The sequence below is a fragment of the Falco peregrinus genome, chromosome 8 (assembly GCF_023634155.1).
Source record: "Falco peregrinus isolate bFalPer1 chromosome 8, bFalPer1.pri, whole genome shotgun sequence".
NCBI classification, from domain to species: domain Eukaryota; kingdom Metazoa; phylum Chordata; class Aves; order Falconiformes; family Falconidae; genus Falco; species Falco peregrinus.
In genome coordinates, this window is record NC_073728.1 from 47,293,504 (window position 1) to 47,415,399 (window position 121,896).

The 121,896-nt window shown below is 48.4% G+C and overlaps 2 protein-coding genes and 1 long non-coding RNA gene across 3 annotated transcripts; all 3 read right to left on the reverse strand.

Annotated features, from left to right (window-relative positions):
* Positions 1-19,886: 19,886 nt before the first annotated feature.
* Positions 19,887-93,183, reverse strand: FGF18 (fibroblast growth factor 18). Its single transcript, XM_005232361.4, has 5 exons — positions 92,765-93,183; positions 92,460-92,496; positions 64,244-64,424; positions 38,937-39,043; positions 19,887-20,187 (listed from the first exon to the last, which is right to left on the reverse strand). The coding sequence occupies exons 1-5, from the start codon at positions 92,794-92,796 to the stop codon at positions 19,921-19,923; spliced, it is 624 nt and encodes a 207-aa protein (XP_005232418.1). The 5' UTR covers positions 92,797-93,183; the 3' UTR covers positions 19,887-19,920.
* A 3,103-nt stretch (positions 93,184-96,286) lies between these two features.
* On the reverse strand, positions 96,287-99,930 carry LOC129784994 (uncharacterized). Its single transcript, XR_008748396.1, has 3 exons — positions 98,476-99,930; positions 97,355-97,812; positions 96,287-96,536 (listed from the first exon to the last, which is right to left on the reverse strand). It is a non-coding gene; the product is annotated as an uncharacterized LOC129784994 (long non-coding RNA).
* Positions 99,931-106,701: 6,771 nt separating this feature from the next.
* On the reverse strand, positions 106,702-119,884 carry NPM1 (nucleophosmin 1). Its single transcript, XM_055811871.1, has 11 exons — positions 119,727-119,884; positions 118,893-118,972; positions 115,827-115,946; positions 114,926-115,019; positions 114,142-114,245; positions 113,536-113,594; positions 112,995-113,049; positions 111,348-111,437; positions 110,645-110,746; positions 108,041-108,115; positions 106,702-107,062 (listed from the first exon to the last, which is right to left on the reverse strand). The coding sequence occupies exons 1-11, from the start codon at positions 119,788-119,790 to the stop codon at positions 107,024-107,026; spliced, it is 882 nt and encodes a 293-aa protein (XP_055667846.1). The 5' UTR covers positions 119,791-119,884; the 3' UTR covers positions 106,702-107,023.
* Positions 119,885-121,896: the final 2,012 nt, after the last annotated feature.

Below are 121,896 nucleotides of genomic sequence, written 5' to 3' on the forward strand. Positions count from 1 at the left end.
CTCTATAAACTGCAATACAAGCCTTGCAAGAGTTAGCAGGGCTCTAACCATAAACAAGCGTCTCCAAGGCAGCACTTTACCCAGCTCTACACGACAGTAATGATAATATAATTTTTGCTTACTGGGAAAACACAAAATTGTATTCATTTCTCAAATACCAAGTGCTACGCTCCAATGGCCGTTAGTCTCTTAACGTGAGTTTATATGGTACTCCCTGCAAGCAGCACGGATCATGCCAAAGATGTTTAGACCGTGCTGTAGCAGAAATGAGTAATGAATACATTAATAGATGACTTCCTCCCCAATATTTGAAGGAAAATGAATTATTTGCCCTGGAGAGGTGGGGGAACATATGTTCCAAAATATTCTTGAATGTTGCATAGTCATTTGGAGTCCATGGCTGACAGGACATGGTAGGATACTGTCCAATGCACTGATGATATCAAACTGCATTGGGGTAGGATGGAAAGGGGAAATGTTACCAGATTCCTGGGAGGCGTCAGAGTGCCACTGAAACCAGAAGACGTCAATAATTATGTTTGAGGTAGGAAAAGATTGAAAGCATTAACCAAGGGCATGGAGATGAGAGGAGAACAGCATCCAGCATTTGTTGACCGTAGCACCATCTGTGCTTAGCTGGTCAAACCAAACCAGCCTGCAGGCTCAGACAACTGGGACGAGCTGGAAATAGCTGCTGAAATTATACCAGAGGCCAGCACAGCCTGGGGAAGAGTTGAATAAGCTCAAAGAAGTTGCAGGTATTTAAGGGAATGTGCTGCAGTGGTGGAAGGGGGCACAGAGAGCTCCTGGGGGCTTTCCCTCAGGGAGAGGAGGCTTTCATGGCAGAATCCAGCTCAGGCAGGAATCCCACATCCTGAGCCCGTTTCCTGGAGTAAGAGCAGGGAACACATCTGGGGTGAGCTAAAAGGTCTGGAGGGCTGAAATCTCAGACAAAGGATGCTTCCATGTTCGAGACAGTACCAAGATGAAGTACAAAACATGAGGTGTCCAGCAGGCACAGCAATGAGGGAGAACCTCTCCGGGGTGCAGCACACAGTACTAGGGGAGGGGAAGTGACTGGCAGGGATGGAGGGGCTTCACTGGCCATCAGAGGCCCTGGCACAACGGCCTGAATAGTGGAACTGACAGAATTGTCCAGGGAGGAAATTCACTTATAGCTTCATTTTTTAATTATAAGCTCTGCTATTATATTCTGTATTTATAAATACATATATGTGCTGATGTATGATCTCTTAAGTTTAAAATAAATCTATCCCATATGAAATTCCATCATTATAGCAAAACCTCCTTACTTGTTGTTTTTCCCCACAGCCAGCTCCAGCTCTCATCCCCCAGTTTATCCGAAGGGGATCCAGTCTCCAGACAGGTAAAACACACATTGAATTCAGGTGGACTTTCACCCACATGATGCTGGTGCCAAGCACTGTAAACCCTCGCACCTGCTCATTTCCACTGACCCCGACGGGCCCCAGCACCCTCCTCCAGTCCACCCTCCACACCAGGAGGATCTCTGCAAACAGCAGCAAGCTCTGCTGCTTCACATTCCTCCTTAAATCCATCCTTTGCCAGCATATCTACCGAAAAATTGACAGCAAAAAAAACTGAATTAGGCTGCTGGTGTGCTAAGACCACTGTCTATCATACTGAGCAATATTGGCTCATCGTCTCCCCACTCTCGCTCTCTGTCTGCACCCATCTGCTGCCTTTCCTCTCCAGCTCGGGTTCGGAGCGCTGGTGCTGCACGCCGCCTAGGTCAAGGACAAAAGCTTCAGGATACTGTAGTGGTAGCAATAAAGGCAGGCACACACACACACATGTTTATGTGTATGTATATGTGTATGTGTGTGTATGTGTTTGTGTATGTATCTGTGTATGTATCTGTGTATGTATACGTACACATATGTGTGTGTGTGTATGTATATATCTCTGTTTCTATGTCCATATGTATTCAGTGGGGTCCAGCCTTTGGCAGTCAGTGCCTTGTTTCTCCTGGCTAAGTGGGAAAAAAAGAGGAAAATCCTATCAGAAAACAGGACTTCACAGAAATCGAAATGTCTGCAGAGCAAGCTCTATTTGAGCTGCTTCTTCCAGCAGGAAAACCAGAGTGTTTCGTTTCATGCTGGACCAAGAGGCACTTCCAGCCATCACAGTGGCTCTAGAGACACACTGGGTGACATCAGTATGCCCTGACATAGCATGAGATAACGGAATTGTCTGAGCTCTTTGTGCAGACAGAAGTTTCAGTATTCTGAATTTTCACTGTGCGTGCGTGCCAGCCCCTCCTCCAGCCCGGAGCCTGCAGCCCTGTTCCCGGTGGGCTGGCGGGGGTGGGCAGGGCAGGGGGCAGCCGTGCCCCAGCCCCCACACTGCCCTCCGGCACGGGACCTCCACTCAGCCCGCGCAGAGCAGCCTGCAAGCCTGAAGTATCATTTCATTATTAAAACAAGCTGCCACCACGGAGAGTCTTGAGCAGGACAACAGGCCTGTCCCTGGGCTCTGGAGAACATCAGCCTTGATTGGGAAAAATGGTTTTAACAGGAGTTTCACCCAAGCAAGGGCTGACAACTGGGCCTGTGGCACTGGACGCGGTTCCATGTGCTTTGGCAGAGCCTCTGGTACCATGCTGGCTTTTCACCCAGAGTGGCTCTTTACTCACTTGATAGCGGTGTGGGTTAGGGACTGTCCTGGCTTGCCCCTCTGGCCAGCACCAGAGCATGTCAGGAACAGTCCACTGTCATTTAATGCATGTATGAGCCAAAAAACGGTGACAACCTATTAACACGTGGTCATTAACGATCAGATCTCATTCATGCTGGTATAAATTCAGGAGTACATTAATTTTTAAAAGTGTCAGGCTAGCAGAGCAGAATGCAGAAGCTGATCCCTTCCATCTCCATTTCTGATACCTAGCTCATGTCTCAGCCGCTCTCAGTGCTTCTAGGACACACTGGTGAGTTTTCAGGAGAAGGTCTGGAGTCTTTTAGTCATGGACTGCCTCTTTCATCCAGCTCAAACCAGGTCAGGAGCTACTGGAAGCCACCTTTGGAAGACCCAAAGGCAAGAGCTGGTGCACAGAGCCCAAGATCACAATGTTTCAAGCCTTTGGCCTGAAGCATCACCTCTCTCTGCTCAGGGTGTTTCTCTGCTTAGCACTTTGCTGCTCAGGAATCTCATACAACAGCCTCACCATCAGGTCTGCAGGACATCATTGGCATCATCATGCCAACAGCTATGCCATGAAGGGGCAAAGCCCCAGCCAATGTTGCACAACCCACGCCGCAATTATTTACCCACAAACACCTGTTCTGAACTGATGACCACATATCAATGCTTACCACTATTTAGCAGCTACTGGCCCATGCCCTGGGTGCTCCATCCAGGCATGACTCTGTGGACTAGTTCAGAACAGTTTTCCACCAACTACTGCTGTGACAATGTAGACTGAGATCTGCCTGTGACCTCTGCATCTCAGACCCCTCTTTCATTTCCCAGTTGGGCTTCTAGGATGCCCCTCTGAAGGGTCAAACCCCGATCAATTTGCCACAACCTGTATTCCCAAGAGCTGTATGGGTGTTAGGTCTCTAAGTCGAGTTACCACCTGCAAAGCATCATTCCCCCTTCCCCCATTCTACAAATCATTTCCACCACCTCCTGCCTTCCACCCACACATACCGCCCTGAAAGAGTTAAGAAGAATTTACAGTATTTTTAACTTACATTACTCACTTGTATTGAATTATTCTTGGATCAGATATTAAATGGAGATTTTCCATATAATATCTGTCACAGATGGAAAAAAAAACATCATCTATGGATGAGTGTAATCCATTCATTGGTTTACGGATACAGCCCTCTCCAGGGATTGTCAGAAATAAACACGATGTCCCTGTTTGCTGGATTTTTGCATTTGGATTGCTGAGCTAGCTGAAAAAATGTGTGAAATCGCATGTAAGCCGACAGCTCCCTATTGACTAGGCATACGAACAAGCTCCCATGTGTTATTTATTCCAGCAAGCCCATGGACTGTGTCGTGCACATGAAATGCTAGCCCGCTCTGAAATTCGAGGGGATAATAATCAATAATGCTTTGTTCGTAACACAGCTTTCATCTGCAAAGCCCAGAGCGGTGTTGGAGGACACAGGTGCCTGGGGCTTGCAGGGGAGGAAGCTCGCATGGGGGGGTTGCACAGACCCTCACTCAAAAGGCAGAGCTGGAACCAGTCCCTCCAGCCCAGCAAACCTCAGGGACAAGCTGCCTGCTGACAAGGCACCTTTGGCATCTCTCAGACATGCTAAATACATGGATTTTTGTTTGTTTGTTTATTTTTTAAGGAAACAGTCTCTGCCAGAGCAGCTTTCCAGTTACCTGGTATGATGTATTGCAGCGGTTAAAAACTACTTGTTCTTTTGGGAATTCCCAGGAGGAATTAAGGATGTTGGTGTGCTCAAAGCAAGGGTATGGCGAGACGGGAAAAGCCAAGCCTATTTCCACCCCGGCCCCGTTAACACCTTGCTTTTATTCCTGAACGCAAGGTTTACAGCAGCATCCTCTTCCCAGGCTGGTGACACCACCTCCCCACAGGTCACCCAGAAATGGCTCAGCCCGCTCTCACTGAAGCGATGCCTCCACGCTGCATGGCAGGGCTCCAGGACAGCATCGCCCTCACCGAACAGCTACCGGCTGGGGGGATAATTAGTATCTCCCCCATCTGCTAGATTAGCTTGGGGAGGGGAAGCAGGGGAGCGCTGCCAGGGTGCACTTAACTCTTCCGTCTTCAGGCGTTTCTCTGCTGCTCCCCCCTCGCAGGCTCCACAGCAAACCCGACTGGACCCAGCGAATGCCAGACAGAGGAGGTCTGGGAAAGGTGGCCAAATCCTGCCTCAGGACGGGGCTGCTCCTGCCTGTGCTGCTGAAGGGATGTGGGAATGGGAAGGGTCCTTCCTGCTCCCATGAGACCACCACCAAATCCTCACCAAGAGAAAATATGCACCATTGAGCCCACCACCGGCAGCCCCCACCCAGATGAGTAGCTTTGGGTTCCTCTGCTGGAAGGTCCTTCCACACCCCAGCCCCCTCCAGCCAGCCCCAGCCAGGGTAGGAGCTGCTGTGCCCAGGGCAGCATCCTCCGGGCACTGCTTTAAATGGGGTGCTTATGTCTGGGAGACAAGGGAGGATGCTAGCAACTGCAGCCCGAATGCAGACGCAGGATTAATGCTGCTCTCGGCAGCAGACTCCTTTCCTGCATTAAAGTCAACACATCACCCAACACTTACTTCACACCCTCCCTGGGGTGGCCGGAGAATTCCCTTTATAAGGTTAATACCACCCCCTCCCCCAACCCCCCAAAAGAAACAGGATATTTCCTAGCTAATTTGTATATGTCTAATTTTCATATCAACAAACCCAAAGTCATGATTCGGGGCTTTTTCAGGTTTGCTTTATTTCTTACCGCATTCCTGCTCTTACTGAGTCCATTTCCATTCCTCCTCTCCTTTCCCAGATTCCAGTATCCACAGGTTTCTGGGTTAACAACAAAATAACACAAGCTGGAACCTGTTCAGATTATTATTTTTTATTATTTTATTTTTATTTTCTTGCTTGGAAAACCTTTTCCCCTCTCTTTCACCCTCCCCGCCAGGGAGTTCAAAGGGACATGTTCACAAACACGGGCAGCGCTCTCCACACCCACACTTGCCACCTTGAGGGAGGGAGCGGCACGAAAACTCGCTGGTGAACATTTGTGCAAATACTCATTTGGCATCTGCTAATGTCAAGTCTGGCTGGATTGGGGCTAGGAGCTGTAGAAAAGCATAAATGAGTCGGGCAGACAGCAAAAGCCAAGCTACTTCGTTATGCAAACAGGAGCCTCTCGCAGCAGCTCTTGCCGCGCAGAGAAGGGGCTCACGCTCTGCGTCATTTCTTTCGTGCTTTGTCCTACCCTTGCATTATGATGACTCTCCTCTTGCAAAGACCCTGGTGTGCTACATGCTGTACAAACCTCCAGCCCCAAAAAAGCTTACATTCAATAAACCACAGCCCAAAGTGGAGAGCTTTGCACGCATGCACAAGCAGCAATGGCACTCAAATGGGGGCTGCTCTTGCCCCCATCCTTGTGTCTGCTTGGTTTGTTGCTGTTATTGCCACATAACTCTGCAAAAAGCGTTGCAGGACTGACTTTCTATGAAATACAGCATGCTGCACGAGCCAGCTCCCCAGCTATAGCAGATGATGCATGCGGCCACTCTCCTTTGCTTGCACAGCAGGTAGCAACGGAGGGCTGGCTGCCAGCATAAGCAAAACATTCAAACAACTGCAAATAACCCCACTATCTCAACCCCTGGCATTAACGGGGCAGCTGCAGCTGGGTCGCATGTCTCGTTAATAAAATGTCCTCAAATAATAACAGGCCTAGATGCAGGGTGCAACCTAAAAGGCTGGAGCCAGGTCCCGCTCACCTGGTGGCAAAACTTCCCTGGGCATCTGTGGGGCCTTGCGTGAGATGGTTCACCTCCCACAGGAGGGTTTTCACTGCAGAAACTTTATCCCTTTCATGTAAATTCAGCAGCACCAGTACAGTGGCTAATGGACCACACGATCTATAATTTACTAGTAAATTAAATACAAGCAGGATTGCTTTCTGGAATGGATGCCTGCAGCACCGAGCACACAGGTGCAGGGGGTCCTGGGAAGGGGGTCACAGCACACCCTGCTTCTGGGGCTTCAGACAGGGACTGTTCAGCAACAGCCCCACAGCAACAGCTGGACTGGCCGGGGCAACACAGCCCTGACTCATTCAAAGCTGAACTCATGGTGCAGCGCTCAGTGCGTGCTGCCCTGCCACCGGAGATGCAATGCCGGGGGCAGGAAGAGAGGTCCTGGCACTGCGCTTCTAACCATGGGAAAATTCAGCATTTCCATCAAAACTTACAAACTGAATAATCTGTGTTAGAGCTGGCTGGAAATGTCCACATTTACAGATAAGTAAAAACTTTGCCTTAAAGGGAACCTGTATTTTTGTCAAACGTAGAAAACCTGGGACCTGAAACACATTCTTTTCACATTTCAATATTTCTAGACTTTGCATCTAGGCTCAAAAAATGCAAAGAACTTTCCAAGAAAAAAAAATCTGGTTAAAAAAAATACAAAACTTAATCCTTTAGCTGTACTTTTCAAGGCAAAAAGGACAAAATTCCCAGTCATATTTCACCAGACCCCTGGCTAATTCCTGATTTAATTGTCAGTTTAATCATCCCAGTCCAATCCCAGATTCAACTCTGACCTTGGTGAAGGTGCCCATGGAGGCAGGTGCCAGTACCAGGCACCAAGCCAGGGTGTCACTGCGTGCCCTGGGCTGGTGGTCGCTGGATACACGGCAGTGCAGGGGGCTGCTCTGGGGCACAGCCTGACATCTCCGATGTCCTTGTCCCGGGCCACACCATGGCCACCAGCAGAAAAGGGATGCAGACAGCAGCAATTCTCCCAGCAACCGCCGACACCTCTGGCTCCCTCTCCATCCCTCCTGTGCTGTGTGTGGCAGAGCTCAGAGGCAACACAGGCTCGCTGCAGGGGTACAAAGAGTTAATAAAGAGAAACCACCTCTCGCTTCGCAGTTTTGCAGAGGGAGGTGCTGAGGAGTTGATGCCACTAATAATATTCCAATAGCTGGGTTGGAGAAGGCCAGCAGGCCCATCGTGCTCAGCGTGGCACTGCGTGGGAGGCTCAAGCCAGCTCCTGCGCCATGTCCCTGATCCCTGTCACATCCTCAGCACAAGGCTCTGCAGTGTCAGACGTGTGTCAGGGGGCTCCTGCCCCACAGGAGCAGGACACAGCCCAGACGGAGAAGCCCTGGTAGAAACCCCGAGCTCCTCCAGGGCTGTACAGTGTGGGTGCCAAGTCGAGAGCAGAGGCTGGTGGTGGCTTAATGATGTAAACAGCTAACGAGCCTGTGGAGAAGGACAGACAGATAAGCTGCATCTCCTGTTCCTGCATCGATCCCCGGGCTCTCTATTGGCATCCCTTCCCACCCTGAGAGTTTCCACCCAAAGCAGCAGGGTCTTGGAGTCCTGGTTTTGACTGGAAACATCAGGGAGATGAAGCTGAATTCCTTCTCATCAGCCGAAAGAGTTCTTTATTATTTATGACTGGGAACGATTCCCACCAGAAACGTGTAGCTGGTTATAATTTAGAAGTTTCTTCTAACTCAGGAAATTTCCGGGAAGGTCTAATAGTAAACACAATAATGTGCCCACAAGTTACAAATCAGCGGTCCTGTTTGTTTAATTCATTTGCCCAGAAAAATAATTAATGCAAAACTAATGGTGGTTTTTATTTGTTCCCTAAAACAATGTTATCAGTACATGCCCTCAGTGCATTTTTAGTGCAATTATAAAAGTTTTTCCAGCTGGAAAGTGAGTCAGCTTAACTTTTTTCTTTTAAACTAATGACCATTTAATGTCAGATAAAAGGTTTAGAGGAAAGGATTAAGTACTACTTTCAACAGAGATGGTGGGAGATAATTGACTCAATTTACCTCTGACACCGGTGCAGGGCACCCACGCGCCCCTGTGTGTGTTGAAATACAGGAGAGCGAGAGACCTCACCAGAGATCAGTGCTCTCCCCATGCAGGTGGGCGCTCATGTTTTGCCCTCCATCACCCCAGCACATCCAACTTGACATGTCTAGCAGGTGTCTCTGTGCCCTCTGAGAACACGCAGTTATTCCTGGCCTGGAACTAGTAAAACCCTTCAAACAGCAGAGGAGAAGTTACAGGACAAATGTGAAGCCAATAATAAAATCCCCAAAAGTAGATGATGAAACAAAATCCTCCAGTTTGGGTATTTGCTAGCAGGCACAGCCCTCCCCTGATTCTCCAACCTCTGGCTGCAGCTGCATTTTTACTTGCACCCACTGCTGCTTCTCTGGAAACTTCCAGACCAAATAACTTTGCTAATCTTTCATCTCTGCATGCTCCTGTGATCCGTTTTTCTTTCCCCTATCACTGCCATTTTCAAGGACTCGAGGTAGTTCCACCCCAAGCGATGTCTTTTGCCATTTGCCTGCACGGGTGAGCCCTTTGCACAGGATACTCCAGGTGCTGACGCTGCCCTCCCTCTGCTCGCTGCCAAACTTTTCCCGGAGCTTTTTCTCTGTGTCCCAGGGGGCAGGGTGGCCCTTTTTCCTCTGGTGGTGAAGCTGCCAGGAAAGGTTTTCATTGCTGTTCTGATGTACAAACCACTTGGCTTGGGAGGAAAGGTGTTTAATGAAGCACATACCATAAAGGTATGCACCCCATCACAAAGTCCAGCTCCCAGCTCCCTCGCAATGCGGCGCTACACAGAAGCCACCTATAAATCTAAATGCCATGAATGTGTCATGAATTCCACCTAAGGGCAGGGCTTTGGTTTATTCCCCAAGTCAGTCACTTTCCAAAGGCAGTCCCTGCCTCCCGAGGCGGCTGTGAGCTGGGATCTGGCTTGTGCCATGCCTATGGAGACACTGCCCTGGGGAGGGAGAAGGGCTTCTCCAGGGCTCGTGGCTGAGCTGGTGACAGTCAGCCCCACCACCACCAGAGACGCTGCCTGCTTGGAGAAGCCACCTGGGAAAGGTGAGGGTCTGTTTTCGTTGTCTTCTTCCAGGAGCATGACATGATCCCAGTTCACACCTTGAAGAGGTACGAAGCAAACATCCAGCCCTGAATCACTTGGCTGCTGCAGCAGATCGTAGATTAGAGCACCTCGGGCCGGGTTCAGACCACCTACCGCGACGTCTGACGGCAGCACCCACAGCTGGGCTGGCCAGGCCAAACCTGTTCCCTGTGCAGGCACTGGGGAGGACACCCAGTTACTCTGCAGCACCCTGGAGCTTTAGGAGCCAGACTCACCTCCGCCCCAGCAGCTATTTTTGATGCTTCCCAGAAAATCATGCCATGGAGCCATCCAGGTTCCCGTAGCAAAGGGCCCGCCGCATGCACAGATCTCCTTCTGCAATCACAGGAGAAATCTGGCTGCAACATGCTGAGTGGATGGGACTTGAACACCCAAATCCTCCGGGCGACGAAAGATCTCAGCCCAAATGTATGCAAGGAGCTTGTACAATCAGGCTGCGAAACACTGAGCTCAAAACTTGCCATGTTCAAGATCAAACGAGTAATCACAACTTCTCCACCCCCCGAACAGGACCACTTGCATTTAGCTGCCTGGCACAGCTGGTGTGAACGGCAGCAAGGGCTGGAGGAGAGCTGGGTGACCCTGGGAAGGCAGGGGCTGGTAGCTGTCCTCTCCCACCCCCACCAGCTGGTGAGGCGGCCATGCAACACTGCCACAGGCCAGCACCAAGCACAAGAGAAAATGCAACCCAGGTTTGCAAGCGGGGTTGCTGCCACCTGGGCACGGGTATTCTTGGGAAGAAGTGCCTGTGGAACTTCTTGTGGGAGTGGAAAGGAAACTGAGAGAGGACAGACCCTACAAGGGTCCTACGAGGCCATCATGGAGCATCTTTGATGCTCCTTCAGCCAGTGTAGGGGGTAAGAAAATACAGGCCCACGTGACAGGACAAGGAAAGGACTCAAAGCACACCTGGAGGTGTCTTCTGCTTTCTTCAGAGCTGTTTAACAGGGACAAACTGAGGCTGAACCACTGTGGCTCTCGCTGGGTGGGATGGGAGAAGCACCCATCTGTGAGGGGGCATGCTGCCCGACGCCCTGCCCTTCCAAGGCTGGGCTGTAGGCCCCCATAGTCTGAACCCAAAGGTTAATCGCCATGCCATATGTTAATTTTCCCCAAGTCAAGAACCGCTCTCTTTCACCAGTTTTGAAGTTTTCTGCCTTTCATTGAATTTCCCCGCCTGTATTAGGAGAGCAGGTGAGCGGGAGTTCCCAATTTACTTTCTCTGCAGTCTAGACTATTCATTACTTTCCTGTCTCTAAATGAAGCAGGCGCAGTCCTTTCAATAGCTCCATAAAGCATTCCCTCGCCAGGCCTCTAATCATTTTCATTGTCAGCCTCTGAACACTTATTATTTCCACTATATCCCCTTTTGAGATCAGATATCCCAGAGAGGAGCCTGGCATGTTAGCGAGGGTCTCCTCCGGATCTCTGCTGCAAGCAGGCAGGCTTTCGGGAATATTTTACATCCCTCTCTTTAACCATCTGCATATTTTGTGTTACTTTCCCAATAGCAAAAAAAGAAAAAAGACCCCAGAGTCACTGCAGATAGCTCGATAAAAGCATAAATGATTACAATTAATTTGGAGCCCGACAATGTGCATGCGTAGCTTGAATTATTCCTCGCCGTGTCTTGCCTTGCAGTTGTCAGGGGTGAATTTTTTCTGCCATTGTGCTGCCCATTCACCTAGCTTTGTGTGGTCTGACAATATCTCAACCCAAGGTGGTATATGGTTGCAGGCACTGCCGCTCTCGTTATTTACAATGGCTAATTAAGATCCTGCTACAACCTTCATCCCACCCTTAATTCTTATGAAGCAGCCAACAAAAGGTTTTGATTTCCTTTTTGGCTGGAAGACCTTTTGGCTTCTGCAAAAAGGGGATTAAGAATGAAAGCACATAAAGGTATGTGCACAATCACAAAGTCATAACAGCTCTCCGAGTGCAGTCTCCCAGGAATGAAACGCAGCATTAGCAAGAAGGGCTAATTGGGACCGGTTTAAAGAGTGCACATTGTGTAGCCGAGTCCGGTAACACTTTTGATCAGGCAGACAACACAGCCACAAATTGCTTTCTTCCCTCTCCAAAATATCTGACCCTGCAGGAAATGGTGTTTTACCTTTCCCGAGCAACCCAGACGGGTGGGCGGGCGGCCGGTGCACGAACGGGCTGAGCACTGTGCCTGAACAAGCCCAGCTCTCCAAGGGCTCCAGGCAGATGCAGGGTCCCTGTCCCCGAGGCTTGGCCTCGGGGTCCCCAGAGACTGGTGCTGGCTCCGATAGCGATTGCCCATGCCCATGGCAATGGCAGGATCAGGTGGAGCCGTACGCATGCAGCTCACCCAGAGCTTCTCTCCAGGGAGTGCTGCGGGCACAGCCGTGGGCTGTGGGTTTCAGAGCAGTTGCTCTCCATCACCTCTCTGCCTTCAGCCGGAGGTGGGTGCCGCGCCCTGATCCCAGGCTGCCTCCAGAGAGCCTCCCAACTGCAAACCTTGCTCCAGCCGAAGCAGCTCTCTCCGCTGCCCGATCCTCCCGCAGGTGGCACCCCTCAAAGGCTCTGCCTGGGGTGCTGCCATCCCCAGAGCCTGTCCCCAGCCCAAAGGCCTCCTCTTTTAGTCCCTGCGTCACCAAGCCAGCTCTGCAAGCCAAGCTTGGGAATCTGGTTCATTAGCTTTTGGCAATGCCATCCCCCAAAATGTCATGGCATGCAGAAATCTATGAAAACCAGAGACCCGAGACATGTGTTTTTGTTTGTTTGCATGTGCCAACATTTCCAATGGCTCAGAAATGTGTGCCTGTGAAGGCTGCGTGTGTGTTATTCATTTAGGATCATTTTCAGCCCTTATAATAGGAGGCTCATTTTATCCTTTTGAAAGCTCTTGAGCAGAGATGATCACAGTCCCAAAGCCTGCCATGGCTGTAAACAACATTTAAGCTCCAGCTCTCCTTGAAAAATAGTCCCACAAAGGAGTGGAAGGGGTTTCACTACATGCTCGTGTCAGATACATAGATAGATAGGCAGCTCATTCCTCTAGGCTCCTTTGTAAACCCCAGCCAAGATTTTCACATTCTGATTCATGCAAATATGACCATATGATCAAAGTAGCATGTGCTACCTCCCAGGAACTAATGCACTAATGGCTGCACGCCGCAGGCCATGGCCTATCTCACACCATCGCTTTCCCTCCTCACTCCTGATGCTGCTTCCTCCTGTCCCTGCATACAACATCCCTCAAGCAGACAGCTGGCTCTGAGTTGGCCAGGAGAGGGTCTACTTCCAGCCGGTTCTCTGCCCAGCCTCACAAAACACTCGGAGAGCCTTCCCTTGCATCCTTTCTGCTCCACCTATGCCAGAATTTCTGATGGCGCATCTCTCCCAGCTACTGCTAGAGAGATGGTGTACCCCAAAATGGGGATGCGTTGTCCCCAGAAACCCTAGCTGGGAAGTTTTGGGGTGAAATCTCCCAATTGCACATTTCTCCCATGATTTGCATAGCTCCTTTCATTTACTCAGGGTGGAAGCAGGCTCAGAATTGCCTCTTTTAGGGAAAAAAAAGACCCTTCCAACCCTGGGACTGCACAAGATGGTGAAAACAGAACCCAGGGGAGGAGTGGGTCCTCAGCACCGGCTGGGAGATGGGACCTGCAGCATCACCCACGGTGCTTCCCACAGCTGGGCCATGCTGCCCTTCATCCATGACATCCTTCAAAACACACCTGGAACCTCACGACACTCGTGGTGCTTAACCAAGGAAGAAACTCCCATTAGAGGCTTCGATGCGGTTACATCTTCTGTTATTCCTGGCTGCTGTAGTTGCTTTTTTCAAAACAAAGGCAGTGTTTTCTATCCTTTAGGCCCGAGCAGACCAATTCATCTCTCTTCAGGTGGGTTTCATGTGGCTTGGGAAAGTCAACCAGTCGTTTCCCAAGACCAGCATAACTCAGTCATGCTTCCTGTGGCTCAGCCATGGATTCCTCAGCCTAGCAGCCACCAGGGATGTGCAGTTACCCTTTTGTCTGCTCCGAAACTGGAAATCAGCTCTTACCTGGGCAGGCGGCAGCATCCGCAGGCTGCTCTGGCCGGACTATAACTTTCTGAGCAGAAACAAGTACCCAAAACAAGACCCAAAACAAAGATGATCAGGTACTGCAGCAGTCACCACCAGCCCAGATCTCGTGGCTTGGTTTGTCTCTGTGAGTAACCACTAAATCTGTGGGTCTTGACTGCCGAGGAAACCCTGGTATGTGCCAGACCTTGCCGCAGGACAGAGACTCTGCAGGTGGCACCAAAGGGGATGCTCATGGTGTACGTCCTTGGGCTGGCACCTTAACACAGGTGTTGCGAGCTTAAAATGCCATGGGAGGAAAGAAATGGTGGTAAGAGCTTTTTTCCCCAGGATTCAGTCTCTGGAGAAAAGGGGGAGGCAGCAGGAATGGGTAGGGTAGGGTCAACACGCAGAGGGTTTGGGTTCCGAACCCCTCGGCAGGCTCCAGGGAAGGGTGGTGGGAGCTCCCACCCAGGGCCTCGGCCAGTGGAGCGAGATGGTGTTTGCTAAAGAAACAGCAAAGTGCCACAGAACTGGAATTTTAGAGGGGGGCTCAAATCTGTTCAGAGACTTTGAAAACAGTGTCAGCTGAGAAACAGACAGGGGATTTTGTTACACATCAAATATTGCTTTTTGCTTTCAAAGTGAAGCTTCTGATTTATCTCTTTCTTTCTTTTAAAATCACCTGTATTTAAAGAAATGAAGTAAATTGTTAAATAGGGTGAATTAAATGTTTTTGGGGTAAACCCAAATCTCTCCACCCAGTACTTTGTCTCACTTAAGAAAAGTTTCAGTTTGACCTGATTTTTCCTCCCTAATTTTTCAGCTCACACCGTTGGAAATAACAGAGTCTACGTAGGTTACATCATTCGTGAGGAATCTCCTCTCATCCGTCTCCAAATGAATAACAACAAACATTCAAAAAATAATTGAAGTTTTATATATATCCCTTGGCCATTCAGGTGGTATGGCTGGCACGAGACATAGGCACTTTAAACAGCTGTTGTGAATCTTAAGTATAAACTTCCACCCTTCGGCACCACGCCAGGAAATTCTGCATAGGAGTATACCAGCTTTCCTTTGCAGCAGACAAAAATCATCGTGTTTTATACCTTGAGAGAGGACAGGAGAAAAAAGCTTTTTTTCCTGGGGACCCCCATGGTTTGTCAGACCCTTGCGGCTGTGTTGGATGAGCAGGACCAAGCCAGGCTCTGCAGCAGGAGGGGGGCTTTGCAGGGGTATTCACAGCTACACTGACACACGCACATCTCCTCCTCCTTCATCGGCAGGTACCTGCATTGTAGAGTAGTTCAGTGTCCTGAAAAAGAACCACCACCGCTACACACACACACTTTTTCCCATATTGCAACCTTGTTTTTCAAAGGTAGGTATGATAACAGCACGCTCTTGGAGCCAAAGTCATGTGCGTTTTCTGTTACCCACCCTATCCCACCTACAGCCGACTGTGTGTGCTCAGAGTCAGATCTTCCTTGGTGGACAAACTCTCCTAGACAAAATAAACTGCTAGACCATCTTCTCCAGCTGTAGTCCAAGGTCATGGCTGAAATCTCATTCCACTGCTTTTCTGGAAGTACAGACACACCAAAACACTCCTGAATCCAGGAGAGCTGATGGGCAGCCACAGGACAAAACCCTGCCTGTAGCGCTACACATGTACCTGTCAAGCCTCGCTCTGAGAGCTGGGTAAGCTGGGCTTTTGCTTACACCAGACCTAACTTCCACCCTGCTGTGTTTCCATGAGCCAAGATAAATAACCTATTGCAAAGACCAAAACCGTTGCAGCCGAGCTCAGGCCTCCTCGTGCTTTCCAGGATGCTCTCCAAGCTCTGCTCCGCTCCCACGTGTGTCTCCCTACAGACACACCAGGTTCACGGGCACTAGAGCATCCAGCTTATTTAGGCTGTGGCCTTAACTCCACAAGTAATGAACATGAAAACTGAGTCTTCTCATCACTGAAGCACTAGGGCAGCATCCCTTCCCCAGGCTTCATTATTTTTGCCCCAATTGCTTCTTTCTCACCTTGTCCCACCTTGTGACATTTCTTGGAGGAGCGTATCAGCTACACTCCCAGAAGCAAATATTAATTGTGTAGACAGCATGTGTGCTGGTGTGTAAAAGATGCAGTTGAAGGGATCCATTCCCCTGTATAGGTGTGTGCAGCCTTTGGACATGTGCAGTATCCCCCTGCTTGCAGAAGGGCACAGCTAAAACTGTGAGTGTGCTCCTGGAAGAGGCTTCCCTACTGCTTCATAGCTGCAAAATGCTCCTCTCTAACTATGTTTATACCTGTGAACCTGTGCTATGGGGATGAGCCTGAGCTAAAGACAACTGCAAGGACAGCCCAAGAAAACGAGCACCAAGTTTCAAGTGCTCGTGCTCCCAAAGTATGTGCTGCCAAAAGCCCACTGTTGGCAAGTGGGGCAGATGAGGCTCAAATAGGGCAGCCCAGGTGTAGCAACCACCTGGCTTTGGTGCACAGAGCTTGCAAGGGCACTTGCGTTTGCATCAACAAGGCAGAGGCAGAACAAAACTGCTTGGCTGTCAAGCAGGAAAGACTGCACCAGCTTAAGGGCTCCAGCTGCAGGGATGTCAACTTGGTCAACCATTCCCATCCGCTGCCAGCTCTGTGGTCCAAGAAAGGTTGCCAGAGGGCTGGAAGGCACCTTGCACAGGGGCCAGGACACTCTTTGCTTTCTCGGCCAGTGGCAACCCTCAGGCAGGGTGCACCAATGTCGTGGTGAAGAGTTTGCCTTGCTTGGACCAGCCACAGAGCCCAGCTAAGCTTTAACCACCAACCCTTCACCATAGCAGGAAGGGAGACCCACCAGCCAGAGGGTTACACCAAACAGCAGTCTGGTTTGTGCAACACACTTCAAGTCTTGTCAAAAAGCCTCCCTGGACCAACAAAGTTTCTGTCCTGGAATGGACTCACATTTCAGCGTGCCCCAGCTTCTGCACCCAGCTTCATGACAAAGCCAACCCCAGCACGTGCCGCTATCTGATCTCAGCTATGAAAACATTGCTACAAATCTAGCGCTATTTCTGAAACGGTAGCTACAATATGCTTTCATTAAATCCAATTAAGTAGTGCATTTTGTTTAAAGTGTGCCCACCCAGAGCTACACACACAGAGTAATGCCATCAGTTGCTTCAAGCAATCACCTAGCGTTACACCCCTTGCTCTTGAGGTTATTTCCACAATAGTAATTAAATCCTCATTAACAATTTTCAATTATAAAGTAAACCAAATGTAATAGCCTACACAGGGAGTCTCAGCTCATATTCAGGGAGCCCGAAGACTTTCTGAAAGGAAGAAATGTTAAACACCGCAGCCAAGCTTCTGGGGAGCCTGGAGGTCAGCGGAGGGACCCATCCCACCGGGCTGTTGACAATGACTTGCAACATCTGGCCTAACCACCAAGCACACTCTGGGCACAGAAACACCACGTGCCCGCTGGCAAGCATGAGGCGGTGGCCACCATGGGGCACGTGATGCATAGCCCCTATGCCTGTTCGTTTCTTGAACATCTCCTCCACAGAGCACCCTTTTGCCCCCCACATAAAGGTGCTCCGAAGGGAACCATGTGAACTCTTTGTGCCTTTCCCCCTGCTTTTGTTGTTATTAATAAGCCCTGAAGAGCAGAGGTTCAAACACAGGTACTCAACACTGTGTCCTCAGCCCACACACCCCTCCGACGGCACCTAACTGGGTGAGCACCGTAGTGCCTTGCCACCCTGACTTTTCACAGCCTGAGGAACCCACCTCGCTGCTGCCCAGGAAATACTCTTGTAAACCAATGGCACAAGTGCCAGATTGCACGGCCCCAGCTCCCACGTGCTGGTCTCCAAACACAGCAGGCACTGCAGGACGGCTGGCAGATCCCCCCCGGTTGCTCTCAGCCTCATAGGAGATCCCTTCTGCCCAGCCTTCTCCAGCATTTGCCGCCCCCATCCCTTCAAATTTCCTCATGGCAAACAAACCCTGTCGTTCTGACAGTGAAACCATCAGTGCCATGGGCCATGGCGATGTTTCAAGGAGGAAAAAGGCACCCATAAATCCTTTCTCTCTCTGGAAATCAACTGGGTTTCTCCTCTCAGAGGCACTAATGCAGCAAATCTCCAGCCGCTCCCAGTCCTCCACCCCCAGTGCTCCTCTGAACTTTCCCCAAATCTCTCCCACATGAATCAATCTGAAGGCAAAGCTGGCAAAGCCTGCCAGCCCCCACCAACCAATTCCACCACCACGCCATCAGGGCCCGCTTCCCTGCTGGTCCGCTGGTGCACCAGGAGGGCAGCTCCCAGGATACTCACTGCTCGAGTGACCACCTGTGCTCAGCTGGGGTGAAGGCATCACCGGTAAGGCTGCCCAGCTTCCCGTGGAGCAGCGCGGAGTGACCCTGCATAGCATTGTTCATTTTTCTCTAGGCTTGCGAGGTTTGGAGATTGGTTCAGATAAGCATCCTCAAGCTTGCATGCTTATCTGCGCCATCTCCCAAACAGCTTTGATCTGCAGGAATTGGCTGCAGCTCTCAAAGTTATCTTGAGAAAGCTTGTTCTGGGGAGAGTTGTTCTTCTGATTAACAAGAAAAAGCTTTCTTGGTGGCTTTGAGCATTTTCAGCCCTGGCTGGAACAGGGGTGTAGCAATGTCTGCACACGGAGAGGAGGAAAAAGCCAAGCGAGCTTCTCCCTAAAGCTTCACTTGGGGCTCAGTTGTCCTTTCCACTACAATCTGAGGTCAGTTGTATCATCTGGCTTCTTTTTCCCACTTTCTGTTTAACACCGTCTTGCCCCCTCCACGGTGTGGGTCGGTCTGTATATATAGGTTCCCACCTCGCATCTGTGTGGGGCTTTACATCATCCGCATCCTATGCAAAGCACCTGGGAGCAAGCTGGCTGCCCCAACCGCCACAGCGGGTCACTGACGGCTTGGAGAACTAAAACATACAATACAGAATTCAACAGCTGAAACAAGTAGTCCCTCTCAACAACCTCCAGTGAAGGAAACACAAGCCACACGTAAATACATGTTATCAAGTCAAACGTTAATATTCCAGTTTTGGAAAGCCTTCTGCTTGGCCAAAGCTCTAAGAAGTATTTGTTGGACTGAAAAATATCAAATTTAACTCCTGCTCCTGAAAAATGCCAGCGAGGATTGTCCCACTCTCAGCCCATCATCACCCCACACAAGATTTCTTCCTTGGGGGAACAATGAGGGAGGAAAAGGAAGGAGGTATTAAGGAAAAGGAGGAATTACAAAATTAGCAACAAAGTCTACATTGGGGAAACTACCCCAAACATATCCTGCTGCCCTCACATAAAAGATAAATACGCATTAAAAAATCACTGCTCAGGGAGGGGAAATAAGTGTGAACAGCAAAAATAAGTACATGTGTTTTAAATAATTTTTTTAATTGTTGAGGCAGTAATACTTGGTTCATGGAACTGCAATATACAGAGAGGTGAAATAAATAGCTTATATATATATAATATATATAATATAGCTGGTTTTAAAATATTCCCTTATCATTGGTGTACTAGGTCATCTGGTAGTCACTTGAATGTATTTAGCAGCATTCTCCAGAACTGAGCATAATGCAGGATCACGGAGCCGTGACACCTTATGTCGTCAGAAAGGTTACAGAAGATCGATGCGTTGAGAACTCCACGGAAACTCAATCACTGCAGCACACACCATCTTGTCTTGGGCCGGTGTGCAGCAGACAATAAATAATTACTGCAAAACCGGCACTTTTCGGGGCAGGGTCTCAGTAACTTTGGGAAAGAACTTTGGTTTTCTTTGGTTTTATTTATTTATTTTTAATAATTACCTTTTTTTTTTTTTCCTCTGGGGATATGCTTGAAAAGTTGTCCTTTCCAAAAAAGCGAAATAAGCACCTGTGTGTCATCAACAACAAGAAGTCAATTTAAATAGAGCAGTTCATTTTGTTTTTCAAGTCACAATAAATCCCTAACAGCTTTTCCCCAGCGTTTGCCATCTAGTCTTTTATTAATTTTTTTTATTTTTATTTTTTTTTAAACACAATGTACAAAAATAGAGCTTCTTCCTTATTTTTAATGTAAAAATATTCCTCTGGTGCAGTTTTTTTTTTTTCTTTTTTTTTTTTTTTCTTTTCTTGGTTTATTACTGTGACACTGTTTTTGTCTATTTTTAACTGGGGTTGGTGGGTCGTATTCTCTTAGTCCTCTTGGTGACTGTTGTGTACTTGAAAGGTTTCTGTATCTCCACTTGCCCCTTTGGGTACCTCTTCATAAAATGTACATCTTGCTGGTTTTCCCGGGTCTTGGGCCCTTTCCGTGGCCTCCCTTTTTTGGTGAATCCAACATACCAGCCTGAATATTTTGCTGACATCAGTGCCGTATAGTTGTTTTCTAGGACTTTTTCAATGAAGACACACTCCTTGCTGGTGCCATCAGGCTGAAAAAGGGGGGGGGCGGGGAAGGAAAATAAAAAATCATTATTCAAATGCGAGCTCAGTGACCAAAACCCAATTTGGCATAAGTAAAATCATCACATCTGGACCTTGTTTTTGGTTCAAACTTTGTTAATATGAGCTGTAACAAACATCAGCTGAAATAGACATGAATAATAATAAAAAAAAAAGCATGAAAGCATGAGGTCATCATTTCATTTTTTTTAAAACACTCCTATCCAAGGAGAGAAAGATTTTTCAAAGACAACAGTTAAGTTTATCCAGTTCAGTTCCTTCAATTGCAAGCAAAGCAAGACATTTAGCTTTGCTTTTTCCATTAAGAAAGGAGGATGAATTGAATTTGTGCCAGGGAAACATCATACTTAATCAGAAAAAAACAAACCCCCCCAGAATCCCATATGGGCCAAACAACAGTGTTTCTCTTTTCTGCCGCTCACTTTTGTTTTCCAAAATACCTTATGGGCTTGCATCCATAACTACCCAAATCCCACTAAAACCATTACAAGCCTTAGTCTAACCCTTCCCAGGGCTTTGCAAACTCTCCCCCACCACATCCCGGGTGCGACACCTGGCAAATAAAACACGCATGGAGCTCTGGGGATGAGCAAAGGGATGGAGGAGGCACCGAGCCCACTGACCCTGCTCCAGCCCCGGGACCCTGGCAAGCCCCAAAGGCAGCAGTTCTTTCGGAACCACATCGTACACCCCAGGCTTGGCTCCGACTCGCATCCCGGAGCAACATCAGCAGGGAAAGCACCATTCCCACGCCAGAGTGTCTCCCCGGATGGGACAGCATCCCACTGGCATCCCAATGAGCCTGTAGCTGGAGGACTATGCTACAGCAGCGTTCTCAGCCACCGGACCCACTCCAGCTCCGCTGCCGGGGGTGGAGGGGGACACAAGTGCCTGATCCTACACCTCTGCACTCCCAGGACAGGATTTCGTTTGGAAGAGGGTTTCGTTTCCGGCAGCAGAGGCGACACGGTCCTTCGCCTTATCCAACCTTTCCATCTCAGCCTAAAAGCAGCCACCCAAAGCTCAATGACCCAGCTGAGGAAGCCATGTCCCTAAACTGCTTTCCTCCTCACAAAGGAAACCAGGATTAGCACAGAACTGGAGGGCAGAAGCTCCTGAGCATGAGCACCGCTCCTCAGCCACCCTGTAGCACAGCACCCGCCCTGCTGGGACTCCCTGCCCGAGGCAGCTGCTGCTTCGAGATTTTGGCAATCAGGGTTCACCTCAGCCTGGAGATCCAAACTAACCAAGATCCAGAACCGGACTTCGAACATGGCAGCATGTGGATCTCAGGCTGGATTCAGGACTCTAATTTACACAGCACACACCACACCGGAGGGAGTTGCAGCATCACACAACAGCATCTTTAGGTCCTTCAGCACAGAGGAAATTCTTCTCACCTATGATCTTCTGCCAGAAAATGTGTTTTGCCCTTTAACTACTGAGTTACTGGTCCTGCACCTAGAATGCCACGTGTCGTTGTGTGCATCGGCACTTTGGTTTAGATAGATCAAAAGATAGCAGGGAATAGATACAGATGCACTTCAGCCCTGGATGTTGTCTCAGCTCTGGGTGTTATATGGATTCCTGACAGGGATAAGCACAGTATGGACCACCATACAGGACTTAATCTAATGCTCAGCAAAGCCAGAGGAAGGATTTCCATCACAGTATTAGTCCAATCCAACTCCCCGCTGAAGTCAAATAATGAGTTTTTCAATACTGCAGGCCCATGCTTGCTGCTACACTTGCCATTAAAGTCTCCCTATCCCATCTAAATGGCAGCAGCCCCCTCAGCCCCCAGCCATTTCACCCACCCTGTCTGGGGGGACAGGAGAGGTGCAGCAGCACAACCAGCGCAGCACCTGCAGCGACAGTCGGTCCCCCGGGCTGCAGTGGCTCTGCGCAGGGGCTCTGCTGAGCATGGCAGCCCCACACACTTACCGCCCCCTCCCCACGGCCAGGTCAGCCTGCTCCAGCTGAGAAGCCTTCCCAAAATGTCCTGCACAATCACAGCGGGGTCCAGTGCAGTTTGTGGGAAGGGCAGGGGACCATGGGGCAGGGGGGAGCTCCCTTGGGCTGAGCTGGCCCAGGCTCCCCCACACCTCTGATCCCTGAATAACCACATATGAGATACAAACAGAGCTGCGAGGTAGGAACCATCAGGCATGACAACCCAAGCCAGAGTCACACAGGCAACAACAGTGGAAAAACTTTGTCATCAGCAGCCTCCAGGACCAACCATCCCTCCCTGGCTTGATACCTTTAGCAGAGCTTCAGTTCAATCCGTGCAATGAAATGTGATGTTTACCCCAAAATCATTAATACACCATCCTGCCTGAAGGGTTTCGTTACCATGGGTAGGTCTTATTAAGATGGCATGGGAGAACATGGCAACTTCTGCATCAATCATGCTAATCCAGGATCCATGTTCCCCATATGTGCCCCCTACATGGGGGCACAGCCAGCTCTGCCCCAGGACCAGCAATCTCCATCCCGGGCTAGGCACAAAGGTCCTAATTTTATCATGTACAACTGGAAGCTCACAAATGCTTTAATGAATGGCAGAACCAGGCAAAGCTCAACGGTTCCAGTTCCGGGGGGGGCGGTTGTTCTCCAAGCCTTGGGTTTGATCAAAGCCACATGAGTGGGGATGGGGAAAATCAGTCGACACCACGGGGTTCCACCAGGTTTCAATGGGAAGCCATAAAACGACCCCAGGTTTCTCAGGGCTCAGCCCACTACAAACCCTTCCCCAGTGAATGGAGAATTTTTAAACAATACCATGGCTGAGTTTCAAATCCACCCAAACCCAGGTGCTGATGAACCGACCGGATCCGTACCGCAGGGGGAGCAGGTAATTGGAAGGGCTGTTTCCCCTACGCTTGTGGAAAGGTCCTGGATTTGAGCCCTGACCTTGTTGCTAGGAGAATTAAGGCTTTTTCATGCAATTTGGGAGGTTTCCGCTTGTACTGCAATGTCAGTTTCTCATGGAAAATGAAGACTGGAATGAAAAGAAAATGTGTGTGTAGGAGGGGGAAGTTATTCTATTAATAACAGAAAAGTATTTACTTATACCTTCAAATTTGCCGACAGAGCCTAAGACGAAGACAGGAGGTGGAGGAATAACAAGGTGCAACTTCAGGCCAACCTCAGGGCTAATTTGAAGTAAACAAGGTGCATGAGATAAAATAACTTCGTTCTGGAAAAGGAAGAGCTAAATGATTTGATAACATGAAATTACAGTAACATTTACAAGTGCCTCAAGATAAATCAGGATAAGGACCTCACTTCCCCAAACAGAGCATTCCTGTACATGCTAAGACATGTCAGAGACAGACAAATGTTTCCCACATACTTACAAGATGATTTTACAGCATCTGTTACAATCCCCAATAGAATAAATCATTCACACATATTACCTACACCATGGAGAGCTGGACCCATGGCAATCTATTAGGCACAAAAGCAATTTATAAGGGGTTTCAATAATTTTTGAGTGTCACCTTGCTTTCACTAGGTGCCCATCACTTAAGATCTAATCATGTCCCTGTTTAAATGCCAGCAAAACACTCATTGGGTCTGTCACCCATCCCCTCAAGGGCTCCTCCGAAGAGAGGAGGAGGGAAGAGAAAAAGCACACAGCTTTGGCCGAGCATCACTCCCTGCTCCAGCCGCCTGCTCGCCCTTCCCCAGGAGCTCCTGGTGCAAACGCTTGCCGCCGATACAGGGCTGCACCTTCTGCCGCCGACGTCAGCCGGGAGATGGTGCCAAGCCACATTTTGCACATGCTTAGCTGTCAGGATGCACCTTGCAGAGCGCTCGCCCTTCAAAACATGGAGGTTTATATTTTGAACTGATTCTTTAAAATAAAGAAGAGTTCTCAAAAGCCTTGGAGCTGTGCAAAACTGCTTAGCCTGGTGCAACGGCACTGCCATGTGATGGGGGAGGGCCTGTACCCAGCCCCTCATCCCCATCAGCCCTGCAGAGCAGCTCCAGAGCATCCCACACGTGCTCGGAGGACCAGCTGCTCCTGGTTTTGCTCACCACCATCCCACAGGCAGCATCTCCAGCTAAGATCCCTGCTCAGAACAGGGCAAGACCCACTGCAGAGGATCAACCTCGCTCCTGCAAAAGGCACAGGCTTTCTTCAAGTCAGCACCTCCTCGTACCTGCAACCAGCCACCCCCAAATTACCAATTTTGCCCCCGGGGCTGCTGCCTGGCTGTGTGACAAGGCCATGCCACCATGGAGGTGACAACTTGCTGCTCCGTTCTTTGCAGAGAAATAATTCAGAGCATTTTTTGTTTAAACACACCCCTAGCAGCCGTGGGAAGAGGTGGTAGCTGTTAGCCAGGCTTCTGATAAATGCCTTATAAAATACCCGATCTAAACGCCACCTTCCAGAGGAACCCCTCGGGCATCAGCCAGGTCTGCGCAGAGGCGAGGGGCAGCACAGCCATGCCCGTAAGCCCCAGCAGCAGGAAGCACTGGCTCCAGCTGAGCGTCTCCTGGAAATAAAGGCTGGGAACCAGCCCCAGGCACAGCGAGCCGCTGCGCAGTGACAAGGGGGTGGACCTGAGCGGTCCCAGTCCCTTTCTGGAGCAGGGTTAGGGCACCAGCTGCCATCCAAGGCTCCCCCTCCAGAGAGGAGTACCTGGAGCACGGAGCCGCACCATCCCCCCTGCAGCCAGCAGCAGCGGAGCTGCGCTGGAGCCAGGGGCTCTCCGAGTGCCCTGAGCTTACCAAGGAGCAGCACCGGATTGTTTGTGCAGAGCATTTGGCAATGGGCTCTCCAGTATTAAACGTGAAACATGTTGAACTGACACTAAAGCAGAATTAAGTGCCAAAGCATTTGCTGCTTCTACAATTACACTCCAGAGCGCTTTGGTGCTCCTGCTCTCCTTTTTATGACCCAACTTGGTCTTATTGTAGTTTGGCTTTCCCGTTTTAAGTTCTCCAAATGGAAAGGATCAAAGGGCTCTTTGTTGTCGTAGCAGGAGCGCTCCTCCGAGCGAGGCATTCCTGCCACTAACAGCTTGCTGCTCAGGGGGAATTCGCGGCAGCCTCTGTGCCACCAGCCTGAGCCAAAGCATTAGCAGGTGCAGCAACCGCCTCCGCCTTCCCCCTATTAGCCTGCCACACTAAGCCACCTGAGCAGCTTTTTATGGGAAAGGGAGGCCAGGGCAGGTTTTCTCATTTATGCTTCACAAATCTGGCTCAGTGGGCACCGGCAAATCCAAACTTCACTCGGCTTTTACGGCAACAATAAGCTCACGCAAGCGGCTTGGGTAACACCACGGTGTGGGGAGAGATGCCTCCAAGGCTGAAAGGTTTCTCTGTTTGCAAAGATCAGGGCACAAATTAAGCTCTATGAGCGATGCTGTGTTAAGCTGTCGTTAGCTAAGCTTATGTTAAAACACTTCCCCCCCTCCTCAAACGATGCCGCATTAGAAGCTCTCTGGGTAAGGCGACCGAATGCACTGGTGATGTGCTGCAAATAATAACAAACACCAAACTGTACGAAACACGTCTGTGATGACCCAGGAATGCCAGCTTGGCACAGGGCGCAGCAAGATTCAACCTTTCAAGTGAGAGGGGGATGACTCTCCTGTCTAATTATCACCTTTCTGCAAGTTCAGCCCCCCAGGGTAGAAGTCAAATTGTAGAAATACCAGCCCTCCCTACAAGTGGGAGTGCTTCCCTCTTGCAAGGAAAGCAAGGCCCCTCATCCTAAAAATCCTGGAGCAGGGAAAGCTGCCGCTCAAGCAAAAGGTTCCATAGAGGTGTACACACCCATGTTTCTTCCAAGGAAAAAGCTGGAAAATGGACCCTTTCCGCACCCCTCCCTCCCCCTCCGCAGACAGACGGATAGGCAGAGGGGGTTCCTGAGCACTGGTGCCCCACCGTGCTGGATCTCACACCACCCCCGGTGCGAGATACGCCCACTGAGCTCAGCTATTATTTCAAAGGGCTGCTAAAAATTTCCCTTGAATATTAGCACTGTTAGATTCACACACAGCATCATACGGAAGAAATCCTACCCTGTATTTCCTAAATTTTGGAGCAGTGACAGCAGGGAAGCCTTGGGTTTTCAGGAGACTTGTGGCTCAGCAGTCCCAGTAAGCCACTCCTGAAGCATCCCCAGCTGATGACCAAGGGCTGCATCACTGCTAACACTTATAAAGCCCCAGAGCTGTTCATGCAGCAAGAACCTAGTGACATAAGATTTTCAGGAAGCATATCCCTTTCCCTGTGGTTTTGCACAACCTCATCTCAAAGTCAGATGGGCAACGCTCAGAGCCTCCTCCAGACTCACTCCACTCAGCTTGGAAAATCCTGAGTGGAGGAAGGTACGGCAGGAGCTGTGTTAATGTCACAGCTTTTGGCGCTGCCACCTCTCCCCCTTCGCACGCACACCATTTGCAGGTAGGTGAGGAAGCGTGACGCCGAGGTGGGTACCACAGCTGCCAGACCCAGCAGTGCTGTGGGAGGTACAACCCCCTTGCAGCACAGCAGGTGTGAGCACCCTGCCTGCCGGTAAGCTGGACCCAGCCATCCTCGTGCACCTCACAGGGCATTATCAGGACAGATCCGTCATAAGCATCCTGATGCTCAGCATCCTGGATTTATGGCAAGGCACCCTGACCACAGAGACACCTCTTGACCCAAATGCACATTCTTGCTCCTAGACTGGGCTGTAAATCAGGGAAGCTGCATCTATAACTGCCAAGAGTTACTCAGCTTCATGCACGTTTCCTCTAGCTCTCTGGCCTCTGAACCTGCACAATCCTCTGAGGAAAATACTTAGGAGTCATGATGGGCAGTTCAATAAAAGTGTCTGCCAGCACAGCGGAGAGGTTAATTATGTATACAGGACATCTAAGTGCATTCATCACAAAGCCAGGGAAGTAACACAAAACCCGTGCGGAGGAGACCTCTGAAGAGAGGGTACATTTCCATTCAGAGGCCCAGTTTCAAAGCAGCATTGCCCATGGTTGCGCCCACCTGCCCACAGGCACTGGGGGTACATCCCATCTCTCCTGAGAGCATGCCAAAATGGGCACAGGCTTGCCTGCCTGGGCTAGGACACATAGGCTTTGCAGAGACCTGACCCTGTTAGTACCACACACAAGCCGCAACAGCCAAGGAAGGAAGGGAACAGTTTAAATTTTTTTCTTTCCTTCTACCTTTCATTCAAAAATTCCACTTTTCTAACAAGTACCTGTTCAGAAACCCTCACACTGCCCTGGAGGAGCATTTTGTCACAGGATAAACAGGTGGACACAGAAGTGGAATGTTTGCAGGGATGAATCAAGCAATGCTGAGGTTACGCCAGGACCTGCCTCCTAACCCGCTCCTTCCATCCCAGGCACACTTCTTCCCAACAGAACGGCAGGACAGCACATATCCTAATTAGAGCAAAAGAGGTTGGCTTCACCTGGGAAGATGTACAGTTGGTTAATAGAAACTCCTAACTGCATCCCAGGGAGCTACATGTACTTACTATTAATGATGAGAAATGTCAATCGCTTTTTATATCAACTTTATGAAACCAGTAGAAAATTTAGGAAAACTTAATTGGAGTCAAAACTGTGGGTTTCTTGCAATAGGAAGCTACTGCTTGGGGAGATCTGAAACCTCAGGCAGGTTTCAGATGTGACACCCGAGCAGATCCATGGCATCTACCATTACCCACATCTACCCGATCCAGTTGCACATATGCTTCTGGGTGCTCAGCACGCTGAGAGCCGGGGAGGTGTTTACCCCCCTGTACAAAGCACAGCCTGTCGGTCAAACGCGCTGCCGGGGTTTGCTGTTTTTTTCTTCTGGAGCAGTCATTTCCAGCCTCCACCGAGACTCCACAGGCTAGTCCTGAACTTTCGTAAAAGCCAATTAAGAGCAGCAGCGTATTTCTTGTAGGCTTAAATTCATTATATAGGAACCTATGCCACTGTAGGAATTTTTTTTTTAATCTTGTTTAAAACATCAGGTCTAGATAATGAGTGGAGCAAGAAGACAGGACTAAAACAGTTGCTGACCCCATAGCAGGTCTGGTAAATCCCAGATTTATACATTAAACAAACTTACACACTGACTTTTTAAGTTATCGTTTCAAACAAGTGCAATCTCATTCAGGTGACATTCTGGTAGTAACACCAGTTTCCTTGGGGCAAGTTTAAATCAGTGGAATTTAGGACCAAGAAAGCTCACTGATTGTCTGCAGGATGGCATTAGTTCTTTTCATGTCAAATTATATGACTAAGAAAAAAAGATAAATCCATGATCAAATTAAGTGCCATCCATAAAAAATGATCATCCAGAATTGTTCGAACCTGTGAATGACAAATTTCTCCATCTGTATACAACACAAGGCATTTGAGATTTGTCCTCCCTTAGGAAAACTTAATATCTTTAAGTACCTAAAAGACAATGTAAGAAAAAGTCAAGAACAAAAATGCATTTAAGCAAGATCTACTTTTCTTTGACCTTAAAAACGGTATTGTAACAGCCATGTCAAGTGGACTATCTTTTGCTACTGTTTGGAGCTACTGTCTACTTCAGAATTAGCCTCTGTTCTCACTTCATCTCCAAAAATTAATTAAGAGTCAAGTAGAAACAGCCCTTGACGAGCAGGATCCACCTGATGTGTGGATGTGCATGTGCATGATGAATGAGCATCTCAGCTGCATCCACTTGAGGAAGACAAGGCTGCATCGCTTTGCTCCCTGTTGCAAGTTAAATACACCAGCGTATTTGCAAAGTAACATTTAGAAGAAACATCATCCTCATCTTTGTGACACTCAGACCAACAAAAATTGCACTTGGGAGATAAGATGCTCTGAGGAAAGCAATTAAATTCAACTTGACACTTGCCAGCACAAGACACACACAGCACACCCTCTCCACCCAAACAGGGTGAGTCATGACCAGGGCTCAGGGATCCCCTCTCAATAATTTTAATTAACATTTAACCTTAAGGAACAGAAATACTCCAACATGACACACAGCTGCAGCCACCAAGAAACACAGGCGATAGGATGTTAGCAGCTTTATGGTGACACTTGCTCCCTGAACACAGAAAGAATTAAATTAAATTATCATGCAGCTTTGAAAAGGCGGTACTTTTTCCCTGGAAGGGGATATACAGCTTCCAGCCATAGGACAAGGAAAAGATTTAGAGATCAAGCTTACAAGCTTGGTCTGCAATGTGAACCTTGACTTTGCAAAGCTCCAGTCTGGGAGAGAATTGGTGCTTCTTAGGAATATCTAAAGGAAAACATGAAGTTCGCTAAAGAGGAATCACAAGAAATCCATAAACTTGTTACACTCTCCGGTGACCAGGCACAGCCTGGAGATAAAGGGCCAACACTCACATCCTCAGCTGAGCAACTGCGACTCTCTAGCATAAAAAAATACAATGCGGTAATTATTTTTTTAAAATAAAAGGATAAGGGACCTTTTGCTTTATTTTAGAGAAAACACAGCATTGTGTCTGTGATGACAAGCTTATGTTAACGGGAGATGTTCATATATGGCTTAAACACGACTACGACGACCTCTTAACCACATGGCCTAGCCCACGAAACAATGTATGAAGCACCAGTCCCATCTCGGATGCTACCACCACCACCCGAGGAAGCCCTGCTCACAGGATTCACAGCTCATGTCATGCACGGCTCCTCTACTCAGCTTGGTTAAAGCAAAACCTGCTGGCCTTGCTCAGCCTGAGAGGATCAGCATCCGTCTAGGGTGCTTAGAAGATTGCAAGAACTGAAGATAGCACAGAAGGACATAGCACAGACCTTAAATATTCACATTAATAAGATGTTAGGTGACGTCCAGCCAACACTGTCAATGTCCTGCCCGGCAAAACAGCTGAACACAAATCCCAGCAGCCCACTGTGGGTGTAAACATGCTTAATGATGTGCTCCATTTATGAAACCCAGGACCTAAATCTATCAGAACATGCAGGTAAAATGTACATACAGCACTAACAACTGGTCAGCAAAGGGAAGACACTGGCAAATGCCTACGTGGTGGCACAAGCCCCTCTCTCCATTCAGTGCCCTGAACAGCCCAGTCTTCTGGCTCAGCCAGCCTTCAGGGATTTGGCAGCCAAGCTTACCTGCATGCATAGGCTAAGAATTGATGCAATTTTAACCATTTGTGAAGCAAAGGAGCCTTCTCCATACAAGCATATTTCTCCCACCTCCTCAACCTCTTGTGCCATGTGAGCTCAAGCCCTGCCGGTGCTCCCCAGCTACCCCCATTCCCTCTGCAAACTCTCCCATCTCTCCTTCCCAAGACTTGCAGCCATTCAGTGCTTATCAGCACCCACCAACCTGCTCTCCCTCTTCTGCACACCAAGCTTCAACCTGATCTCTACTCTCCCTACAATACCAAGATCAGCCACCTGCCACCCCACACCAGCACAAACCAGCTAAACTTCTTCCATAAAATTCATCACCCACATTTACATCATTTTGCCCTCTCCTTCCCACCTCCAGAGAAACTGCTGTGCCAAACACTGCTATAAACAAACTGCCACAAATACAGAACCAGGACAAGGCCCATTGCTCATAGCAAATATTAATGCTGTAAAGGTCCAGTGAGCTCACACAAACTCCTACCATTCTGAAGGAACCACCGCAGAATCAGAGCCTATCCACTTCTGTGCCAAGGCAGCCTCAGTACAATAAACACTGGAAAGTAGTTTCACCGGGCTCAGCCACAAATGGCTTCTTGGGAATCATGACACGGTTGTGCCATCCAGAGCGAGGATTCCTGGAAAAGCCGGGTAACACTCAGCGCCTGACGATTGCCTCTGCTCAAGGATAGGAGCTGTGGCACCGGGGCTCCTGCTGGCCGGGCGTGCAAACCCAGCACAACGTACCCCTCCGGCTGACACCTCATCCCTTCCCTGCATGCCCACAGACCCACAGCGGAGGACAGGGTCACTGCAGCCCTTAGGGAAGGTGCACCATGGGGTCTGGCCAGCTCTTAGCACGTTATACCCACCAAGAAGTAACAGGACAAATGATTGTGCCCACATACCCTGAGACTGCGTGATAACAAGATCCCTACCATCACACCTAGCCACTTCCCCTCGGGGAATTCTTCTGACATATTTCCAGCACTGTAAAGGTTTGAAACTGCAACAAACAAACCAGATGATACAAATTCCACCAGCACCCACAAAAGTTTCAAGGCAATGCTTCAGGTTGCCCAGCAATGGGAAAGGAGCAGCTGTGAAAGGCTGCAGTGTTACCAAAAGCCTCATGATATTTAGGGGCTGAGAGTGGAGGAGGGTGATGGCTGATTTTAGCTTCTACTTCTGCTTTTAATTTCACGAGAATCTCAGCTTCTAAGTTTTCAGAACAATAATTCATATTTTTTCCACTGGTCACAGGAAAAAGTCTGATTAGGTGAATGCAGAAGATTCTAATGGCTCAACTGAAAGAAAACTGGTTTTTTCATCTCATTGCTTTTAAGACCTTTGCAATCCTGCAGGCCCTGATTCAAGATTTTCAGATACTTGAGGCTGGTTTCAGATCAGGTCCCTGTTCAAAGTACGACAGGGTCCAAGGTTGCTTGGTTCCAGGTTCCACTGAAGGCGTTTATTTAGATGACTTAAACTAAAACGAACTCACAGGGGAGTGAAAGCCTGGGAACAGTTGGCTTTAAAAAAGGACCAATCCCACTCTATATGAAGAACCAGACTACAGTTCAAAATGAGATCTGAGTGGGATCCAGCAAAAGCCATGTCAAATTTTGCTTTCACATGAGATGCCAAGTCAGAATAGTTTATGGCTGAACATGTCACAGAGAGATCCGCAGAACGCACGCTATTAAACCCGACACCCCACTAATTCTGGTCGTGTTTTTGTTGCAAATTCAGCATTCAGCCCCAGGAATTGTTAGGTTTTACAAGCCCCTTTCAAGCAACCTGAATACTGTGCAACTCCAGCAAAAATCCTGGATAAGCGTCAAAACCCTGTGAAACTCAGAGTTCTGCCCCAAATCCAAGATGCAGTTAGGCGTGGGTTTAAATACACAAGCTGAGGAGGGCAAACACCTCATCTACCACATTGGTTTCAAACTGCAGACCTCAGAGTGCCCCTCTGCCCTCACCACACACCTCCTGACACCTCTGCGGCACACCTGGCTGTTGGGCTAGACCCCGGTACCAGGAGGACTCGCACCCAAATGCCAGGCAGGACTGGGGCACGCAAAAGGCGTCAGGCTCAGAGCTCATTCGAGTCTCCTTGTCTTGGGCTAATGCGGACCCCTGGCCTTACAGCAAGGCACTGGTTTCCCACCATCGGTGTTTCAAAGGTAGCTTTTCAAGAAATCTCAACCTCAGCCTTGACCAACGTCAACTGATGAAGCAGCTGGTCCAGGTACATGGGTAAGGCTTCGGAGAACCCACCTGGTGTCTCCTAACCTGGGCAACTCTTGCTGTCCTACAAAGGGTGGCTCCCCCCGAGCCACCTGGAGCTCCTGCAACACAACACATTCCTTCTCCCATCAGGCCAGAGGTACTATAAAGGGCCAAGACCACATGCATGGGCCATAGCAAGCGCCTTCACTCTTTGATGCTGTCAGAGTTTTTTTAGCCAACTTTCCTGACTAAACACACACATGCTTCAAGAAAACCCCTATTTTAAAGCTGTAATGTAAACAACCCCAAATTATTACTATCCCCTAAAGGCTACTGCTGGCAGGCATCAGTGATAAAGCTCTGCCAGAGCAGTCTGGCATCTAGCAACAATTTGTTTGTTGTCCTGCAAAAATACAGAGAGCCTTGCCATATGGTATTAGCAACTTTCTGGTAACATTAAGAAATATATTGGCTTGGAAAGCAGTTATCGCACCAGAAAAAATCTTACGTCTAAAAGGCAGATCTCTGCTGTAAGTGGTATCAGCACACGGTGCTGGTCAGGGGTGGGGGAGAGGTGATGGTGGCCAGCAGAGCCGTGCCCCCTCCAGCCCCTGGCACAGATGACAGGTCCTTGGCACAGCCAGGCTTCAGCTGGCACAGCTTTTCTTCGGGAGCTGGACCGTGCTCGAAGGCACGAGCTCAGCACTGCTCGCCTGTGCTTTGTGAGCGTCGGCAGGGCTTCAGCACTGCAGACATGGCATCAGCACAGCTGTCCCCAGAAAGCACCCAAGTGCCCTGTCATCGGCCTGAAGCAATGCCTCAGCAACCCTGACCAGCCAGGGGGTTCATACCGTTCACTGAACAGCTTTTTCCCACTGTTCACATAAAGCACAGAGAACAGAGAAATAAAACTCACTAAACTCATTAAAATATTTTGGTTTGTGTTGGTTTTTTTTTTAAAAAAAGGCATGTATACTATAATGATTTTCTGAGAGTATGTATATACCAGGTCACTGAGGATTTTTCAAAGAAAACTCGAAGAAAGTGGTGCAAGTCAAACGTGGATTTGGTGGGCAATCACCTGTTTTGTAGTATCACATGCTCTCAGGCTTGAATTCTCAGCAGGAGCTGAACTGATGTAACTAGCAGGGACTTCTTGGGATACAACGTTACTGCTCTCTCCTTCTGTAGGGCTGGCAGGGACAATACCTGTGATAGATCCCCCATTCTGTCTATCACTTTTCTAACTCTGCCCCTATTTCTGGAATTTTCTCTGTGGCCACACCCTACCTCAGAAGGACTCACCCCCATTTACAGCAGTGTGGGAGTTTCCTGCGGACTCTCAGTATCCAGATTCCAGCCGTCTCACATGGAGCAGCATGACACAGGAGCACAGCACGCGTCTGACAGTCACCACACTGCCCAGACTCCGCCTGCATTCCGAGTCCCATCCCACCCTGAGAAGATGGCTCCGACACCCACCACCTGCTTCTCCTTCCTGGAAGAGCTCAAGGAAAGACGTAACGCACTGAAAGATGGAGCTGTTCTCAGAATGAAACCAACAGGGAACAATAATCTGCTGGATCTGGAAAAGATCTAATCCACCTAATGCCACAGAAGAACACTAGTGGGATTGCTTGGAGCATCTTCTGAAGAAACTTCTGGATCAAATCAAAGATGTGCTTAACTCTTTCTCCATACTTCTCAAATCTTCTGGATTCCTTCCAGTCATTACTTACCTTCCCTTCTTCTATATCTTGCTCTGAAAACTGATGTCTCCCTCGAGACACTCTGCAATAAGAAGACTCTCCTCCCACTTGGCAGCTCTGCAGGAAGACACAGTCCATCCTCCTCTGCCCTTGGTCAGCCCAGAAAAACAGGTCTATTCTCTCCTCTCCCTTTATAGCTGGGAGTGCAAAATACGTCTTACGGATAGCTGCTAGAACCTGAGTGCTGGTGTTGACCAGAGCACATGATCCCATGGGTGGCTGGTAGAGAGCCACAGGAAATTCCCTGGCAACAACGCCTGGGGATTAGGAGATGCTCTCATCACCATGTCCCAGCCGCTCACCCTAGCAGCACCAAAAGGAAAAGCCATGGCTTTGGTCATCTTGTAGTGGTGCCGACAGATCCAGTTTAAGCTCCACAGAGATCACGGACCGCTTGCAGACACTCTCCTGACAAGGGGATTGGGAAATCTCTGCAGCGCCTTGCAATTCCAGAAAGCATGGATTTGTTGTAAGGACAGGCTCAGCAAGAGCAGTCAGAGGTGGCCAAGCTAATTAACAGCCACCTGCTCACATCCTGGGGCTGCTAATCCTTGCTCTGGAGACTTAAAAGACTTACCTTTGTCAGTCTTCTACAAACATGAAGTCCCCGCTTTATTGACACCCTTATCTCAACATATGAGATAAGAGAAGCTGAGGCACAGAGAAAATAACACAGAAGGGCTCCCCAGGAGAACCACAGTTAGAAACTCAGAGGTCCCCAAGAGACCTTTAGCTCCTCTTCCCCCCTAATACTGAATTATTGCAAAAATTCAGAGTTCTTGTGTCTGAGGTGACCAGGCATGTTGCACCTTGTCATGAGTGGATAAGTCACATTGCAGCTGTCCTTGGAAGCACAGCTGAACCTTTCATAGTCCCCTTCTCCCCCATGTCTGTAAGAAGCTTGAGATGAATAAACAGGAATAATAATAATAAGCCAAAAGATTTTGAAGAAAAGCACCTAGCATTCTTGTTCTGAGTTTTCATACTTTCTTGTTGCAATATAACTCCACCATAAATCCTGGAGAAGAGAAGGCTCCAGGGAGACCTTATTGCAGCCTTTCAGCACTTAAAAGGGGCCAGTAAGAAAGACAGGGACCAACCTTTTAGCAGGGCCTGTTGCAATAGGACAAGGGGTAATGACATTAAATTAAAAGAGGGTAGATTTAGACTAGATGAAAGGAAGAAATTCTTTACGATGAAGGTGGCACTGGCTTGTCACCTTTCATGCAGCGTAAAGTTTTTGGTTATTTTTCTTGATGTGCTTTTCATAATGTTAAGTTGGCAAATGGTTTGCTGTTACAAGAAGGTACTGAGCACTGGCCCAGGTTCCCCAGAGCGGTGGTAGATGCCCCATCCCTCGAAACATTCAAGGTCAGGCTGGATGGGGCTCGGAGCAAACTGATCTAGTTGAAGATGCCCCTGCTTATTGCAGAGGGCTTGGACTAGATGGCCTTTGAAAGTCCCTTCCAGCCCAAACTATTCTATGATAAAGTTCAGTGTTCCATAGAGAACTTCAGCAAAATCAGAAAACTCAGGACCTACAATTTCTACGTGTCTATACATAGAGGCACCAAAAACCGACAGGCAAAAAAATATGGTCAGAAGGAAAAAAATAAACATTTCTTGAGCCTTTCTTCAATATAACACCAAGAATCAATGAAGAAACACAACCCAATTTGTTTTCCCCCAGTGCTGGCCACTTTCAACAGAAAGTTCACTCCCTGTACAATACCTGCCCTGTCTCCAGTTTTCATAAGCAGCATATAGAGCTTCAGTGACCTCAGCAGTTGCATGCTGCCACAATAAATAAAATTAGAAGCCTGCGCAAAACAGCTCTGAGCCTTTTGGCCAACACTGGCCATGAACACGCAGTTGGTAACAAGCAAGTGAGGGAGAAAACACTAGGTTTGGGGCTCCTGAGAAAGCTCTGTCCAATGGCCACCAGTCCCGCTGGCATAGGTGCAGTTTCTGATAAAGACATGAAGAGGAAAAGGCTGCTCATCCCAGCCCTGTGGTTAGTCTGTTCTCCTGCAACACCACCGGCTCCGAGGTGGGGAGCAAGCCCTGCCCCTGGAGCTCTTGCATTCGGCACCAGTTCCAGCTGAGAACAACAACAACCTGCTCCGGTCTGTAATACCCTTTGTAGGTGATTATGGGAAACAAAAAGGACTAAATTCAAAGCAGGTTTTCAACTGGGGGGGATCCAAAACTGCTGACTGAGGAGGAGAACAAAGCCAGATGGCATACGCTGGTATTGTTAGGGATTATGCAGTGTAAGGCAATAGGAAATGAGCAGAGAAAAAGACCTGGTTTGGTCCCATGGCTCCTCTCTTGCCAAATGAACATACCGGGGCAACCGTGAAACAATCAGTTTATGGGTTTCATTCCCCTCCACCCCCAGACTGAACTTAAACATTTGTATAAACCCAGGCGTAACTTTTATCTAATGTTTTCCTTGGGGTTTACTAGCTGTTTAGAGCATTCAAGCTAAAAACACTCCCTCAAATTCTTGCCACAAAAAGAGCTGAAACTATGATACTAATTAAAACCACACTCTTTGGTATCAAGAAGACATGCTATTATTTTCTTTTTTTGCTCATGAGAAGCTGTTAATATGGGCAATGAGTCTGGAACATTTTCCTTCCAAACACCATTCTCCGTACCCCCTCCTGCTCAGGTCGGCTGGTTTGTGAACTTGTCAGCAGTCTGGGATGGGAAGGTTCATACTTTAAAAAAAAAAAAAATTCTATTCTTGTAACAGCAAACCATTTGCCAACTTAACATTATGAAAAGCACATCAAGAAAAATAACCAAAAACTTTACGCTGCATGAAAGGTGACAAGCTAAAGAACTGTCCTGCCTTGGTGCCCAACAGGCGAAATCAAGGGATGAATCTTGCCTAAATATATGACACATTTTGAAAAACAGCCTCTGACTTCGCCAAGATGCTCCTGGACACTCAGCACAAACCAGGAAAGGATGTGGGTTGCACTGTGTACCACTGCTGATCCACCCTGGCGTAAAGGCTATTAAAGGAGAAGGTAAGATTTCATGCTCATTTTACCCCATCTAATTTGAATACTTTAAGGTCTCCGTTACTGTGGTATCAGCACCTCATCAATACCCACAAAATTATCCTTATAACATTTCAGGAAAAAGTGCTATTATCACATTTAAAGGATGGGAAATTAAGGCACACAAAAAAATAAAAATTAAATCAAACTAAGGCACACACACACACACCAAAAAAATAAAACTCCAGGTTTGTGTTCAGTGCAATCCTCAAAAGCATCCACATGTATCCTGAGAGGTCTAAATCTGGTTAGAAAACAAATTTCCTTGTCCAAGATCCAAAATCTCATTCAAAGCAGCAATGGCACCACAGAGGTACAGGGAGCAGAGAGAACCAGCTGCTTTGGTCCAGTCCTCCTGGAGCACCAATTTCCAAGTCCCTGCCAACTCTGAGCAGCGCCCTGGACGCTACCTGCTTGGCCAAAGCAGCTCGGCAGTGGCCCAGGCAGGCAGCCACGGCTAGCAGCTGCCTGCCAAAGATCTGGGCTTAGTCTCGACAGAGGCATCCACACTGCTCATGAGGAAAACAGAAGTGGCAGGAGGGATGCCCGGGGCAGGCGCTTGTCCCGCAGGTGTCATGCTCAGGACCGCAAAAGTAAATAAATTTTCATCAGAGCAATTTGTTTTCTGGTTTCTGTTCAGGAGTATGGCTTTTGCTGTGTTGACTCAAAACAAAACTCAGCTTCCCTTTTTCACAGCCACAGAGATGCTAGATTTCAATTCCTGGTGGTGCAAAGCGCACACAGTGGAGGAGGGGGTCTTTATTTTATTTTACATTTATTTTTTGGAGATAATTTAGATATGAGCGAGCTCCTGCCTGTTAGCAAGCTTCTAGGTTCACCAACAACACAGAAGAACTGCCTAAGTTACAAAACCAAGTTAATACATAAAAAATATGACTTCAGCAAAGAAGTTAAGCTGGATGGGTGAATACGCTGAGTTTGTTATGTTTCCATTGTGTGGGGATCCAGAGTAATAAAATATCCCTGTAATGCTAGAACCATGAGGCCCAGCCCCGGTACCATGTTCAGATTCCAGTATTAGCTCTGTCACAGCTTCCCATGGCTCCCCGCTGAAAGGGGCCTGACGTTGCCCACCTCCCCAGCACCAACCTCCCCAGCACAGTGCTCCACTTGCCCTTTTACTTTGAATTTCCCTCCAAAGAAAGATCAAGTAATGAAGTTATTATGGAGACGGCCACGACACTGGGATGCTGAGATGACATCTCATGTCAGTTTAACACAACCACAAAGCATGAACCCACCACACCCGAAGCATCATCAGAGAATCCCAGGGGTGGCTGCAGAGCTCGATTTTAGGGGTGTGGGGGAGGGCTCGGGGAGGGCATGGGCTGCCCTGCAAACCCCACGTCCCCTCCGTCCTGCTTTTCATTTGAGGCTGACAGGCGAAGCTCGAACACATCATTACAGCCTTCAGGAGGCTGCTAAAGGTAACACTCATGTTACAAATGAATTAATGGGAAACACTTACCTTCCCCACTAGCTTGCCTTTCCTGTTCATGCAAAGGTAGAAGTCTGTCTCCTTCCCTTTGATCCGGACTTGACTGCCAAAAGTGTCTGTTTCCACTAGAAGCTGGGCTTGTAAAGGAAGAAGGAAAAAAAAAACATTTACCAATGTGGTCCCATTAAGTCAGAGCATGCAAAGCTCATCAGCATGTTGTCCCATCACCTCTACACGAACCACACGATGCTGGAACGCTCTGCAAGGCAAGAGCCCAAGGAACCACCCAGGGGGCTGAGCTCTGGGCTTGGTCACAGGTGCAGATCTGACACGTCTGCACTGGCTCCTATGTGGATGCTCCAGATTTAATGCCCGTTTAGCACAGAGTGTGCATACACACGTGTGTGCTTCATCCATCCGCACCAACCCCACCAGCCCATCAGCAATATCAAGCTCAATGCTAATGCTCTCCTTCACGCTGCATAAGGGTTCTTGGACAGTAAGAATGTGGCTTTTATTCTCATGAAGATAAAAGATTAGCACAGCAAGAACAAAACTCCTGTCCCCACAGCCAGCAGCCCTCAAACACTGCACAGAAGTGGTCCAGCCACATGCTCATGGCGCAAAACATTGCAGTGATGTCCCGAAGCTCACCACAACAGCTAGCAGGGGAGAAATTTGGCACTGCTTATTCTGTCTGATGAACACCCGCCCTGCAGACATCCTCTGTGTGTCTAGCCATGTTCCCAGGAGGTCACTAATTACTTTCTGGCAGTCCAGGTCCATGACTCCTGCTCTACCTGGGGGAAATATGCCCAATTTCATAGTGCCTCACACATTTGGTGAGGCCAGAGCTCGTTTGCAGCACTGCCAGGAGCCACGGTAGAGGACAGATTTCTGCTGCACCTCCATAAACCACCTGCCCTAGTACAACTGTATTTGCAGAAGTAGCCAAACTACCACCCAGATGTGTAGCGTGCCATCACCATCTCAAAAACCTAGACAAGTCCAAATTCAGCGTTTTATTCCATCTCTGATCTAAACATGAATTCCAGTCATGCTCAAGGTTCGGGTTCCAGGAATTTCCCTGAAGAGGCAGGAACAGGCAGACTGGACATTTTGGTTCAGATCCATCTCCGATACAGAGGGGGAGAAAGGAGACATGGTCAAAACACAACACAAGAATGTGTAAGTGTCAGCAAGTGCAAATCCACGGTCCTGCTCTGGAAATACTCATGCTTGTAAGACCCAAGCCCTACCGTAGAAACATGGCTTTTGCCAAACTCTGGAGAATGTTTGATCTGTGCTGCAAAAAGTCACATTCTTTTTGGCATTCATATTTCAAACTTTAAAACCCTTTAAGAGCAAATATGCTCACTGTAAGGATTTACCATGGGGATAGAAATAGGAGTTTGTTTCATTTAAACACATTAATATTTTTCCCACTTGTAAAGTCAGCTTTTGGCTTCTGCAGCAGTGCAAATATCACAAACCTTTAACTCACAAGGGCCCTAAAAGGAGTTTTTCCTTTGCAGCTCAGTCACATATGCAAGTTCAGGGTTTTCCAGTTACTAGCTGCTTACATTTATTTAGGTCTATCTGTTAAACTTGTTATCACAGGGGATATTTAAAGAATAACTTCTTTCCCACAGCAAGTGGGATAAAGCCTGTATTATAGCAGAATACTATTTGCAGTCATGCATAAATATGGATATTTATCTAAGCCTTTCAGAGACACACCATGGCTTTGGGTATCCATGATGGAGAGCAGCTTGCGAGCGACAACTGGGTGCTGCAGGGTTTCCCTCCGCACCTGCCAAGGTGGCATGGAGCCAGTGACTACTATAGGTAAGGAAGGGCCACGTGAGCCAGAAATATCGCAGTAAGGATATCAAGATAAGCTAAGCCAGGATGGCGGAGGACAACACAGGGTCAAAGACCAGTCTTCAAGAGGAGGTTAACCAGTATGGCATGTAACTTGGTGAATGTCCACTGCTCTGAGAAGTTCAAGGAGTCTGCTCAGGTACAACGCAGCATTAATAGAGAAGGGAATAGCCAAAAGTATGAGTGTCTTTAAAAAGGTGACTGTGAAATATCTTCCCCCGCCATGAGCAGAGGCCTAATGGCCAGCCTCAGAGGGAGAGACCAGCAGCCTGCACACGAGGGACCGTTATGGAGCCAGCACAAGAGGTGCCAAGGACTAGCCCAAGAACGATAGCCAGCAGTCAGTGCCGAGGAGTTTATCACGTGTCAAATCCAGCTGGGCACAGAGACAGACCCAGGGCCACCCACCGAAGGGGTTCAGCGAGGGCTGCACAGCTTGAACGCAGGCAAGGACAGGATGCAGCAAGCTCCCATCTGAGCTGCGAGGCGTTCCCCGCCTGCTCCGGTCTCAGTGCCGTGACTAAAGCTGCTAAGAATACCGCTGAACAGCAGACACCAGCTTTTACCAGTCAGAGTAGGAGCCAACGCTGATAAAACGCTCCAACGCAAGAGCCTCAAGCTGCGGTCCCGACGGACAGCCGGCAACCCGCACCTCTGCGACGTGGGTTCCCACTGGCAGCTCGCGCTTGGGTGGACAAACACAGGGCACACCGGCTCGTGTTCCCCACCCCCTCACTCTGCAGCCAGTATGAGTAATATCCAAGCTGATTTTAATTTGAAAAATATCACCTTAAAAAGATGCCGGTTCCCTGCTGTGAAAATTAAAACCATCTGGATGGAGTGATTTCAAATAATTAATCTAGGTCTCCTTTGGCACCGCTACTAATTAAAATATGATACCTTCCTCCCCTTTTTTAAATAAAGAATTTAAATAAAGTTTAAAGATCTAATAAAATAATGTCATAATTTAGAACTAAATGGAAGTCACCTTTCCTGTGGGCTGCAAAGGTTATGCCAGTGCTGAGATCCCTCCCCGGCTAGTGCCACAGCACGGGCTGAGCAGCAGCTGATGGGCAAGCATCCAGTGCAACACCTCCAGCAATACACCAGCATACATACCCCAGTGCCCCGAGGAGGCCTGCGAGCCCCAGAGCTCATCCTGCACCCAATGTCTAAGAGAGAGGAGTGGAGGGGAGGAGGTTCAGCAGATGCCATCTGCTCTCCACTGTGACCCTACCTGCCAAAGTACAGGCTAAGGCCACCCATGGGTACCCACTTCTGAAAAATTTGAGTCTTAAGATGGTGGAAACATTCTTATTTATAGGGATCCTTGACCTCTTTCCTACAAAAGATATCAGTGCGGCTTTAGGGTTGGGTTCATAACCCACATGGCTTCCAGCCTAAGGCACCCCTTCCAGCCTATTCTCCTTTTTCCAGCAGGCATCTCCCTAAATCCTCTTAGGAGCCCAGACTGGGACCTTGCACAACACATCTATCAGTTAAAATCAGCTGGGATGAATCCCAGCCCTGAACGCTGCAACAAGAGTTTCAGGGGGACAGAGGCTGGCCCAGCAAAGGGGCTGCTGAGGTCTCTCACCCCACTGCCATGCAGCAGCAGAGGAGCTCAGTCAGCACCGAGAGGATTTAAGTTAAACTGGACTTGGCTCGTGCTCTCATCTCTATGTTTAAGATGCTACAGCTGCAACACGAAAGCACCAGGGAAAATCTCCAAAGCAATTTCCACTGAAAGCTCAGGTAAAATAAGTCCCACCAAGTGTCCCCACGGCAGCCTGCTGCTCAGGACACCTGACTTCAGCCCCACTGGTCCCTGGATACACTGCAGAGAGATTACAATCTTCATTTTCAAAAGCTCTGCACTCTAGCCGTCAGATCAGGTATTATTGTTTAAATTCTTTGACATCTAGATATTCTGATATACTGGGGGGAGCGGGAGGTAGCGAAAGAGAAAAGATGTCTTTAGAGGGTGAGATCTTCTGCTACACGTTTTTGCCTTATTGGCCCATTTAACCTAAACCTTCCTGAAAACTCCCACTGGAAGAGACTAGAATTCCTCACAAGTCTAGGTGAAAAGGATTACATATATATATATATGTTGAAAAGCTATCTTCCAGCTAAGAAAACATGAAGTCAGGGAGATATGTGAAGGTGGCAGAAAATATGCCAAATTATCTTTCAAATATTTCCTGGGAGTGGGAGGACAGGAGCCAGAAAAGCACAGGGAAAGAAAGGAGAAGGCGGCACCTGAGAAGTGTAAGGTTTACATGCACCTATCACAAAATCCTAAGCACCAGCCAGCTTCAGATAAGTAAAGAGATAAAGGGGGAAACACAAAAAAGGCACAGAAGGACTGGATACTTTGAATCTATCCACCTTTGCTTTTTTATTTTTCCCCCCAGGTAAAAATTCCACAAAAGAAACCACAGAGAGAAAGAAAGTACAGCCACTTACGCTGAGCACGGGCACCTCGAAGCAGGCCAGCCAAAACAGATCTCCTGGGGAAAAGGCTTTCAGAGGGGACCAAGATCTTGTTGCCTTTGTTGCCCTTGAAACCATTTCCAGCTAATGAAGAGGAAGGATGCGCAGATACACCAAGGCTGAGACCACAGTGTCGGTGACGGAGAGCAACTCTCCAATTTAGTTACTCGGGTGCCATGAACTGAGAGAAAGCGCTTTTCCATAGTTCACAGCATGTATTGCATCTGATGGGACAGTAAAATTTCCTCTCTGATAAGATTGAATCCTCCAGCATGAACCCCAGCATGGCCAAGGGTGCTTAAAATAGTTTAAACCTGTTCAAACACGGCCTACCCCCCACCAAAACCCTGTGAATCCCTTACATGACCACAACATAGGAGAGAATGACCCTGTCAGCACTTCACATTCATGATGTAATGAGGGAAAAACGCCAAAATTAGGTAAAGTCTGGAGGGTCTAATAAAGCCCGTGGGCTATGAACAAGTGAGGCTGCATCCTCAAGTTTTGTTTGCACACTTGTATATTCCTCCAAACTGTATCATTTTAAATAGTTATAACGCATATAATGCATATAATGCATATAACCCAACTCCCTTCTCAATTATTCAGGTGCAAATGAGGAGTAACCACTGAAATCAATAAAGTTGGTGCTCAGGAGGGCAGAGCTCTGACCCACATACCACTGCAATTAGCTCACCAAGTCTGTCTTGAATGAGCATATGCTATGTATGTCAAATTATTAAAAGGGATGGTCGTGGGGAGGAGGAGTAAAAGCAGCTCCAAGATCAAGGCTCCAGGTATTTCCTTTTTTAAGCCACCACTTTGCACAAGGGAACTACCCAGGGTTAGTGCAGGGGGACCGCACCAGCAGCGGCACACCCAGTCTTAACCCAGGCTTTAAAAAATGCCATTTTTCTAAATGAGGCTTTCTTTTAAACATCCTGTCTTTTACTTGGTCGGCTGGTGCAGTTAGGGAAAAAGATGTGTTTTGGAGCGCGTGAGCCCCTCAGAGCATCAACACGTCAATATACACCAAGTGCCACGTCCCCTGCAGCACTTCTCGCTGCCCGATCCTGGGGTGGGGAGGTGAGCAGGGCTCTGTGTGAACAAAGGAAAGACTGCAGAGACAACCTGCCACCCGCCTAACGGCCTTAGTAGCTCTCAGGAACCAGACAGGTTAAATATTTGCATGGGAGACATCAGAAGAAAATCTATAATGCAGCAAAGACCTCAAAGGCACTTACACTGCAGCAACCTGATCCTGCAAATACTTTCACACAAAGGACTTCACACACATCGGAAGTCCCTCGAGTGCTGATAAAGACCCCTACATGGCTTCAGGGTGCCGCCTCTGCCACTGGCCACACGGTTGGACACGCTCGGAGCACAGCTTTGGACGCAGAGGTGCAAGCTTCTCCCTTTCCCAGCCCCCGGCAGGGCTGCCTCCTCGCCCTGCCTACCTGCAACCACCCCAAGGGCTTGATGTGATGGAGAAAAGTGCAGGATGACCACACTTTTGTCAAACAAGGGATAACATTCCCCTTCCTGGCACACTCTGGGTTCCACCTCCACACTAGCCGATAACAGCCTGGGAGATGCTTTCAGGCACTCTCAGCCACAAACAACCATCTAACACTGAGAAGGCATCCTGTCCCATTTCCAGGATGCTGAGCAATCCCCTCGGTGCTCACTGGGCACGTCTGCATGACACAAGGCCAAGACATGCAGAAACATCCACGCTGGTGCCAACCACACCAGTCTGAGTACCCAGCCCAGGACAGATGTGCAAGCATGACACACTGCCGCAGCAGTTAACCCTACGGGGTGCACAGATCAAGATATTCAGGCAATAAAATATCACTCATGCATGAGTGAAACCTCTGCTGCTTAAGCCTGTCACACCATTACAGTGGTCTCACCTGTAGGGACAACCACCCAAAAAAATCCCAGTACGAGTTCAGCAGTGGCTAACAAAACATGCCCTGGGAACGATGCTGAGCTGCTGGTCCTCCCCGAGCATCCTCAGGCAGAGCCTGCTCCCCGCCCTGTAGGAGATGGGTTGCTTATGCCAGAATGGCAATATCAAGGAAAAAAAAGGAGATTCTGAAATAAAGCAGTGCTCTCCTCAGGACTGCCCAGGCTCCTAGAGGATGACAAAGCTTCCAGGCACTGTCCCTATAGACTATTCACCACATCTTGGGAGAAGCTTAAATGAAAATTCATTACTTCAAGGTCTTTTATCAGTCCGCACACATAGAAAATATTTGATAGTTTAGCTGACATTTGACCAGAATAAATACCAAGGTAGGTGTTAAAGATGTTGCCAAACTTAAATAAAAATTTAATAAATCCCTGAGTCTGTGATTCTGTGAAAAACAAACAAAAAAATATCTGAGCACAACATGAAAAGTATAAGCACTGTATTACTGGCCCAAGCCTGTACTACCCAGAGGCTGATCGCCGTTTACCCACGTGAAAAATGAATGTAAAATACTGTCCTTCTGACACAGAGCCATTTGCACCCATTTGTAGATCTAAGAAAACAGGATTAAGCAGTGGGGAATCAGACTTGGCCTCTCACAGATGTTTTATACATAATTCACCATAAGAGACACTAAAAATATTTTGGCAGTTGCTTCAATGACAGTGAATAAGCTTATTTAGACAAGATCCAGTAAAACTGGAGGCGATAGGATGTGTGCTTTAAAAACGCCTGGGCGGGGAGCAGCAGCGAACAAATTCTGCACTGAACTTTGCCACCTGCAAACTTGCAATGACTAAGAAGTAGGCCTGGAAAGAGAAACGTTAAAAATGTTAGCACAGAAATTCCTCTATCTCACCAGGGTGTCTTGCTGCCTCCAAACACGGCTCAAGTGGACAGTATTTCTACAGAGGCAGGAAAACTGCTTGACAAGCTGCCAGGCTCTGAGTCTGGAATTAGTGAAGGATGAGCCTCAAAAAAGTTCAGAAGCTCTGTTATGCTTGAAAAAGCACCTAAAATGAAAAATAAAGAGCCAAACCCTGATGTCTTTGATCATTCTCATTTGAATAAACTCCTACTGACATAGTCAAGCCCAACAGACAAGGACCTCAGGACCTGGCCCTGAGCGCCTAGCTGAAACGCATCCAAAGCACTGGAGTCTCCTGGGTCTGGAAATAGCGTGAACCTTCTCTGTCCCACAGAGGGTTAGAATTACCGCAAGAACAAACCCTGCTGAAGTTATTTTGACTCTCTTGTTACCAGTCTTAGCTGAACCCAATAAAAATACTGATGTACACAAAAATAACAATAAGTGGAGAATGACAGCTATGGGAACCCCACGTACTCTTGCTTCTCCAGAGCTGCTTTACTTGTTGCCAGAAGCGTAGGACAGACCGCATTTACTCTGAAGCACTCATCCACCTCTCTTGGGCAGCCTGGTGGCTGGCTGCTCATCCTTGGCAATGAAGTAGGTGTGATGCTAGTACCACTGTATCCTCTTACCAAGGAGTCCCAAACACATAAATCTTTCCTGTATGCCAACACCATGATGGTTTCACGTACTCCAAAAGTTAGTCCATCCAGGTTCTACTGTTGTATTTGTGAGCGCTCCAAAATGGGGCTAATGAGGAGAAATACGTAAAGCATTTGCAGCGTTGTTTGAATTAAGATTATCAGCCGTGCCTGATATACAAAGATGCTAAGTTCTACCAAGCAGCCTTCTTCATCTGTGCCAGTAAAAGTTGAAATTATGACAATTCATTTTATGGATAGAAATACAAGCATGCTCACACATTTTCTCAAAGAGGCTCATTGTAACTTTCCCTTCTTCCAGCAAGTATAAAAATATGCTGAAAATAAAGTTGCAGGATGCTCCGGTATTTTCAATGGGATTCTTGTGGCTCTGGAACCCAGAGGAGCAGAGGCAGCAGCACAACCTACCAGAAAAAATGTTCTGGCACATGGGGAAAATTCCTCTATGTTTTAGGATTTTAAACTGGGCTTGCTCTCAGAAATGGACTCAAACACAATTTCAGAGATACCTGATTTTTTAATCCTGGTGCTGCTGAAGCTCACTTTTGCCAAATAAAAGATAACGCATTATTAAATGAAGTATAGAAAATCGTCACTCTTAGATAAAAATATGAGAGTGTGACTATTTTTGGATAAGGGTTGAAAGACGTGGAGAAGAACTGATAGCACATGCAGGGACACATCCTCTGGAACCAACTGTAGGCAAAGCGAGTCTCTTGGAGGAGTGTCCTCTGCATCAGTCCACTTGAAAAGGTCTCTCCCTACAGACATAGCACTATTCTTTCAACTATTCTCAGAGCAGCAGCAACAGAAATAACGAAAAAAAAATCAGATATCACATTAACTCTGCCTTTAGCACCTTTGGTGTCATGTATTTGTATTTGGAAACACATTAATTACAGGGCTTTTCTTAAACTATTACCCCCAGTGCACAGCTTAGGTAAGACTATTTACTTGCCTTTTACTGCATATTAATTGCATGAGATGTTTTAAAAGTATTTTTTTTTTTTTTTCACCTAGAGTCATTTGGGACCAAAGGCATCTGGCACTGGGTATTTAAATGAGACCTGTTGGAACTGTAAAATTAGTTTTATGTTTTAATAAAGGTACTTTAAAAATCTCAAATATTATTCTGCATTTAAACCATAAGTGTTTGGATTAAGAAAAGGAGATCTCATGTGAAATCTTAATATAAAAAGTAAATCAAATACAGAACTAAGCCAGTCCTCATCTGTGGCATTATAAACAAGAGCAGCAAAGGAAAGAGCAGCAAAGCAAAGAGGCAATATCTCTAATCGCCTATTTTGAGGTGTTCTGGGTTTAAAGACTCAGCACTGCCAGTTCAGTATATTTGGAGACCCAGATCATCCTTAAAGCTCAGACTCAGCCCCACATTTCCATCCAAAATTTTCTCAGCCCTTTTCTCTCCTCCCTGCACTAGAGCATCCTCCCCTCCTCTCTCCACCTGGGGGGGGTGGCCCCGTGCACCTGCACAGGGGATGGTCCTTTGAGGCGGCGAGTGCCACACTGGCAGGTGATGATGATGATGATGCAAGTGTTCAGCCTGCACCCACCCTAACATGGGCAGACAGAGCGCGTTTAGCTTGGAGGGCTCTTCAGCCAGCTCTTTGATCAGCTCGTGATTTACTTGAAAAGTCTTCAGACATACAAACAAAGGATAAACTCCAAAGGGCAAGCCCTCCTCCCAGTACTCACTACCCCACGCCAGTGAGAATGTCCCTCCTCCCCACTGGGACACCTTGTTACTCTCTTACTCCATCTCCCTCTGCAGTCTTTGGAGCAGATAGGAGAATGAAATTCCCCACTGCTTTTATACAGAGCACTGTCCCGACAGCCACATCTCTGCACCGAGCCCGAGGAGCAGGGCTGCCCCTCACCTTTCCCACAGGAGGATGAAGCCACCTTAGAAACCTGCCAATATGCCCCATGTTCGCAGCCAGCACCCAAGCTCCGCGACCATTGCTGCTGCGGGAGGAGCTGCCGGTGCCCACCACAGCCCTCACCACCAACGCCACCCTGGATGAAGGACATGCCACACAAGCCCTGGGGCAAGAGAGAGCCCTTGGCAAACAGTACCTTATCTGCAAGGGCTTTATAGCCCAGCACAGAGTTGCAGCCACCTGAGACTGACCCATAGGAGAAGAGAGTCATTTCTCCACCCGGGACCCCAAAGGAGCAAAGGAACCAGTTAAATTGAAACAAGGAGCTTCAGTGCAAGCCTTTGGTGGGGAAAGCAGATGGCTTTCCCTAAATCCAGGTGCTCCCCAGGCCTGGCCCTCCACCGAGGTCGCGAAGTGAGCAGAGACCCTTGGTAGCTCAGGGCAGCGGGAGGGGAAGCACGCAGGTGCCAGCCCCCAGCCTCCCCACAGCAGCCACCGCGTGCCCTCCTCCCCGCCACCAGCTGCCCCGACCTGCCGTGTCTCTGCAGGTCCACCTCCGGTGTGAGGAGTTAAAGCTCATCCCCCAACAGGCAGGGATGAAAAGGAGACAAAAAAGCAGGATGTTGGTGAATGACAGCAGTGGGTGGCCGTCAGCCCCTGGCTGGCGCGCTCTGCACACAACAGGCACAGCCAAGTGTGTCTGGCACCAGACAATTATTTTGCTGGAGGTGTGTGCGGCGGGAGCGCCGAGAGCCATTCTCACAGCGAAGCAACCAGCCATGTCGGCTAACAAAACCTCTCACCGGGAAGCATCCCTCTCCTTGCTCCCATCTCCTTACCCAGGTTCAGTTGGGTTTTTTGTGTTGGTTTTTTGGGTTGGTTTTTTTTTTCCTGTGTTGTCCTTCCTGCTGGGGCATTTGCAGCTCTGAAAAAAAGCAGGTCAAACAGCCCCAAATGGTGTATTTAGTGCTTCCCCTCAGGTTTCTGTGGCTTCTCTGCCATTTTCCTACCGGACTTGGGAGCACAGCAGTATTTATGGGGTAGCGAGCTGACCCCTCGGCTGCAGTGGGCGAGAGTGCCTGACGTTAAGTGCTGCTAATGCGTTTTGCATTTGTGCTCGGGGGCAGGAAATCTCAACTTCCAGTGCCAAGGGGTTAATTATAATTTATGTAGCAAGATCCCAGGCTGTGTTTTGTTGTTTGGGTTTTTTTCCCAGCTAATTAAGAGGTACAATTACCTTTGAGAATCAAAGGGATATTTTGGTACCCAGCTCTTAGAAACAGATTACAGGCACTTAAAAACACAAGGACATCTTTGCTTTTCTACACGTGCTTAGTTTTTCATTTAGATCATTAACAAGAAACTGTCATATTCCTGGTCCACCAGCACAATGTACTTGAGGCCACCTATGGAAGCCATTACAATACGGTAACATATAGCATTGCTGCTTTCCCAGTGATAAGCTACGTTTCCAACAACATGTTTTACTATCGAGCATCACCTGCCGCTCAGGGCTCTGCAAAAACTTTCTGCTGATTAATTAACAAAGCTTCATGATAACCTTGAGCTGGGTAATACTTAAACAGACCAGTCTGTGCTCAGACTGCAAGCCCAGGACTACTCACTATCCTAAGACGAGTAGCAGGTTGATGGATACTATTGCTGTATTAGTAATACTTACTACTAAATTGTCCCAGGCAGCATGGCAGTCCCTCTGCATTGCCCTCTTCTACCCAATGGCCCAGTGCAAGCAGGGGGGGACCTTGCCAGGCAGGACTTGGGAACTGAAGCTAAGGGGCAATTAGCAGCAGCAGCACCCAGAGACCAGTATTCAGCGTGGCTGGGCAGCCGGGCAGGCTGGTGGGCAGGCAGCACCCGTGGGACCCATCTCCAGCAGCTCCAGCCATGGGGATGCACAGGGTGAACAGCACTGGGCTGTGCTGGGCAGCACTGGGTGGGCTCCCGCCCTGCCTGCGGCTGAAGGATCGCTGGGAGCCAGCCTGCCACCTCCCACAATCTCCCTCCGTCACTCCTTGCCTTCATGTTTGCGCAGAGGTTTAACAGTTACACGTCCCTAGTTCTCACCACCCTCAGAGGTGTTTGCTGAGCCATTTGCAAAGGGTTAACGCAATTGAATATTCAGATGGAAGGGAGGGTGGTTTGGGCTAAAGGCAGAACGAAAATGCTCTGGGGAACCTTGAAGTCCCACTCCAGGGAGTCACCAGCATTACACTACACAGGCTGCATCCTCAACTTGACTTGGCACAGGCCGTGCAAATACATCTCCCACCATTCATTATTTTTTAGGGATGCAGTGGGCTGTTACTTTCTGGGAAATTAAGCACTTAAGTTAGAAACTGATGCTGTGGAACTGTCAGCAGACCACATATACCGCAGGCTCTCACGCATCCCTAACAGCAGGATCCACCCTGACCCAAAACACAGCCAGAAGCAGATGTGAGGCTGGCAGGGGCAATGAAGACCAACCCTTTCTCTAAAAAGGGGGTCAGCATTAAGACCAAGAGGAACATCTGTCCATGTGGGTTAGAAATGAAGGTCGTGGTGCCAAAGCCAACGGGGGAGCTCAGCAACTGGTATCCAACATCAATAACCTTTGCCTACAGCTTGATCACACCGTGGAGTGTTTATCAGGCTGCCCTTTGATGTGCTGACAGCAGCAAACTTGCTGTGCTGAATCTGCCGCAAAGCGGGTGGGAGCACACAAACTGAAAACACGCCATGTGAGACATTGCTGTTAAATTAGGAGGAGATAACGCAGTCAACACCTCAGCATGGAGAGATGCCGACTGGTACTGCTCATCTCAAAGGCGCTCCAAGAAGTTTATTTAGAAACCTGACAATCAACACATCCTACAGGTATTTCCATCCCTTGAAGCCATTCTTCACTAGGTAATTGCCAGCGAAAGGGCACGTCACTTGTCACATGCCATTTTACAAGAATATCTACAAAGTGATGTAAACCTGTACCGAGCAGAGCGTTTCAAGTACTGTGGTAGTCAGCAAACAGAAAGTTCTGCTGCACTGCAGGAGACTAAGTGCAAATCAGAAAGGCTTTCCTACGTAAAGGTTGAGAATAATCAGGGCAGAAGAGGGGATGGTATTTTTTAGAGGGTTTATTACTGTGTACAGGGAGGCGGCTCCCTCCTCGCACCAGGTACAGCAAGGGGTGCTAGTGCAGGCAGAGGCTGGGAAAGGACCTGGATCAGCGGTGGAAAAAGCAAGACAGGGATTGCAAAACTGTTGCTTGTAGTCCCGGCTTAAGCCACTAACCTGTGTGACATTCGGTGAAAAGGACTTGTAAATGCTTAACCAGCAATATGACCGAGCTATATAGGAAAGAAAAAGAAAGGAAGGGCAGATCCAGAGGGAAATATATATATACCAGCATTACCTTTCCCTACAGCTTGCTCTTTATTGAAGAAGCAGCAAAAGCTGCAGTGCACTTCAGAGTACAAACACTGACATGGAAATTCAGAGCCCTGAACTGCTTCCAACAGGGAAAATATACTGACCGCAGTCTGTTTGGAGGTCAAACAAAATCAATAGCCTTTCCCTCCAGTCTGTCTCTAAACTAAGCTTCTTTCAAAGACATCCAGAGAAAATGGATCATCTTTTGTTGTTGTGTGTGGTTTTGGGTTGGGCTTTTTTTGTTTTGCTTTTTTTAAGTGGTCAAACATTCATACAAGTATAAGAAACTCCTTCCTCCCTCAACGTACTGAAAGGATTGTATAGAGGTCAAAACTGCCCATCAGTTTTACTACACAATAGATGAGTTACCCAGTTCTTGGGGAGGGAACGAAGCTGGAAGTCGCTTAACACTCAGTAAGAGAGGAAAAAATAAATCAATGTATTTGCTTGATTGGGGTACATTTAAAGGTGGTTGTCAATTAGTTCAACACAGTTTGCTGTGGCAGAGCACAACAATTTAGCCCCAGGAGCTGAATTTTGCTGCGTTTCCTCAGATTCCTCCTGCTGAGAGACAGATATTGGCTACAGCCAGGTCAGGCACTGAGGAGGAGGAGTGAGGGTGGAAGGCACAGCCGCAGAGTGGGAACCAGTGAATGGGAAACTGACATCAGATACAGCAGGACTGGGGACTCCTCCCTTCCATTCGAAGTACGCAGTAAACCAGATTTGTGTCCAGAAAGGAGCAGAGATGATAACTGGTTATTGCGCTGGTACAAAGTGTGCCTCTCCACCCTGCGGCACACGCTTTTCAACTACTGTTTATCTACCATTGTGCAGATGGTTTCATCTTCACAGATATAAGTGGGTCACCCCAAGCTGAGGAAAGGGCAGAAGGACCGAAATGGTAGAATGGAAAACCCTGCCTACATCCAATTTTTCAAATAATATAAATTCCTAAAAATCTTAATACGAAACATCACAAGGAGAAGTGGGAGGGGCAAATCATGAAAAGACACTTCCTAAGGGTCCCACTGAATGCATCCAAAGGAGAACCACTGCCTTCAAAGCAACGGATCACTGATGACTTCATCTACCAGTTCTGTTCTGACAGTGTTTTAAGAAACTCACCAAATCACAAAATAATTTAGGCTAGGAAGGCTCTCCAGAGGTCATCCAGCTCACCCTTCTGCTCAGAGCAGGACCATCAGGGCTAGAGACCATCACTCCTTAGCTGTGCTCCAGCTCTCCTGCAACAGGTCACTCTTCCTGAGAAAGCTGGCATCCTTGTCTTGATTTAAGCGTACCTAAGGATGCACGGTCACTGCATCAGGGATGTGGCTGGAGAGGGACAGACACACCTGCAGCTGGCTTGGGCCCCAGCACCAGCAGAACTGAGAACAGACCTCAGCAGGAGTGAGCTGCCCATGCCTATGCCCCTCTGCCATCCCTGCAGCCACAGTCCACGGAGACACACTGATTCACCTTTACCTAATGGGGCATCCCACAGTGCTGATGTTTGCTGCTGTCAGCACCTATACGAGCTACATTAAAGCTACTGTTTGTCTCTAACTCCCGTTGCGAGTGCAGCAGACGCACAGCACGCCAGCACCGGCAGCAATCCGCGCCCTGACTCATCCGCCGCCCTGCTCTCACATATGCCGCAGGAAGAAGGGTTTGTTCCACCAGCCACCGTAAAGGGCACCTCATTTCTGAGCGAACATATTTAGCATCTTCTAATTAGGATCTTAGCTTCTTCTTGTGCCCACACAGGTCTAATAGTTCCAGCACCAGAAAATCCTGGCAAAGCTCAAAACAGGTTGCAGCAATGGAGACCGTCAAATGTTCACCCAAATTCGTTATGGCTGCAAGAACAACCAGGGCTAGCAGCTAGAAACAAAAGTGCAGTTTCTTGGCAATGCTTTTTATCTCCCCTCCTCCAGTCTTCCCAGGTGGAACAATTTACCCGGTGACTACACAGCTCTTACATTTGCTTGTTAGCACCCCCAAATTAGTAGGTGTAAAGTCAATATCCTTTTGCCTATTTACTCCTAATGAGTTGCCAGTCAGAAACTTAACTTGAAAAAAACAGTTACAAATGCAGATGCAGAAGCAAATGAAATAAAGGCAAGAATCACCGCTGAGCAAACCTCGCACAAAGGCAAGGGGCTGGGCACACCACGCAGCATCCTACCATTGTCAACAGCTAAAACCTAACAGCTTTGATTTGCCTCCCACCGGCTAAAATGGTTTGAAATGCAAGGTCTTAACAAAGGTGCAAGACACAGGAGGAATGGGAGGCACTGCTGGGCACTTAATCTCCTTTCAGTCTCACACAGGAGCTCCAGGAATGGCTCTGCTGAAGTCGCTGGAGTTTCATGAGTGCAGAAAAGAGGATAATCAGGCCTCAGCTGAAACGGGGATCCAGCCCTGTGATCCTTCCATGCAACCAGCAGAAATGTTATTTGGGATTTACACTGAGGTTACCTTTAGGCAAGCTCCTGCTGGAACCTGGGGCAACATCACTGATCCCAACAGGACAAGCCCAGCTCTCAGCAGCCGCGGAGTTCACCCTCTGCCTCGGCACAATGTGCAATTTGAAACTAAGAACCCAAAGTACCCCTCGGTCTACTTCAGCACTCACCCCTGCAAAAGCCTGCCAGAGCAGTAACGGGTTCTGTGGTGAGGATACCCCCTCAGGCCCGTACCACACGGGGGACACAGACACACTGCTAGCCTTTTGACTGTCCCTGGCCAAGTGCTGAGGCCATTTCACATCATTTTTTGACATTTATCTGGTGTTCACATGCCATCCTATTCTTAGCCCTTCCCTGTTGCTCTTCCACACTGAGGCCTTCACTGCCTCAGCAGCTGCGGGTGATGTCCGCTGCTGCTAGAGCTCCCCTCTCACATCTGACCCTGTTTCATCTCCTGCTTGTTCTTCCTAAAGCACTTGAGACCTTCAGGTATAAACCAAACCATACCAGCTGCGCCAGCCTGAAGCCAGGCTCCCAAGCGTACGTTGTCGACCGTATGCTCAAACACCCATGGCTGGAGTCACCATGTGCCACTCCAGCATAACACCCGCTCCTTCTCCATCCCACCAGCTCCTGGATGAGGAACAGAACAGCTGAGCAGTGTCAGAGAACGGGGACTCCCTTCCATGGCATAGCCGGGCCCGGATCCTTCCCGCCAGCATAGCTGCCTTCCAGTTGTGATGGCAAGGAATCTGCTTGTGGGAGAAGACCCAAAACTCATTACAGCTAGAAGGTGGCAGGGTCACGGCAGAAGGCAGGATTTTTTTTCTTATTGCTTTGGGAGGAAAGGCACCCTTTTGGCAGCTGTGACTGCCGAGGAGGAGAAGGCTTTTTAGGCACTCATTTCAGCCATCAGAGACAAGGGCAAAATAAACCTGAGCACTACCCACTGCTTCTTCAAGCTCAAGTGGTCCAGGTGGCATCAGCAAAGGACAGGCACATCCCCAAAGCAACTACAGCAGAAGTCAGGGACACAAAGCTCAGGAGACATTGAGAAGGTCTCAGTTCCTACATCACCATAAAAGCATTAATTGTCTGTTGTGGGCATTCAGAAAATTCTTAAAACTCATCAGGGACCAAAGCGTGTGCTATTTATTGCTGGCACAGCTCATTAAAAGGGATGCTCACAGACTGCAGCCATGCAGCCATCTCCTCCCAAGCCCAATACCCCCTCTCTTCCTCACAGTAAGAAAAAATAGGGGTTTTTTTACTGGACCTTCTCATTCCCTTTACTTTCAGCTCGCCTTCCCCTTCTTGCGAGCGCTGAGACCGCAGACGCTCTACACGTGTTCTCCTCTGCATCCGACTGGCAGGCAGTCTGGAAAATGCCAGTATTGGAACGGCCTGAATTCAGAGGTTTCTGAATGCTGATCGGACACTATTTCGTTCAAGCCACAGATAGTCATTTTTGGGGGGTATTTTCAGCTCCCTTTTTGGATTCTTCCAGATTTCCAAGCGTCATGCATCAGCAATTTCTTCTCTTCGGAGCTTCATTATTTTTCACCTTTCTGCCGAGCCTGAGGCTTGGTGCAGTTTGTAGGGGACCGGGCTCTTCCCTCTTCTTCCAGACGGCCACGCAATGCTACTGGCGTTGTTAATGTTTGCTGTGCTCCACCTCGCAGCTGTGGAAATTCCTGACTATCTGGTTTTTAAAAGAGCTGAGGTGAAATCTGAGCGATTAAAGTGCCTTATTTTTTTATAAAGTCTAACACCTTTCTTGAGGAAACCCCAGCCTGAAAACAGGAATGGTCTCACATCTAAAAGCACCAAATAATTACTTCTAACCAGGCTGCCGGTGTGGTGTCCACTACCACCATCTCTTTCGCATCTCTCCATTTGCAATGCTTTTACCCTGACGGCACACACAGGTCAAGGGAATGGTGCAACACTTCTTTTGGAAATGAGGGAAGGACACACATGGAGATTGAGACGATGACATTTGTGCTACTCTGTCATACGTGAGGAGAAAAGGTCCTTCTCTCTGCACTGTCTAGAGGGTCCAGCCTCAGTGTCCTACCACCCCACCTGGGCAAAACGGGGCGCAGGAGATGCTCCAGCCAAGCAGCTTGGCTAACGCCACCAACATTAAGTCTCAAGCAAAGCAAGCTCCTGACTTCAGGTCTCTCAAACAGCAGCCTAACAAGATCCCGTGTCTATTTTCCAGCAGAAGCGTGCACTTTACACCTCAAGTTTTGAATTTCCCATCCTGTCTTTAATTAGGCATGTTGTTCATAGGGTTATTGACATACTTCATTTCCTCCAAATGTTTCTCATGAAGGACAAATCTCAGTGGCCACTTGATAACATGCATGGTGATGTAGACCAAAGCCAAATTTACAAGACAATTTGTTGGTGATGTTTTCCTTCCCCCCTCTCCAAAGTAAAAGCGATTAAAGAATCCTTTCAGAAACATAGACAAGCCTATTCGCAGGATGCTTTTAACTGCATCCCAAGAACTGACTTGAATTCATGACTGGCTGAATCCTTAGATATGGGAAAACCGCATATAGCACAATACAAGGCTCAATAACAGACACCAACATAAAACTGCAATAAACTCACAGGAGCTCTCTCAGCACTTGTGCACACAATCACTCATGGCCTAGAAATATATTTAAAATTAAGCAAACCTCTTCCAGAACTTCATTATAGAATGGTCTGGGTTGGAAGGGACCTTAAAGATCACCTCCCAGTACCCACCCGGCAGTCCCCAGGAACAAATTCCAGATAAAAGTAAATCTTTGTACTAACATGCATAGTGCGTTTTCAGAGTCACCGAGGAGAAAGGGAAGCCCCAACTTTGTTTCCATGTGATTTTGTTGCAGCCAGGGAAGAATGTTTAGCAAAGCAGCTGCTTGAGCTTCATGGGAAAAAATCGTAATCACAGCAAGGCAGGAACAGATAATATCATATTGACCTGTCTTCAGGGTCTGGCATTCACATTTTCATAAAGTGTCTCAGAAGATAAATCACTATACTAATAATATTTGTATTGATTATCTAAACTGAAGCAGCAATCGAATCCATTGTCTCACTTCCTCTTAAATTGCTCACAGATGGGATCCTATTTCCTATTCTGCATTTCTAATGGGAACACTTAAATCACAGCACAGAATTATATACACACACAAACTGTTAACAAAAACCCTTTTATGACTTGCATGAAAATAAAGATTTTTCACTTTGTAGCTCACTTCCCACTCCACACAGAAATTTAAAATGACAAATTAACAACAGACCTCTAAATTACTTCTTGTTATTTCTGGGTCCTTAATATTTACTGACAGGCAGGCTTATGTTTTCCGAACCCTGACCAGTGATTATGGAGCCTTGAAGTTTGGACATAGAGCTAAAAGGTGAATTATTTATTTTTTCTGTGAAAGTCAAGGCTCTTTACACTGTCTCAAGGTCCAGAAGTAGAGAAATCAGAAATCACTGTAGTGCAGAGGAAAAATAAACAGCTTCTGCTGTTACTACAGGTACAGAACAGGGGCCACTGTGGAAAGAGCTGAACTTCAGGTGTGAAGCTGGCCACAGTGGGAGTTGGGGGGTAGCAGCTATCAAAATCACAAGTAAAGGCAACCGGCAAGAAATACATCATTGGAAATAGGGTTGTCATGAATCAAAAAGCAAAAGGCTTGGGTTTTCCTTCCCAAACTTCTCATTCTGTCTAAGCGGAGTTCTCCCCTACCCTGGCGCAGAATACAGCGGAATAAAATAAAATATAAAAAAAATAAAATTTAAAAAATAATCATTTTTTTAAAAAAAGAGTATTACATATACAGATGGTTCATATAAGGTGCTTATAGCACATTTCAAATGGCCACTGAACCTTTGGGAGCCGCCTGGAAGGTGAGCAGCCAAGGCACTACGCAGCCCACTCTCCAAGGGGGGAGGGGAGAATAAAAATTAAAAAAAAAAAATCAAGCAATCAGGGGACGTTGGGCAAGAAGAGGAAAAAAAAACCCAAACCCAGAGCCACAACACAGCAGCTGGACGGCGAAGGCTTCTTGGGCTCAGGCCGGTCCCCAGACCCATATGACTGTCCAGCTGCCAGGGTGAGTGATATCCCCTTCGCTGGGGTCAGCTCTGCCCCCCGGCCAAGTAAGTGAAAATAAATGGTTTAGAAGATAAAAGGTCTTTTTTAAAAAAATTATTTGTCTTGTTGTCACGTCAAAACTGTAATGGGAAGAGACTGCAGGCAGCGATACGTCGTTTAAATAGGGAAAAGCCACCCTGATGGTTCCCCGAATACATTACTGGGAGCATCCCAGCTCGTGCGGTACCTGGCTCCTGGGAAGACAGGCAGGTTTCTGAACCTAAATACAGTGTATTTAACTAACCCCAGTTTCTACTTGGGCTACATCTCCCGGCTTCCTTGCAGGTTAATGCTGCGCTTCCCAGCCACAACGAGTTTAGGGTTTGGTTTTTTTTCTTCCTGGTCTTCCCCGGAGGGGGATCAAAATTGATTTTAACTATTCTAGGAAGGGAAAGGGTTAATGAAGTTTCCCAAGGCAGCTTGCTGTTAAGGTGCCAGAAATGCTGAGGGGAAAGAATGACTTGCTAAAGATGGGACAATGGCACTGGTATTTTGCATTTGTTTCCAGGCTTTGAGATAGAACAAATGGGAGTCATTAGTGAAATGAGTTTAGGGAGTTCTAAATTAGCTGTCAGGCTGCCAAACCCGAAGAAGTGCTATGTCAGCTCATTAATTCTGGAGAGCACAGGATTACCCAAACCTAGGAAGGAATCCTGCAAAATTCAGAGTCAATTAAAGGAGGCTATTTTGCTGTAATAATATTTTCCACACGTATTACACCTCCTCATGGAACAGCGCCCGCTTCTACCACAAATGAAATCTCTGGCGGGATGGAGTGTGGCTGATGTCTAGACGGCTGTAATGTGCTCTCCATGGGCTTGTCCCCTGGCATCTCTGGGAAGCTCCAGCTAGAACAGGAGGTGGGGACTGCAAGCTGGGGAGCACATCACCCAGGCTGGGGTGGCCCCAGGAAGGAGGCACCTGTCTGCCCCAGCTCCTCACTTTCCCTGTACCACCCAAAAAAAGCACATCTGTACAGGGCATGATGTGCTGTACCAGGAATGCCCGTGACCCGTGGAGGTAATGCCTGGCATCATGCATGCACTCCAACCTCTTGAATTTGCTTCCCTCTTCGGTCTGCCTGACCCCAGATTTGTCAACCACCTGCTAGCAAACCCATGGTTTGTTAACCTCCCCAAACCTCCTGTTTCAGAGCATCTCTCCAGTTCTGAGCTAAAACCCACTGAACTCAAGGGAAGACTGGGAGAGGATTTCACTGGCGCTGGGTCCACCGCCCTGGGTGGCTGGAAATGCTGGCAGCGATGGGATGCTAAGAAGGAGATGTCATCCCTGTGCTCTGCCCCTTGCATGGGGTGTCCTCAAACAAAGCCTCCCATGCTACAGACAAGAAGGTTTGTAAAACAGATGGTTTATAACCTTCTAGGGAACCCAAGAGTTGTTTTAAACTGTGATAGATCAGGTCAAAGGACAAAATACCACTGGAGAGCAACCTGGAACGCCTCGACTAGTCCCCCTACATATATATACCACATCCCGGCCTTCGGGACACCCAAGCGCTCGCCGCAAATAAAAGTTACCTCCGCAGAGAGGGCGAGCCCAAAGACCCCTCACACCCCCCTCGCCTCTCTCCTGATGGCTATCGCTTCTCATCACCCCACAGGACTGCAGTAGCAGGGGACAAATTAAAACAAAAATCACATGGCTGTGAAATACAAATGAGGCAAGAAATGCCTTCACCCAACCAAGAGAGCTCTGTCTCCCCAACTGCGCCGGATACAAAGATCGTGAACAAACAGGATAGAATGTCTTCTGCCTTTTGTGAAATGAAAATAAATGAAAGGATCTAAGGTTTCAGGTCACTGATCCCTCTCTTCCCTATCTGTACCATTTATCGGAGGTAGAATATAAAGGTTCCAGGTCCTTTTCTTTTTTTGTCAGCGCTTTAATTGTTGTTTTTCCTCCTTCCCCCTTTCATTTTCTGAATGAAAGGACCACTTAGGAACCTGTAAAGTAATAATAAGGTTATAACAGGAATATTGTTTTTCTGGGCCAGTGCAAACTTCTTCCGAATAGGTTGAAGAGATTAAAGTAAAAATGCAATCTGTAAATAGATCACTCTTTTAATTAGTTTATAGTCTGTTAAGAGATAATATTTTGTTCACATAGATCGTCTTTTATCTAAAGATCTCAGAGCACTTTAGGAACATCAATTAAGCCTTTAAAAAACCCAACAACCTTGGGAGATAGGTAAGTGTATTTAGATTAATTAGTGTTGCTGAGAGCAGCAGGCATTATTATTAGATTTAATTTAGTCCAATAATTGACTTATCTGTTAATGGATTCTAATTCATCTGAGGAGGGATCAAATCCATCTGATTAAAAGGATTACATCGACTCAATTAATTCTATTAACTGACTTAATTTGCCATTTAATAATTTGACACATGGGGCCAGATCTTGGCCCCGAAGAACACATAAACCAAAAATTACGTACCGGAATTATTATGGCAGCAAAACTACGCATTGCAGAGCGTACAGTTTCCCTTGCACATGGCACTTGCAGACCTGGACAGAACACCCAGGGGGGCTCGCTCCAGCCAGCTTCCCCCCGCCCTGCAGTAAGTTCTCCCCCTTTTTTGCTGTACAGGTCGCTTTGCTGTACTTATGGTGGCTGCCTGGAAACAGCAATTCCCTGCCCTGAGATCTGCCACCTCCCCTCTTTTCTGGGCATTCCCTTCAACCAGGAGGTGAGAAGTTTTTCAGAAGTCAATAAAACCTTGCAATAAAACGAACCTCCCTTTTCAAAGGCAGGATAACCCTCCCACGCCAGCCATTTGGAAGCTGTATATGTGAAAAAATAAAAAAAAAAAATAAAAAAAAAAGAGAGAGAGAGACAAAAAAAGGCCTCCCTTCATTTGGACACTGCTCTTTAACCAGTTGTGAATGTAGGGGAGGAGAGAGGAAAGAGGTGCTAAAATGTTATTACCTCCCCCATCCTTAAAACTGGCTAGTGCTAATTGCTGGTGATGAGCACTATGGACCTTTGCCACAGCCACACCACTGAAGACATTGAGGCTGCGTTGCCCTTGCCCAGTGTCACCTTCTCTTAATGGGACTGAGTTCTTGGGGGATTTCAGGGCTGGAGCCAGCTCAGGGGCACCTTTTCCCACATCTCTTTCTCGTCCTCCCAAAGACTTCCCCAGGCTGTAATCCTTAGGATATCAATCCACATCACCTCCGCCATCATCTCCCCGCCAGTGGGACAGGGTTAAGACAGAGGAGAAGCTGGGGGAGACTGCACCATCTGCAAGGGCGACATGGCCAGGGAAGGAGCCGGGCACTGCCCAGCCCTAAGCCTGGCTCTGACTCCCCGAGCCAGCACAGAGGAGGAAGAGAGGGAAGAGGAGAAAAAGGGCAGGAGGAAAACCAGCCATCTGCTGCATGAGAGTAAAGGTGTCCTCCTTCAGAGGCAGATCCGACCAGCAAGACGGAGATGTGGATCAAAAGTTTGCAACTGTTGAGATCCCCAGACCTGGTTTAAGCCTCTCTCTGGTCTTGATCAAAGGTTACTCCGTCATAATGCCTGGGGGGAGGGATCCCAGCACATAATGAATCCTGTGTCATTGCCTTTGTATCCACTTTTGGCTGTAACACAGATGGTTCTCACTTCAGTAACTCTGACATCTCTCCCCCCTTCATTATCACAGCTAGGAGCTCTGCGTGGTCACATCCTGGACCTCCATGTCCCACCTCACTGTCTCCCCGATTATCATGCTCTAAGTGTTCCCGTGCCAAGCACGACGAGGAACAGATTTCCATAACCTTTTAGCACGGCTAGGGACAGGAAGGCTTTGCAGCTTGACGTGGCAAGGAGGTTCATTAGTAAGCGCCAGGGAGGGGGCAGGTGGGGTGTCAGCACATGGCCTCCGTGGCCAAAGCACTCTGGCTTGTTAGAAGGATGCCAGCAGCCAGGAGCAGAGAGGATTTGGTGACGGGCAGCGCCGTGGGCACCGGGGAGCATCCCAGACGGGAGATCTCGAGCTCTGCAATTGTGCAGCATCACCACCGGTCACAAGCACGCTCCTGCGCGAGGGTTTGTTGTTCAGACACGATTGCATATGTATGAAGGGGACAAGATGGGCTTTGACACATAAATTAGCACTTGTCAGCTGCTCACGGGCACACTTCCCTGCTGCACCCCACTGTAAGTGCTGCCTTCTTTTATGGAGAGGAAAACTACATCACGTTACCTGACAGTCACCGTGGGCAAGAGCGTTTCCTGGGAAGCCAGCAGCCAGCACGCAGCGACTAGTTTACATATCAAACCTTAAGAGGATGAATGCAATAAAATGACACAATAATTAGCAGCCAAGTGGCACTTTCCACTCCTGTTTTATCTGGAAATTTGGGAATGACAAAGGACAAGGTTGATGAGCCCTCGGGGCAGGGCTTTCTCTGATGGATTGGGTGACTTTACACAACAGCTGGGGGGGTTCATTCCACACCAGCCAGGTGCTTTCTAGCTGCCACCTCCCAGGGCACAGCTTCTGCTCCTCTGCCTACGCTAGCGGTGGCTGTAACTGCCCTCTGTGCTAGGCACGGCGGGTACCTCATCCTGCCTGAAGCTCCCCAGGGAACAACTGCCATTCGCAGATTTTGACCTGCCATCACCATAGTCCACCTCCACCTCGACAGTGCTGCACATGAAGTCAGGCTCGCATGAACGTGCATGCTAGCCAGTGCATACACACACCTCTGCAGCAATGCATGAACACATGCGCTGTACATTCACAACAGAAAAAGGACCACTTGTTCGAACAGCCCCCAAATCCTTCCAGCAATCAGCTGGAGGAAAAGTATTTCTGCTGCAACCATCTCAAAATGTACTGGAATTACAGAGGGTTTTTTTGTAATTCAGCCTGCTAGCAGCATTTCTAGCCCATTGCTTGTGTGCAATTTACAGAGTGGCTGACACGCTGCTAGCCCAGGGAAAGTTCAATTATTTGTGTTCCTGCAGGTTCTACACACCCCGAGATTCAGCTTACGCTCTGGGGTGCTCTCAAAGCTCCAAAGCCTGCTTCATTTCAGCTCAAACCAAGTGTCGCCCCTGCCTAGAAAGACAAGAGTGCTTCATTGAAGCACTGGATTCACCCAGACTCAAGCCCAGAGATCATGGGAAAAGAACATCCTCACTCACCAACCTGGGTATCATTTATTAATGACAGCAGACACACTGCGAGCTCATCTGTTGGGCAGAAAAAGATTTGCCTCTTCAAGCACCACTATACACTAATACATTGGGGCATGACACCACTGTGGGAACTGCCTGCAGCTGGGAGCTGGGCTGACAGCCTGCTCCAACACAACAAATTCCATGTCCTTAACCTGGAAAGGTTTTTTTCCCCTTTTATCCTGTTTTTTATTGCTGCTCTTGTTTTTCTCCCAAGAGGTTCTCAGCCTGACGTACAGGATTAAAGCCTTTGACCTGCTGTCTGGGGGATCCCAGTAAATATTCTTACCATATTTATCTCCATCTTCTCCTTTGGCACTGATCCTCCTGCCGAGCACTTGGATGTGTTTCCCACTTGTCCTGCTGTAGAGCTGATAGAGCCGAAGCTGCTTCCTGCTCACGTCATCCCTCGCTCGCGTCTGGTTCTCCACGTGTATCCGAAAATCTACATTCTCCTCTGCAGCAAACATCTGCGAGTGGATGGGGAGCAGGGAGAGAGAACAGAACAGACCATGAAACAACCAGCATCTTGGACAGAAAGACTGCACACCAACCTGCCAACGGGCACGTGGCGCAAGAGGACTCAGATTTGGCTGCCCTTTGCTTGACAGCTGCAGCCGCGGTATCAGGCACTCAACATGTAATTCTAGCCAGAGCTGGCTCTCGACAGTAAACCAAACCTGGGCTTTTACAATCAAACTGTGGGGTTGGTTTTTTTTTGAGTAGAAACTTCTGCTCGGTCCTGCTTTGATTTAATCCTGGTCAGCCAAGCTGGCCATAAATTAGGCTTTCCATTGCATGTGCATAGCCTCCACACCAGGTTACACAGACACATTTGGGAGAAAGGGGATGGACAACTCCATTTCAGAAAATTTGTGCTTCACCTTCAGCAGCTGTATTGATTCCCTGGATTAGCTGTGGTGAAGAAGTCAAGGGAAAAAAATATTTATGCTGACATTAGCAGACAGGACTCCAGATTTGCACAGGCATAATGTCTACTACGATAGGTGTTGTTCGTACGTGGGCACTCTTCAGCCTAACATTTTTGCCAGCTCTGGTTTCAGTGAAGCCAGCTCACGGGTGACCCTCTGTGGATGCATCTCTGTCTGATTCAACAGGGCCACAGCTTGGGCAGAGATCACGAAGGCCAGCAAGAGCCAAACCAGCATGTCCAGCCGCGGGGCTGTTAGCAGCAGGGGTCTCATCGCTTGAGCCACATCATCTGTTTTTTCTGGCCAATGGAGAGAATTAACCTTAGTTCACTACAGCCTTAAAATATTACCAAAAACTTTCTCTGACACATCTACCCTTCTCTGGAGGCTTTGTTTCCAGTCTTAACTGTTCCCAAGAAACACCGCAGGATTCCTGCTTTTGCTTCCAGGGAGCTGTCCTGCCTTGCCCAAGGTCAAAGTGCCAGAGAACCCAGACGTTCTCCAGATGCCCTCCGAAAGGGGAGGCTGGTAAGCACCCAAAAGCACGTCACACCCAAACAGTATGAAAGCCCAGAAACCACTCCACGATCTGTCCCCAAGACTGTCTGCACCACAACGCCCACACTGCCCACACCAAACTCACAGACGGATGGTATTTTGGTGGCAGACTCCCTCCACAGGACAATAAATCATTTGGAAACCAAAAGCAAAAAAAATTTTGAGCAGTGCACACAAAATTTTTGATTTGACCAAGACAAAGACCATTCAAAGTCTACTCGTTGTTGGCGAGCTCTACTACTGTGTACCACCTGCGTGTTAGAGAAAAAATCCACCACAAAATAAGAATCACGTGGGAATTTAATGATGCCTAGGTTTGGGGCTGACAGAAGAATGACATTTACCTCTAGCAGGGTTAGTACTTCTCCTCCTAACCCATTCCCACCATGGCATGTTTGCACCCCTCCTAGCCTGCAAGCAAGAGTGTTCTGGTGTATTGGTGTGGGGATGGAGCTGGCAATGCAAATGAAAAGGGTCAGTAAATCCTCACTCAGGTCCATTCCAGGCAAAAACACATAAAAGCAAGTGGCCACAACACACAAAACAGCATAAAACAGCCCCACTTCAATCTCCTGTATATGTCACTTCATACCAGCAAATATTTTTAAGCCAAATACTCCCTGAAAGTCAAAACCTCAAAAGAACTTTTTAGCATTTCCAGTTATCACATAGACACACAGATCAGCAGCAGGAGGAAAACTTCAGGCGGGCAGGCAGTGCTGCTTAGCACCAGACCTTCACTAAGCAACCCAAACAAAAACATTATATTCAACACAGTGGCAACAGCAATGAGGTTCACAGGGATGTTGTGGGATCACCTTTGCTGCCCTTATTAAATGCTGGGATTACGCTATTTGAATCCCAAGTCCTAGGAGAGAGAGATTTAACTCTCTTACTTCACTGTCAGAAGTCAGGAGGAGGCTGCAGGAGCCAAACGCACAGGCTGAGAAAAAGGAGATTCAGGGCAACGCTGGGTCTAAACAGATATTCAAGGTGATGACAGAGGTGAAAGACAAGAAATACGCAATTAATCATAGCAATATTTCCCACTCTTAGAAAACAGCTCAAGCAAGAAGCCGTGACCCAAAGCTGAGGATGTGAGAGGAGAAGCAGCCGTGGCACCTGCCAGGAGGGCACCGTGGGATGCTGACAGAGCTTACAGCAGTCACTGAGCCAGGCTCTGCTCACCCTCCTTTCCCGAGGTTCCACAGCTATGTCTCAGGACAGCCAGCAGGGCTTGGCATTTGATGTGAATAATATTCATTTATTTTCTTCTTCCTATGTTTCTCCTTGCTTTCTTTTCAAATCACATTATTGCAAAGGATGCTAAACTACTAAAACCGGAGATGTTCAAGTAATGTTGACAGCCTGCCTCGTACCCACAAAAGCAAGGCTATTTGCAGTTAAAATTCTGGCTCCATCATTTTAAGATTTAAAACAGATTTTAAATCAAGATGACGTCGTTACATTGCTTTCACCACATGTTAATGAATTTCACATTTTTCTAGGAAAAAAAACAAAACAGGTGGGATCTGAAGTGGGGGAAGGGCAGGTTGCTTTGCTTTCTTGGAAACTTCAAGCAGAAAAGGCAATCTGTTTTCCAAAACATGTTTTAATTCTCTCTTTTAATTGTCTCTCGAGCACTCACCCAGCAGGGCCCCAGCCCGTAGCTGCAGTGGACTCTGGAGCGCCCTTGGAGCCGTGCTGCGCGGTGGCTCCCAGCCCGCCTGCACACGCTTGTCACAGTTCCCCTGCCCAGCATCAGCTAATTGGGTGTCTCCTCCCTTTGCAAGAAGGGCACGGCTGCAGCCCAGGAGGATGACATCTCCTCCTGCCCCAGCCAAGGGCCTGCTGGCATCACCCACAACCCCAACGCCCTGTCCAAGCCCAGCGGTAGCCTGGCGGGGGGATCAGCAGGGGACATCGACCCCTGAAATAAAGTCAGCCCAAGTGTGTATCACTCCATCACTTCCCCAGTAACAGGCCCAACTCTAGCCCAGGGAAAGAAATCCTGCAGCAGGAACATGCCACAGGCTCTCCGTGCGGCTGACCCTTGGGGTCGAGAAGCTGCCGTCCAGAGCAGCAGTGAAACCACCAGGATTTAGCTGCCTGCTTAAAGATAAGCACACGCTTAACCACTCTGTTGAAACAGGATGCTTTGCTGGAGTGTGGCCAAGGAGAATTAGCTGTGCCAGCCTGGGCTGCATCTGGCCTGCAGCAGAGAGTATCAATACTCTAAAATAAAGTTTCATGCAGTGTCGATTTCATGAGATAAAACCTATTTGATCATTGCTGAAATCCATTCTCACAGTATCCCTGCCCTAAAGAGTATACTCCCTCAAGCAGCTAACTTTACCGAGATAAGAAAGTCCATTTATATATACCATAAGAGAGACCCTCTTTCATAAATCTCAAAAAAATTAGTAACATATGCCTCCTTCGGTAACTGATCACCAACACCCACTCAAGAAGGTCAACTAAAACCAAGTCCATCTACCCCCAAACACATTTTTATAACAATCACAACCACACAAAAACGAATGCAGAAATGTCTTTAAGTCCCAGCCCCACTTGAACACTTAAAGGCTTTCACTTCTGTTCACCAAAGCAAAAAGTAATCTTCCCCACACACACCTTTTTTTAAATATTAATATGTTATTACTGTAACATGATATATGAAATGACCACTGGGGGGGTTTTGGCCTCTCAATCCGATCATCCACGCATCCACACTCTAGGCAGCAAAACCTACAGACTCTGGACCCAGAGTGCAGCACAACCTGTCTCTGAAATGAACAGCCGCCTGCACCTTCCAGCTCCTGACCAGGAATGTGCCCTGTGGGGGGACACCCTCTGGGGACAGGGAAAGGATTTCCTGCATCACTTTATCTCCCCCAGTGTTTTGGTAGGATTTGGGGTTGTACTGCAGTGTATTTGGCAAATCTATCCCACCCATATGGGCCACTACCTATGCAGGACAACTTCAGCACTTCAGGATCACGGGTTTCATACAGCTCCATCTCATTCTTTGCCAATGGTTTATAGTCTGCAAAACCCCAGTCGTTAAAACAGAGCATCACATTTGGTTTCAGTTTTATTCTTCCTCTCTGTTTTTCAGTCGGTTCCTCATCCATTTATTATTTATTTGTCATACATCTCACAGCTGTAACATACAGCCACAAAGACATCCCCAAAATACAGTTGGCGATACAGACCTCATGCAAGGGAATAAATAGCATTCCTTTTAAAAACAACCATCAGCTCAAACAACTCGTGCATCAGGAATGCCTCGCTTGCTGCACCAGACCTGCCTCACCCCTGACAAGGCGCAGCTCTCCCTCCTCTCACTGCACTTGCCCAGTCATTCAAGGTAGGTCCATTTAGTCCTACCTCCTTTCCAAACAGCCACAGAAGCCAGAAACATCTTCAGACAGCCCACACTGGGAGATTTTCAAGTGCTTTTTTGTCAAACGATTCTAACACAATGAGTGGATTTCATTTTAAATGGCTTTACAACGATCCTTCGGTTTAAAGCATGACTGGAGGGTGAGAGAAAGACCGTTGTGCTGATGCAGCCGAAGGTTTCACCATTAAGTAATCCAAGAAACACTCAAGACCAGCAAAAGCCTCCGACAGCAGCACTGCAGCGTTAGCCCTGCACAAGCTCGCACCGGGGGCTGCAGGCAGCGATGCCGTGCTGTGAGCAGGGAGGAAGCACAGCCCCGCCGAGGTCAGTGCAAGCCTCACGGTGCCAAGCCATGTTTACAGGATCTGCCTTTCCATCCAACCAACCTCTACACATTTTGAATTTTCTCTTTTGAGCTTTCCAGTAAAAGGGGATGTTAATCTGTTATTGTTCGTGTCATAAAGCATTACAGCATGAGATGTCCAAGGCCCACAGCATGGCCAAGTTAGTTGGGAGCTGGACTTCAGAATTTCCTGATTTTTTGCTTTTTATCCTACAGAGCCTCCAAGCCTCATCAGAGAGCAAACCATATGTCATTCCCCAAACCAATCTAGGAATACAAAATCCCTCTTGCTAAGGGCCATTCCGATTGCAAAAGATAAACAAATCAAGCTATTCAAAGTCCTTTCAAACCCCATCTGATAAGCAGGAAATACTTATTACCTTTCAGCCATCAAATCAACCTAATATTAATGATTTTCTCCATGACCTTCTAAACACATGAAAGTTAACTCGGTAAGGTCAACAAGAGGATATCCAAGACAGATCTTTCTCAAGTCTGCAAAGGCAAGTAACAAACCACGTTGCTGCCATGACTTTGGCAAAATTCCTCTATGCCAATTACAGCAAGATTTGCTAGCACACCATGGCAGCCATCCACAGCATACAGTGAAACACGACGCACTCCTCATTTGCTGCTTTTTCCTCCTCTTAACTGCAAAGTCAGTCCTTCACCAGCATGTTGTTACCTCCAGGTTACAGAGCCTAGTTTGAAGCTCAACAGAAGTGGATGTGCACTGCTTCAGTGACATAGTCACCTCTTTGGGCTTAGAAGCACGTTTGGAAATTCATCTAATGCATGAACGCTCCATATTCAGATGCACAACAGGAGCCCGGAGCAAAGGGAGAGGGCACCGCCGAGTGAATCTCTGTGTATCTAATGGGAGAGAGGCTGTGGCACAACAGTGCCAGAACGGCACAAATGGAACTAAGCCGTTCAAAGTAACAGAACGCAGACCTTTGTTTTGGTGTTTGCTTCTTATTCCTATCCACAGAAAAATATTTTTTACTTCAAAAAATAAATATCCAAAAATCTAAGTTGTGCTCCCAACCTTGGGAGATGTCACCTCGGATGATGCCTGTGTACCTTCCAAGATGCACTGTGAGAAAGGCCAACGCCGAGCACCACGGAAGTGGTGGTTACAAATGATGTAGATGTGAGACTCCACACAAGACTCCCCCAGAGGCATTTACAAAGTATTTCACTTGAAATACTTTTGAAATATTTTTTTTGATATGAAAAACCATTTCAACAGGCAAGCAGGAATGTCCTATTTAAAACCCAGATGCCAAAAGATCTCGGTCCACCAGAGCTGTACCACCGTATAGCCAGCTCATAAATCGAGTCATGAACCATCTTCTGTCTTTGCTTCCTTAGAAGGCTGTTTCAGAAACACCTTCCTCACACCCACTGCCTTAATTTTCTACCAAGTATATGTACATCCAGTTTACATCTGTTCATTCTTGTACCAACAGTGTCCAGTTTGGATAATACTTTGCCCCCTGTGCTTCTCCTTGCAATACGTCGAGGCTATTCCCTTTCTCCCCTCTCTTCCCCACTTCCATTCCACCATGCTCGGAAAGGATGCAAACCAAGCACCAGACCACCCCCACCTCCTCCCACCACAGAGGAGCTCCTGCCCGCACCGAGGATGGTGCCGAGCTCACCCTCGACACGGGCCCATGCAGGAGACACTGGCCCAGAGCACCCCCCGCTCCTGCACAGGTGTGCCCTGAAATCCAGCCCCTCATTTCTTTGACTCGAGCACTTTCATGTCGCTGCAGCATGTGAAATTCAAGGATGTTTGCTCTTTGTTTAATGCACTTTTAAGTGAAGTGCATGTAGGGAACAAGCTGGAAAAGAGAAGGAAATGGGGTGATGCTGGGGTCGAGCCTGCCCATCCCTTTGGATTTCAGAAATGTTACACAAGACCCAAAGAGAAGACATTTCCAGGGCTTGGAAGAGGGGACATACAGTTCAGCAAGTGACACATACTTGGATCCAAAAGCTGCTCTGCAAGCGGAGCCTCCTTTTACCCCCAGAGCTGCCTGCCGCATTCAGAGAAGCCATACATTAAATCTCTGGGCAGCATTGGACCTTCTCTCTCTCCGAAACACACAGCCCCTGAGAAATACAGCTATGGCTCAGCCAGACTCCCCAGCATCGCCCCGAGATCCCACCAGCTTTCCAAGCCATGTACCAGTCCTACCAGGATCCCCTGGAGCAGCATGTCCCCTGCCCCCGGGATGGCAGACAGCGGTGTTAATGAGCCTGGTATGAAATCATGAGGAAGGCGGGAGCGCGTGCCAAAAAACTGGAACCTGAGAGAGTTTGAGGAAACGAATGTTTTATGGCCCATCAGTCAGTATTTGGCCATTTTCTAGAGAAAGATGATGCCACCTTCAAGAAAACCAAATTTCTCCTTTTGATGATGGAGTGAGCCTCTGCCAGAACTGTGAAAACGCTCCATTTGTGAGATGGTGACATTTTAAACTTGTTCCACCCTGGGAAATGGTTCAGCCTGGGGAAGAGCAGGGTTTCAGCCTTGATTAATGACTTTTAAAACCCCAGCTGTACTCGTGTGCGAGCAGAGGAAGGGAAGGCGCCTCCAGCCAGCACTGCCTGCCGGTGCAAAGCCCAGCACGAGAGTGCTGCCGAAGCACTGCAATGCAGCTCTCCCGAACGGGCTCCACATCCCACCTGCATCTGCCCCTTGCCACCGATCCACAACCAGGTCACTGGCTGCAGCCCTCAAGTCACATTATTTTATACACAATTACCATATTTTTAATATATATATACACATCATAAATTATAATTTATGTAATCACCATAAGCATATATAAATCAGGAGCAACAGCAGCTCAACAGCCTGCAGGAAGGAGCCCACCCTCCACCGCCCACCTTCCCCCCAGCATCGTGCCGTGGTGCAGCAGTGCCCAAGGGCCAGGACCGAGCCACCTCCCAGTGCCAACAGGCACCTCTTCCCCAGTGGGACCAGTTCCTGCTACCTGCGGTAGCCAAAGCAAGCCAACCCTGTGCACCTCAGCTGCGGGGGTATCTGCAGGGCACCGCTTCTTGCCACAAGCTCTTGATGGTTTTGATTCTCTGGAATACAACTCAGACCTTAATTCTTTTTCTTATTTTTTCTCCAGTTGTGCTACATCTTTTTTTAAATTCAGGGCTGGCATTATTTTACCACAGCTATCAATCAGGCAATGAGCAAGCAGGACTTTTTTTCTTCCTTTCTTTCTTTGTCTTTCTTTCTCTCTAATGCTTGTTATATCTCTGCTATATACTTCCTCTCCACACAGAAATATCCCTTCAAAGCTTGATATTATTGAGCAGCTTTCAACCATGCCCGACAGAGCCATGTATTCTCTGCATTTGTCTGGCCTTTGTTTCTAGGAATGAAATACCAATGGCTGAACAGTGTGACTTCATTTCACTCCTTCATTCCAATACTTGTTCTATTTCTATCCCACTGGGTCAAACTCACCTATTGTGAGACCTCACCGATTTCAATTACATCAGGGATTAATTTGTTCCATTGCGTTGAAGCTGTTAATACAATCCTTGCTGGCTCTAGATTAGAAAAGGCACGGTGGAGACCTCCCTCGCAGGCAGTGTGTTTAGCAGCAGTCTTGATCTTCATTTTTGTTCAGCGGTGGGGTTTTTTTTTTCTTCCCTTTGTGCCCCTTTGCCCCTCTTTTCACAATCTTCCCCTTCCTTTCTAAATTGCCCTTATCAGTACTGGGTGGTCTTTCTGACTTCCACTGTGACTGGCAAAACGTTGCCTTCCAAAGCTGCTGCCCAGGGCTTGCGAGGGAGGTCGGTGCTGGAAGGAAGGTCCGACCCGAAGCCACCCGACGCCCCGCAGACATGACCGCTCCATCTCTGGTACTTCATCTCCTCCAGGGTCATCACGAAGGGTGGCTGCAAGTCCCCGCATACCCAAGGGGATCTGCAGGTCTCGGTTCTGCAGCTCCGTCCACTGGCCGACAGGTCTCCAGGCAATGGCTGAGATCCTCCACGCAGCAGAGTGACACGCAGAAACGCACATTTGTCAGCTCTGATCAACCTTCCTGAGGTTCCCAAACTGGCACACAAGATCACGACAGAGCTTTAAAACCTCCAGCCCTAGGGTCTTGTAGGACATCTGTGATACCAGCTAAAGGCCAGCTCAGCAACCCTGACTGCCAGTTGTCGTTTATCCACAGGATTTTTTCTCGGGAAGAGACTGTGATGCAGGGAGACTTAGGGCCCACGTGGATGCAGAGCACTTCAGCTTTGCTCGAGCACTGTCACTCTGCCCCACAAGATCCATTGCTTTTCCATTTAAAAAAATCCAACCACATCTTTGTGAAACTATATTTTTAGGAAATAGTGTGAAGATTCCAGAACAGTAAGAACAGCAGTTACAAAAAGAGAAGTAGGGGGAGGAAATAGAAGATATGAAAATAAACCCCAATAAACAGCTCAGCAAACAGATTCGTCCCTCACTTAAACACATGACATTTCCATGGTGGTTTCATGAGGTCACCTCAGGCTTCCATAGGGCATCTCTGTGCAGCCTGGGCTGCAGGAAGTTTCAGGGGTTAATGCTGCAGCCCTCAAACCCACCAGACAGCAGTTGGATGGGTTGGGTTTCAGGGCTCCAATTTTGTTCTCATGTTCAGTACTCAGTTTTCCAAAATGTACAACGTTCCCATTTACAACTGCACTTTTTTTTTTTTACTACAAGAAACACAGGAATAAGCTGGACTACTATCACCCAACTGTTTATTTAACTCTGCTACTCACTTTAGACCTCAGTGGAGCCATCCAGGGACAGGGTGAAGCCCCCACATCCCCTCCAGGCACTGCCCCACCTGCCATCTCCCACTCCAGCCACCCGCTCAGGTGTCATCCTCTTTGGTGCCAAATACTACCTGAGCAGCACTGCCCTGTAACTACATGGCCTGGACCCAAGCAGTATATAATCACCACAACTCAAACCTCAGTGCCAGCAGAAACCCTCGCACCTCCCCAGGACCAAGACCTCACAGCACATGCATTGCTCTGGACATGTCCTACCATGAAGACCAACCCCACCCTGAGACACACAACCCATGGAGAGAACACAGGATTGGTTCTGGAGAATGTGTTACATTGGAGCAGCCTTCACAACAGCCGAAGCTTTCCAAAATATTCCCCTCTACAGCTGAAATCTCCTACCACGGTTTCTCCCCAGATGGTTTTGCTGGGGAAGAGCTAAGCTCCCATCCTTGCCACTTCACCACAGTTACTTCTGACATCATCAAATTCAGTGAAGGCAAAACAAACCCCAAAACAATTCCCCTGCTTCCCACCATGCCTCCCAAGGGATGCACTCCCGGCTCAGAGGGAACTTCCAGTATTCATTGGCCCCACACACTCTGCTGACCAGTGGCAACGTCCTTCAGGCTTTGCACAGGCCATGCATGGTCCCAGCTCTGTGCTACGGCCACTGCTCCTCCTGATAGCACCAGGATATAATTTTTTTTTTTTTTCCAGAAATAGTTTCATGCCTGTGTCCCTCCTCACAGCACAGGTACCAATGCAAAGAAAACCACAGCAAGGCTGTGCAGAACAGCCCCGACCAACCTCTGCGAGATCATGGATCCACAAAGTCCGCAGCTGGATTTGGGGAGCTTGGCATACTACAACTGCCTTTACTGCCTTAACAAAAAAACAGAACCAAAAAAAAGCTTCTTTTCTTTATGGAGAAAACAATCCTGCTGAAATAAACTGCCCTGATAACAGGAATTAAAACCATTCAGCAATTCAAACTGTTGCAAGCAGCTGTCTGCTAGTGTTTTTGAGCAGCTGAAACAGGCATTCAAGAAACAAAACCTTGAGAGGAAACCATAAAATCTTGCCAGCCCAAAACACAGCGAGAGCAAACATGGTCCCTGATGAGGCAGCAGCGCAGCAACCCGTGCCCGCGCACGCATCGCCTGCATGGCGAGCCACGGAGGAGGTCCGTTTTGATGCAGACCCAGCAGCAGCAGCCAACTTGCTCTGAAACAACTCGAACGCCTTGGCACAAAGCACAGGGAGCTCTGCAAAGGGGAGAAACAAGGCTGAGGGGGCTGCCCCTCCCCAAGCCCACTCATCTCCAGAGTGCTGCCACGGCACACTGTGGGTCCCATCGCCCCGTTTCATGCGCAGTGCTGGAGGAGCCCAGCATGGCCACGCGGGTTGGGCTGCAGCGGAGACCAGGGCAGCCCACCCAGCAGGGTGCTCCTGGGACAAAAGGTGCAAGCACCCCACTAAAAATACTTACCAGCAATTTGTTTGTCTCTTCAAACGAGACCTGAGCCCAATTACTGAAAAACCTGCCAGGTTCAAAGCACTCCCGACCTTTTCTCTCCTTCCCTCCATCACCAGCAGCTTCCTCACAGGGCAGATGCTCCAGCTGCAAACCTGTTTGGCCACGGCAGTAGGGCAGAGCAGAAACCCCAAGCCCACTTCCCTGAAACCAGTCAGGGGTTTTCCACACCCTGGAAAAAGGCAGAGTCATTCACCCCTAGGACTTACAATGCCAGTTTAAAGCACGGGCCCGTCAGGTCCAAGATGACACCTCTGACTCTTCTGCTCCATACCAGCCCAGCCGGGACCTCCCCAAAAACAGGAGCAAAAGCACAAGACATGGGAAACCCAAGCGATACTCAGGAAAACATCACCGTCAGAAGGAGACAGATGGTCATCGGAGACCCATCTCCCCATAAAAGAAATAAACATTTGCAGCAGCAGCAGCACCGCAGCAGTGAACTGATGTTTATCCTGGTAGCTCCTTTCATCCCAGTCCCCTGACATCGTCCAAGGAACACAGAGATCCTTGCTCCCACTGCAGAAAAGCAACTCCCTCTAGGGTAAAACATGGCAACTGCCGAGCAGCACACACAAGTTCAGCGCAGGATTTCCAAAACACCTTTTTCCATTGCATTTGCAAAGAAAATAGAGATGTGGCTAACAACTATCTCCCTAGATAGTAGCTTCCAGGCACTGCTCCCATGTGAAAGGTGGCTTCTCCAAAAGCACACAGCTGATTCAGCAGAGATGCCTGGAGACCCTACCGAATTATCCCATTTTTCCTCTATCCAGTTTCCTCTCTGGCAACCTTTTACTAAGCTCCAACCAGTCTCATAGGAGACTCCCCTTATGAGCTCCTGCTTATTCTGGCAAGATAACACCTAGTGACCCTACATGGGAATGGTGCCAAGGGGAACGCGACCTTCTCAGGTGTCACTGCTCACTCATCCCAGGATTTGGCAGCCTCTGCGCAGTACTGGGCTGTAAGAAAATGGTTGTGGCCAAGGACTGGGAGGTTAATCCATCTAACAATAACTGGAAGCAATTGAGGGATTTACTGAAATAGCAGGAGTCATTCCGCTGGGAACGTTTGTGCTGCTGATACCTCGCTTGTGCCTTGCGTTCATTCCCACGAGCCTGCCTCACTTTTTCACACCTGCTTTTAGAACTGGCTAACATTAGCTGTTTGAGACTCAAAATCTCTCCCAAAGCTTGCACCCTCCCCTCCTACATTTAAAGTTTGTCTTCTCCATCATTCAGCTGAGCATCTTCTTTACTCCCACTGCCTCCAACAGCTCCACTCTGAAGGGGGACACTTGCAGGTTCAGGGCAAGTAGCAGATCCATGTTATGGAAACCACTAAAACATCACTGAAAACTGGTAAATATGAATACCATCCTGCTAACAGCAGTTAGTGGCGGGGGGGAAGCAGGGGAAAGTCCTGTCTTTCTGGGCTGAGCTCTCTTTCAGAGCCTAATGACAACACCTGATGGAGATGCCCAGCCTGGGGGACAGCCTCTCTGGGGTTTCCATCCTGACCCAAAGCCCGGGATGGCAGGGCTGGTGCTGCTGAACGTGACTGATGCTCGGCAGTGGTACAAGGGATCCCTGTGGTCCTGCCCCACCTCAGCTGCCAGGCTGATCCAGAGCTTTTGGTGTCAAAACAGGAACAGGAGTCGTATGCGAGGAAGATCTCTGCAAACTTCAAGCCATGATTCAGAGACAGTGCCTTCTCCTCAGGTCTAAACACCCAATAAAACACCAACCACCAGTGGGCCATTTCCTCTTCTCCTTCCAGCTCCCACTCACCAGAGATGCTGGCCCTGTGTAATGACATGTTCTTTGCCCTTGGACTTCACCCACTGTATCCAGACAGTCCATCAGGTGAGCCCTGACTTGGGACACTGTTGGAAGAGCCAGGGGCACAACCTTTGCTTTTTGAAAAGCAAAGTACACATCAAACCGCAAAATTTACAGAAAGGGGATGTAAGATTCATCTGCCCTGTTCAAGCAGTGGACCAGAGGTGCCCGGCACTGCTGTGCTGCGAGGAAAGCTCAGGTATGGAGCTCAGAAATGTCACTGGAGACTCCTGAACGGGCGAGAGCAGGGAACTGGGACCACAGTACGATCCAGCAGGACACCAGCTCCCAGGAACACGCCCCTGGAGTTCTCTAAACCCCCTGGGACCTGTAAAAGGCAAGGTCCCAGAGTAACGGTGTTGAGGAATAGCAGTCATGGTAAAGAGAGGAGTAATTTACCTAAAAATAAACGCAGATTCCCTAGAACAAATAGCAGTTTGTGAAATTACAGCCATGGAGATGAGCACCCCCTTATCCTTCAAACAGGTTTTCCCCCTTTCAGTGGCACACTTTGACAACACATTGCTGACGAGGTTCCTTGTCCGCTCCCCAGCTTACCACGACCAAGCACCTGCAATGTGAGAGTTGCTCCTGCATGGTTCTCTTCCCACATACGTGAGAAACATCTTTACAAAAGCCTTGGAAGCTATTTCTGGAACAGGGCTTTCAGAGACGATTTTAATCACTAATTTGATTGGTTATTTGAAACATAAGATGCAAAGATGCAAAATTTTCTTCATCTCTGCAAGGGAGATTTTTTTTTTTTTGATCTTGCTTTATGCTTTACTTGCCTTGCAAAACCTGTTCCATGAACTGTAAAGCAGGATGTGCTCTCAACCCCAAATACATCACCACGGGAGCCCTGATAATGTAGGAGACGGACAAAACCAATTTCCATTGGAAAATGGCCTACTTACTTCAAATAAATCTCTTCAACTTACCTGGGAAGACCTGCTTTTATTTAGCAAAACTCAATTAAAGTCATCATTAACAACAACCTTTTCCATTTCCTATCACTTGTCCAGGGTGGCCCTACCTGAAACCACGGTCTGAGATACTGCACAGCGACATGCTGCAGAGCTTCCAGGAATGATCAGCAAAGCACGACTTCACACCAAAAACATCCCCAACATAAGACCAAGACGTGAAAAAATAGCTTAGAAGTTCCCATCCAATGAACAAAATGTATGGCCATCTCCAAAAGCTTCACAGGAAAACAGAAGAGATGGGAACCACCTCTGTATCACCCTTGGCATCCAAGATGCTCCTCCTCATGCCCAGCACTCTCACCAGCCTGCTCCCCCCATGCCCGCGAAAGGTGGTCAGCAAACCAAGGGCTGAGAGGGAGCAAGCACTGAAGCTGGGCATCCCCCAGCCCCAGCCTGAAGGCATGTGTTAGCAGATGGGTTCCTGCACCTCCCAGCTCACTGCCACCCTCCCCAGAACAATGCTCCTGTGCCACCACTGCTGCCGTGCATGGTGGCGGGGTCCCCTCGGCTACACACAGTGATGTGCTGCAAGACCAGCCGGCACCATCTGGAGATGAAAACCAAAGGCAGCTCTGGAGCAGTAACTTAGGGCTGCCAGCCACGCCAGCTCGGTACCTGCTGACAGAAGGGTTGAGAGCAGCTATTTGGCATTCCCAGTTTCCCTTTATAAACACCCTGCTGCCAGAGCATCCCCTTTCTGAGGAAACCGGAGGGTACTTCATCCCTGCCTGCTCCTGCTTGCGGACACCCGGGGCTGATCAGTTCTGCTCAAACACGTTACCACTGACGCAACCCCCAGCCTGCCGTCTTGGGCTAACAGGCTGTGCGAGCATTTTCACTCTGACTTATCAGCTCTGCTCCAGGCTGCTCCACGGAGTGTCCACAAAATCCATCAGCCATTAAGAAGGAGCAATCAAAAAAATATTCCGACTGGGTTGGTGTGTAAAGGCTCTTCCTCCACCTGAGCCAGCCATCACCCCATACCTGCCAACAGCCATGAAACTTTTCCTTCCCCAAAAGTGCTTTGAAATCCATTCTCAAGCCCTATTATCTCTCCTGTTTATACTGCACTCCCTCTATTATCGAGAAATCTCCGAGTAATTTAGAAGCCCACAAGCTCCTGCACTAACAGGGCAATAAATCACATTTATATACCCCATTGCCTACTGTTCACAGGGCTGTGGTGCCGAGCCGGGCAGCCAGCGGCCAGGTGACACAGGGCGGCAGGGACAGCCACTGCCTCCCCTAGCCCCGCCACCTCTGTGGCATGCAAGCTGGGCACAGCAGTAGGCACTTGTGTCCTGCACGGTCCAGGCGTTGATTTTTTAAGTATCCAGAGGGGATTCCAGCCCGTGTCCTACCTCCCTGTGTTCTCCCCATCTGATACTGACACAAGCACACAAAAGAGGGTTTTCTTTTCACAAAATCAAACCAAAGGAGGAGGATGTTTTTGGCCATTTTCCTCAAGGAAAGACGTTGCCCATCTAATAATCCCTAAATGGGCAGTGGGTTGTTGGGCTTTCATGTGTGCCTCTGAGCCTCCCCTCACCGTGCCAGGTTGCTGGTTTTCTTTTCCACGGAGTTGCAAAACCCCTGAATAACAAGGTTTGTGCATGGAAGTGCTGACACAAACCTTAACTACAGCATCCTGAACATGATACCAGAATAAGGACGCTCCCTGTGTGGCCCAGCGTATGGATAAATAAAGCATTTCAGCAGCCAGCGCCGACAGATCATAAACCTCCACGAGCATAAATACCAACAACAACCCAAAAAAGATTAGAGGGTTTACGGGCGAGGCAGGCTGGGATGATTTAGAGTTGGGGTGGAAGGGTCATTATTGCTGAATAGGTGGGGGCGAGCGGGCCAAAGAAATCAATAAACCATTCTGCTCCCAGGGAAGGAAGGGGCCACGCTAATTGTGCAAACGCACATTTTCCGTTCGAGGCTGGAGATCTCCAGCTCACCCAACACGGGTGGATATAGGGAACGCGCACTATCTTGCCGGGAAGCAAGAACTTCACCCCGAGACATGCACCCCAGGAGCTTCATCACTCAGGAGAGCTCACCTAAGCACCTGGTGACAGCGCAGCTTCATATGAACACAGACCCAGGTCACGTTCATCTCCAGCTCCATCAATTTAATTTTTTATGAAGTTAATATATAGCTGGGATAAGGATCTCAGTCGCTTTCTGCACCACCGTCCAGTCAGAGCTTTTCCAGTGCTCAGTCCCAGCACCCTACAACCAACTGACAGGTCAGGCCAGCACCGGTTGTCTTCAAGCACCAAAGACAATCTTTGGGACCGCTTCACCCCTGATAAAACAACCACGTTAGCAAGTTGCCACGCTTGTGTTGGAGGTTGCCCCAAAAAAGCCACAACAGATCGCTGCATCCTACAGCAAAGACGGACACAAAGCCTGGTGGGCGGGCTGCCCGGCACACAACTGCTGAGGCACAGAGTTCAAAGGCGACAAGCGATTCCTCCTCTGCCTCTCTTCTCCTTCAGTCCTCCCCATTCCCAATTCTTCTAGCTTTTCCCCCTCACTTTCTTTCTAGGGAACAGAGCAATGGCAAAGGGACACCAGCGCTGGAGAGTGAAACCCACTTATAAACAGAATAAATATATACTAAAAAAATAATATTTGTACCTAATGGGCCAACATACCTAAAAGCCCACCTGTGGGACAGACCACGGGAGGTCATTCAGGGAACTGGCGGACATGGCAATGCCCGTTATTCCCGTTATTCCCATGAAGAAACCCAAGCTCACAAGCATGTACAAGTGCAAAAGCTGACAACCTTCCTTCCCGGCTAACCAGAGCTGATGATGGCGGTAAAAGTACAGGAACCTGCTCTGGTCCCTCTGCGCGAGCCAGTCTCCTCCTCTGCTGCCTTTCCAGAGATATTTAAAGAGAACACTTTTTATATCAATTAATAAAATAACTCAAAGCCTGTCCAGGTCATGTCAAGCTTACTGCCTGCAGTTAATAGATTTCAGCTTTACTTGAGATCTTGAGAGTTTTTAAAATCAGTAATTTCATCTTCCCTCCAGAAATAAATTCCTCAATGGTTTCACCATGAAAATATTCCTAGGAACGGACAATTCTGCTGCTGATGTGCTAAAGACAGCACACGAAAAAATAATCAGATTAACATTGAGCCTTATCAGAAGTATGGCATAAACCATGTGTTGAATTTAATCCAAACCAAACTGTCAATCTGCCTTCAGGATCCGATGTAACAAACATGAGCCCAGGGCTAGAAATGGAAAGCACGGTTTGTTTTCTAATAGAAGATTTGTACTGATCGCTATTAGCTGCGCTCCTGCGTGGAAATCTTTACACTGCAAATGTCAGACAAATAGGATTTCTTATCTTTCTGCTTTGCTGAGTTAGGGAAAAGTTTCATTTTATTTTAATTAATTTAGATTGCAGGTTTCCCATTATTAGGGAACAATTTTCAACAGTTTTGGAAAATAAATCCTTTTTGAAACATTTCAAATAGGGCAAAAAAGAAAAAGAGGTGTTACCATCACTAAGGCACCTTCTGAGGTTTAGGCTGCTGCATCCCCATGCAGCTTGTGGGTACCAGGGAAAGCCCAACACGCTTTGCTGCATCCATCACCAGTCACCAGCTGGTGCTGGGAGGAAACTCAGGCCAGGAGCTAAGGAGATGTTAAGACACGAAGCTGGAGATTCCCCAACAGCCCTTTCTTTTAACCACCAGCATTCGTGGTTACAGCACTGGGATGCTGTAAAGCACTGTGCCCCAGCCCAGCCATCCCCACCCCCTTGCTCCCCAAGCATCCCTCTGCAAGGGGACCTGCAGCAGCGGCTCAGCACCCTGCGGGGCCGGCACACGGATGGTACCAATGCAACAGTACGAACAATTTCCCGTTTGGTCTGGAAATACCTGGAGCTCCCCGCCTCGCCGGCCCTGCCACCCGACTCAGACCAGCTTTGCGAGCACAGCCCCGCTGGCCCCGTGTCAGTGTTGGCACTGATTTTCTTTAGAAGTGAAACCCCACAACTTAACCCAGTGGCGTTCAGCTTCTTGGTACACATGGTGCTGGTGCACGCTGGGGAAATCAGGCTCCCAGAAAGAAATGAAAACCACGCAAATAAATTCCATTTTCTTGTTTGCTAAATTCCAACAGCAATTAAATTCACATTACCTGCTCTTACAACACTGACAGCACAAAAGAAAGCCCTCTGCCTCTCTGGCAGACTATTCCCGTTTAGCTACTCCCTCTCCAAAGCAGCGAACGCAGCCTGGCTGACCAAGGAGCTGGAGGCACCGCTCCGATGCTCACGCCTGTGGGGTCAGGAGTGCAGATGCTGCTCTCAGGGTGCCTTGGGGGCACAGGACAGCCCTGTCCCCCCCTTGCCAGTGCTTTCATGGCTCAGCAGCACCTACACAGGTTAGGGAGGCAACCCCAGCAAAGCACCGGAGCAGGCGCCTCCTTCACCGCATCCACATCTGAAGGCACCTGCACACCTCTAAAAATTCAGCCCTGCAATCGAGCTGTCAATTTTGCCACAAACTGGTCAGTTTGGCTCGCGGGTCAGAAGAGCTCTCTTGTCGGGGCTGAGGCAACGCTATTTCAAACTCACGACATACACACATGTAACTGGCGCAGAGCCTGCGGCTGGCCAGCGTGGCCGGACAGAGCTGCCCTCACTCCTCCCTTCCAACCCCAGACATGCCAGTTTTGCTGAGCACTGAGAACCCCGACACGGAACTGTGCGTGCTCGCCTTTGCACCGCAAAGTTCCCCGTCCCTGACCGCCCCGTGGGCCGGCTGCCTTGTCGCTCAGCAGAACACCCAACAGAGTTTCACATCTAATTTCAGGTGAAGCTTGTAGAACTGCCTGTTCCCCAGGGTAAAAACGTCATGCGTGCACGGCATCAAACATTATTCCCGTAAAAGGCCCCAACAATCAGACCTGCTGGTTTTCCTATTGATTGCTGGGGGGCTGTTTGCTATTCTGATCTCAGCTGGTCGGAAGTCTCCCCAATCACTGCAAGGTCGCGACCACAGGGTCAGAAACCTGCACTGCATACATCATAATTTATTTTACAGATAATCAATACCGCACTGCGCGATGCAATCTTACAGTACAGCCTCACATTGAGGGACTGATGCTACTCATACAGGACTGTGACCTTAAGGCCTGGCAGCTTAAGGGGGTCAAAATCAGCTTTCGTCTTATAGTTGAAAATCACAGCTGGAAATGGGAGTGTGCACCCCACTCGTTAGTTTGTACATTCCTATAACTGAGTCAAATTCTGCCTACGGATTGAATCCAGCTTGGGAAAATAAATATTACTGTCCATTCAGGTTCATGTCTAACAGTTGGAGAGGAGAAGCCCAAGGAGCAGCATGGTCAGCGGACTGCCCAGGGTCTGCAGGGAAGGAGGGGACCCCAGTCCCACCTGCGGGTGAGGGAACCCCTGGGACGGCAGTCCTGCAGCACCAGCTTCCCACTGCATCCCTCTCTTCAGATGGATGAATGGCAACAGAGAAGCAGCAAAATGCCCTGCATCAATATTGTCCTTCATCCCATTTTCCAATTTATATCCCCAGGGCTTCATATGCCACCAGCCATGCCCAGGGCCACCCAGCACACACGCTGCAAGCCCAGCTATTTACCAGGCTCACCACTGTGTTTTCCTGTTAATTCTAGATTTCTGCCGGAGTAGCTCAGGGTATTCCAAAAGATACAACAGCTTTTTAACAAGCTGTCCTTAAAAATGATGCCAAAGATAGTATTTTAGCAAGAAAGAAAGGGATTTGAAATATGCAGCAGGAGCAAAAGGAACTGGGAGGAATAAGGAGTACTGGAAATATCTTGTAGGAAGAGCAATCCGTTATTAATTAATTGCTGCATTCTGATATTTGTATCCATGCAATATGCAGTTCCCTGGGACCTTCACCAAGGTTTTACATTCATCAACCTGATTTGGATTATAAAACATTAAGAGAGGAAGCAGAGGGCACACCAGCCCCTTGCCCCTCTGCTCGCCCTCAGTGCTGTCCCCGCATTGTTTGCAGGATCTGGCCCCTCAGCCAGGCCATGGCTCGGGGCTCTGCCTCCCCCCCGGGGTAGCCCCGGCACCCCCAGTCTGCCCCCCAAACCCGGGAGAGCACTGCCTCGCTGTCCATCGCAGCGTGGGGCAAACCCAGGGACCAGGCTCTGCCTCACCTGCCTTCCTCACTGCCACACATGAGCGGGACCACCAGACTGCTCCCCACTGCCCGCGGTTTATCCCGATTCAAGTGCTCCCCAAGGCAGGGGCTGTGAGCACCCAGCACCGCAGCTCACATCTTCGCCTTTGCTTCCCCACTGGCCCCGAGGCAGAGTCCACCTCAGGCGGCATCGACGGGCTCGCGCTCGGCCACAGCCACGGAGCAGCAGCCGCACCACACCAAGAGAGCAGCTATGGCAGAAGGCTGCTGTTAGATGCTGTTATTGCATTCTAAGGCCATAGAATCATAGAATCACAGAATCATTTAGGTTGGAAAAGATCTTTACGCTCATTGAGGCCGACTGTTAACCCAGCACTGCCAAGCCCACCACTAAACCCTGTCCCTAAGCGCCACATCTACAGGTCTTTTAAACACCTCCAGGGATGGTGACTCAACCACTTCCCTGGGCAGCCCGTTCCAGGGCTTGATAAACCTTTTGGTGAAGAAATTTTTCCTAATATCAGATCTAAACCTCCCCTGGCACAACTTGAGGCTGTTTCCTCTTGTCCTAAAGGTCAGTATGTTAAAGCCATTGTGGATTTCTTGGCAGCACGACCCCTTTTCCACTGGCTGCAGTGGAATAAAGCAGATAACCTCATGAAGAAGCAAATGTGTGCAGCGAGCAGGGTGTCAGCGGCGTCTGGCAAAGGGCAGGGTGCTGTGCTGGGGGAGGGTGTGCTGTTGCTACGTGGAAAACACTGCCCTGTGGTTTAGCTTGAAATCCAGCTGTTGGTGCGGGCAGGGAGGTGTCCAAGCCCTGCCCGGGAGCCCTGCCCCATGTCGAAGTGAGCTGGCGAGCCTGGTGCGGGGGGCACGAACCCCACCGCCTGCCCCTGGCCAGGCAGGGAAGATTGGCACATGGGCTCCCCCCCACTGCAGCCCCCCGCGCAGCACGGAGCTCGCACAAAGGGAAACACGCAGACCATGACAGACTAAGCCTCCTCCTTCCTCTCTCTGTTCCCCTTTCTTTCTCTTCATGCTATGGCGAGGCTACTGAATGCCAATAGGAAAATACTTTGGCAGAGCCAGACAGTCTTTTCTATTTCAGGGGTTTTTATTTCTTACTTTCCCTCCAGCTGCTTCGCTGGATACCTAATCCTCCACGGACATCTGGAGAGGTACCAGGACACAGAAGCAACATACCAGGTAGGCAGCGTAATGCACAGCTCTGCATAATTTCTGGTTGTACCTGCTGTTAGGGCACAGCAGGCGACCAAAACACAAAAAGCCAGGGAAGGAAAATAAAAAAAAGGTTCAGACCTGTTGGGGCCACAGATTCCCATGTGGAAGCCCCCGGTATCAGCAGCAGAGCATTGGGAGGTCACACTTTGCAGCAGAGCATCTCTTTTGGAAGCATCTTGGGGGTTCCCGCCTGCCAGCCCTGTCGGAGGAGGTTGTAGAGACCCTAGGCAAAAGCCCTGGCAGCAGGTATCCATAGCCCTGCCCAGGCACCAAGGGCAGCCACTCCTCTTGAAATCATGCTGCTCCCTGAATATATTTTTCACTTGCACTTGTTACAACTGGTATCTAAAGTGTCCGTAGCTGGGGAAAATCAAAGCAAAAGCAGCTATCGCTCAGTGAGAACAGAGAGGGGAGAGGAGAGAATGTGACAGGGGTTCCCAGCTCCTACAGAAAGGAAGAGACCCATAAAAATACTACCAAGGATGTGGGAAGTAGCTTTATAGATCAAAAATACTATTTTCAGCCCCAGGGGAGTCTTTCCTTTGAGCTCAGACTCCCACAGCGGAGGGACATATCCACTCACCCAGCTGAACAGCTTGGCGCTTACAGCAAAATCCAATATCCTGAGTGGCCACCTGCGCGCCCCTGACGCTGTGCGCCCTACCTGAGCCCCTGGAAGCCCTCAGCAGTCCCCCCTGCCTGCCCTTTGCCAAAGAACCCACCACCAGCTGCATGGCCATGTCCCAAATCCACCCGCTGGCCTTGGGAAGCATCACCCTTTACCTGTTCCACTCTTTTCCTTCCCGCCTCGGTAATCGATGCCCAAACTGCTCCTCAGGTAGAAAACAAGTAGGGTCTGAGCGGGCATCTTTCCTGCAAACCCCAGCACTCCTCCAAACCCAACATCACTCACCTCCATCCACCCTTGGATGTGCCAGGTGCAATACGGAAAGCAACAGAAATTACATAGAACAACCACGATGTGCCCAGCTATCTCAAACAGGGGAAGCCTGAACCCCGCATCTGCTGTACCCTTCTACATGCTCTCCTCAACAACACCCAGGTCCTCCTTTGGTTCTCTAAAGCGCCTTGCATGTCTCTAGAACCACAAAAAAGCAAAGTGCAATTCATGCAGGTGTGCAGATTGAAGCCTCCAAGCAGAAGCCCTGCTGTGCTGCACATTGCCACACGCAGAAAATGCCAAGGAGTTCACTCTGTTTCTGTCTCGCTGGGATGGGGAACCTGGAAACCAGCTTTGTCCTTGCAAATCTTCCCACTCAACATGTGTGTGAGGGGTTCCCTGGCACAAGACCTGCCCCAGCACATCGAAGGGCTGGGGACTGTGGGAAGCAAAGGCAGCACGTGCCCAGGTCAGGCAGCTGACGGCCACCATGGGGGTCACAGGCTGTGTTACCCCCCATCCACATGGGAGCAAGACCCCCATCTGCACACACCCTCCGCTCATCTCAGTCTCGTTTCTCCTATGGGAGAACCGAAGAATGCGCCAGCACAAGAGCCAGGCCACTGCTGCTCGGCGGGGCCAGGCTTCCCTGCTCCAGCCCAGTCACCCGCTCCAGTTTGCCTCCTCTTCCTCCACAAGCCTGAGCTCTCTGGAGAGCAGGAGGCAGAAGCAGGGCATGAGGGGCAGCTTCAGGACACAGCACTTCATAGACTGGTGCAATGAGTCAGCAGGGGGGAATAAGAATCCCTTGTGGCAAGCAGCATGGCTGTTTCCTGGAGAGCAAGGAGGTTTTAAACAGGATCAAACAATTTAATATGGAACCAAACCTTTCCTCTGCGGGTTGCAGCCTAGCGGAGCCACCCAAGCAGGCACCACATCCACCGCCACAAGTCCAGCAGCAGCACAGATCCAAAGCCGTGGATCATATCATCAACTCCAGCCTGTGATGGGGTCATGCACTTCATCAACATTGCCGAGTTCCTCCTCCTCCTCTAATTAAAAGAGGCTTTGCTTATGCAGTTTCTCTTGTCTTCTCACTGCCTAATAATTTAAGAGTCGGCTACGATCAGAAAAATCAACAGAAAACTTCCCAGCCTCTCTCAGACTACCTCTGCCATATTTTGTCCTTCACAGCATTGCTTCTACAACCCATGTGTTAGCAGCCCCGCACGAGCACAGGGTGGGCCAGCTCAGGTGGGCATTGCAGCGCGGCAGCAACCACAGCGAGACAAGACTGGAAAGTGGAACTCACTTCAGACGTTTTCAGGGAGGTGGGCTACCTCCACCTGAGGGGGTCCAGACACCCACAGGGAGCAGGAGGCAGGTGCCGGCACAGGGATGCTGTGCTGAGAACTCGGTGGTCCCACCCCGGGCTGGGCGGAGATGGCAAGCACAGGGTCTCACAGCCTGGGAGCCAGAGGGTGCTGGTCCCCTGCCGAGCCTCAGGCTTTGCCACCAGCAGCAGAGCACTCCGCCACATCAAAGAAGCACCTGCCCTATCCCACAGCACAGGCCTGAAGAGCGAATCAGTGGTGCCCGAGCCCCAGAGCCTCCACCCCTGGCAGCACACGCAGCCTTGGCCACAGCCTCAAGACAGATGCTCACGCCACCCAAGGAAGGAGGGAGCAGGTGGGTGCCCACCTGTGGGGAAGGTGGATGTGAGAATAACCCCACTGGGGTCAGGCGGTCCAGCACCCTGCCTTCCGCGCCAACCACCAGCACTACTGGAGAGGGCAGAGCACGGGGACCCTTGGCTCCAGTACCACTCCACACCTGTAGAAGGGGTGACCAGAAGCCCTGGCCAGGCAAGCTGTGACAAGGACCATGCTCTGGCTTCTCCACAACAGTGTCCCCAGTGCCATTCGGTGGCACTCGCGGCCGACCACCCCGGGAGGCGGCTGTGGAGCAGCAGATGGGGAGAGGGGAGGGAGCCGCTCAGCAGGCTCACGCCTCTGACATGTGCTGCACACAGCTCCGCCAGACCGCAGGATCTGGCTCACTGAATGTGTGGAAGCAACACTCCTCTGTGTCTCACTTTACAAAGCCCCAAACAATAACTGTCTGTCGCTGCACAGGAGCTTAGGAGAAATAAGTTGCTATTGGCATGGTGTGCGGCAGCCTTCCTCTTACACAACACCAGCAGATGTGAAAATAGCCCGGTGCTGCCTTGTGCGCTCCTCTGACCTCCTGTTTGCTTCTGGATCAGATTCCAAAGCTGGATCTTAACCTACAAGAGCCATAAAAGCAAAGGATTTGGCCCTATCAGGGACCTCTTCCTAATCTAACACAGATGCACTTCATGTAGGAGAACACGCTGAGGTTTATCAGGGCAGGGAAGAGGCTGAGGCAGCACGAGCCTCCGCTCCACAGCATGGCCAGGGCAGCCCGCGCCGGCATCGTCCCATACTCCAGCCGACAACGCACTGGAGGTGGCCCAGGGGCAGAAGAGCTGGAAGCTCTCACAAACACAAAACCTGGCATCCTACTGCTCAGCCTGCACCAAAGCTGCTTCCAGCCCCCACCTGACCCGGCAAAGGGGGACATCTGAGCTCCTGAGGTCCCATGTCCCTGACCCCAATGTCCTAAAGGGCCACTGGGGCTGCCAGAGCTGGTACAGCATGGGAGCCCCCCTCCATCCACACAAGGTGCTCCTGGGGTTTCTCACCCATGTGAAGAGCAGGGAGTGACTCCAGAGCCAAACACAAAACCGCTCCAGGACATACGGAGGGAAAAAGCATGTGGAGGACAAATTGCTCCCAGAAACGTGAAAAGGCACTGAGACAATTAAACCAAAGGATGCTAAAGATAAGCAATAGAAGGAGAGTTTAATAACCAGTGGTGAAAGGGTACCCCTAAGAACAACCTGCATAAATAAATTAATCTCTCCAGTGTCCCCAGGGATATCCAGTGTCCCTGCTGCCCTTGGGACTGCAGCAAAGCCAAGCAGCAGAGGAACTTCCCAAGATGCAAGAGAAGAAAACAAGACAGGGACATCGCTACCATGGGGGAAGGGACCGGAGAACAAGGTGTCCTCCTCACAGCCCGACAAGGTACAGGGCTGCTCTCACAGCCGCTGGCACCCATCGCCTGTGCTCCAGCAGCGCTCCCCTCTGACCCACCATGCGCTACTCCCTGTTGTCCCTTGGTGGAAACGTCACCTGACAGCAAAGCCCTGGAGGACCCCAACTCATCCAGCAGACTAAATCCTGCTGTAACCCCCCCCCCTCCCTCCGAGCTTGCCACGGTCTGGGCTGGGAAATGCACCTGCGGGGCTGCCACAACCTACCCTCAAGCGATGCTACACCGACCGGGTCACCTGCGGCACTGTGGACGCAGGCTCGGGGGCTGCGGAAAGCTCTGGGCCAGCAGCTGAGCTGACATGCCACCTAACTGCGGGCAGCTTGCACGTCACACACCACAGTCTTTGTACGCGCTTAACTAACAGAAGATGCAAAATACCTAAGCTGTGGTATTTTGCCCCAGAATCCCTCCAGCCCCAACACATGCTGGAGGGATTTCTACCTTTGCATGCAGAGCCAGAGAGTCACAGCCAGCAGCAGAGGAGCGTAATTCTAAGACTAACACGTGAGACGACCCGCTGATCATGGCTTGCATGGGAGGGTGAAAGGCGGCCTTAGAATATAATCCATTTCAGGCACTCTTAAATCTCTCCAATACAACACAGAGCCCTTTAAGCAAAACTAAACAACTTCCTTTAGCCTAAATAAATATTAAACCTAAGTGATGCATTAATTTACTCCAGTTCACCAAAGGCTAACTCCTACCCAAATTGATCATTATAAAAGAAATCCTATAATCCCTCGCTCCCATTCAGGCTCAAAACATGTAATCCCGTGAATAAATCCAGAAAGAAAGTGTAACAAAATGGGCAATAAAAACTTACAGCATTCACATCTTTTCATCTACCATTAATACTGTAAACACTCACTCGAAGGCCCTTGAGTATGACTAATCTAATGTTTTGGCTCCCAACACTAATTGCCGAAAGAGCTCGCCTCTCGGTGTGACACCCAGCGAGACCCACCGCCCCTCCAGCCACGGCCCAGGACACCTCCGCGGCGCCCAGCCACAGCGAATCCCCGCCTCAAATCCCGCACAAGGCTGCAAAATCAGCACGAAATGGAGCAAGTATGGTTCTAATAGCACCAGAGCGCAGAGCTTCCCCCACCACCACCTTTTTTTTTTTTTTTTTTTTTTTTATTATTTTATTGCTTTGGAAGCCTGCGAGCTCCAACTGTATAAATGCCAATAACTTCCCAAGTTTTAAGGCTGCTGAAGTAAGAGATCAGATTTTAGCAAGTGCTTTCCAGGCAGCCAGCCAAACTTTTTCTGATTCACTAAAAGCACCAAAGGGAGGGGGAGAGGGAGGGGGCTGGAAGGCTGATTAACTTCAGTTACCGCACAAGCACAAAAAAATATCTCCCCGCTGCAAAGGGTGCCGTCGCTGCGAGCCCTGCGCAGCCTGTTATTCCTTGGGCTTGAAAAAAAAAAAAAAACCAAAAAAAAAAAAAAAACGCACCGGAGAAATACAGCAAACGCCTTCCAACCGCAGGGTAATTTACAGCTGTGGATCCTCTCCTGCCGAGGAGGCTGCGCCGCCGAGGGGAGGCTCTGCTGGTGTTAGGTTCGAGCTGCAGTTTTCAGAGGGGATGAGAAAAAGAATGTGACCGGGGATTTTTTTGAGGGGTTGGGGAGCAGAGGATGGGGCTGGTTTGGGTTTTCATTTGGCCGGAGGGATGGAGCCCCCTCCAAGGTCGCAGCTGTGCTCATGCGGGACCATCCCTCGCTGCCGTCGGGTGTCGGGGTGAGCAGGTGCAATCCCGGCCAAAGCACCGCACGGGGCCGAGGGGTGGCACGAGTGTCCCCCGGCCCTGCGGGACGGTGGGCTGGAGCCACTGGGACAGCGGCACCTGCTCTGCCTGGTCCCGCAGGTGGGTCTGCTCCGGGATGCCCAGCTCAAATCCCCATCCCAGGGAGCTGCGTGGCCCTGGGGCTGTTGGGGGGCAGCGGCTGCCCTGGCACCCCCAGCCGCCGTCCCTGTCCCGCAGGCGCCTGGGCTGCGGAGCCTCGGCGCTCAGGGTGTTCCTCCAACGGCTCCATTCCTGCCGAGGCAGGATCAAAGGCAGGATCTGACTTGGATGGCTTTCTACTGAATAATGGGGAGGGAGCACACAGCCTCCTTCTCCTGGCTAGGGAAACGCGTGTTTTTCAAAGTATCAGTTTTTGGGAGTAAGTTCTCTAGGAGAGGGGGGAGGAAATAAAAAAAGGGGGAAAAAAATAGAAGAAAAGGAAAAGAGGGCGAGCAGAAGAGCGCCTGCTTTTCCAAGGCAAGTGCATCAATCAACGTTGTGCAAGGAGAGTCCAGCACTCCCTCTCACATCATTAGCCAGGCTAATGCACTCCAGAGGATCCCGCTAGGGCAGGCTACCGGCACCCGCACCGGGGCACCCCGCGCCCGCAGCGGGCACCCAGCGAGAGGGGCAGCCCCCTGCCAGGGCAAGTGACACTCCGGCATCTGGCGCGGGGAGCGGTTTAATACGTCTATAAAAACTAGAGGGGAAAAAAAGTGAAAGCCCCAGCCAAAAGTGCCTGGCACTGCGAGGTCAGCACGCCGCCTTTGTTTCTGTTTTACAACCAAAAGCGAAAGAGGACAGAAAGGACACGTACCTGTACCTGAAAGCACAGCAGCAGGAAATGTAAACATCTGGAGAGGAGAAAAAAAAAAAAAGCAACAAAAGATCAAATGATGCGGTAAAATGGTTAAAGTTGATTTTTTTTTTTTTGCTTTGTTTTTGTTTGCGATTTTTTTAAAGGACACAGAGCGATGCTCTGCTTATGAAAAGGCTCGGGTCCCGATTACCACCTGATTGCAAGGAAAATGCAACCGGAGCCTCCAAAATGAAAGTTTAAAAAAAATAAAACCAACCAAAAAATTTTTTAAAAAATATTTAAAAAGATGCCATAATCCTTACAGGCAAGTGCAGGCTGAGAGCAGTGAATACATCGCTGGGCGAGGAGAGGGGGCAGGTCAGTGGCTTCACGCTAGCGGAGTGCAGTCCCCCACCGCCGCCCTGACATGGGAGCGATCCGGCCGGCGAGCTCCGCTCCGCTCCGCGCCGTTCCGCGCCGCTCCGCGCCGCCGAGAAGTTGTGGTACCGCCCGCTTTGCCTCCTCCGAGTGACTCGCTTAGGCATCAGCTCTCCTCTCCCCCTGTCTCTCCTCCTCCTCCTCCTCTCCCTCTCTCTCTCTCCGCCTTTGGGGGGATGAAGGTGCTTATTGTCAGTAACTTCCGATCATCAGCCAGTGCCCCCCCGCCGCCCCCCGGGCCGGCCCTGCCAGGCGGAGAGAGCCTCTCCGCGGCCCCGCGCCCGCACAGCGCCGCCGCGCCCCGCTCCGCGCCCCTCTGCGCTCCGCTCGGCGCGGTGGCATGGCGCTGCGCGGGGCGCGGGCGGGAGGCGGGACCCGGGGCGCGCCCGGGCGGCCCCGCGGGGCTGGCACCGCCTGCGCGGGTGGCGCACCGCCTGCGCGGATAGCGCACCGCCTGCGCGGCGCGCCCAGGAGGGCAGGGGCGGCGCGGAAAGTATTTTTTTTTAGGAAAATAATGTATTAAAAAAAAAAGGGGGGGGGGGGGGGGCGAGCGAGGCCGCGCCGCTCCAGTCCCCTCCACGGCTCGCCCGAAACACGAAGGGGTCCCCCCGCGCCCTGACACGCGTGACCCGCGGCCGGTCCCGCACCGCGCTGGGCTCCGGGGGGCGGCGGGGCCCGGCGCTCTCTTACCTCCGGGCGCGTCCCGGCCCCGGCGAGCCCCGGGCGGGCGGCAGCGGGGCCCCGGCGCGGCCCCCCGAGTACCGGGCACCCGCCGCCGGGGCCGGGACGAGCCGCGCCCGCCGGGGCCATGAGCCCGGCCCGGTGCCGCGGCGGTGCCCGGCGGGGCTGCCCGGCGCTCCGGCACGCTTCGCCTGCCCTCCAGCGGCCGCGCCGCGCCCCGCACCGCCGGCCGGCTCCCGCAGCCCGGGGGGCACCGAACGGCTTCCCCCTCCTCGGGTTGCTGCGGTTTGGTGGTGGGGTGGGTTTTTTTTTTAGCTAAAGAAAAAAAAATTCGCACGCTGAGAGCGTGCGGTAACTCTTTCCCGGTCTCTGCAAGCTCGTTTATAGCAGACAAAATGCCAGGAACCGTTAACCTCCACGTACAGCCTAACTCCAAAGAGAGCCTAATGTCAGTTAACACCTTATTAAGTGAGAACATAACCATAGCTCATAACTCGGAGCTTTCCAAACTCTCCACTCGAGTACCAGCGCATGCCGGCACGGCACGTTGGGCCCTGCTGCTCCCACATCTGGGGGACCAGAGTGCTCATCCCCCCTGTTCTCAGCCACAAACCAGGCAGCATCCTCCGTCCCTGGAGTTCCTTGCTGGGGACCGCTCAGACACAAATCACACTGGTTTTCAGCTGACAGTTTCAGGCCCAAGAGGCACAGAATACGTTACCATTTGAAAACAGTGATAAAGCAAATTCTTAGAAACCCCCCAGCGCCAGCATGCATATGGGACATATGCAATGGACTTCCCACTTCTGCTCTTAGGGATCCAGATGTAAAAAAAAAAAAAAACAAAAACAAAAAAAACCCACAACCCAAACTGCTACCAATTACTAACACCACCAACACCAGTGGCAGCACACATCCCTGTCCCTGTGGTCCCATGGCACCTCGCCACAGCTGGAGGCTGTTTCCAAGGATGGCCAAGATCATCAGAGCCACCCTCCCAAGACCCACAGGTTGAGCTCCCCAGGGTGCCCCATGCAGAAACAGTACAAACAGAATCTGGCAATTCGCAGGATGAGAGCATTTAGCTTAGATGTGAAAATATTTAATATATTCCTAATCATCATCAAAGAGTCTTTTCCTCAAAGCAGTTTGGGTGGGGAGGAACCCAGCCTATGCTGCCTTGTGCCGTCAGGTGCTGCTCAGTCACCCAAGAGCAAGGCACCCCACAGCATGGGATCAAGCCCAGTGTTTCCATGAGCATCAGCCCATCACCTCGCTAATCCCCAGCGCCTGCTGCCCAAGGAGACCCTGCCCAGCACACACAGCAGCTAGGCAGAGCCAGAAGGCAATAATTCGTCTCTAACACCTGATTGTGGTCACCTGCAAGCATGAGCTTTGATTGCTCCTTCTCGACTGTCCTGACCACCAAAACTCAAAGCAATCAGAGAATTAATTGGAACTGTCTCAGAGACAGTCCTGGGGCAGGATTCTGGCCCCAGTGGGTTTCTTTGGCCCTCCCTTAGGTAATTTTTTCCCTTTAGCTCTTCTAGGTGCAAATGCAAGGCTGTAAAATCAATCTGCCCTAAATCCAAGGGGGAAGATAGCAGAGGGCGGCTGTGGGAAGCCTGCATGGTCCCTCTACTCAGCGGAGCTCCAGAAAAGGCCACCAAGACTCCCACTGATGGCTGGTGCACCACAGACTGCACCAGACCAAGGATGTCATCCTCAGCTGAAACCAGATTTCTGCAGCTCCACCAAGAGCCCATGTCACATTTCTCTCTTCCCAACCCCAGAATCACCCTTGAGGAAGCAGGGTCCACGCAGAAAACGGGTACCTGGAACTCAGTCCCCACCCTTACTGTGACAATGCCAGGGTGCTGCACTGTTACCAGGAGGCATTAGGTTCATCCTGCCAACCCTCAGAGCTGAGCCTTTCATACCACTGACATTCTGTGCCAGTTTAAAGCATTGCATTTTCCTCCTTCGACAAGAGTGGAAAACACTCAGCAACCAGAATATGGAAGTCAGGACTTCTGGGTGAGGTTTTCAAATCCAAAGCATCCCACACATGACCTGCCCCCTCTCCCGCAGGAGCAGAGCCTTCCACACACCAAGTGCATCAGCTGCTTTACATTACCAATGTGTGGGTTGGCCTTGAGGACCTCAGGGTCTTTAAGTAGGATGATGGCTTACACAGTATCCAAAGGAAAGTTCATGCTTTTCTACTGCATGCCTTCATAAGACCAGTTTGACATGGAAAAGCCATTGGTGATGCACTGGGGAAGGGATGGAAGTCCCTACGGTGGCCACGAGCACCCATCCCACCACTTTGGGGCTTTGCAGCATGACAGCCCCATCACCTGCCAATGAGAAAATCCTCCATAGACAGTGACTGATGGTGTTGCCCAACACCCAAGCCAGCCCAGGGCTGGTGTGCCCAGATAGAAGCAGCATGGCTAGAAAAGTCATTTGTGAAGCAGCTAATATTTATAATTTCAATTCCCCCAAGAGCATGGAAACAGAGCAGCTACAGCAGAGCTACAAGCTACACATGGAAAAACCTGTCACAGGTGATGCTGGCCCAGCTGACACACAGTGTGCCAGCAGCACAGCCGTCTCCCACCACTGCATCCCAGCTGGAGCTTCAGCTGCCAAAGGGACCGGATCCATACAAAGCAAAAGGCACCCAGACACCTCAAGGAGTGGGAACTGTCAGGGCAACACCTGGGGGGTGCTTTAAAGAGGACACTTGGGTTTTCTCTTTTCAATTATGAAAACATTTCATTTGCAATCACACACGAGTTCTTTATTTAAACTAGATCCATGTTTTGTGCATCAGTAGTCTGACAAAGCCCTTTAATCTTTAAAATCCCAATAGGTACCTGAAGAATAATAGCAATATCAAGTGGATCTCAGACTACCAGCCTCGAAGAACACAGCTGAACACAGAAAACAGATGAGGCCGCTCACGTGTATCTGTGGAAAAATAAAAGTATCACTTAGCTACACATTGTTACAATATGTGTGTATGTATATATACTATATTAAGAGCTCTGCACCCACGCCTATTGCTCCACTGCTGAAGGTTGCGATTTGATCCAATTCCCCACACAAACGCAGCCAGCACAGCCAGTGCCCACTGGAAAATGAACACCTTTATTTTAAGCTGTTTATTTTTCACAGGGCATACTCAGGGTGCCAAGGCTGGTGTTCCTAAGAGCCTGATGCTCACAGCACTACATCAAGCAAGACGCGGGCCAGGTAGGGTCCCTGCGCTGTGGGGCGCTCCCCGAGATCTCCCAGGGTTACTGCCTTTCACTCACCCATGCAAATGCCTGAATTAAGACTATGTCCTACAGTGCCTCGGTGGCTTATTGGATTAGTGACTGCTCTTCAGCAGCTCAAATCAAAGTCTGAGCAGCATGACCTTTCACTTGCAGGGCTGTGAAGGTGCCCCCAGGGAAATGCGTTTCCCTTGCCCTGCTCCAGTGGTCCATATCACCCAAGGAGCAGACATTTCACAGAGCATGAAACCCATTCAATGGGGCCAAGGACTTAGCAGCACGCTTGAGTGGGAAGCCTGCCCACCCACTGGACACTCCTTTGGAATGTGAATGAGAAGCCGGCAGCACATGCCAGCACAGGATCCGGCCCCGCTGCACCTGGCATACTGTGCCACTGGAGCCCTTTCTCCTTTACATCCAAGATGTAAAGGAGAAAGAAAAAAACCAGGCTGACGTTTTGCAAAGACCAAGTTCAGCTCTGCATCGCAGCACTGCCGCTGGCGAACAAACCTGTGCGCTGCTTGCTCCTGGCATCTTCTGCATCCCCAGCCTCGGGCTGTTTCAATAAGCACTTCTTCCTGAAAAGCAGCTTGAAGAGGATTTCTACATTTTAAACCTTCAGTAAAAGGAAAGGCAACTTTTAGAAGGGCTGTGGCACGTATTCTCTCTTTATCCAGTTTACGCACAAAAAGGCAACTTTATCCCAAGGTAAGAAGAGATTTTAGAAACACTTCTGCCACATGGCCTGGACAGGCAGGGAGGGAGGGGATGCGGATGCTTTGCAGTTACTGCCACTTGGCAGAACTGCCACCTCAAAACAACGCTGAACTGGTACCCGGGAGGACAGGACTTCAGCTTTTGCACCACAATATTCAGCCACAACCTCGTGAAAGAAACATGGTGAGGAGCAAACAGGACTCCGATTCCGCCAGCCACAAAGTACCAGGCTAAAGCCCTGATTCAAAGCACTGGAAGAAAAGGGAGAGAGATAAAAATAAAAGTTGCATGAAAATTCTGCAAAGCAATTTGCAAGTCGTCAGTGTGCGAGGTGCCAGCAGGGCCAACAGAGAAGAGAGGGTAAGGCCATGCAAAAGGTTAACAAGCAAAGCCACAGTTTCTACATGAAAATGCATCCCCTGTGCCAGCCCTACAAGCACCTGCATGGGAAGGGTGCTTAGCGTGGGGCAGGTCACAGCAGCCAGGAGCAGAGGTGCACAGCTTTGGTGGCTTTCCAGAGCCCTCTTCAGCCGCTAGCCTGGCTAACACACCCTGCGGTGCTTCCCCCACATCTACAGGCAGCAGCTCCATCCTCCTGCTCAGCGCAGCTGGAACACAAGAAGAGCAGGGCAATCAGGGATGTGGTGTTTAGCAATTTTGGTGCTTTGCAGCCGTGGCTGGTCCCCAGCACCTTGCTTCACCGCGGGCCATCAGACAGCAGCTGCAAGGCTGGGAAGCTGCTGGGTGCTGCTGCTCAGCCCCTGAAGCTCCCAGATTTCGCTGCATACCAACAGGCACAGGGAAAGCTCACTTATCAGCTAACCACAGATGGAATTTAGGTTTTAGCATGCTGAAGTTTCTCCCTGGACGTAAACAAACCACGCGCAGAAGAACAACAGCAACCCAAACCATACGTCGTCAGCTTTTACACCAGGTTTTCACCAAGCTCCGAGACAGATGAAGAGCCAGGGAGATCAGCACAGAGCCAGTGCGTGTCTGCAGCCACTCTGCTGCTTGCCCGGACTTTGAAAACACATGGAGGCCTAGGGAATGAACCGAAATAGGGAACAAAGGTGTAAATAAAGCGAAAGCAGAAATGCTGAATTCCCACAACGAGCATTTTAAACACTAATTCTGGACACGTGTAACAGAGTTTTCCTTCACTGCACTAAAAAAAGAACTCGAAGCAGTGCTGGGTGCCTTCTGCTGACTGAGTTTTTAGCTTGTGACTGTTGAGCTGTGCTTTATAAGCCCCACAAATCAGCCACCAGCCTGGAACACATGAACTGCACCATGCCATGCCAGCCAGTGGGGATGGCAACGGGAATTAGAGGCATTAATCCTGCAAATACAGAAGCATCGATCCCCTGTGGTGACCAGGAGCTGGGTGGGCTAGGGTTTAGGTCAAGAGGCCTGAAGACTGGCACTATTAAGATGCAGGTGTGGCATGACCCCATCTTTTTAGTACGAAGTATTTGCTATTTCATAGCCGCTGGGCAGCCCAGCTGGACAGAGGTGAAAGGTCTCTGGAGCCTGAATGAAGACAGCACATCCATTAGTCAGCATTAAGGAGAGAATACGTGCGAGGGGTGATGTGAAGTCCCAGCTCTGCTGGAGTTTGCCCTGCCATTACCAGGGGAGGCCTCTTCTGGCCTCCAGGAACTCTCGCCTTGAAGAACGATTACTGAAAAAGCACATAATGCATGCCAAATATAAGCAAGCACAAAATACCAGAATAATGGGATAATATGAATAAGAAATACAAATAATAGGGTATCATTCTGTACCATGAATACATCCACCTAGGACAGCCTTCTGTAGACTGGAAGGTGAGGGAGCTGGCGCAGGGCAGAGCACCAAGTCCTGGGAGGATGGAGGTGGCCTGAAAACCCCAAAAGCCACGGCCAGCCAGCCCAGCATTGCAGACAAGCTGTCCCAGCTCCAGAGAGAGCAGGGATGCTCCCAAGGGCTTCTGCAGCCAACTGTCCTCACTGGACTTCTTAGGAACGGGGGCAAGAGAAGCACCTCTTCCAGCTCTAGACCACATGCATGTCTCACAGCCCCACGCAAAGGGAGAACCCAGCATGCTACAACCCTTTCTGTGATGTCTGTCATTACTTTGTAAGAAAAAAAACCCAACAAACTAAAAAAGTCTTATTCAGCAGTCAGGACTTCAGGGTTTGCAAAGGTTTTTCTCCACTGAAACACCTCCCAGATTTCAATGGGATTTGGGAACTGAAACCCCAGATGCCACCGAAAGCTCCAGCACACTTGTTAAACAAACCTCAGTGTTTTATCAGCAGAGGAATGAGGAAAACAAAATCACTGAAAATGACAGACATCTCAAGCTAAAGGAGAGACTCGTAGGCCAGTTCAATATGCTGTTCTCCTGGGTAGCCCACCTCCAGTGCTTTCCCCCACCCCACCGTCCCCCAGCCTGGCCACCCCTGCTCTGGTGTCCTGCCTGTCCCACAGAGAGAAGATGCCCATGGGCTTTCCTTGGCCCCACCACCCAGGAGCATTCCAGCTCCCCTCTGAAAGCGTGTGGCAGCTGCTCAAATGATTCTGAAGGGAGGCAGTACAGGAAAACCTCTGCAAGCAACCCTACACAAACCAGTAGGAAATTCCACTTTCCAGCCTGTGCAGTGCATTAAATCCTAGGGCTTGGCTTCTTGGATTTATATTCCTCCATGGTTTCGTTTTTCAAAAAAAAAAAAAAGAAAAAAAATCACAAGCTGTTAAGCTTCAAAACTTAGTATTTCCTTAACTTGGAGATTTTCAGCTCGACAGCTCTTAAACATAAACCTCTTTGACTGAAGTCTCCTGAATTAAGCTGTCTCCAGCAAGTCACCATCTCAACCCCCATCTATGGAGCCTCCTTCTCTCTGGGATGACCGATCCCTTTCCCAGCCACTGCTGTGGGCTCCTGCACTGCCCCGGCTGCTGTCTCACAGGCAGGACCTCACGTGGAGGCTGCACGACCACACGTGTCCCCACAGCTGGCACATGCCACCCCAGGGCAGCTCGGGGCCAATGCACACACAGCTGCAGGTGCTGAACAACTGGTGATGTCCTGGACCTCTCTATACCCCACGTCACTGTTCTTGGTGATGGCACAACCCAATAAACAACTTGGAGCAACCTCAGAGCAACTTTAGGCAGGCCTGGAGACAGACACAGGACAGCTCTTTCTGAAAACAACGCCAAGAAAAGTGTGTTTTACTAATCCTTTTGAAGAGGACCTGTAGGCTACATCTCACTTCAGAGCAAGGACTCCAAAAATGTAGCAGATGGATGGCTCATTTTCTTGGCTGTTTACACAAAAATATATCCAAATGTGGCCTTTTTCTGGAAAAATCAACGTCACAGGCCAGTGAAGAGGAATCTCTGGAAGTCCCATTCTGCTGGGGCATGCCCAAGCACCTCGCACCCCTGCAGGCAGGTAGGGCTGAAGGCTCCATCGACGTGGAGGCACACGGCAGGGCAGCGCTGAGCTTTTCTCATCACCATGCTTCACCGTGACTGAAAAGAGGGCACCCGTCTCTGTTGTGCTCTTGGTGACACTTTGCCACACAACACAGATGGGTGGATGGATTCATGCAGGAGCACCATGTCTGCACTTGTGTTCAAAAGATTTTTCTGGAGACTGAGAGCACGAGACTGACGATGGAAAGACAGTGCTGCTTGCAGCAGCAACAGATAGAAAAGACTGGAGGAGGAACTGATAAGGATTAGAAAACAGAGAGGAGAAGCCTGAGGAGCAGTGATGGACCCAGCTAGCAAGAAGGCTGTGCAAAGATGTAGAAGTGGGAATGAGTTGTAACGTACTATGCAGAACCATAAAGCTGGAGGGAACAAGCAGAACCACCTCTCCTAGTTTGAGACCCTAAAAAAGAAGCCAAGATCCCCCGATCTCCCAGTCCTTCCGTGGTCTCCGGAGATCACGAGGGTTGGGTCCCCTTCATTATGGTGATCCCATGATACATTATTGCCTTTAGCTATGGGCGGGGGGGTGGTGGGGTGGGGGGTCATTTACTTAAAATCTATTTTTCCATGTGGACAATTTGAAGGAAATTCTACTTAGAAGTATGGGAAAGAGTTAAGGGGCAGGGAAGAATGTCCTAAAGGCCAGAGGTGGCCTTATTACTAAACTGAAGGCATTCTCTATTAGCTGCAGCAGCCCACTGTTCACAGCACCCACACATAGGTGTGGCATTTACATACAGGCAGCAGCTACAACAGCAGGTACTTTGGGAGGCAACACTCAAAGCAACTCTGGGATAACATATACTGCCCCAACATAGCATGACCTGCGTCACTAGAAACCTCTCATCGAGGATGCTCTTGGGAAAATATCCCAATTGCAAGCTGTGGGACAAATAAAGGACTAATGGGAAAAGTTACACAAAGCAGGCACGGATAAAGGTGGTTACAGCAGTGAAAAGCCAAGTACCTCAACAAGCTACAATATGCCTTCAACTCTCCCTGCAATTATTTCACATTTAAAAAAAAAAATGCAAAAACCTCAGGCTTAATTTGAAAATAGCTTTGAGAATTTATATCCTCACTCAAGAGGAACTTATTTTCTCTTAAATACCAGGTAAGTGAACGGAATTGGATGGGGCTCAGCAGGCTTAGGGCCCCAGCAATTAGCTGAAGGGATCTCGAGTAAGACTGCAGGACCCTTTGACAAAATTGCCTTCAGTTTATAAAAAAGACTGTTTCTAGTACCAGCATCAACCAAACACTAAGTCTAAGATGAACCAATTGTGTTCCGAGTGGCCTGATCACATCCCCTTGTCCCCTCCTTTTGCCACCTGCTGCTCAGGTATGCCAGTTTCCATCCCCTGGCCTGGGCCAGGCTCTGGGCAGCAGCACATCGCTGCCGGCACAGCCGCCTCCGAAGCTGCAGGTGCTGTTAGAGGACTCCTGCCGAGCATCCCAGTGGGTCTCTGTTTTTCTCATTCTCACTTTTGATCCTCAGCCGCCACCTTTCTTGTTTTTTTGATTCACTGCCCTTTATCATTTTTCGTTTTCTCCTTTTCCTTTCCTATCCTTTTCCTAAAAAGGCTCTTTTGGCTTGGTTCAGAGAGCTGATAGAAGTGGGAGAAGAAAGTTTCTGAAGTAAAGGGCAGAGCAAAAGTCAGCCCCATACAAGTGACCACAAGCCATGCATGCATACAGTTACAGGAGTCCAGTGGTCTCCACGGAATGCATATATCATCTTAATTAACATTTAATACATTTGATTGATTTGGTCCAAATTCGGCATGGTTTAAAATCCACTCGCCTAACACTACCCAACAGCCAGCCATTGAAGAGCTGATCCAACATGACACACAGAATTGCTCCCAAAGGCATAAATGCAGATAAAAAAAACAACAGCAGCAGAAAGCAGGGGACTCCCCCCGCTGTCTGCAAAGGGAAGGCTGAGTCAGGCCCTTCCAGACACACCTCGAGGTTCTGTACCGCATCTCCTGTGCCCCATCACGAAGCTCAGCTCTCCCCGTTCAGATTAGGAGAGCCAGGACTCAGACAAAGCAACTCCTAATAAATACCAGATCGCAAAAACCTCCAAACCTCACTCAACACAACCAGTTGCACTTGCTGCCGCTTGCCAGGACCTACTGCCCATTAGCCAAGGCCAGGGAATGAAGGCGCTCCATCGAACGCCTGCTCCAAACCACCCAATTCATTTGCAGCTTTTTCTATGACATTTTGTAAGTAGGATCCAGGCTTTTAATTCCCCTTTGGGAAAACGGCAAGAGAAATAAGAAATGTGCTTGTTCCACAGGGAACGAGGGAAGGAAAAGCCGGGAGTTTGGCTGCTAGTCAGTAATGGCACACTGGAAGGAAGATGGGACATAGCTTGGGGTATCTGGGTACGATTACTAGAGAAGGAGAGGGCAGAGAGCATGTTCCAGCATGAACTTAGCCCCTGAGGGACTGTCTGGGTGGCAAGAAGCCCAGAAGCGCCACCCATCCTGGCCCTGTTTTCCATTACCTCAGCCCACACACACTCCCTTCCACCCTCCCGCCAGCCTTGCTCTGGTTGTTCCTCTCCAAAGGCTGCAACAATTGCTGAGCACAGGCAAAATAACAGAGCCCCATACTCAGCGCAGTGCTTGGGATCTGAGGCACCATTCTGGCAACCTACTTTGATTCACAGGGCCAAACAGAACTCCAGAGACAGCCCCAAGGTGGCCACAGGCACTTTTCTTGACCACCCTAAGGAATAAGGCACAGACCAAGACCTCCTGAACCTGGAAAAGGGTTTTGTACTGCAGGACAGTATCCTTCTCATCACCTCCTCTGAAATCAGATGCTCAGAAGCACCAGACTTGGAGACAAAGCAGATCCGTACAGAGCAGCTGTACCCACAGCCACCACCGTGCAGCACAGGACAGCGCTGCTGCACAGCCTGCGTGGTCCTGCACAGCCGCGTGGCCTCTCCCTTGTCCCACGCAGGGGACCACCACCAGCTACCCTTCTCCTTGTAAGGAAGGAAACACTCATGGGGGGAAGCGATGCATGGAAAAAGCAACGAACAGAAGGGTCCTCCAACAGGTAGGGCAGCAGGGGGAGAAATTCGTGGGAAAAGGAGAGGTCAAGGGACAGCCACCTTGAGAGGCATTTTACCACCCCGTAAAGGAAAGACGAGTTTCCCCATGGAAGGTCAAATTTGCACCAAAGCGTGACTATGTACCTCCATGCTCTCAAACAAGCCATCCTCAAGGAGCAGGATCACACCGGCTTACAACCCTCAACATTGCCGTCAAAACATCACAGCTTTGCTCTTTGCTGCGATCGTGCCATTACCACCGTGGTAAAAGCGTGCTTCAACTCTGCAGTCAAGAACAGTACTTCAGCAACCCACATCTGGTATTTGGTATCTTCAACAGGTATTTTCACATCTGAACTTAAACTAAAGGTGTGGTTTTTTTAATTCAACCTCTAAGGCTCTGTTCATAGTGGAAGAACTGGCAGCCTGCACCTGAAAATCCTGGAGGATATGGCTGCAGAGCCCAGCAGCCCCACGGTGGCATCGGATGGCCAGTCCCAACAGGAGCGAAGCCTCTGGAGCCGTGACTGGGAGGAAGAGGAAGAGGCAGGCGCTGTTCTGGGAGGGATGCGGTGGATCACCACGCAGCAGATACTCACGCTGACCACTTCTCACAGCTAGAGCTGGTTAAGAATGTCAACTGGCAGGAAACAGTGAACAGCTAACCGGGGCCAAGTACAGTTATTTTTATGCCAGGATGCAAATGCCTCAAAGATGCTCAATGGCAGCCCGACAAAGATTTGACTGGCATCATACCTTGGCTACAGGACAGGGATACATTTTCCTTTAGAACTGCCCAGACAGGATCCATCTTCCCCCTGCAACCCTTGTGCAGAGCACGGCTGCTCCCCACGGATCTGCCTTGGTCAGTGACCTATAGACAGACAACACCCTGGCTTTTCTTAAAGTTTAACACTCAGAATATTTTATTGGCTGGATAGCCTCTTACTGAAATTACTGTACAATTTTCACTTGTTTCAGCCAAAATTGAGGGCAATTTTGCTTAAATAAGCCTGTCTGTGCCATTAGGTCTATTTCACCAGGGAAATTTGCTCTCACTTGTGCATATGACATCATCTGTTGACATAACCCCACCGAAACCATTTTAAACCCTTATACTCTGCCATTTCACATGCTGCAATTATACTCAAGTTTAAATGAATCTTTGACACTAGCCTTGCACAGTGTTTCACTTCTCTACCATGCACTTTGCTTGGCTTTGCGTTTCCAAAAAAAAGTGTTTGCTTCCGGAGGCTTGCATTCATTTCCACCATGCCCAGAATCTCAACTAAAGAAAACTAAGGTTTTTGTAACTGCAAACCTTAAAAATATTTCCAGCGACAATTTTACAAACCAGATTATACATTCTGCTTCTAGAACAACCTGGAAAAAGAACACCCGATAAAAAAAAAAAAAAAGAGACCCCCACGCCCTATTAGGGCAACCCAATAGAAGATTTTACCATGTCTTGTGAAGGTAACCGCTGTAGGACCCAAGTGTGCAAGTCCTTCGAGTGGAAAAAACCTCAACCAGCTAAAGCCTGCTTTAATGCCCTTCTGTTCTCAAATACGATTTTTCTGCTGTGAAAAACACTGGTCAGTTGCATTAATGCTCACACATTGCAAGGATTAAATCAAAGTTTAATAGTTACCATACAACTGCTTAAATATTTTCTTAAGTATTCTTTCATCTTCATACCATTACTGCAGTTACTACACATAGACATAGCATTCAAGCATTTGAAGTGATACAGCATTTAAACAAGAGCCTTGAGGAAGAGTTCAGTGCCAGCCATGACATCCATGCTTTCCCCGCCCCCCCTTCACCTTAAAAAACCCCTTATACCTTGGCATTTCTACTTTTTATGACAACCAAGAACGGTCCAAATATTTGTTTCAACTCTGCCTCATAGCATCATTGGTAGGCAATAATCAAGAAAGACTGAAGGAACCGAGACAGGACCACCTGCCCATCTGAGCTTTTGGGATTTGCTGGAGATTAGTTCCTCATCATTCCCAGGAATTTCTCCACTGGCACTGATCTCCCTCAGTGAGCTCTCTAGGCACACCCTACAGCATTCAAGCTAATTCTCTTCTCCACAAAACCCTCACAGGAGTCATTTACATGAGACAACCTCAGAGACTGCAGCCCCTGAGAGGAACACCACAGCCAGCGATTCCCAAATCAAAAGTATTACATTTTACAAGCAGAGTCACAAGCCCTACAAACTCAGTTGTTAGAGGGAAACCATAAACCAATGAGCAACGAAGCTGGTCAGAAATTGAGATGCAGGAAAGGCTGTTTTAGGCAATTATGTAATTAGTGGTCACTTCCAGACAAGAATAAAGCCCTGCTTACCACTTAGTCTCATTTATATTGTCAGCTTTAAAACCAACTCCAATTCTATGAGCTTTACAGCTACTGAGCAGATGACTGGTGAGAAGACTATCTGATTTGTACTTGGTAAAAGAAGTAGCTACAGTATTTAGCAGTAGCTTCTATGAGAACTTTAAAGCCTTGTTATCTTCTGGGTTCAGTATGCCAACTACCCCCAACCCATAAAAAAAAGAAACGATAGTACTTTATTAAAATACTAAATTTTATTTTTTTTCCACGTACATTTAGTCTCCCCACCATTTCCATTTGTCTGACCACCACCACCACCACCATGCCTTATCAAAACATTCCATACATACTTAAAATGAAGCTGAGGGTGGAGTCCCGTCTTTAAAAACTAAACAGGCATTTTGGACAACACATTCTTGGCAAGGTAATCTGGATGACATTTATCAGACACAGTAGGGAAAAGCTCTTTCAGCATTTGTAAAAAGGACAGCCAAATAATGGTTACAGAAATAAGACTGCAGATTTTAATGAACTGTTTAAACTGTTTTCTTTTCTTACAGAGTCTGTCTCCACTGCCAGAGAGCTTGAATGACCTGGAAGTGTACACAAAAAGTTAGAAATTGAAATCCATTTTTCTAATTATTTCCAGTTTACTACCTCCACTTACTCCACAAAATACTGACGTTAAATTACAACAAAAATGCATTTCTTTCAGAGAAAATAAAGTTCAAAGCAAGACATCAGACCCTTCTGCTAGAAGACTGTTATTCCCTGTAAGTCACAATAGTAAGAATTCAGTGAAGGTAAGCTAGAGGATGGGTGTGGACCAGCTAGGCAAATATTGGCTGAACTCTGCCTACCCTGGCTCATGTCAGACCAACTCCAGTAGCTGAGGCTAACTGCTTTTAAACATTCTTTCAAGAACCTATCAATTTGTCTATCAGACAAGTTTACTCTGAACCACTGAGGGAAGTAGGAAAGTGTAAGGAATTCTGTCACTGGAAGAAAGTTTTTACTTACAGGAATTTTGATAGGGAAATCTAAGACACATTTTAGCCTAGCATATGTTGAGTAGTAACTAATTCAGAAACTTGCTTCCTGATACCACCACCTTTTGGCTTGCCCTCTTACAAGAGTTCAGTTGACTTTGGGAGAAAACGTAGCAAGAAAGCCATAATCTCAATCACAAAACAGTTCCCCCGCCCAGACACCCTCCCCAACAAAAGGCTGAACAGCAGACTGGCCTAGGTGGCCAAATTCAGCAGCAAGGAAAACCACAGCTCATTTCCTTAGCCAATATGGTGCCAAAAGGAAAATTCTGTGGGTTTAGTAAGCAAGAGATAATTTACCAACCATATAAAAGCTGGAAAAATGTAATAAAATATTAGCTTTCCCATCTTAGCCAACTAAACCCCTAAAACTGTTCCCATTTATTTGATTTGAAGTATTGTTCGTGGTTTGTAACCCTTTGAAACAGTCCAAGGCTTGTAAAGATTAAGAAGTGGAAAAGAATCCCTAAGGCAGGTTATAAAAGTTTTTGGACTTTATCGAGTTCCAATAAATTCAGTTACCTTCTGGTCCTCCGTCCTGAAGCAATTCTTAACATAGTTGGCAAATTTGGGTTCCAGCTTCGGAAGGGAAGAACCCTATTTTGAAAAAAAAGCAAGCTTTAGTGTATGCAGGTCATTTAATGATTCCAAGAAGTAACTCATGAAGCTTAAATCCCTTGCAACACACACGGAATTTTACTGAACTCACCTTGCAACATCCCAAACCAATCTGCTTTTAAGTAATTTTTTCAATTTTGCTTTCTACAGTACCCAGATATTTCTGACAGATTAGTGCCCACACACTAAAATGCCTGTACAAGCATCTTCGTTCATGCTCAGAAAACCTAACAGCAACCATTCATCACTTCAAATAACCTTGCCTGTAGTCAACGTTCATATGCTATCCAACTAAACTAGAACTAATTCCGCATCTACGGATTCCTACTACAGCACTCAACTTGAGACATTACTATCCTTCACAGGTAGGTTTTAGACTTCAGCTCTGTAAAGCAAAAAATTTAAGTGATCTCCCACCTACCCTTCAAACATCAGCTCTAAGAATGTAAAGAACCATTCTAGAAACATTTGTTTCCATCTCTGAAATGTACATACTCAAATGTACAAAGCAAATTCAGTAATAATTCATGAACATGGTTTATCTTCATGCCTCTTCCCATCTCCAGGCAAAATAATACAGCACACCATTTTAGGAAACATTGATTTACTTTCACATGCCCAGTGAATAGTGTTTTTCCCATTTTTCAGGTTTATCAGTTGAAATATACCTAGCCAACTGCGATAGTACACTTAGCTGCTACTTGGCACACTGCAGAGACAGCAATTTTCCGTTCAAAGTAAACAAAGCTACATTAGGAAGATCTGAAACTGCAACAATGCAAGCAAAACGCTTGGATTCAGACAATTTTTTAGTTTTGTATTCTGTCAAGTACTGATGCTTTTCTATTGGCTTGCTGACATCTACCTGCTACATAATACAGCAGTTCCCTCTTAAAATTTAATAAAATGAGGGTTTTTCAAAGCTGCTAACTTGCTGGCTGTCAGCTAGAAGTGCTATTGTATATGGCAACACACAAACCTTTCGCCTAAGATATGCTTTCACACCATCTCTGAAAACATTAAATTAAGCCCCCCGCTATTGCTTCTACGTATTTGTGCTGACACAGCATTTCCAAGTGAAAACACGCTTCAACAGAAAAGTTGCCGGTTATCTGGTCTGCATGCTTCCCTCCATAGGGACATCTGTCTACTGTGAATAGCTCAGCCACTTCTGCTTACACTGCAGAAAACACTAATCGTAGCTCCTGAGTCATGCGAAAACCCACCCCAGCATCCACTAGATCCAAGAGGTTAGTTTGACCTAGCAGAATGATACCATCCATCACTGTCAGGTTCACAATTTAGGGATATGTATTTCGATCTCGATCACAATCTGTCATTGCTCACTCCGCATCCACTCTATACTGAAACACTTTTTGTCTTACTTTTGCATTCCTGGGATGAAACCACCTCAAAACATCCTAATTCTTTGGATTACTTAACTGCCACTGTAAGGGGGGAGGTTTACAAGCTCAGACCAAACGAAAAACCAACTCACCCAAAAAACCCGTGGAATTCTTCAGAGCACTGACATAAGCCAAAAACAAAGTCTTCCAATAAATAATCTGGTTCAGTCACAAACGATCTGTAAGCACACCCCTGAGCTTGTGAAGTAAAACCAGAACTACTATAGTCTAGATGTCAGGTCCTCACTACAATCTATTCTCCCATACAGGTGCATACAAGTGCACCCATAGCTACCACACCGGTTCCAAACTTGGTTAAGGGGGGAAAAGTATGGCTACTACCTGCTACACTTTTACCTAACCAGCCTATAATTAAAATGCAATTTCATTTTAATATGTAAACAGCAGCTAAAAAGAACACTCGTATGCATAGCCATGAAGTGGTAGTCAAAGCTACTAACAACCAGAAACCAAGTGACTGCCCTGTGACCTTCAAAAGATGAAACATCTGTTGAGAGACTCAATCCCAGATACCCAGTTCAGAAAGCAAATGCTTTCAGGTCTTTATCGATTCATTAATACATCACAAGGACCTATCTCCCCCTTCTGGAAGTTATAAAGCTTTACAAGCATCTGGCTACGAGTCAGATACTGCTTTAAAACCAAGTTATTCCAAGCACGTGAGGAACTCTGCTTTACTCTAGGCTGCCTAAAATAAAATGTATGTGCTAGTTAAGACACCTTTAGAATAAATATCATCCAAGGTTTGTTGCTTTGTTGTGGGGTTCGGGTTTTGGTTTTCTGTTGTGTTGGTTTGGTTGGGGTTTTTTTCAAATTTTAGTTTGAAACAGTTCACTAAGAAATACCAAATTACTAATCACCAGTACTGGAAGAATACAAAAACAAAAGCGTTTTTGCTTTGCAGAAAGTACAGAGCCTTCTTTTTCTCCCCCAAAAGTTTTCATTTCTCTGACCTTCAACATCACCATATTCTGATAACAGCACAGCCATCAGTGACAGGTAACCACTTCTTAAAAACACACAATTCTTCTGATTGGTTTAAGTGTGAAAATCTGAGAACCTGAAGTTCCTGAAAACTCACCTTATCTATGGACGCTTGCATTTTTGCTTTAATCTCCTCTAACGACAGAGGAACTTTTGGTGTTTTTGGAGTTAGGGATTTATCCTTCTTGGAATCTGGAGTCTGAAAAGTATTTGTTTCATTAGAAACTTGTACATAAATAAAGCTACTTTATAATGTATAATGTATACAAGATCAAGTTTTCTAAAAACAAGAATGTTCAAAAATCTACTGTAGAATTTATACAGAATAAATGAACTAGCTATCACAGATACTTCAGATAGTTTTCAAAGTCACAGAAGTTAATCTGTGCTTCCAACACATTCCTCAGAGACAAGGGTAAGAACAATATTTAAGTTTGGAGTTATTACAGTTAGCATAGCTAGTAGCATTGTATGCTTCTGGGCAGGTACCTACACAGCACTTTCCCAACAGAAATGAAACAAAAAATATCCCAAACATGCAGTGATTTAGAATTTACTCCACAACTGCAGCCATATTCGATTATGCTTTAAGGTGATCTTAGCTGGTGTGGTCACAGCTTAATCACTGAAGAGTTTCACAGGGGAACACAACGCAATGAACTGTATCCCCAAGCATGCTTCGTATTAAGATTCAAAAACCTAACTTAATGGTTAGTACATTACTTAAAGTTACCACTGGGCAAGAAAGCTAGCTCCCACACTAGAATAAACATTTGTTTTACTCATTTGTCTTCACTCACTTTTGATTTAGATGCTGGTGTGGACGGCTTAGAGTCTTTTCCATTTTGCTTTGCTTTCTGCATATTTTTTCCTGAAGCCTCACGGACAGGCTGAAAAGAATGCATTAAGTTCATTTGCCATGAAAAAAACAGTAAATGTTAAGTCTTCAGTAATTTTTAACAAGCTTAAGTGAAAAATACGTACTATTTAACCTCAAAAAGGCATTTTCACTGCCCATGCAATACAATCAGCATCCATTATTTAAGCAAAAAGCATATAGACTACAGGAACTCAAATGAAAAACTACTGGTGTAGCACAATACGTAACATAACCAAAACAAAGTTTTGTTATGATGCCAGACAACTATGTGGGACCTCCACTACATTTTCCTTACATATTACATCTTTATATATTACCATGCAGACTTTTGGGGCAGACCTTGCCTGAAGACTAATTCTAGACAGCACTACAATTCCAAGATAAGATTCAGTGCTACCTGGTTTGTTGTAACACAACCATTACCTCTTGTTTGGCATTTCATACAGAAACACCATCTGGGATGTGCATGGGCAATACCACATGTGCATTGAGGAAGTGGATTCTTACATTCCTATATAAATCAAGAGACCATTTCGTTCAGCCACACTAGATCTGATTAGATGGCAGGAAATCTGCAGTTCAGCTTGTCTTTACCAGGCCTTAAATTATTGTGCACTATCACCTATAGAAATCCATTTGGACAGAGCAGCATATAACAAAGTAAAACATTAAATACTTGTTTCTAAACAGCAAATACAAACACATAAATTCAAGCCCAAGAATGCAAGTTCAATAAAACTACCTTCTACCTCTGCAGTTGCCAAGTTGTCTTACCGTTCATTTACCACCAGATGGCACTCACGGGCTGATGTAACTTCACATTCAAGCCCCTGGGCTGCCTGAAGGGAACACCTTCTCCAGTGGGCTCACATATTTAGATCCCTTTTTTATTCAAAGTTAGGTTACTAAGACCTTATTCACAGCATGCATGACTAAGTGAAATGGCAAAGCATAACCCGCACCTTTGAGCGAGATTGTTTGCTACCCAACACTGCACATGTGCATATACATGCTGTTGAAGAACCCAGCCATCCCTCTGCAGCAATGTAAATAAAACACGGACTCGATGCACACACTGAAGTGTTTTGATATCCTACCACAATTTCTTTATACAGACCAAGCTGAATCAAAAGCATCCCTTTCACACATTCCAAACAGCTGTGCTTAAACTTAGTTTCGGGGATTATCTGCCCAATTATTGTCATCCTTTTATTGATATCATCCATTATAAAACGAAACACTGCAAACACCTCAATTAGCTTCTGCGTTACCATAAATGCAGAGTTCAAACCTAAAAAAGCTACAGCTTATGCAAAGAGAGCTTCCCCCCACCCCTCCTGCTTTAGGGGTCTTCACGAGAATCCTCAAAGATGACTCAATCAGGACAGGTAATTAACACCTGTTAGCAAGAGGCATTAGCACTTGCTCCCTTTGCCCGAATAAACTTAGCTGCAGACACTATGCCCACCTGGCGTTATCGCTCACTTCCTTTCAAGTTCATTGAACAGGCTGTTTAATCATGGGTGAAGAAGGTCACAGTGTGTTTATATCTATCTATGCCACTTACTTTCTTCACTGGTGTTTTCATTTCTTCCTCATCTTCCTCCAAGTCATCCTCATCACTACAATTAGAAAGTTAGTCACTTCTCATAACTCAAGATTCATACGGCTTTACCCACATTAGGAATTAATCCTCCAACCTCCTTCCCAATAAAATGTTTTATTCATGAAGGAAGCAAGTAACCTTTCCAAGTCTACCTTATACCCACCTTTTAGCGTTTGGCCAAATACTACCATTCAAACAGTTAAACACACTCCTTTCTGTTTTAATACTGAAGGCGTGTAACTTCAGATTTCCACTACTACTAATACAGAAATTCTGAATTTATTAAATTAATTAATTACATTAATGAAGTTTTATAACCCAGTATAACATATTTGAGTAATGGTAATTTAGGTTGCATTGTGGAGATAAACTTGAGATAATTCTGCTTTTATTTGTAGCAAAGATAAAAAAGGAGCTTGCTCAATTAAGATCCAGTTATGTCACACAATTCATATTCTGAAACAGTTAACCCTGTATTTCAAAATTCAGTATCAATACATACTCATCATCCTCATCATCTTCATCATCCTCATCATCCTCTTCTGACAATTTTGCTTTTTTCTTTAAAAAAAAAAATATCAAGTATGTTACACATCAATACCGTTTCATCCTAATAAACAGCAACCTTGATCCAAAACAATGTCGCATAATGATTACAAGACTATCTTCCATCAATTTAACTAAAACCCAAGAAGTTACAGCTGCCAATTCAAAAGCCATTGACAAATTTACAGCATACTCCGAGCATATGAACCTTTCCTCTACACTACAGAGCTTTAATCAGCATTTCAGTTCTTGCAGTACGTGCTGATGTTTATACCAGAATCTGCACACTCGGTTACTGCAGTGGACAAAACTTCCACATAAAAGTTGCCTCCATATTAGCCCCTCCAGCAAAGGTTTGGAAACTACCTGTACTTAACTAAGCTTCTGTAATTTAGTACTTGTCAAGACCCAAGAACAAAATAATCCTTCCCAACATATATCAATCAACAGACCACATATTAAGTGAGTCACAGCAAGCCATCTGACTGCTTACTCCTAGAGGCAGCAGTGACACCAAACCAAAACAAAATTCTGCAGACAAGCTGATTAGAAGTATATATACCTGTGGTGTTTTAGCTCCTCCCCCACTTGCTGGTCTCTTTGTGGAAGTGTTCACAATTTTTGCATCATCTTCCTCATCATCTGATTCTGGTTCTTCCTCTAATGCTGACAAAATGATGGCAACGTGTAAAAAAAACCCACCTCATTCAACAGTTAAAGCAAGACTGCTAGTAAGAAACAAACGGAAGAGTATCACCCACAACTAAACAGGCATGGTCTCACTGAGGTGCTGGATGGATAGGAGGAAGCTTCTTACTATCAATCTAACCACTGAGACCAGAAACTTTTTCTGGATGAGTGTATGCAGGCACTACAGTGAAACCCAAAATGGGTGAATAATCATCCATATGCTGCCTGTAGTGGTCCTCACAGAAAGAAGCCACAGAAAGTCAAGAATAAAGTTTACTTTATTTCTAAGAAGACACATTTTAACAGAACTTCTAAAGAGATGAAGATCAGTTTCAAAGACAATTCTACATTCACAGAATCATAGACTCGTTTGGAAGGGACCTTGAAGATAATCTAATTCCAACACCTCTGCTCAAATTGCAGTGCTGACAAACATGCCCCTTATCTATACAAGACAAGAGCCAAGAAAAGGAATACAAGAATTTCTCTGAAGTCCTTTGTCCCACTAGTTACCTCATGCCTCTGAGGACAGCGAATTAAAACAATCACAGGGTCTTTATTAGACAAAGTACTGCTTGAGACACCAGACAAATCACTCAAGTTCTGCTGGTGCTGACAGGTAGCAAGATCAGACTTGTAACCAGAGCAATACATACCTACGAGATGTTGACCACTAACGTAAACAGGCCCCGAACCGCATTTCAACCTCAAGACCACGGGTGGTGTGATCTCAAAGCCACCTAATGAAACCTAAGGAAAAAAGCATTGTTATTTATTCAAATATTGCAGGTAAAGTGTGCTTAACACACAATCCATTCAAATGAAACCAAGAGCAGCAACGTGTAGACTCCAAGGCTATTACAGTTAGTGACTCCCAGTTTCTACCTGACAGAATATTCCAGAAGTGTCAAGTCAAGGTCAATAAGCCACAACAGGGTTTACTATGCTCTCGTTGCTTATCATAATTAAAGCACAAGTTTCAAAGCCAGACCAATCCACATTTGTTTTCTGCTCCTCTTGGCAGCAATTCCAGTTTGAACATTATCCATCACACCTGCCGCCAGCATTGTGCAGTTCCACTTGTACAACATCAGCAACACCGATTCAAATTACATTCCAGATGGCAGGAATGACAAGGGTGCCCTTAAATCAAGAAAGGGTAGCAGTCATCTTTAGAATGTCTTAAGAGCTTGGGATGTGCAGAAAAACTTCATTTTTCTCATCCCAGTCTCAAAGAAAGTAACACAGGCTATAGGTGCATCTGCTTGCAAGCGCACATTTATATATGTAGAGATGACACACGTAATTACTACCACTTAAGAAAATGCATAATTTGAACAGAAGTCTATCATCTCTATGACTACAGTTAAGTCTACTAGGCACAAAAAAATGTATTCATATTTAGCTTGCATTTACTATACATGCCAAAACTGACACTCGTCTGAACAGACCACTGTGCTAGTTTCGCTAAAATTCAGTCAACTAAAGCCTTTTCTAACTAGTCTTTATCATCTGAGACCCAATTCACAGGAGATTTTTCCAAGTTCCTGTACTTACCGTAGGCTGCACTGACATTTTCAGAGATGCCAGTACTACTTTAATCGGGTTGCCTTCATAGTCCAATGCTTCTGCTTCTACAACATGTAATTCATCTTTGGCTCCAGCGCCTAAAGTAACCTGTGAAGAACAGTGCACATTCTGAGAATCTTCACAAATATTCTGAAGTCTTTAAAACTCCACTCACTGTCCTGCATCTCTCAAGACTGACGTCTGTAATTCTGACTGCTAATGACAGAGCTGCATGCCTCTTCCAAGCCAATATCCCTTTTCCCCATGACACCAGCGTCCTGTTGCAAGGCACAACTCAAGGCATGTTTTGATGAGAGTGAAAAGACCTTTTGCTCCTTGGATTACCACACTGAAATGAGTCAGTGCCAAGTCCAGTCGGCACTGATGCTGGCCAAGGGAAGAACTACAAACACATGCACAGAGCAAGGGAAACAGCTTCCACTGCTGCTACACAATCACAGCCCGTCCTTCCCCTTCCTGCCATGTTTCATCTGCCAGTTGCTTCACCTTGTCACACTGCACACTTTTTGATTATTTGACATTCAATGAAGAGTCAAGTCTTAACAACTCCCCCATTCAGTACAGTCATTTATGCATATGCCTTCTGCATTAACGCACCAAGGTCTGAGGGCTGCTGTCCCAGAGCATTTCACAACTCAAGTGCTGGGATTTCTTTCACTGAATACAAGCCTGGCACTTTCTGAAGACTCAAAAATCATAGCTGCAGGGAGGCAAATGAGTGACAGACACATGACAGGCCTGAAATTCCAGTTCTCTGAACCTTTGGCATCTGAGTCAGGATTACTTGCAAGAGACATGAAAACCAAGAATCCCTTGAAGGAGTACAATTATTCCTGAGACCAGTGATCAAAGCTTTCTGCTTCCTTTCCCAATGCCCACAAACAGAGATTTCCACCTTCCACAGAAGATGTAGGTGTAAACACTTCAGGCAGAGATATACAACTTCAGCTTCCATTCTTCAAGAGCTGAGTTTTAGGCAGGCTGTAATGATGCAGACCAGATGTATCAGTCTGAAGGCTGAGAAATGGGTTATAGGATTCACCACTCCTGAGAAGTTTTGTTACTGTAAATTTAAAGTGAAATTGCTGCTCTGATCTCACCTCTCAGAGGTTAGCAACACCACTGAATCATTCAGGCAGTGGGACTACCCAACCAGCACAAGAACTTAAGTGCATGCCCTCCACCCCATTACTCCTGTCATTTGCACCAGCTCAAGCAATACTATGGCACTTCCTATCAATTTACTTACAAAATGTCTGGCAAGTGTCCATTCATGTGCCTTAATTTCTACACTGAAGGAACACACACTGGTAATAAATAGGTAATGAAGCAGGAACCATCTCTATACCCTCAGCTATCTTTAATAAGGAATCTGCAGAAGCTCTCATGCCACTTTCTGCCTCTCAACATGCACCAATCTGCCTCCCCTTTCACTTTCATCTCCTTCTGTACCTCATACCCAAGTCCATCACCACATTTGTATCTTAACTGACATGTGCCAGTTAACCTTTTATACATCTAGTCTTTTATCAGGTGCACAGACCAGTCACCAGATACTTGCTACCTTCACACTTTATCTTTCATCAACTCCCTCCTCCACTTGGCCAAGGTATTTCCAGTTTGTCATGTTATTTTAACCTCCATTTCTCCTGTGTATCATCTTTTGTCTTAAATAAGACAAGTTATTGACTTTTTACCCCACAAGCCTAAAAACTAAGTACTAGTATGCAACCAATCTGCTGCTGTCCCCCATGAAGAGTGCTCAGCATCAGAAGAGATGCTACAGGTAGTTTTCCAATAACAGGATCTTTAGATAAAGCCCTGCAATTCAAGTATCCCTCAGTGGGTCATTTCATCTGCATGACATTCAGCTATGAGAACTACCTGCACGAACTCATCCTATACATACTTTACTGCTAGTCTTCCCTCAAAAGAAATTCTAATTAAGAACAAATTAGTCACTGTCAAGTGCAACCTGTAATTTTCATAATGTGCAAGGACTGAAGACACATGATTCATAAAACTGTAATGCCTATATTAAAGTGCTGTAAGTATCACTGTGAATAAGTTTGGAAAGCATTATTATGCAAGTCTCCAGAAGGAAGAAATTCTGCTATAGGAAGTAATACACAATTATGACTCTCTTGTTTCCAGGCCTCATTAAGGTGTCTCTCTTTATTCAAATAAACACAGTAATAAACTATAAAGTAGCGGGATGCTACAACTCTTCCATTTCCTTGCCTGTAAAGCTGGGGCATATTCTTCTGCTAACTAAAAAGTAACATGCTCAGCCCAGAACAAATGCCTTTAAATACTTTGCCTTGCTTGTGTGCCAGCAGGAAGATCTAAGGACACTTTTAAGAACTCAGTGTACAAACCCTGATTTCCAGGAGTATCCTGCTCTGTGAGGAGTCTGTTAGATTAATTATCTGAATGAAAGCCAGCACTTCCCAGTTACATCCTTAGAGAGAGTGACACCAAAGACAATAAATGAAAACATACACACACACAGAGCACCATTTAGTTTTAGTATTTGCTACTTATGGAAAAAACCAAAAAGCACTGGAATGATGTTTGGGAACACCTTTTCAGAATAAAAAAAAGTTTATAATACAGTGTACTAGAATATGCCCATGTAGGATTCTTATAAATCTTACCCTCCTTTGGTGCTCCTGCAGCATCTGACCTATTGCATTGCAAATGTCAGCGTGTATATCCTGGTCTTTAATTTCAATAAAAATCTGTTAAGCTTCTGTGCATTAATTTTTAAACTCTGCCTCGCATTGCTTGTTGTAAACAATGAAACATCAGTTAATATCTTAAACTCTATTTGTTTCAACACAGCAAATATTTCAAGTGACATTGTATGCTCCACTCAGTAAGAGAAGTTTATTATTTTAACAGATTCACATAAAATCCTACACCGTTAAAGAAACAAGTTTAAGGAAATAAACATACACCTTAAAAAAATCTCGCTTCTCAAAACATCACGCTACTTAAAAAAGAAAAACTTAAAAACCAAACAATACTTGCCGTTCTCAGAGATAACTGATGCTCGTTTTCTTCATCGTCTACTTTGAACTGATACTCCTTATCTGCTTTAAGCTCGCAGCCTGTGAAAAGACCATTTAATTACTCGACTACCGTTTTACCAAGATGCAGGTATTCGCTAACCACTTATTATTTTACAACTTGCTGTTTCAAGGCTCTGTACTCGCATACAAAACGGCCCAGCGGTGCTGCGGGCACACGAGCGAGGCAACACGTGGGGCGGGGAAAATCCCCGGCGAGCCCGCGGCCTAGTGCCGGCCACGCCGCTGCCAGCGCGGCCCACCCGCTCCAAGGCCATCCAGGCGCGCGGCGGCCTCCGCGGTGCCCGGGGGCACACCACCTCCCGGGACTCCGGCAGCACGGGCGGGGGGCCTGCCCTGGGGCTGCCGCTAGGCCAGGACGGCGCGGCCCCGTCGCCCCCACGTGTCCCAGCTCCCGCCGCCCGCCACGTGCTCGGCGGCCGCCGTCGGGCCGGGGCTGAGGCCTCGCCGCGTCCTTAGGAACGGGCGGGGAGAACAAAAGCGGCCGGGCCGGGACGCGCCGCACCGCCGCCACGTGCGAGCCCCGCGCCACGTGTGGGGCGCGCGCGGCCGCTCAGGCCGCGCGCCCCCTCACGAGCCGGGCCTCCCCGCTCCGCTCCCCTCCCGTCCGCCCCGCGGCGCGCAGGCCGGCGCCGTGCCGCGGGCTCCACCGCCGCGGGGCCCACCGCCCTGCCCCAAGGCCTCAGGGTGCGGGGGGGGGGGGGGGGGGGCCGGGGGAGGGGGGGGCCGGGAGCGCGGCAGAAGCGCGGTGCATGGGGCAGCGGCGGCCCGTTACCGAAGAGGAAGGTCTGGGGGCGCAGGGGGCCCATGCTCTCCATGTCCATGGCGCTGTCCTCCATCTTCTCGGACTGCGGGCGCGCTGAATGGGTGGCTGCTGCGCTGCGGGCGGACGCGCACTAAAGGAAGGGGCGTACCCGCCCCCTCCCAGATATAGCCCGCGCGCTCTCGCGAGACCCGCGCGGCGGCCACGCCCCCTCAGCCCGCCGCCACGCCCCTGCGCATGCGCCGCCACGCCCGCCGAGGGCTACCGCCGTCATGAAATGGAGGCGGCGGGGGCGGGCTGCGCGGTTGGCGTGTGCGTGGCTGGTGCTCTCGCCGCACACGCGCGGGCTAGCCGGCGGCATAGGGGGAAGGGGCGGCCAGTGCCGCCCGGGCAGGTGGCCGCTTGCCGCCGCAGCCTGGAGGGGCCAAGCAGCGGTGTGAAATGGCTGTCGTTGGGCGGGCGGCGGGGGTCCTGCGTCCTGCGCGCTCGGTGCGTGGTGATGCCCCGCGTCGCTCCTCCGTGGTCTCCCGGGCCGGCCGGTGCCGCCTCAGCCCCGGGGGCTCCGCTGCCGCCCTGCGGGCCCGGGCCTTGCCGAGGCAGCAGGCCGGCGTTCTTCTTTCAGACCCTGCTGGGAACCGGGCCTGGGTCGCAGGGCAGCCGGGGCGGGCGAGGAGCGGCCGCCACTGCGCTCCCGGGCAGCCGGGCCGGGCCCTGCGGCAGCGGAACGCGCTGCCTCTGCGTGGGCGCCAGGGGCTGATGGCTCCTGGCAGCTTCGGTTTAAAAAATCCCAACCAACAAAAGCAGCGGCCCCTTCTCCGGCTCGCGTACCTGCTCGGGTGAGCTGCCGTTGTGGGTCACTGCTCCCCGCGCAACTGGCCTCTGAGGACCAGGGAGCAACAATGTTTCAGGAACCCCCCTTTCAGCTGATGTGTGATGGGAGCCATGACTTCATGTGAATTGGCATATGGGGATGCACATCTGTCACAACAGAATTAAAAGTTAGATTTTGGTTTTGTTTTGGTTTTGTTTTTTGGGGTTTTTTTTTTTGTACTGAGAGCCACAAGCCTTGGAAAGGTTTGTGTATGCATCAGGACAGGCAGCCCGTCGCTGGCCCTGGGCAGGGGACACCTTCCAGTTGCTGGTCCAGGCTGTCCTTGTGTCCAGCGGCTGGTCTGTAAGAGTCAGGTGTCTTGGGAGCTGTAAATTAGCTAATCTCAAGATTACTTTTACCTGAACACTCAGTCTTCAAAAATAAAAGTATATAGCCTCTTACTGCTCTTATCACTCCATTAATTTGAAATGTGTCACTCAATGCCTGCATTCATATTCATAAGGAAGAACCTTAAATTCTGTTGCTGAAAATGAGAAAAACTGAAACAAAAAAGAATTGATGTAGTGGTAGCAATAGTCTTACCTGTCAAAATGTGTCACTCATCTTTCTCGCTCCCACAAAGCTCACCCCTTTGAAAAACAGTAAATACAGTTCCACAGTATATACATTCATCTTATTTTTGAATGAAAAGTTTCCTATTTGTAAGATACAGTTAGTTTTCCAAATACGAGGTTACTTGAGCCATGGGTTCACCAGGATACGCTCCCCTACAAGCCTGTTAACATTAAAGCAGATTGTCTACCGAGGTATTTTCAAGTGGATTGCCGCAGGCTAACTAAAATACAATAATAATAAAATTGACTTGTGTGTGAAAACAAGGTATAGGAATAAATAGTAGTGCAGCTTACCGCAGGAGTGAGGACAGGGGATCTGGGCTGCTGCGAGAGCCCTCTTTTAGAGCCACAGGATAATTTTGGCTGGAAGGCACCTCTGGAGGCCACCTGGTCCAGCACCCTGCTCAGCGCAGCACCCATGTGAGTCAGCTGCAAGGGCTCAGTCTGCCTCTGCAGTTTGCCAGACTCCTTTGCTACAATGGTGCAGTAACTAACCCATTATAGCTGATTTGGAAATGCTGGTCTGGGTTAAAATTAGTGGGATTTTTTCTATTTCTTTTTTCCTCTTCGTACTAGCTCTTCTCTGTACTTAAATATAAGGCAACACACTTGTAGCATGTGACAAGAGTATTTAAGCAAAACCAGAAAAAATAGCAATCTTTTTGTTTTCTCCTTCCTTTGCATCCTGTAGTAGAGATTGTTAATCTGCAACCTGTGCATCACTTGTATGTATAGA

What these genes read in the sequence shown, in the direction of transcription:
- FGF18 (XM_005232361.4), bottom strand. Translation starts at nt 92,796, where the DNA reads ATGTATTCACTGCTCTCAGCCTGCACTTGCCT. An exon ending in CTCTCAGCCTGCACTTGCCT is followed by an intron (nt 92,497 to 92,764) that starts GTAAGGATTATG and finishes TCTCCTCTCCAG; the next exon opens with ATGTTTACATTTCCTGCTGC. An exon ending in AGAAGATGGAGATAAATATG is followed by an intron (nt 39,044 to 64,243) that starts GTAAGAATATTT and finishes TTCCTTTACAAG; the next exon opens with CCCAGCTTCTAGTGGAAACA.
- NPM1 (XM_055811871.1), bottom strand. Translation starts at nt 119,790, where the DNA reads ATGGAGGACAGCGCCATGGACATGGAGAGCATGGGCCCCCTGCGCCCC. An exon ending in GAAGATGATGAGGATGATGA is followed by an intron (nt 113,050 to 113,535) that starts GTATGTATTGAT and finishes TTCTAATTGTAG; the next exon opens with TGATGAGGATGACTTGGAGG. An exon ending in CACCAGCATCTAAATCAAAA is followed by an intron (nt 110,747 to 111,347) that starts GTGAGTGAAGAC and finishes AATACTTTTCAG; the next exon opens with ACTCCAGATTCCAAGAAGGA.